We start from the raw sequence: 135,894 nt of genomic DNA, 5'->3' as shown, positions 1-135,894 counted from the left end.
CACATGTGGACATGACCAAGGACTCTGGACACAACCATGATGGTAAGTGCTGACCTGACCTTCTCCCTTGATCCCTAGAATAAAGAAAGCTCATAGAGTGACTTAATCCATTTAGGTTGCTATAACGGAAAACTACAGAGCAGATGGCTTGTAAACGATACACATTTATTTCTTGTAGTTCTAAAGGCTGGAAAGTCTAAGGTCAAGGCACCAGCAGATTCAATGTATGGCAAGGGCTTGCTTCCTTGTTCATAGGTGGCCTGCTTCTCACAATGTCCTTAACTGGCAAAAGGGCACTAGGGCACGCTGTGGGGGTCTCTTTTATAAAAAAGGGCACTAATCCCATTCATGAGAGTGCTACCCTAAGGACCTAATCATTTCCCAAGGCCCCTACCTTCTAATACCATCACATTGGGGTATTAGAATAAAAATGTGGGTAGACCCTTTCCAAAAGCAGCCAGAGGTGACTTCTGAAAATGGCTCGCTATTCACTTGACCCAGAAAACCCCACAAAATCATGCAAATCAGGAGGTTCAAATCATCGTGCTCACTTTAAGAACACTCGTGGAATTGCCCAGGCCATTCAAGAGTATGCATATTTGAAAAGCCACCAAGTATCTGAAGGATGTCACTTTACAGAAGCAGTGTGTGCCATTCCATCGGTACAATGGTGGAGTTGGTAGGTGTGCCCAGGCCAAACAGTGGGGCTGAACACAGGGTTTGTGGCCCAAAAAGAGTGCTTAGTTTTTGCTGCACGTGCTTAAAGTTTAGATGTCGACTCTGGTCTGCGAGCACAGCCAAGTGAACAAAGCCCCTGCAATGTGATGTGGGGGGGGGGGTGCTCAGGGCTCCGGGGCAGCCCGCACAGGAGCTCTCCCCGCCCCTGAGAGGGCCCTGCTGGGAAAGCAGACTGCTTTTGAATCACAAAAGTAAAGGGTGTCGCAGAAGAAAGTGAAGAAATAAAAATTTATGGCCTAGGAGTATATTCAGCTTAAAACAAATACTAATATAAGTTTATTTTATTTATTTTATTTTTTAAATGTGTTTTTATTGATTCTGGGAGGAGAGAGAGAGAGAAACATTGATGTGAGAAAAACATCCATCAGCTGCCTCCTGTATGCCCCTTACTGGGGATCGAGCCCACAACCTGGGCATGTGCCCTGACTTGGGCATCAAACCGGAACCTCTCAGTCCATGGGACAATGCTCAATCCATTGAGCCACCCTGGCTGGGCCTAATTAAAGTTTAAAAAAGAATGTGGGGTGGGACCCAAACATTCAGTCCATTGCATAGGGGTTTTGGTTGGGGAGAGAATAGTAGAGAAAAAGTAAGCCATTATGTGTCAGATAGGATTTTTTTATTATCCTGTATTTCTCCCCCATCAGATTCTGAAGATCTAGACCTACAAGCTACCCAGTGCTTTGTGGAGAGAGAGAATCAGAGCCTGAAAGGTGAGGACATCTGTGTTGTAGGGATGCTGTACACAGCAGGAGCTCGGAGATTATACTGGTGGTCCTTGAAAATTGAAAGCTTGCCCTGGCCGGTTTGGCTCAGCGGTTGGAGCATCGGCCTGCGGTCCAGAGAGACCCGAGTTCGGTTCCCACTAAGGGCACGTACCTCGGTTGCAGTTTGTCCCCGGCCCTGGTTGGTCGTGCAGGTGGCAGCCACTCGATGTGTCCCTTCACATCGATGTTTCTCTCTCTCTCTCCCTCCCGCTCTATCTGAACAAAAAATGGAAAAAATGTCCTCGGGTGAGGATAAAAAAACAAAAAAGAAAATTGAAAGCTGGCATAGGCAGGGCAGGAGACAGGTGGGCCCTGGAGTTCTGTGGAGGAACTGTGCTGAAGCCATCTTTTCCTGTGCAGCAGTCCAGAGCATGCAGGATGAGCCCGCCCAGGCCTTCCTGTGCACTTGCCCCCAAGAGCCTGGCCCTTCCCCTTGCAGCTTCCAGGGGAAGAGAAACTCCCCTTCTCTGTGCCCCTACCTTTGCATCCTGTTTTCTCCCTCTACACATTTCTTTCATATTATTTTATTATTTTGCTGATGTTTTCCATCTTATTAGGGAAAAATCATTTAGACCCACAGAGCAACTTGTCTAGCATAATTTTTACACTTGATCTTAGCCAAAAGGCTGAGAAGTGTTCTCTAGCATGATTTTTAAGAGGATGGCATGAGAGCTTTTATATGAAGGTATGGCCTTACTTTTTGAGACATACATTAAAGGTTACGACTGTCCTCCTTACTCCTAGCTTTTCTTTCTTTTCTTTTTTTTTAAATTTTTTTTCCTTTATTGATTTTGGAGAGACAAGAAGGGAGAGGGAGAGAGAGATAGAAACATCGATGAGAGAGAACATCGTTTGGCTGCCTCCTGCATGCCCCCCACTGGGGACTGGACCCACAACCTGAGCATGTGCCCTGACCAGGAGTCGAACCAGCGACCTCTTGGTGTGTGGGTCGGCGCTCAGTCACTGAGCCACACCAGCCAGGCCTAGCTTTTCTTTAATAACCCATATAGATTTATTGCTCATGAATTTATCTTAATTCTTTTTCAACCTGTTACCTTCTCAGCCAACCTTCCTCCCTCCCTCTCTTTCTCTCTCTCTCTCCCTCCCTCCCTCCCTCTCTGACTCTGTACTTCCAGGTGCCCTGGATGAGCCATGGGAGGTCTTGGCTACACAGCCATTCTGTCTAAGAGAGTCTGAGGCCTCTGAGACCCAGCCCATTGCTGCCCACCTTGAGACCCATGGATCGTGCCCCTTTTCACCTAGGGCAACACCTCGGGACCAACATCCAGAAAGCCCAGTTGACGCAGAGCCATTGGGTATTCAAGGCAGAGGGCTGCAGACTGCGGAGAAAGGCATGGGTACACCAGAGAAGCAGCAGAGAGGGTGACCCCAGAGAGGGAAACTAAAAACTGCCACCGGAATGATTGAGAGAAGATGTGATGGGAGAGGAAGAATTAACCAGGGTGATGAAGGACGGGAAACAAAAGCAGGTGTTAGCTAGAGACAAGAGTCTGATAAAACTGAGAAGTGCAAGTGTGGAAAGGGATGTAGAAGATTTAAAGGTAGAAATTGAGATGTCGAAGGAACTGCAAGAGGTATTAAAGCAGACTCTTGCAAGAGACATATTTGAGAGAGAAACTAGCCCCAGAGAGAGAATGTGAGCCAGCATACCCCAGCTAATATTGGAGGAAGGCGCACAGATGGGGACAGAGAGGGCAGGCCTCCAGTCCAACATGAGCCCGAGGAGGGGCAGGAGACCTTGTGGGACTAGCTTTAGCCCTGATAGCTTCTGGGAGCCAGTCAGGTAGAGGGAGGTGGGTCCCAGGAGGCAGCAGAGGTAAGTGAAGGCAGAGGGGGATGGACCCAAGGTGTTATATAGCCCTCATGATAATCATCCCCAAAGTAACTACCTGCTTGGACCTTAGCCACACTTGTCTTTACTTTCTGTCTAGGCCACTTGAATTGCAAGATGCCACCTGCTGAGAAGGCTTCTAGGGTGAGAGCTGCTTCTCTGCCCCCTGCACTGCCTCTTGCCAGACCTTGCTTTCATCTGCCCTTGCCTACCTTCACCGTTGCCCGTTCACCACTCATTAGTTGGCTTCTGGCCCTTTACCTTGGCAACGGTTGTTTTCCATCTCTCTGTTTCCCGGCTCCTATTCCCTCTACCTGACTCAGAAAGAACATCCCTCTCTTCATGTCCCTTACTTTCCCCAACCATCCATCACCCATATCCTGACAACACTGTACTGGCCTTAGGGGGAGTGGTCTGTAGGAAAGAAGACTACTCCCTCCTGGGAAGTTCCCAGTCTGATGGAAGATGGTCAGAGACAGACAGAAATGCCAGTGAGCATACTCTCGTTATAACAAGGATCAAGAACAGTGTCTAGTCCTCTCTCTCTTCTCTCTGCTTTTTCCTTTTTCACTTGCTTCTGTTTCTCCCCAGGGTGATCCAGAACCTCTAGATGCTTGCCTGCCTCCAGCAGTACCTGAAGGCTCAGTCCCTATCCAAAACCCCCTCATCTCTCAGAGCCAAGAGCATCCTGCTCCCCAGCCCCTCCTTGTTCCCTCTCTAGCTTTAGAGCCACCCATTCCCAGAACCAGGCAAAACAGGAGTCAGGAAGCTCTGGAGAATCCCTTGTCCTCAGAGCTGGACCCTCTTCATCCAAAACCCCGAGTCAGGCCCCGGGGGTGCTCCAGGATGATGCCCTCTCCAGTTTCTTCTATAGCCCTGGAGCCCTACCCTACCACCCCCACAAACCACCCTGTCACCCCTGAGCCCACACCTCGGGCCACTCGGGGCAGGACACATAGGGCCTCGGTCAAGACCCCTGAACCAACTGTCCCCACAGTCCCTGAGCTCCAGCCTCCCACCTGCAAAGACCAGCCTGTCACCCCTGAGCCCACACCTCGGGCCACTCGGGGCAGGACACATCGGGCCTCGGTCAAGACCCCTGAACCAACTGTCCCCACAGTCCCTGAGCTCCAGCCTCCTACCTGCAAAGACCAGCCTGTCACCCCTGAGCCCACATCTCGGGCCACTCGGGGCCGGACACATAGGGCCTCGGTCAAGACCCCTGAACCAACTGTCCCCACAGTCCCTGAGCTCCAGCCTCCCACCTGCAAAGACCAGCCTGTCACCCCTGAGCCCACATCTCGGGCCACTCGGGGCAGGACACATAGGGCCTCGGTCAAGACCCCTGAACCAACTGTCTCCACAGTCCCTGAGCTCCAGCCTCCCACCTCCAAAGACCAGCCTGTCACCGACAAGGCCATAACTCAGAGTGGTCGGAACAGGACACTGAGGTCTACAAGAAGTGCTGTGCCTGTTCGTACCACCCCTGAATTCCAGTCTCCTGTCCCCATAGACCAGTCTGTTTCCCCTGAGCCCATCCCTCAAGCCAAATGTAGCAGGAAGTCAAGGGTCACTAGGAAGCATGGGTCCCTCGCAGCTCCCATTGTCTGTGAACCCTGCTCTGCACCCCTTGAACCTAACTCCTGGTCCTCAAGGAGCCAAAGGCGAGGAGCAGTGAGAGCAGCCGAGTCCCTTAGGACCATTCCCGAGTCTGCCGTTGCCCAGCTTCCTGAGGCCCCCATACATGCTCCTCAGATCCAAGAGGTGGAGGCAGCAGGTAGATATGAGTTCACCCCAGAGTCCCAGCCTAAGACCTTTCAAACCCGCAAGAGGTCTTCAGGTACTGTGGTTTCACCCCCACTTCAAAAACGGCTGCAAAGAGAAGTCCCGCAGGAGACTGTGTTCCTCAAGGAAGAAGAAGACCTCACAGAGAAGCCAGGGAAGGAAGAGGTGAGGAGAGGGCTGGGACCAAAGAGCTGGGAAAGGGTTTGGGGCTCAGACTCCCACCAGGCCCCTTCTCAACCCTAGGAGGTAGCGATGCCAGGACCGCGCGCAAGAAAGAAAGGCCAGGCTGAGGACGAGCCCAAAGGGATGCCAGGCCGCAGCCTCCGTCGGACCAAACCTGCCCATGAGTCCATCACCCCCAAAGTAGGAGGGAGGGGCCTGAGGTTTTGTGGGAGCAGATGGGGGCGATCTGGGACATCTGGGAGAAAGTCACTGGTGCATGGATTGCTGTGACCAACTTAGGTCCATCCCCTCCACAGGTGCTCTTCACAGGAGTGGTGGATGCCCATGGAGAACAGGCTGTGCTGGCTCTGGGGGGAAGTCTGGCCAGCTCGGTGGCAGAGGCATCCCACCTGGTGACTGATCGAATCTGCCGGACAGTCAAATTCCTGTGTGCCCTGGGGCGGGGGATCCCTATCCTCTCCCTGGACTGGCTGTACCAGGTAAGAGGCCAGGAGATGATGACACCAATAGAGAAAGTGACCATAGAAGACTGCTCACATAGCACTCTAGAAAGTGATGGGAGGAGTCTGGCCAGTGTGGCTCACTGGTTGCGCATCAACCCATGCACCAAGAGGTCACTGGTTTAATTCCCGGTCAGGACATATGCTCAGGTTGTGGGCCAAATCCCCAGTTGGAGGCATGCAGGAGGCAGCCAAGCAATGTTCTCTCTCATCAATTTTTTCATCTCTCTCTCACTTCTTCTCTCTCTAAAATCAATAAAGGGAAAAGAAATTGATGGGAGGAGAGGGGGGGATGCAGGAAGACAAGGGTGAATGAGACAGAAAGTTTCATTCAAAAACGCTTTATGAGCTCCCTGTGAGTGCTAGGCAGCACAGCTGGGTGACGGGCGGGCCTGCGCTTTGATACTGACTGCTACCACCCTTAGTCCCGCAAGGCCGGTTACTTCTTGCCCCCGGATGAATATGTGGTGACTGATCCTGAGCAGGAAAAGAACTTTGGTTTCAGCCTCCGCGACTCCCTGAGCCGGGCTCGTGAGCGAAGGCTGCTAGAGGTGAGACTGTCTTCCTTTCCATGCTCCATCCCCTCTCCAGACGCTTCCCAGCAGTGCATGGCCTCTCCGTGCAGGTCTCCACTCTCTCCACCGTTTTCTCTGTCTCAGGGCTATGAGATTCATGTGACTCCTGGAGTCCAGCCACCTCCACCTCAGATGGGAGAGATCATCAGCTGCTGTGGGGGCACTGTCCTACCCAGCATGCCCCGGTCCTACAAGGTATGGGGGAGTGTGTCTGGATCTAGGGAAGTGCAGATGGGAACACAGTATTGAGAGGGTAGGAGACGACCTATGAGACAGAAAGGGACAGGAATGAGGGAGGAACTCTGCTGATACCAGTTAAACTTAGTTTTGTTTTGTTTTAAATATGGTTTTGTTTTTGGAGAAAGAAAGGAAAGGAGGGGGAGAGAGAGAGAGAAACATCAATGTGACAGAGAACCACTGATCTGCTGCCTCCCGCATTCCCCCTACTGGGGATCCAGCTCACAACCCAGGCATGTGCCCTGACCGGGAATCGAACCGGGACCTCTCAGTCCATGGGACGATGCTCAATCCACTGAGCCACACCAGCCAGGCCACAATGCCATTATTGATCCATAACGAAGTTAACAATAATTTCTCAGTCATTTTCTTATATTCCACTAATCCAATTTCTCCATTTATCTGAACATGTCTTTTTATAGTTCAATTCAGAATTCTAACCAGGTCTGTGTCTTGCCACACTGTTTCATCTCTTAATTCTCTTAACTCCAGAGCAGCGATTTTCAACCTTTTTCATCTCATGGCACACACAAACTAAGTGCTAAAACTCTGTGGCACACCAAAAAATGTATATTTTGCCTACCTGACAAAAAAATAGGTATAATTTTGATTGATTTACAGAAAATAATAGTAACTACCTACCCTTTTTGCTCCAAAATGACTTTTTTGTTTAAATAAATGGTCTACCTTTTTTTTTTTATTAATTTTTGTTACAGGTGTAGAGTGGCTTTTTTTTTTTTTTATCCTCACCCAAGAACATTTTTCCATTTTTTGTTCAGATAGAGTGGGAGGGAGAGAGAGAAACATCCACGTAAAAGGGACACATCGAGTGGTTGCCACCCACACGACCCAACCAGGGCCGGCGACAAACTGCAACCTAGGTACGTGCCCTTAGCGGAAACCGAACCCTGGTCTCTCTGGACCACAGGCCAACGCTCTATCGCTGAGCCAAACTGGCCAGGGCTAGAGTGACTTCTTAAAAAATCAGGTGCCTATACTTGTATACAAGATTTCTGGTATCAAGAATTAACCAATCAGACACAAACTTATTGTGTGACATGACCAGTAAGATGCAACTCGAGCCCAGCTAATGTGGTTCAGTGGTTGAGTGTCGACCCATGCACCAAGAGGTTACTGGTTCAATTCCCAATCAGGGCATATGCCCAGGTTGTGGGCCCGATCCCCAGCTCTGGTCAGGGTCATTTGAGAAGCAATCAATCGATGTGTCTTTCTCACATCAGTGTTTCTCTTCTTCCCTCCCTTCCACTCCAGCTAAACACCTATGGGAAAATATCCTCAGGTGAGGATTAACAACAAAAAAAAGACAGGGCATTCACCCTGGGTGACTATTGTTGTGTTGGCTGTTGTTTTTTTTCTTGGTGCTTTTTAAATTTTTTTTCTTTATCGATTTTAGAGAGAGGGGAAGGGAGAGAGAGAGAGAGAGAGAGGGAAACATTGATGAGAGCCCTGGCCAGTTTGGCTCAGTGGTTAAGAGCATCAGCCCATGGACCAGAGAGACACGGGTTCAGTTCCTGCTAAGGGCATGTAGCTTGGATGCAGTTTGTCCTTGGCCCCAGTTGGGGTTGTGTGGGTGGCAACCAGTCGATGTGTCTCTCTCACATTGATGTTTCTCTCTCTCTTCCGCCCTCCCTCCTTCCCCTTCTATCTGAAGATAAATGCAAAAATGTGCTCGGGTAAGGATTAAAAAAAGAAAAAGAAACATTGATGAGAGAGAACATCAGTTGGCCGACTCCTGCATGCCCCCCACTGGGGATTTGGGCCATAATGTGGGCATGCATGTGCCTTGACTGGGAATCAAACCAGCGACCTCTTGGTGCATGGGTCGATGCTTAACCACTGAACCACACTGGCCGGGCCTATTGTCATTTTTTTTTATTTGACAATCTAAGGGGAAGGAGCTCAGTGCCCCTGACTCAACTGTCAGATATTGCATGGTTTGAAAATTCTTGTGGCACCCCAATTGAAAATCACTCCAGAGCATCCCCTAACCCACCCAGCCTTTTGTGTGCCATTGACTTCCTGCAGAAACTAGGTCAGTTGTCCTTTAGAATGGTCCTCAGTCTGGATTTTTCTGTTTGCTCCTTGGTTGTGTCACTTACCTTATTCTTCTGTTGTCTATATTTCCTGTAAATTATAATTCATTTTAAAAGCTTGAATAAATTCAGGTTCAACTTTTCTGGTAAGAGCACTTCACAGACAATGCAGGTGCTTCCTGGGGCTCACAGCCAGAGCTACTGTGAGCGATGCCTGGACTGGCCAGTGGGTCCTGCCCTATCTCTAGGGTTCTTTCCCTGACTTCCTGTCTTTGCTGTCTGTCTTCCCCAGCCTCAGAGAGTTGTGATCACGTGCTCCCAGGACATCCCTCGATGCACCACACCATTTCGAATCGGGCTGCCCGTCCTCTCTCCTGAGTTCCTGCTGACCGGAGTGCTGAAGCAGGAAGCCAAGCCAGAGAACTTTGTTCTCTCCACTTTGGAAATGTCGTCCACCTGAAAACCCCACCCCGTGCCCTTTTCCCTCCCAGACCAATAAATAGTTAGAAAGTGTTTGGGAGAAAGAACTTAGGGCTTTAGAAAAGATTTGGATATACTGATCTGATTTGTCTTGAAACATTGGTGGAGCTGAAAAGGTTTCTGGGAAAACAAAGATAGGGAGATTGGGGGCCACAGATTTTCTTAATTGGCCATTTAAAGTTGGTTAATCTCATGCTCAGATACCTTAAGTGGCTCTCATCTTTAGGCAGACTGATGTTCCTACTGCTCCATGTCTGCCTCCCATTTGGAAGCCATCTCTTTTTCTTTCTTACTGGGATTCTTATTCTCCCAAACATAGTAAAACAATTTTAATGTCAGAAACTTGAAGGATGCTTGGAGTGAGTAAATTTGAGGTTGGGGTTATGGAATACTATAAAAACATTTTCCTCTCTCCTGCCCCATCTTGTCAGAAGTATCCTTTAGCTTGGACTTGGGGCAAGTTCCTGCACTTTTTCAGGCCTTGTTTTCCAGTATTTATAAAATTAGAGCTTAGGCGTAACCTCCATGACAAATGAATATTCACTCTGTGCCTTATGGTGTGGTGCAGTTTTCTGTTTTGGTTTTTTATCCTCACCCAAGGATACGTTTTTCTGTTGATTTTAGAGAGAGAGGAAGGGGGTCAGGGGGGAAAGAAACATCCATGTGAGAAACATTGATCCGGTTGCCCCCCATATGCACCCCAAGCAGGGATCAAACCTGCACTTTTTGTTGTACAGGATGACACTCCAGCCAGCTGAGCCACCTGGCCAGGGCAGTGAAGTTTTGGGGTTTTTTATATGACATTTCTTAAATTTAAGTTTTAAAGTTTGGTTGATTCCAAGGATATGGAGAAATTGGAACCCTTAATCATTGCTGGTAGGAAGGTAGATGGTTCAGCCACTGCGAAAAAATTTGATGGTTCTCACCAGTTTGGTTCAGCAGTTAGCACGTTGGCCCTTGGACTGAAGGGTCACAGGTTTGATTCCCAGTCAAGGGCACATACCTGGATTGCAGGTTCAATCCCCGGCCCCAGTTGGGGTCATGCAGGAGGCAACCAATCGATGTGTCTCTCTCACATGGATGTTTCTCTCCCTCCCTTTCACTCTATCTAAAAATCAATGGAAAAATGTCCTCAGGTGAGGATTAACAAACAAAAAAAGTTAAACAGATGTTTACAAATACTTGTACACAAATGTTCACATAGACACTTTTCACAAGAGCCAAAAGATAGAAACATAAATGTTTTAAATTGTGGCATACCAATACAATGGATTATTATTTGGCCATGAAAAGGGATGAAATACTGATTTATGCTACAGTGCTTGAACCTTAAGAGCATTATGCTAAGTGAAAGAAGTCAGACACAAGATCACATTGTCTGACTCCACTTAAAAATATGCAGAACAGGTAAATCCATAGAGATAACAGCAGGTTAGTATTGGCAGGGGCTGGGGGAGGGAAGGTGGAGAGAAATGCTGATGGGATGGTTTCATTCAGGGTCATGAGCATGCTTTGGAACTAGACAGAGGTGGGGGTTGCACACATTACAAATGTACTAAACGCCGCTGGACTGTTCTCAGTACAGTGGTTGGTTTTCTGTTATGTGAATTTCACTTCAATTAAAAAAAATTGTTGACTAGTCTTGTACATTTTTTTGCAGGTAAGTTATACATAAGTTTGGGAAACTGCTGTAGTAGAAATAGCATGAGCTTTGCCAAACACTGCTGTCTTTTAAATATACCTAACCTCGCCCTGGCTGGTTTGGCTCAGCGGTTAGAGCATCAGCCTGCGGTCCCGAGAGACCCGGGTTCGGTTCCTGCTAAGGGCATGTACCTTGGTTGCAGTTTGTCCCCAGCCCTGGTTGGTCGTGTGGGTGGCAGCCACTCGATGTGTCCCTTTCACATTGATGTTTCTCTCTCTCTCTCTCTCTCTCTCTCTCTCTCCCTCCCTCCCTCCCTCCCTCCCACTCTACCTGAACAAAAAATGTCCTCGGGTGAGGATTAAAAAAATAATAATAAAAAAATAAATAAATACTGTATACCTAACCTTGCCCTGGCCAGTTAGCTCAGTGGTTAGAGTGTCGGTCCACTGACCAGAGAGACCAGGGTTTGGTTCCCACTAAGGGCACGTACCTCAGTTGCAATTTGTCCCCTGCCCTGGTTGGGGTTGTGTGGGTGGCAGCCACTTGATGTGTCTCTGTCACCTCGATGTTCGTCGTCCCCCCCCATCTGAAGATAAATGCAAAAATGACCTCGGGTGAAGATAAAAATAATAAATATACCTAATCTCTTTTTTCTTTATTGTTTAGAAAGAGAGGAAGGGAGAGGGAGAGAGAGATAGAAACATAGATGAGAGAGAACATCGATTGGCCGCCTCCTGCATGCCCCTCACTGGGGATTTGGCCCACCAGGAGTCAAACCTGCAACCTCTTGGTGCATGAGTCGATGCTCAACCAATGAACCGCACTGGTCGGGTATACCTAATCTCTCTTGTTTTTGTTACAGATGTTTCTTCTTTTTTCCCCCATTGATGCCCTCCTCCCAGTCCCCCCTGCCCCCACTCTCTTAATATAGTTTAGTAAGCACAGCCATTGTGGGTGTGGTACATGGTAGGACCCAAACAAATGTTAGTCCCATTGCATAACTCAAAGCCTCATACTGTGTGAAACTGCCCATGTTCCTGAGGTTCTGGAAGCCCTTAGTGTTGTAAGGTGTCAGCAAGATAACCAGAGACGCACAGCTGAATTGTAAAGGGGCACTCCATTCACCGGCGGGTTGGGGGATCTCCCCAAATCCTCAGCCTGAGCCTTCTTTGTTACCGCTTTTTTTTTTTTTTTTTTTTTATCCTCATCCGAGGACATTTTTCCATTTTTTACTCAGATAGAGCGGGAAGGAGAGAGAGGAAGAGAGAGAAACATCGATGTGAAAGGGACACATCGAGTGGCCGCCACCCACACGACCCAACCAGGGCGGGGGGGGGGGGGGGGGGGGGGGGACTGCAGCCAAGGTACGTGCCCTTAGGGGGAACCAAACCCGGGTCTCTGTGGACCGCAGGCCGACACTCTAACCGCTGAGCCAAACCGGCCAGGGCTGTTACCCGCTTTTAAAGGCACAAACTACAGAAAAAAAACTACATTCTCTTGGCACCACTTTTGGCACCGTTAAGGGGGCTGATACAGAGAAGGGGAGAGGAGCTTGTTAGGTCAGGGCAGCTATTAATCTCTCTTCCTCATGGTTCCTGAGCCTCCCAAGGCCATCCTTAACCCCTTATCTTTATAGTCTTCTTTGGGTTTCTCAAGGCCTTGTGTTTACAGCAAGGGCCTGCCAGGGTGCGCGTGCAGGAACCGAGGGTCGGAATGGAGTTATTGCAACAGTACCTGCTGTCTCTCTAGCCCCATTTAGCATCCCCACTTCATGATTTATCATTTAAGTGCCTCAATTTAAACCTCTAGAGAATAGGGTTTTTTTCTTAAACTTCTAGTGAATCCCACAGCTTGTAGCACATCAGTCAGGGTTCTGACAGGAAATGGCACAGGTTGGGATAATTTGGGGAGAGTTTAACAAAGTGATAGATAATTACAAAGAAGTAGGCAGAGGTTAGAGAACTCAGAATACTGCAGTACCCCAGTACCCACAAATCTGTGATCACCACTTCTAAGCCCAAAGGATGAGAGGAGGGAGCAGTTGTATAGAGTTCCCTCCATAAAAGCTGGTTTGCATTGATGTAGTCCATTCAGGACAAATTCCAGAAGCAGAAAGGGTAGACGGTGAATCTGGAAGGAAAACAAGATGTCTAGTACAGTACACAGTGGAACCTCAGTTCTCTAACTTAATTGTTTCTGGAAGGCTGTTCGAGAAGTGATTTGTTCAAAAAATGAATCCTTTACTCAATTAGAAATCATGTAAATTGCCCAGGCTCAGCGGTTGGAGCGCTGGCCCTTGGACCAAAGTTTTGGATTTGATTCTGGTCAAGGGCACGAACTTCAGTTGCAGTTCAGTCCCTGGACCTGGTCAGGGTTGTACTGGAGGCAACCAACAGATGTGTCTCTCTCACATCCATGTCTTTCTCTCCCCCTCTCCCCCTCTCCCTCTCTCTCCCTCCCTCTCTCTCCCTCTCCCTCTCTCTCCCTCTCTCCCTCTCCATCTCCATCTCTCTCCCTCCCTCTCGCCGTCTCCCTCTCTCCCCCTCTCCCTCTCTCTCTCTCCTCCGGACCGCAAGCCGATGCTCTAACCGCTGAGCCAAACCGGCCAGGGCCCTCTCTCTCTCTGTCTCTCTCCCTCTCTCTCCCTCTCCATCTCTCTCCCTCCCTCTCGCCCTCTCCCTCTCTGTCTCTCTCTCTCCCTCTCTCTCTCTCCCCCCTCTCTCTCTCCCTCTCCCTCTCTCTCTCTGTCTCTCTCCCTCTCTCTCCCTCTCCATCTCTCTCCCTCCCTCTCTCCCTCTCTCTCTCTGTCTCTCTCTCTCCCTCTCTCTCTCTCCGCTCTCCCCCCTCCCTCTCTCTGTCTCTCTCTCCCTCTCCATCTCTCTCCCTCCCTCTCTCCCTCCCTCTCGCCCTCTGCCTCTCTGTCTCTCTCCCCCCTCTCTCCCTCTCCCTCTCTCTCTCTGTCTCTCTCTCTCCCTCTCTCCCTCTCCCTCTCTCTCTCTCTGTCTCTCTCTCTCTCTCTCCCTCTCCATCTCTCTCCCTCCCTCTCGCCCTCTCCCTCTCTGTCTCTCTCTCTCCCTCTCTCTCTCTCTCCCTCTCCCTCTCTCTCTATCTGTCTCTGTCTCTCCCTCCCTCTCTCTCTTACCCTCCCTGCCTCCCTCCCACTCTATCTGAAGATAAATGGAAAAATATCCTCGGGTGAGGATTAAAAATAATAATAATAATAATGTAAATTGAATTAATCTGTTCCAGACCCCCAAATGATTCCATTTTAACCTAATGTACTGTTTAATCTATAAATAAAACACTTTAAAAACAAAAAGGAAATGAAATGTACAGTAAAAAATGGAAATTTACACACACACCAGAATTTACCATTAATGTTGAGAGCTACTGATGACTGAATTTGGGGAGGAGGGACTGAGGGATGTCATTGTTTGCAAGGAGAGTCCCCTTCCATAAAAATGTCAGGTAGGACCGGGCTTGGGGGACGCGCCCAGGTTGCGCACCGCAGGGTTCTGACCAGCTACCTGGAGTACTGCGCCCGCAGGCCGGGCTCCGTCGCACAGCCCGTCCACCCGCGGGGCCCTGCTGCGCTCCGTGGCCGCCCGTTCCGGTCCCGCAGCGTTACCAGCTCCTCCGGTCCCGCTACCGCGGATATCGGGGAACCGCGTCGAGCGGGTGGCGCGACGGCGCAGGAGGTACTTCCAGACCGCGGAGCCCCCACCTGGGGACTCACGGTGGCGCTGGTGACTTTCACGGGGATCCTGCTGGAGGGACCGCCGGCAGGCCACACGTGGGAACTGAAGGAATGAGATGACACGTTGACCGCGACTGCCAGAGCTTGGTGACCTTGCTGTGCGATTGGCTCATGGCCGCACCGCTTCTGGCTGGAGGTGGACGAGGCTGGGGTGGCTTTTGTGATACCTTAACACCAGCAGTGGGATCTTGGAGCAGAATGCTGGTTCCGGTTCTTCTGTCATGCTTGATGGCAACAATCTTAACCTATTTGTGGACAAAATTATTGTGAGTTGCAAACTTTTTAACCCATTTCTACCTGCCTGACTTCAACCAACCAAGTGAATTTGAGATGTGAAAGAACAGGATAGAGTAAAGCACCTTCTGAGACATGTTTCCCTGCATCCCTCTAAGGAGTCCTGTGGTGGTGATTCAGCCAGTGTGTTAACTCCGGACAAATACTCAAAGGGGTTAAGACAAAGGCCACTGAGTGGCTCTTCTATGCCTGGGGACAAATAGGAATCTAAAGGCTAATTGCTCCAAAGAATTGTCAAAGACACTGCATTTCATTAGATGGCAAACCTGGTGCTATTTGCTACATTTAGATAAATATGAATATGAGTCTCTCATCTATCTACAATTCCATGTGTTATTGATAATTTATCAAGGCAATGGGTCAGGGGGAAAATGGTAAAATGATATCAAAAGTGCTCCAAGTATCAGTCTAATAAAGAATGTAATATTAACACCTTTTACAAAGAATGCTTTCTAAAGCCTTTGAAATCTAATTCCTGGAGCTGCTCAGGTTTCTAGAGTTCATATTAAGAATTTATATTTCTGACTTCAATAAATTGTTAAATGTCTTCAAAGTTTTAATAAATTTATGCATCTTTTTTTTTAATAAATGTCAGCTGTTCTTCTGGGGTTCTTTCTCTTTCGTCTCTTTGCTCCATTAGAACTTGCTTCAGGCTCACTGGGCCTCTGTCTTACTAAAACCTGTCCAGTGATTGTTTTTGCCTGCGTTTTAACACTTGCCTAAAGTGAAACATTGCATTGTCATTGAACAAGTTTATCGCACGGCTTGCTACTTCTCTGTCAGGGTGATATTTCTCAATAAAATTTTGCATTTCTCCCCATTTCCCAAGCATTCCCTTGATTAGTGAAGTAGGAACATCCTCCCTTCCCTCCTCCGAAGAGAGCTCCTCAGCTGCCATCTGCCGCTGCTCCCTCTGAAGGTCTTGGAGTTCCCCGGTGGTCAGCTCAGTGCTGTGGTCCTCCACCAAGTCTTCCACATCCTCACCATCCACCTCCAAGCCCATGGCCTTGCCCAGAGTCACAATATCCTCCACAACAGACATGGGCTCATACTCAAAGTCTTGGGAATCTCTTTCGGCAGCACACTCAGGCCACAGTTTCTTCCAGGCTGATTGCATGGTCCTGGAAGACACTTCCCCCCATGCTTTGTCTATGAGCCTCAAGCAAGTGAGGATATTAAAATGTTCCTTCCAGAACTCCCTGAGGGTTAAATTAGTCTCAGAGGTCACCTCAAAACACCTCTGAAACAAGTTCCTTAAAATTAGAAATGACCTGCTGACCCATGGGCTGGAGGAAAGGAGTTGTGTCAGGTACAAGAACCTAACAGTGATGAAGCTGTACTCCTCCGCCAACTCGGCCTCCCAGCCTGGAGGGTGGGCAGGAGCCTTGTCCATTACAAGAAGTGCCCTGAGTGGCAACTGTTTTTCCCAGAGGTATTTCTTCACACTTGGGGCAAACACTTCATGAATCCACTCAATAAAAAATTGCCTTTGCTATTTTTTACCCAAGCTTTGCTATGAGCCCTCCACATCACATTCAACTTGTTTGTCATGACATTATTTTTCTTGAAAACTCGAGGGTTTCAGAATGGTTAGCCAGTGATAGCATTTCAGAGGCAATGATATGCAAAAAAGGAAGAGAGCCCTTACAAAAATCTGAACCCTGGTAGATCATGGACTCTCCTTTCTTCGGAACTGTGAGAAATAAATGTACCGTTTAAGTCACCCAAATATGGTATTTTGTTATAGCAGCCCTGAGCAGACTGAAACAGATGACCTGCAGGATAATAAAAAATATACTTAATAGGAAATAAGAAATAAACTGCAAAATATCACCTTCCCAGTAAACATAGAATGAAAATTAAATGAGATAATACTCTAAGAAAGCTAGAAATAGAGAACTCACTTTCATAAAGAAGATCTATCAAAAACAAAAACCCTTACAGCTAACATGATACTTAATGGTGGACACTGGATGCTTTACCCATAAGATCAGGATGTATCTCTCTGCACTGCTATTCAACATTATACTAAAGTCCTAGGTGGTAAATTAGGAAAATAAAAAAGAAAAGAATATAAATTGGAAAGAAGAAATCAAACTTTTTTTTATAGATTACATGATTTTCTTCTTTAAAAAAAAAATTTATATATATATATAAATTCCCGACCAGGGCGCATATATATATATATATATATATTGTGTGTGTGTGTGTGTGTGGTATATGCCCCTAGTGGGAACCGAACCTGAGACTCTCTGGTCCGCAGGCCGATGCTCAACCACTGAGCCAAACTGGCCAGGGCAATTACATGATTTTCTATATAGAAGATTTTAAAAATTGACAAAAAAGTCTCCTGGAGCCAAGAAGTGATTATAGCAGTCACATAATATAAGGCTAGTATACAAATATAATTGCCCTCCTAACAACCAGCAAGGAGGAATTAGAATTTGAAATTAAAAACATAGCCCTAGCCCGGCTGGTGTGGCTCAATGGTTGAGCATCAACCCATGCACCAAGAGGTCGCCGGTTTAATTCCCAACCAGGGCTCATGCCCAGGTTGTGGGCCAAATCCTCAGTGGGGGTCACGCAGGAGGAGGCCAATCGATGTTCTCTCTCATCGATGTCTCTATCTCTCTCTCTCCCCCTTCCTCTCTCTCTAAATCTCAATAAAGAAAAAAGACCACAGCCCGGCCTGTTTGGCTCAGCAGTTAGAGCATCTGCCCATGGACCAATGTGTCACGGGTTCGATTCCGGTCAAGGGCATGTACCTCGGTTGCAGTTCATCCTGACCCAGGCCCTGGTTGGGTCATGCGAGAGGCAACCGGTCGATGTGTCTCTTTCAGGTCGATGTTTCTCTCTCTACCCCTCTCTCTCCCTCCCCCCTTCCCTCCCTCCCTCCCTCACTCCCACTCTACCTGAAGATAAATGGAAAAATATCCTCGAGTGAGGATTAAAAAACAAACAAAAACACAATACTATTTACAGAGGCATTAAAAAGTGAAATACTGCCCTGGCTGGTTTGGCTCAGCAGTTAGAATGTCGGCCCACAAACCAAAGAATCTCTGGTTCAATTCCATCCAAGGGCACATACCTCGGTTGCAGTTCATCCCTGGGCCTGGTTGGGGTCATGCAGGTAGCAGCCAATGGATGTGTCTCTCTCACATTGATGTTTCTCTCTCTCTTCCTCCTTCTCTCCCTCCCACTCTATCTAAGGATAAATGTAAAAATATCCTCAGGTGAGGATTTAAAAAAAAAAAATACTTGGCTATAAATCTAACAAAATATGTCCTAGGTTCTTATGTGGAAAACTACAAAACCCTAATAAAACAATCAAGGAATGCCTAAACAAGCGGAGAGCCATGTTCACTAGTTGGAAGAGTCAACATGTTAAGATGTCAATTCTTGCCCTGGCCGGTTTGGCTCAGCGGTTAGAGCGTCGGCCTGCGGTCCTGAGAGACCCGGGTTCGGTTCCTGCTAAGGGCATGTCCTCGGTTGCAGTTTGTCCCCGGCCCTGGTCGGTTGTGCGGGTGGCAGCCACTCGATGTGTCCCTTTCACATCGATGTTTCTCTCTCTCTCTCTCCCTCCCACTCTACCTGAACAAAAAATGGAAAAATGTCCTCGGGTGAGGATAAAAAAAAAAGATGTCAATTCTTATCAACTGGACCTATAGATTCAACACAACTACATAAAAATTCCAACAGTATTTTGTTGATATCAACAAATTTTTCTTTTATCCTCACCTGAGGACATTTTTGCATTTATCTTCAGCTAGAGTGGGAGAGAGAGGGAGGAAGAGAGAGAAACATCTACGTGAGAGAGACACATCGAGTGGTTGCCACCCACACGACCCCAACCAGGGCCAGGACAAACTGCAACCGAGGTACGTGCCCTTAGCAGGAACTGAACCCAGGACACTCTGGTCCGCGAGCCTTTGCTCTAATCGCTGAGCCAAACTGGCCAGGGCTCAACAAACTGATTCTAAAGTTTGAATGGGAAGGTAAAAGACCCACAAAAGTCAATACGATACTGAAAGGGAACAAAATGTTGTAGGGCTGACACTATCTGAAGTTACAATAACCAAGACTGTTGAACTCATGATAAGATAAACATATGGTGCTTATACTAAACATAGAGAAATGAAACAGAATAGAGAGCCCAGAAATAGACCCACACAAATAGGATCAACTAATCTTTGACTCTGGAGAAATTGCAGCTCAATGAAAAACCGATAAACTTCTTAACAAAGATGCTGGCAATTTGGCCATCCACATGAAAATAGTGTGTGCAGACATAGACCTTATACCTTTATGAAAATTAACTCAAACATTACGTTAATTAATTATAGATTTAAATGTAAAAAACAGAAGCTTAAAACTTCTTGACAAAAACACAGGAGAACAGAACTTACATCCATGTATGCATGACCAATGGACATAGACAACAAAGCTGGGGAGGGGGGGAGGGGGAGGAGGGTGTCAATGGGGGAAAAGGAGAAACATCTGTAACAAAAACAAATTAATAAAAAAATAAATTAAAGAAACACAGGAGAATTTGGCAATGAGTCTTATCATGAGAAAACATCAGACTATTTCCAATAGAGGGGCATTTTCCAAAATACCTAATTAGTGGTATTCAAACTGTTAAGATCAACAAAAAACAAGGAAAATTTTAGATACGGTCACAGCCAAGAAGAACCTAAGGAAACATGGTGAGTAAATGGAACGTGCTAACCTAGAACAGAAAAATACATTCGTTAAAATTAAGGAAATTTTATTATTGAGTTGTATGATTTCCTTATATATTTTGAATATCAACCTCTTGATATAACCAATAAATGGTTATATCATTTGTGAATATATTCTTCCATTCAGTAGACTGTCTTTTCATTATATTGTTTCCTTCACTGTGCAGAAGGTTTTCAGTTTGATGTCAAATAGTTTACTACCTGTTTTCTTTTTTTAATATGTTTTTATTGATTAGGAAAAAATTTTTTCTTTATTGATTTTAGAGAGAGAGGAAAGGAGAGGGAGAGATAGAAACATTGACGAGAGAGAACATTGATTGGCTGCCTCCTGCATGCCCCCACTGGGGGTTTGGCCCACAACCCGGGCATGTGCCCTGACCGGGAATCAAACCAGGACCTCCTGGTCCATGGGACAACGCTCAACCCACTGAGCCACACCAGCCAGGCACTACCTGTTTTATTTTTGTATATGGTATAAGAAAATATTTGACAAAAAAATGGGCAGAGGACCTGAAGAGACATTTTTCTAAAGAAGACCTCCAGATGGCCAACAGATATATAAAAAGATGTTCAGCCCTGGCCAGTGTGGCTCAGTTAGTTGGAGCATCATCCCGTAGACCAAAAGGTGACGGATTCGATTCCTGGTCAGGGCACATGCACAGGTTGCAGGTTTGATCTCCGGTCAGGGTGCATATGGGAGGTAACTGATCAATGTTTCTCTCTCACATTGATGTTTTTCTCTCTCTTTCTCTTTCTCCCTTCTTTCCTCTTTCTCTAAAATCACCTTTTTTTTTCTCCCCACTCCACTCCCTTCTAAAATCAACTTTTAAAAAGATGTTCCATGTCACTAATCAGGGAAATGCAAATCAAAATCACAAGATGCCATCTCACACTAGTCAAATGGCTACTATCAACACGTCAACAGGAGCAGAGAAAAGGGAACTCTTATGCACTGTTGGTGGGACTGCAAATCAGTACAGCCATGTGACCAGTGTGGCTCAGTGGACTGAGCATCATCCCATGGACTGAGAAGTCCTGGTTCAATTCCCGGTCAGGGCACATACCTGAGTTGCAGGCTCGATCCCCAATAGCTGGTGTACAGGAGGCAGCCGATAGATGTTTCTTTCTTTCCTTTCTCTCTCTAAAAAAAAAAATATATATATATATATATATATACACACATATATATATATAGTTATTTATACACACACACACACACACATATATACATATATATATATATATTTTTAACTAAAAATTGATCTACCAGCCCTGGCCGGTTTGGCTCAGTGGTTAAGAGCATCAACCTGTGGTCCAGAGAGACCCAGGTTCGGTTCCCGCTAGGGCCCATACCTCAGTTGCAGTTTGTCTCCGGCCCTGGTTGGTCTTGCAGGTGGCAACCACTCGATGTGTCCCTTTCACATAGATGTTTCTCTCTCTCTCTTCCTGTCTCTCCCTACCACTCTATATGAACAAAAAATGGAAAAAATGTCCTCGGGTGAGGATTAAAAAAAATTTTTTTGATCTACCATATGGCCCAGCAATTCTACTTCTGGGTATTTATCCAAAGAAAACAACACTAGCCCTGGCCTGTTTTGCTCAGCGGTTAGAGCATCAGCCCGCAGACCAGAGAGTCCTGGGTTCGGTTCCCACTAAGGGCACGTACCTCGGTTGCAGTCTATCCCCGGCCCCAGTTGGGGTCGTGTGGGTGGCAACCAGTTGATGTGTCTCTCTCACAGCAATGTTTCTCTCTCTCTCTCTTCCTCCCTCCGGCTCTGTCTGAAGATAAATGCAAAAATGTCCTCGGGTGAGGATAAAAAAACAATATTAATTTGAAAAAAATACTGTATATGCACCCCTATGTTCACTGCATATATAGAAAAATGAATAAAGAAGATGCGGTTCATATATACAATTAAATATTACAATAAAAAGAATAAAATCTTGCAATTTTTGACAACATAAATGGACCTAGAGGGTGTTATGCTAAGTGAAATAAGTCAGGCAGAGAAAGACAAATACTGAATGGTTTTCATATGTGGAATCTAAAAAATACCAGCCCTAGCCAGTATGGTTCAGTTGGATGGGTGTCATCCCATGTACCAAAAGGTTGTGGGTTCAAGTCCCAGCCAGGGCACATGCCCCATCTGGTTTGGCTCAGCAGTTAGAGTGTAGGCCCTCGAACAGAAGGGTCTTGGGTTTGATACCCATCAAGGTCGATCCCTGGCTCTGGTCTAGGAGGCAACCAATTGATATGTTTCTCTCACATCGATGTTTCTCTCTCTCTTTTTCTCTCCCTCCCTCCCTCCCTCCATCCATCCCACTCTTTCTAAAAATCAATGGAAAAATATCCTTGGGTGAGGATTAACAATAAATAAATAAAATAAAGTCTGAAGTAATCAGATTCTTGGACTAGGAGCTCACATCCATCAGCTCCTTCACCTTTAGCACATGTCTCATCCCCAGTAGCTTTTGCAGATCTGCTGTCCTCACTGTGAAGCTGAGTGTTCCCAGTTCAGACTTGGGCTTCTTTGGCATTTGACTTTTTTAGCAGGGATATCATGGAGCAGATAAATAGACTGGCAACCTTTCTGTGTCTTTTCCAATGCTATCTGGAATCAGTTTATTGACCACTTTTTCCAAGTCATTTGCACTCTCAGATCATGATTTCCATCATCTTCCAGATTTGGCGGACCTGTTGATGAGTATAAGAGGTCTTCTGAATCTGATTTTTTTTTTTACTAAAACCAACACAGAACAGATGAAGCAAATAACCATCAGTAGTCTTGAAATCCACATGAGCTTCAGTCATGTTTTGCCTTTTATTTATTTATTTATTTTTTAATCCTCACCCTAGGATATTTTTCCATTTATCTTTGGATAGAGTGGGAGGGAAGGAGGAGAGAGAAAGAGAGAGAGAGAGAGAGAGAGAGAGAGAGAGAGAGAGAGAGAGACCTAGATGTGAGAGAGAAAACAGACTGGTTGCCTCCAGCGTGACCCCGACCAGGGCTGGAGACCAAACTGCAACTGAGGTACGTGCCCTTAACTGGAATCGAACCCACAACTCTTCTGTGGGCCGATGCTCTAACCACTGAGCAAAACTGGCCAGGGTGAGGTCTGCCATTTTTTTTTACCATGGAGCACATTTTGTCACAAGTAGGATCCATGTCATGGAAATTAGGCAGCTTTTGCCCTGAACATCCTCAGTAATTTGGATTTTCTAACTGTAATTTCATCATTCTGCAGATCAGCTGGGGTCGCTTGAAAAACACAACCCTTGAGACCATCAGAAGCAGTTTTGGTTCCCTGGGTTCTCGTGACGAGTGTTTTTCCAATATTTCTCATATTGATGAGGCCGGTGCTTTCACATCACACCAGTCTTTCTTAAAGAATGGATCACTTTATTCCCGGCCCCCTTTCGGCCACCTTTCCTGAGGTGCTTGTTCTTGCACCCTATGGTGCTGCCCAGAGCCAAAAGGCTGTGAGTAGGTTCTTAACTACACAATCTTTAAATCTTATGGAGAAAACCTTACTTACACATTGCCTTTAGATATGCATGTTAGTTTACATTACAAACAGGTCTCTAAGGGAAAATGTTAACACAAAACACTTTAGTGGTTTCTGACTAGTAAGTGGAGTTCAACTAATTAGGTTGCAGAGTAAAGGTGTAGTTCGTTAGAAGCTCGGATAAAATTAACCTACTGCAACGTTTACAACTGTAATAAACAAAGCTTTCTACCACAAATATTTTCATTCTCATGGTTACAAATCCACAGCCTTTGGCATTATTAGAACAAATCTTGTAGTGTTACAGAGTTCTTTGCCCTTTTTTTTTTTTTTTTTTTTTTTATCCTCACCCGAGGACATTTTTCCATTTTTTGTTCAGGTAGAGTAGGAGGGAGAGAGAGGAACAGAGAGAGAGAGAGAAACATCGACGTGAAAGGAACACATCGAGTGGCTGCCACCCGCCCAACCGACCAGGGCCGGGGACAAACTGCAACCGAGGTATGTGCCCTTAGCGGGAACCGAACCCGGGTCTCTCAGGACCGCAGGCCGATGCTCTAACCGCTGAACCAAACCGGCCAGGGCTCTTTGCCCTTCTTAGCAAGTGGAGAAGCAATAACTCAACCTTTTAATAAGTTACAGAAAAAGCATTACGTTATTTTATGGTAAAATAGTCCCTCTTTTTTCAATCTAACAAGATGGTAGTAGGTGAATCACAGCTTTGGGGTCTCAGCCATTGTCTCACCCTTCATTACTGTGTTAACTGAGGCTTTATTTAAAGCCTCTGACTCTGGATACGTTTTCCAGCCAAGACGCTAAAGAGAGAGGGTTCCTACTGCTGTTTCTGCAAGAACCCTGCAAGAGGGGAACTGTATTTTAGACGGGAAATAGCCGAGGTAGGATTCAACCCACGTGAATGACTGCGGAGCCGCTGCCCTTTCACCTCTTACTTGGGATCGTAACATTCCCTCTGTGACGCGGCGACACAGATTCTGGAGGGGGCCCGGCTGGGCCTTGCGGCTGCTGGCCAGCGGCGCCGAGCGAACCGAAAGCCCGGCGTCGGCGAGCCTGAGCCCCGCCCCCTGGGCAGGAGACGGGCCGGGAGGCGGGGCGGGGGCGGGGTCTGCGGCCGCGGGAACCCTGAGCCCGCCCCCTTCCCCACCCCTCGGTTTCTCGCCATGGCCCCTGCACTGCTCCTGGTCCCTGCCGCCCTCTCCTCTTTCATCCTGGCCTTTGGCACCGGAGTGGAGTTCGTGCGCTTCACCTCGCTTCGGCCTCTTCTTGGAGGGATGCCGGAGTCAGGTGGCCCAGGTGCGCGGGAGGGATCGAGGATGAGCTCTGGGGTAGGGAGGTGGAGCCGGAGGAGAGGGAGCGGGGCGGGGCTTGGGGGCGAACGGCCGGGGAAGTCCGGGAGAGGAAACTGGAACCGAGACAGGCCCAGAGGAGCTGCAGGAGAGACCTGAGCGCTGCTTTAGGAAAGCAGGGATTAGCGGTTTGCAGAGGCGGGACAGCGAGGACTGAGGCCAAGGGGAAGGGCGATAAGCAGAGTATGCTGAGAAAAGTGCTTTGTAGACAGGACGATGGAGAGGAGAGTGTTAAAAAAGGGAACAGTTGGACAACTGAAATAAGAGGGGCAAGGGTGGCTTCTCCTGCCCTGCCTTTGTGACTGCCCAGCAGGATCCATCTGAAGGAGGCCTGGGAAAGAGGAGAAGCGGAATGGGGAAGTGAGGTGAGCAAAACCTAGAGAGGAAGCACTAAGGCTCTTGAACGCATTAAGGGACATGGCCTGGCACCCCAAGAGAAGATGAGGGTCAGGGATATTTCCTTCCATCTTCCTGTTCTTTTCTTTCTCCAACTCCCCCTAGATGGCCACCAGGGCTGGCTGGCTGCCTTTCAGGACCGCAGCATTCTTATTCCCCTGGCTTGGGATCTGGCGCTCCTGCTGCTATTTGTGGGGCAGCACAGCCTCATGGCAACAGAGACAGTGAAGGTGTGGATGTCCCAGTACTTTGGGGTTCTTCAGAGGTCACTGTATGTGGCGTGCACTGCCCTGGCCTTGCAGGTAGGTATGAGGCCCTGGAAGCTGAGTCCCTAAGGGAAGCTGGGAAGGATGCCTAGACTGCAGGGGCAAGGACAAAAGTGTGGGTTTGGGAGAACTGAGGATGTTCAGGACTGTAATCTCAGCTTCCATTCCTCCATAGCACATGCCCTAATTTTTTTTTAAGTTTACTGATTTTTTTTCTTTATTGATTTTTAGAGAGAGAGGAAGGGAAAGGGAGAGAGATAGAAACATCGATGAGAGAGGACATTGATTGGCTGCCTCCTGCACACCCCCACTGGGGATTGGGCCCACAACCCAGGCATGTGCCCTGACTGGGAATTGAATCGAACCGGCAATCATTTGGTACATGGGATGATGCCCAACCTATTAAGCCACACTGGCCAGGGTCATAGCCTACTTTTTATCAAGACGGATGCACTGCTTCTCATTCCCCAAGCATGCCCACCATGTGCATTCTCACCTCTGCACTTTGTTCATGCCCTGCTTGAGATTCTCTTAACTCTTCTTCAGCCCTACCCTTTCTTCAAAACCAAGAGAAGCCTTCCCAGTTAGTACTTGTCTGTCTTCTCGGTGGGTGGTGGACATAGGCTACTCTGCACTTCTCTGGTCACCCTCATCCATCCTGTGAGTTCTCTAGGGAGACACGGGTCATTCTTACATCCTTGGGACCCCACCCAGCTCCCTCCACATGCTGAATATTTGTTGGTGATACTCATGGTAAAGGTGAGGAGAGCTGCAAGCTGGTCTGGGGTGGGGCAGCCTCTGGGTCTAGGTCTCCCAGCCCCCCATCCTTCCCCAGCTGGTGATGCGTTACTGGGAGCCAGTTCCCAGAGGCCCTGTGTTGTGGGCAGCTCGGGCAGAACCATGGTCCACCTGGGTGCCCCTCCTGTGCTTTGTGCTCCACGTCATTTCCTGGCTTCTCATCTTCAGCATCCTTCTCGTCTTTGACTACGCCGAGCTCATGGGCCTCAAACAGGTGAGGATCCCAGATCCCTACCTTTGATCCTTTCTAGAACACCTCTTACCTTTCCAAGGATTTCCCCCCTCCTCCTTCCATGCTCTTCTACCTTCCTCTTGCTTTTGGCTTCCTTACCTGCCTTTCTTGTATGATAGTTTCCCCTTAGCCCTTCCTCAAAGGCCAAAACCATGGGCCCCCTCAGCCTGTGCAAGGTTCATGGCCCAGAGATGAGGGTCAGGGGCCCAAGACTTAAAAGGGTGGTTCCTGGGCCTGAGTTATAGAAGAGGGGTACCGGAAGGGAAGGAAAAGGTGGCTAAGTTGTGAAAAGGGCTTGACTCCATCTCTAAGCTGTTCTCTTTCTCCTAGGTGTACTACCACGTGCTAGGGCTGGGTGAGCCTCTGGCCCTGAAATCTCCCCGGGCTCTGAGACTCTTCTCCCACCTGCGCCATCCAGTGTGTGTAGAGCTGCTGACGGTGCTGTGGGTGGTGCCCACCCTGGGCACTGACCGACTCCTCCTTGCTCTCCTCCTTACCCTCTACCTGGGCCTGGCTCATGGACTTGACCAGCAAGACCTTCGCTACCTCCGGGCCCAGCTGCAAAGAAAACTCCACCTGCTCTCCCAGCCCCAGGAGGGTGAGGCTGAGTGAGGAGTTAACCCTGGTTTTAAGCCCTGTATTTTCTGTCCCCCTCAGAATTCAAATCCCCTGACATCCAGGCCCTGGCTGGTTCAGAACAGAGGCCCATGTCCCATGCACTCCACTCCCTGGTCCATCTCCATACCCTAAATTCTGAGTTTCAGGACTCCAAAGTCCACTTCTCACCAGCCAGGAAGAGGAGGAGGAGAACTTATAGTTCTCAGAGTTTAGGGCTTGACACCCCCTCCCCAACCTCTTCAAAAGGAGAAGGGTCCCTCCTGACCACTCCCCTGGCACAGTTAACTTGCCTCTGCACCTCAAGGATCCCCTTTTCCACTTCTCGCTTGCGCTCCTAGGAGCTGTATCAGGGTCTGCAAGTTTGACAGTAGTGGCTGCCCCTCCGAGCTCCAGGTCTTGCAGCCAGCTCCGCCGCCCCACTGGCCTCTTCACCTCCTTAGGCCCCGCCCTGGGTTCCGTCCTTGAACTTAGTTTCGAGGATTCTCCCGCTCTTAATTCGGCTGACTAAGGGCTCTCTGTCCTCCCGAGAAACACGCGCCGCAGGAAAATAAATTTCATCCTGGTTTTTCTACATATTGTGCGCAGTTTGTCAGTGTGCCTTAGGCTGCGGGGCAGAGTTCGGGGAGGAAGGCGAGCCCGAGCCTGAGCGCGCCAAACTCGAGTCTGGACAGCCACCGCCCCCTCTGGCGACCGCTGGGCGGCGGCCACTCCCGGGGAACCCACGCCCACCTTTCCGGCGCAGCCCAGTCCCCCTTCCTCCACATCTCCCTACGTCCTCGATGCAGACCATGGGACCCACGGGAGACAGGAGCTAAAAGAATGGGCAGCAGCTCCAGAAGGGAAGCGAGCTTCCAAAGCTGCTGGCTTCCGAGCGACTCTCCTGCCTCCCTCGTCTTCACAGATCCCACTGCCTGGCGGTGGCCGGGGACCCAGCAGCGACTAAGACTGGCTCGGGAGGCCAACGCGTGGGGAGGAGAGGCAGGAGATGGGAAGGGCGGGCCCAGCACCGAGCAGCTGCTGCTTCCTCCCCAAGTCCCTCGAGGGGCCTGAGTCACGGGCCACCGCCCTGGATCGGCGGGCTGGGGGTGGCGGGTGTCTGGACACCTGGGTTTCCAAGGCTACCAGGCAGGAGCGGGTGAGGGACCCAGAGCAAAGGGTCAGGGTGGCGGCAGGAGAAGGAAGCCAGGAGCTCAGTTCCACGCGGGGTCTGCGGGAGCGAGGCCCCGCCCCTCCTCGGGCTCCGCCCCGCGCCCCCTTCCCTCTCCCCATTGTCCTCAGACAAAGCGGTCGCCGCCCCCTGTCCGGCCCGAGGTCTCTGTCTTCGTCCCTCCTCCAGGGCCCCCTCTTTCACAACTCCTCCCCCTCCTCCCCTCCCTTCTGTCTCCGGATCTCCCTCGATCCCTCTCTCCTCCTCTTCCTCTCGCCTCCTCTCCGGACGCCTGGCTCCTCCGCACCCCCTCCCCTGGGATCCCCGCAGCGTGTGAGTTGATTGAGGGCTTCAGCCTGGGCGAGGGCCTTCGCCTCGCTCGGGCCCCTGGCTCGGACCGTGGGCTGCCCCCTCTTTGTGCCCAGATTGTCTGTCAGTGCGGCCCGCGCGGGCGGGGATGGCTGGCACTGTCGGTGTTCCGTGAGAGCCGAGAGCCGGCCCAGGCGCGCGGGCTCCGGAGAGAAGAGGCTCGGAGCCGACCCTCCGCGCTCCTGGGCCCGGGCACAGCCGGTGGGGGAGGCAGGTGGCGGTGACGCACTGCGGTGGGGGTGGACGCCAGGGTTCTGGGAACCCGCTGGCAGCTCCAGCGCCGGGTTCTGAAAGTCCCGGGGGAAGGGTTTTTCCCCTGGCCCGCCCTGGGGCGGAGGTGGGGCGGGAGGCGGGGCCCGAGCGCAGCTGGAAGGGGAGCCTGGACCCCGGGGCCCGCGCCGACACGCGCCCGGCTGTATCCACGGAACTCCTTTCCCCTGCTCCCCTGGACTTCTCCCCTCTCCGGCTCTCCTCACTTCCCTGACGCCCGCTCCAGTCCCGTTGCCCCCTCCGGCGGGATTTCCTCATCTCGGTCCCCACTCTCACTGCCTCAGGGGCAGCGGTGAGGCCAACTCACCCCAACCCCGTCTCCCTGACCCACAGCCTCTTTCCTCTCTTCTGCCTCATACCAGCTTCTCTTCTCGCCCGCCTCTGTTCCCACGCCCTTGGTACCCTCTCTGACATGCACTAACCCCGAACTGCCAAATCGGAATCTTCACTCTTCCTTTGCTTCATCCCCCTCCCCCGTCTACTTGGCCCATAGACTTTTCTTCCCTTTCTTGGTTTCCCCTTACTCTGCCCTGCCTCATCTCCCTCTTTCCCTCTGTCCCCTCCCTCTCAGCTCCTCTGCCCTTCTCTGGGTCCCACCTTTCCCCTCCTCTTTCTCTCCACTCATTCCCAAGCTCTGTCCCCTGGGCCTCACAGCAGCAACTCCTTCCTGTTCTCTGCTCCCAGTGCTCCCTACCCTCTTCTCAAGGCGACTATGGCCACCATCCCCGACTGGAAGCTACAGCTGTTGGCCCGGCGCCGGCAGGAGGAGGCAGCCATTCGGGGCCGAGAGAAGGCAGAGAGGGAGCGACTGTCCCAGATGCCAGCTTGGAAGCGGGGGCTCCTGGAGCGCCGCAGGGCCAAGCTTGGTCTGTGTCCTGGGGAGCCTAGCCCTGTGTCTGGGACTACAGAGGCTGGACCTCCTGACCCAGACAAGTCTGCCGTCCTTCTGGAGGCCATCGGCCCAGTGCACCAGAACCGATTCATTCGGCAGGAGCGCCAGCAGCAGCAGCAGCAGCAGCAGCAGCAGCAGCAGCAGCGCCGCAGTGACGAGCTACTTGCTGATAGGAGGTCTGGGCCTTTGGAGGCCCGGGAGTGGAGACCCAGCCCTGGAGAGATGCGGGATCCAAGCCCCAAGGGAAGAGAGTCAAGGGAAGAGCGGCTCAGTCCCAAGGAAGCCAGAGAAAGGAGGTTGGGGGTAGGGGGAGCCCGAGAGTCAAGCCTCAGACCTTTGGAGGCTTGGGACCGGAGGCAGAGCCCAGTAGAGGCTGGAGATAGGATCTCTAGGCCGTCAGAAGTGCAGAAATGGAGGCTGAGTCCCGGACTGGCAGAGCCTCAAGAACAAAGCCTCAGGAGAAAAGAGGTGGTAGAAAGTAGACTGAGCCCAGCGGAGTCTGACAGCCAGCAGTTCGGCCTGACAGAGGCCCATAAATGGACGCCCGACTCCACAGAGTCTCAGGAACAAAGTTTGATACAACTGGAGGCATCGGAATGCAGGCTGAGTTCAGGAGGAGAAAGAAAAGACTGCTCAGAGGAATGTGGGAGAAGAGAAGACAGGCCAGCTCCAAGGATGGCCCCAGAAGAGACCACAGGGCTGTTGGAGACCCTGCCGCGCCAGGCTCCAGACAGCAGCTCTGAAGGAGTGCAGGCAGCAGGGCCAAGCCCCAGCCCCGCGGATGGTGAAGGGGACCCGAGACTGACAGAAGGGTGGAAATGGACCCTGCACTCTGGGAAGGTTCGAGAATGGACACCCAGGGACACAGAGACTCAAACTCAGAAGCCAGCCCCTTCAGAGTCTGCTGAGAAGCATCTGGGGCCTCTTGATACAGAGGCTGGAGAAGGGGAGGCTGAAAAGGAGGATGTGGAGGCTCAGGGCAGGCCTCTGAGCACCCTGCAGAACCGCGGCTCTGTGCCCTGCCCCCTCCCACCAGAGGGCGCTGGGACTGGAGGCTCTAGACCTCAGGAAGAGGAAGCTGTAGAACTCCGGCCTCCACCCCAAGCCCCTCTGTCTCCCCCACCCCCAGCCCCACCTACCCCCCAGTCCTCTGGGGATCCCCTCATGAGCCGGCTGTTCTATGGGGTGAAGGCTGGGCCAGGGGTGGGGGCCCCCCGCCGCAGTGGACACACCTTCACAGTCAACCCCAGGCGGTCTGCGCCCCCTGCAGCCCCTGCCACTCCAGCCACCCGCGATGCTGCTGTTCCCGGGGCTGGGAAGAAGCGGTACCCGACTGCTGAAGAGATCTCGGTTCTGGGGGGCTACCTCCGCCTGAGCCGCAGCTGCCTTGTCAAAGGGTCCCCTGAAAGGCACCACAAACAGGTAGGGAGCAGCCAAGCCAGACTGCTTAGAAGCCCACTCGACTGTTCCTTCTAGGCCCCGAACCCCACTTCTTTGTGCCCCAGTACCCTGGTCTTCCTCTGTTGAGTCCTGCTGCCACTTTCCTCCTCTGCAGACACGCTCCTCCTTCTTGTAGCCTTTTCCATTCACTTCCAAGCCTCCAGGGTCCTGCCCACAAGCCAGTGCTGGCCCTGGGCGGGTCTCTCAGCGTGTGCCCGGCTGCTCACCCTCCACTCCCTTGGGCTCTGAGCCCCCTCCCCACTTTTTTCCTTACTTTTCTCTGAGTCTGTGACCCAACCCAGCCCATCTGGTGGGAGACAGGCCACCAGCCTCGACCCTATAATAGCAGGGTCACCAAGTTGACAGCCCTTACAGCTTTCCAAGGGGAGAATGTGGGGCAGGAACCTGGGGGGTATGGAAGAAGTGGTTTTGGAGTTCTAGGGAGAAATGGAAGGAAGAAGTGAGTGGAGGAAGGTCTCAGAGTTCCAAGGCGGAGGGTACAGAGCTGAGTAGGGCCGTCCTAGGATGGAGGAGGGGTGGGGAATGAAACAGGGCTGGCCAAAGAGCAAGTCTGCCCATGGGAGAGATGCACACAGAGGCCATTTAAAGTAGATGACCTCGGGGTTGCACACCCCCCGCTGGGCCACTGCTTCAGACAGTGCTCCCTTCTCTCTTGGGACAAGAAAAGCCTTTTCCTCTTCCAAAATGCCCCTCCTTGCCCTCCCCGCCTTCCTCCTGGCCTGCCCTCCCTTCTCAGGACTGGCTCAGCACTTGGTTTTCCCCTCTCTTCCTGCCACCCTGGCCTCTCCCTCCCCTTGGGGTAGAAAAAGAGAAGTGAATTTGGAAGCACTACTGAGAGCAGGGAGCCTAGTGGGAGGTGAGGGCGGGGTGGGGGCTGAGGCCAGCAGAGGCTTAGAGGTTAAAGTGGACTCTAGCCTTGACCTAGTCCCTTCCCTTCACACCAGCCTGAAAATCTCTCAGGGAAGAGAGGTCCCCACACCTCACACGTCCCCAGAGAATGGGAAGCCCTTCCTCGTCTCCAGTCCTCACCCCACAGTGACGTCCTCAGATCTGGTTTCTCTGTCCTCTGCCAGTGGGAAGCCACAGGGATCAAAGACCTAGGTTAAGCTTGGGGGTCATTTGATCCCTCCATTCATCATCACAAGAAGCTTAAGCTCACATCCCCGCGTGGTGTCTGAGTCCGTCCTGAGCCCTGTGCCCATGCAAGGAGGTGGGTCAGGAACTGCCAGGGTGAAGTGTCCAGAAGAGTCACTTCCTACTGGGTTAATTGGCTGGTGCTTTTGGGGTGGAAAGAGCAGAGGGAGGTATGAAGATGGGGACCCAAAGCCCAGGGCCATCCAGGTGCAGGGCAGGACCTGCAGTGGTGACCATACCTAGGACAGGGAGCTGGGGAGCCGGAAGCAGATCACCCAAACAGGAAGCCTGGGGTGGGGGCCGGAAGGCTGGGGAGGCTGAGTGGGGAGCACTGAGCCCTGGCCTGCCAGAACTACTCAGGATGTGGTGAGAGGAGGAGGAAGCAGAGCTTAGGGTGGGGGTGGAACGAAGCAGCGGAGCTCTGTAGACCCACACACCTCCCCCTTAGCCCTCAGCCAGGCTCATGAGGTGCTGCCCAACCCCTAGCTCAGGGATAGGAGGACTCCCACCCCCCCACCCCTTCCTTCCCTAAATAACTCATTTGCAGGCTAATTCCATCAGCCTTATTCAGAGAAATCCCAGGCCTGCCACTGGAGCCCAGAGGATGGGCTGTGGCTAGTGCCCTTCCCCAGAGGCCCCTCAGCTGAGACATTGGCCTCTCCCCTCTCCAGCCCCCTTGTGACCTTATATAGCTGATGAGAGAAGCCAATGAGTCACCCCCTCCATACCCCCCTCCACATGCCGGCTGTACATTCCTGGGAAGCCCAGTCAGAAGTTGGGGGGAGAGTCAAACATGGACTGAAAGCAAATAAAATGAGTCCTTTTTCAGAGTGGCTAATGAACTACGAAGCTTGTTATCCCGAAAGGGGATATAAAAAGAAAAGAGACAGAAGTGTGGGTAACCCTATCAGTAACTGAACCAAAGGTAGCCCCTTTGAGGAGTTGGGACTCTGTCAGCCATTTCACAGACACACTGGGGTCAGCTTTATATGGGCTAGCCCCCTCCCCACTGCTCCCCCAGCCTTGGTCCACTGTTGGGACCTCATCTGGGGTCTGGATGAACCGTTCCTTACCCAGTAAAGCATCTCCCATACTAACTTGTGTCGACAGCAGACACAAGTTAGTAAGTTCTCTGATAGGTTAGGAGGTGGTTATGGAGAAAAACAACAGGGATAAGTGGAAGCTAGAGGGCCAGGAGGTGAGAGGTGAAAATGACAACCTGATAATGGGGTGATTTGGAGAGAGCATTCCAGGCAGAGGGGGAACTGCCTGTGCAAAGGCCCTGTGGTGGGAGTGCTCCCAGGGGCCTGTGGGCTGGAGTGGAGTGCCCAAGAGGTGAGGGAGTGGCACAGGGCAGCATCCTCTAGATTTCGGTTAGTCTCTGGCATTTCCCCCAGTGAGATGGGGAACCAATGCAGTTTGGAGCCAGGGACTGACACAGTAGGAACCCATGTGGTAGCAACTTCCTGTCCAGCCACCCTCCAGGCTTCTCTTCTCACATCCCAGTGTGTTCAGAGACTCGAGGATGCAGGGAACGAGGCCCAAGTTTCTCAAAACAGATGCCAGGGAAGGCGGAATAGATCATCTGGACCTCCTCGAGTAGTTCACATGGAATCCTCCTGTTTGTCTGTGTAATGGCTTTGGCTTAATCCCACCCTGCCACTTCCCCCGAGCTTCTTTGGAGGGCAAAGGGGAAGGGTAGAACCGCAGTGAGAACAGCTGGGATTGTGTATGAAGGAGTTTCTGTCCCCTCCAGACCCCCTGTCCTGTATTTCGCCGCCGTCTCTGCATGTCCCTTCTGGTGCACTCTCCACCCCCACCCTATGTTTGCATGGACTTTCCTCTTCGCCCTTGTCACCTTTCAGGGACTCAAGTGCTTATCTTTTCCCCTATGTGTTGGGCAAGAGTCTCTCTTTCCTCTGGGCCCTCCTGTTGGTCTGCCCTTGCTTTTGCCTGACACTCTGTCCCCAGCCAGCTCAAATCTTACCGCCTCTGGGGGGACTTCCTGATTGCCTTAGGGCACCCAAAGACTCGGTTCTGATCACAGGACTTATTTCAATGTTTTTAAAATATGCCTTTATTGATTTTTTAGAGAGAGAGATAGAAACATCGGTGTGAAAGAGATACATTGATCAAGCTGCCTCCTGCAGGCCCCCACTGGGGATCAAGCACACAACCTGGGCATGTACCCTGACCGGGTATCCAACCGGACCTCTCAGTCCATGGGATGATGATGCTCAACCCACTGAGCCACATGGCTGAGCTTATTTCCATGTTTTTAAAGTCTGCTCACCCTTCTGCCTCCCACACTCTAAAGGGTTAGGATCCGTGGTCCTGTATCGCTCACCTCTGCTCCCAGGCTCCTGCCAAAGCTCAGGCCAAAGTCTCATGTTTTTGAAACGATGTGACTGAAGACGGAAAAATCTGGGATTGATTGGAGGGCGGATGGGGAGGGTAAAGTCAGCCGGGTGCCCAAATCCGGCCGCGCGCCACCTTGCACCTGGGAGCTGGGGGCTCACCTGCCTCCTCGCCGCGTTCTCGCCCTCCCTTCCGCAGCTCAAGATCTCCTTCAGTGAGACAGCCCTAGAGACCACGTACCAATACCCCTCCGAGAGCTCGGTGCTGGAAGAGCTGGGCCCGGAGCCTGAGGCCCCCAGCGCGCCCAGCGCTTCTGCGGCCCTGCCGGACGACGACGACGACGAGGAGGAGGAGCTGCAGCCGGGGCTCCAGGGCGGGCTGCGCACCAAGGCGCTGATAGTGGGTGAGCGGAGGCGCCGCTGGCGCGAAGGCGCCGCCTGGTGTTCAGAGCTGGCACTGCGGTCCCGAAGGAAAGGGGAGGACAATGTTGGCGCTAGAAGGCCTTGTCAGGTCCTTTGGTTCAACCCGCTCCTTTAACAGATGGGGAAACTGAGGTCCTGGCAAGCGAAGTGCACATCAGGTCTCCAGATTTTATTTATGTGTTTGTTTGTTTGTTTGTTTGTTTGTTTATTTATTTTTGTTTCCTGTTAATCCTCTCCAGAGGACATCTCACTTAGCATAATACCTTGTAGATCTGTCTACATTGTCGCAAATGGCAAGATTTTTTTTCCCCATTTTTTGTTCAGATAGAGTGGGAGGGAGAGAAGAAGAGAGTGAGAGAGAGAGAGAGAGAGAGAGAGAGAAACATCAACGTGAAAGGGACACATCGAGTGGCTGCCACCCGCACGACCAACCAGGGCCGGGGACAAACTGCAACCGAGGTACGCGCCCCTAGCGGGAACCCAACCTAAGTCTCTCTGGACCGCAGGCCGACGCTCTAACCGCTGAACAAAACCGGCCAGGGCTTCTTCTATTTTTTTTTAAATCCTCACCTGAGGACATGCTTAGCAAGAGGAAGGAGAGAGAGAGAGAGAGAAAGAGAGAGAGAGAGAGAGAGAGAGAGAGAGAGAGAGAGAGAGAGAAACATTGATGTGAGAGAGAAAATCGATTGGTTGCCTTCTGTACGTGCCCTGACTGGGGATTGAACCCACAACCCAGGTATGTGCCCTGATAGGGACTCAAACCAGCAACCTTTTGGTGCACAGGATGACGCTCAACCAAATGAGTCACTCCAGCCAGGCAAGATCTCATCCATTCATCTATCGACAGACACCTAGGTTGTTTCCATATCTTGGCTATTGTATATACTGCTGCAATGAACAGAGGGGTACATTTATCTTTTCAAATTAGCGTTTTTGTTTGCTTTGAATAAATACCTAGAAGTGGGATTGCTGGGTCATATGGTAGTTCTATTTTTAGTTTTTTGAGACATCTCCATATTGTTTTCCACAGTGGTTGCACCTGATTGTAGTCCCACCAACAGTGCACAAGGGTTCTCTTTTCTCCACATCCTTGCCAGCACTTATCTATTGACTTTTTTTTTTTTTTTAATCCTCACCCAAGGATATTTTGCCATTGATTTTCAGTTAGAGTGGGAGGGAGGAAAGGAGAAAGGGGGGGAGAGGGAGAAAGAGAAACATAAATGTGAGAGAGACACATCAATTGGGATTAGTTGCCTCCTGCACAACCTCGATTGGGGCCAGGGATCAAACTTGCAACCCAGGTACGTGCCCTTGAGGGAATCAAACCCATGACCTTTCGGTCCAAGGGCTGATGCTCCAACCTCTGAGCCAAACTGGCCAGGACAGGTCTCCAGATTTTAAAGCCAGGGCTCTTCCTGAGCACTCCAGTGTGGTTTAAAACACGGGGTTTGGCTCAGTCAGAATTCTGTCTCCTCTATGATTGTGACATCAGGGAAATAACTTGACTGTTGGTCTCAATTTATTATTAAAATGATAACTACCTCCTGGAGTTGTTCAGAGAGTTAGGTAAATTTCTTAAAAATGTTTTTATTGATTTTTAGAGAGAGCTAGAAACATCAATGACAGAGAAATATTGATCGGCTGCCTCCTGCACATTCCCTACTGGGGGTCAATCCTGAAACCTGAGCATGTGCCCTGACTGGGAATTGAACCAGTGACCTCTTGGTGCATGGGAGGATGCTTAATCCACTGAGCCATACCGGCTGGGTGGGTTAAATAATTTTTATGAAGTATCTAGAATCATGGCTGGACATAAAATTACTTAACCTCACCTGAGGTTATTGTGAGATTAAATGAGTTATAAGAATGCCTGGCACAGAATATGAGCTAAATGAGCATGGCTGCTGCTGTTACTAGTAGTAGCAAGCACTGAGGATATGGAAGATATCAGATGACTCACTTGTACCCCTGGCGGGACATGGGTGGGGAAAGCAGGAGGCAGAGCCCCACGCATTCTCCATCATTGTTGCCTTCTCTCCTACAGACGAGTCCTGCCGGAGGTGACCCTCTTCCAACACAGGAATATACCTTCCTCCTTCCCAGAACTGAAGGTCCTGGATCCCAGAAGATTCAGAGCAGACAACCCTGAAAATGAGCCTGGCAGGGAAGGGCAATCAACATCTTCCAACTTGCTTTCCTGGTCCTGTTTCTGGGGACAGAGCCCAAATTCCACCCTCACCCAAAGACCCCAGTGTGAGTGCCTCAGGTGTGCTCATGCACCCTAGATGACCCAAGTCCTGAGGGGGAGCACAGAGCTCACAGGATGGGGTGAGTGCAGGTGGAGAACCCCCTCCATCTCTGTGGACAGAGCATACTCTCCCTACAGCCTTCCTTGACTCACCCTTCCACCCTTGCAGATTTAAGCACTCACGTCCCGGGGAGGCCGGCCCCGGTCCTTTCATAGCACCTCTTCTCCTGCTCCTTAGGGCACTGCCCCTTTGTTTACAGCCCCAGCCTCCTTTTTGACCACAGCCTGGTTTACAAATAGCCAAAGTCCCACGTTTACAAGCCATGCCTGTTTCCCACGTCCATGTGAAATCCTCTCCCCTGTCCCCCAAGTTGCCTCACTGGTGGTGACCTGGGGGTGTGGCTTCCTCTACTTTTGCTCAGTATTTCTCAATCTCAGTTTTCTCCAAGAGGGAAGGCTGGGAATCTTAACTCTGTACCCCATCTGGTTATTTAATCCTGTGCCTCCTCATGGCTCACAAAGGAATTGAGCTGCAAGGGTGTGGGGTTACTAATGAAGCCCCTCAATTCTCCTCCCTATTTCTCCTTCCTCGTCAATTGCCTGTTTAAAAAAAAGACAAAAACAATTTTCATAATAAAGTGGAGCTCTTTCCAACTCTGCTGTTACTTCTTAGTCTTTAGAGAAAAAAGTGTATATGGGGATGCTCTGGGTTCTTCCTTCCAAGCCTCTGCCATCTTCCTATTGGCCAGGAAGAGGAAGTGGCCATGGCCTTGGGGAGAAGAATGACGGGGATGAACCAGGAACTCAGCACTGACCTTTAGAAAGGGCTTTAGGGGGTCGGGGGAGGGGCTACACCCATTTCTCAAAGGTCTGGAGGAAGGGCAGTTGAAGTATCCACTAGACATGGCCAGTGCCATGAGGGCAGACTATGCTGGTTGAGTTCAACCCCACGCCTGGCACCTAGCAACTAAAAAAGTTACTTCTGGAATGAACGATTCAACAAATAAATCAGTAGATGAAAACAGCTAAGAAACTGGAAGCAGAGGATATTCTGAACTGAAGGGTCCCAGTATTCAGAGTCCTACTGTAATACAAGCAGCCAGGGAGTGTGTGACACTGACTAATCCAGGGTTGTTTACTCCAAGACTCAGGACCACTAAATAATAAATCTGAAAAATACAGTGTATGTACAGAAGTGCAGTGTCCTGAAAAGGGGGTCTCCTCTCACAGACAACAGGTGTTCTTTAGGTATAAGATCCATCACTGCCCTGGCTGGGTAGCTCATTTGGTTGGAGCATCATCCCATACACCAAAAGATTGTAGATTTGATTCCTGGTCAGGGCACATACCCAGGTTTCAGGTTCAATCCCTGGTTGGAGTGGGTATGGGAAGCAACCTATTGATGTTGCTCTCTCTCTCTCTCTAAAATCAATGAAGACGTGTCCTTCGGTAAGAATTTAAAAAAAAAAAAAATCCATTGCTATTTCATGGCTTTGTTGCCCAAGTATAATTAATGAGATTTTCCCATTTCAGAGTTTCTATCTTCTGCAAATGTGGAAGATTATATTTATATATATATAAATATATATATATATTGATTTTTTAGAGAGAGAGGAAGGAAGAGATAGGAACATTGATGGGAGAGAGAAACATCGATCAGCTGCCTCCTGCATGCCCCCTACTGGGAATTGGGCCGGAAATCCAGGCATGCACCCTGACCTGGAATCAAACTGGGACCTCTCAGTCCATGGGACAGTGCTCAATCCACTGAGCCACAGCAGCTGGGTTTCAGTAGTCCTATTTATTTATTATAGGACCTATTATTTATGGTTCTATCACTAGAGGATGCTTCTCTCAGCCTAGTCAGAGGAGGTAACCCTTTACTGAAAACAAAACGTGCCCGGCCAGTGTGGCTCACTGGTTGAGCGTTGACCCTGCACCAAGAGGTCGCTGGTTTGATTCCTGGTCAGGGCACAAGCCCAGGTTGTGGGCCTGATCCACAGTGGGGGGCATGCAGGAGGCAGCCAATCAATGTTCTGTCTCATCAATGTTTCTGTCTCTCTCTCCCTCTCCCTTCCTGTATCTCTAAAATCAATAAAGAATTTAATGTAGAAATGTTCAACATAATTTTTTCCATTTGTACAGGGGTAATGCACTGCATTAAATATGTAAGGTCTTAATCTACATGGGTATGATTACAGAAACTAATAAAGCATTCTCTAAATAAAAACATAAAAAATATATATATATAGACCTGGCCAGTTTGGTTCAGCGGTTGGAGCATTGGCCTGTGGACCAGAGAGTCCCGGGTTCAGTTCCTGTTGGGGGCACATACCAAAAAAAAAAAAAATAATAATAAATAAATATAAATAAAATCGATAAAGAAAAAGAATATTAAAAAACAAAAACAGCCCTGGCTGGGTTTGGCTCAGCAGTTAGAGTGTCAGACCTCGGACTGAAGACCTGTGGGTTCAATTCTGGTCAAGGGCACGTGCCGTGGTTGCCATTTGGACCTCCGGTTGTGTGGGAGGCAACCAATCGATGTCTCTCTTTCTCTTTCTTTGTACCCCTCCCTCCTACTCTATCTGAAAACAAATGGAAAAATATCCTTGGGTGAGCATAAAAAATAAACTAGTCCGGCTGGTGTGGCTCAGTGGTTGAGCGGCGACCCATGGTCGCTGGTTTGATTCCCAGTTAGAGCACTTGCCCAGGTTGTGGGCCCGATTCTGAGTGGGGGGCATGCAGGAGGCGGCCAATCAATGATCTCTCTCATCAATGTTTCTCTCTCTCTCCCTCTCACTTCCTTTCTCTCTAAAATCAATAAAGGGAAAAACTTATTTAAAAATTTTTTTTACTTCCGGTCAAGATGGCGGGTACGTAAATGCTGTATCATGTCCTCCCACAACCACATCAAAGTTACAACTAAACTACAGAACAACCGTCATTCAAAACCGCCTGACATCAAGCTGAATGGAAGTCCTACAACTACGGAATTAAAGCAGCAGCCACATCCAGACTGGTAGGAGGGCGGAGGGGACGGGCTGGTCCCACACCCACGTGTGGCGGATAAACATCAGGAGGACACCTCAGCTGGGAAGGTCCTTCCTGAGGACTGAGGGGTCCCCGTCCCACACCAGGTGCCCCGCTCAGGGTTCCAGTGCCAGGAAGAGAATCCCCATCACTTCTGGCTGGAAAAACCAGCGGGAACTGAGGCTCAGGGAGGCTGAGGCGGCTGGAGCCCCAGGCAGCTCCTCTTAAAGGGCCCGCGCACGGACTTATCGGACTCTCTCCCTCTAAGCTTGGAGGGGAGGCAGCTCGAGGGGCACCAGAGACATACAGGGAAGAACTGAGCTGTTTGGCACTGGAGTGAGGGCTGGAGAGGTGTCTTTCTCCAGGACAAACGTGCTGTCAGAGGCCTTTGTTCCTTTGGTGAGCCCTTCCCGGGGGCAGCAGACAGCCGCCATATCTGGGACTCCAGCAACCTCGCTCACACTGGTAGCCCCACCCTGGTGATTCCCTGAGGCCCCGCCCCACCCAACTTTCAAGCCCACCCATGCTGTTGCCAGTTGCTTTACCATAGGATTGGCCTGTCTTGGACCCTACTTCAGGTTTTCCTAAATTCTTTCAAACAAGCAGCATCTGGTCTCAGCTAGACCCATACCTCTCATTAAGTAATACACAGAAACAAACACAGGGAGGCAGCCTTAATGAGGAGACAAAGAAACAGGTCCCAAATGAAAGAACAGAACAAAATTTCAGAAAAAGAATGAAGCGAAATGGAGATAAGCAACCTAACAGATGCTGAGTTCAAGACACTGCTTATAAGGATGCTCAACAAACTTAGTGAGAACCTCAGTGAACTTAGTGAGGGCCTCAAGAGCATAAAAAAAGACCAGTCAGAAATGAAGGAAGCATTAACTGAAATAAAGAATAATGTACACAGATTCAATAATAGAGTAGGTAAAGCCAAAAAGCAAACCATCGATTTGGAATCTAAGGAAGCAAAAAACACCCAATCAGAACAGCAAAAAGAAAAAGAATCCAAAAAAATGAGGATAGTATAAGGAGCCTCTGGGACAATTTCAAGCGTGCCAACATTCGCATCTTGGGGGTGCCAGAAGGAGAAGAGAGAGAACAAGAATTCAAAAACCTATTTGAAACAATAATGGCAGAATTTAGGGAAGGAAACAGATATACAAGTCTAGGAAGCACAGAGAATCCCATACAAGATGAACCCCAAGAGGTCCACACCAAGACACAGCATCATCAAAATGCAAAAAGTTCAAGATAAAGAGAGAATCTTTTTTTTATCCTCACCCGAGGACATTTTTCCATTTTTTGTTTAGACAGAGTAGGAGAGAGAGAGAGAGAAACATCTACATGAAAGGGACACATCAAGTAGCTGCCACCCACACAACCCAACCAGGGCCGGGGACAAACTGCAACCAAGGTATGTGCCCTTAGCGGAACCGAACCCGGGACTCCCTGGACCGCAGGACGACACTCTGTTGAGCCAAATCAGCCAGGACTGTAACCACAGCTTTTTAATCCACTCATCTACTGATGGACACTTGGGCCGTTTCCAGATCTTAGCTATTGTAAATAGTGCTGCTATGAACATGGGGGTACATATATTCTTTCTGATTGGTGTTTCAGGTTTTGTAGGGTAGTTTGGAGATTTTTTTTTTTTTTTATCCTCACCCGAGGACATTTTTCATTTTTTGTTCAGATAGAGTGGGAGGGAGAGAGAGAGAGAGAAACATTGATGTGAAGGGACACATCGAGTGGCTGCTACCCGAACGACCAACCAGGGCTGGGGACAAACTGCAACCGAGGTACGTGCCCTTATCGGGAACCGAACCCGCGTCTCTCTGTACCGCAGGCCGACGCTCCAACCGCTGAGCCAAACCGGCCAGGGCTGGAGATCTTTTAAAGCTACTCCCTGAGATAGCATGAAGAAAAGCAAAGCACCTTTGTTTTTTTCCCCCAGATCCCCACTTTCTTCCTGCCTACAAGTCCTCACTTATGCCTAGCCTGTATTCACTCCTGCTGCAGGTAGGGGTCCCAGCAATGGTCACTCTTAATCAGTATGGGCTAGTTTGAAATGGAATCCCAACATACATCTTGCATTTTTTCGGCTCTATTGTTCTGTTTATTATGTATTTTATCTTCCCCCTTCGGTAAGGGGTTTTTGTCTGATTTGTTCTTTGCTATATCCCCAGCGACTAAAATTGTGTCTAGTACACCTCAGGCGCCAGCATTTGTTGAATTAATGGATGAGTGAAGCATCCATAAATGACCACCAGGGGGCGGCAGAGAGAGAATCCGTAGGTCGGAGAAGAAAATGTTTTACCGGAACTACGGGTTCCGCAAGGTTTGAACTTGCTCGGCCACCGTAGCTCTCTGGTGAAAAAAGTGCGTGCAGCCGGAAGAGGTCCTTGGTCCAGGACAACCATTTGGGCTGTTCGAAACCGAACCATAAGGTCCTCAGGCGGCTCCTTTGCGGAGCTGAGGCTCCGGTCCGGGCTCCGGGCCCCGACCTGCCCGGTCGACAGCGCGGCTGCCCGAGACCTTTCCGGGAGGCGCACCGGGAGCGTGGTCGCCATGGCGACGCCGGCGGGTCTCGAGCGCTGGGTGCAGGACGAGCTGCACTCGGTGCTGGGGCTCAGCGAGCGGCACGTGGCTCAGTTCCTGATCGGTACCGCGCAGCGCTGCGGCTCGGCCGAGGAGTTCGTGCAGCGCCTGCGAGACACCGAGACCCTGGACCTCAGCGGGCCGGCCCGGGACTTCGCCCTGAGACTCTGGAACCAGGTGTCTGGGGCCGGGCCGGCGGGGGAGGGCGGAGCAGGGGAGGGGCAGTGGGTAGTGGTGCAGGGGTGGCGGGCTAACGGGAGTTAAGGAATAAGCTCAGTTCGTAAGCACCGACCCTCGGTCCGCGTCGCCCGAGTGCCGCGCTGGGTGCTGCACGCCCAGCGCAGTGAAGACCCGGGAGGGCCAAGTGTGTTAGGTTAAGTGTTAGCAGCGGTGCCTCGATCTTGAATGTGCATACATTTATCCAGGGCCCGTGTTAAGGTGCAAATTCCGATTGGGTAGGTAGAATGAGGTCTTAGCTTCTACATTTCTAACAAGTTTTTTTTTTTTTTTTTAATTTCCCCCTTTTCATTTATTTTAGAGAGAGAGGAAGTAGAGGATGAGAGAGAACATCGATTGGCTGCCTCCAGCATGTCCCCCAAAGGGTATGGGGCCCACAGCCTGGGCATGTGTCCTGACCGGAATGGAACCCGCGACCTCTTGGTGCATGGGTCGACGCTCAGCCACTGAGCCACACCTGCGGGACCCTACCAAGTTTTGTAGGTGTGCTGATGGTCTAAACACCACACTTTGAATAGTGAGGCTATGGAAGAGAAGTGTGGGAAGTGCTGTGGGAGCGTGGAGGGTGGGGGTAGTGATCAGGAAAAGCAGGTCCAAAGATATCCTAAATTGTCAGGTAGAGAAGAGGGGAAGGAGTAGTAAAAGATGAGCTTCTGCCAGCCCTGGCCCAGTAGCTCAGTTGGTTAGAGCCTCATCCCCATAGGCCAAGGTTTCATATTCCATCTCTGGCCAGAGTGCATACAAGAACCCACTAGTGAATGTGGAACAACAAACAAATCGATGTTTCTCTCTCTCTCTAGCTCCCTTCCTCCCTTTCTCTCCTTTCCTCTCTCTCTCTCTAAAACCAATCAATAAAAAATAAAGTAAAAGGCAAGCTCCTGGACAACAGGACTGTATTTCTTCTTTTTTTTTAATCCTCACCCGAGGACATTTTTTTTGTTTTTTGTTCAGATAGAGTGGGAGGGACAGAGAGGAAGAGAGAGAAACAGCGACATGAGAGGGACACATCTAGTGGCTGCCACCCGCACGACCCACCAGGGCCGGGGACAAACTGCAACTGAGGTACATGCCCTTAGCAGGAACCGAACCCGGGTCTCTATGGACCATAGGCCGACACTCCAACTGCTGAGCCAAAGTGGCCAGGGCTGTATTTCTTGTCTTTGTATTCCTGCCACCTAATAAAGCACTTTATAGAGTAGGTGCTCAGAAAGTATATAGTAAGAGTGCAAGTGTTCACTATGTTCAGAGAATGGCAAGTAGCCTGAGGTGGCTGTCCCATGTGCTTGGTGAGAGGTGACATTAGAGTATAAGTGATATGAGGTAGGAATGTGACGTTATCTGTTCACCAGTGTGTCCCTGGAGTCTGGTACAGTGCTAGGCCTGTGACAGGCCACTGCAAAACAGTCCTTGTTGCCCTGGCCGGTGTGGCTTGATGGTTAGAGCATTGGCCCATGCACCAAAGGGTCCCAGGTTCAATTCCCAGTCAAGGGCAGGTACCTCGGTTGCAGTTTGATCCCCAGCCCAGGTCGGGGTACATGCAGGAGGCAACCAGTCGATGTGTCTCTTTCACATCGACCCCTCCCCCTCCCGTCCACTCTCTCTAAAATTCAGTGGAAAAAAATATCATTGGGTGAGGATTAACAAAAAGCCCATGTAACGTGTTGGTCCTTGTGTAGGACTGACTTAGTCATTGGGATGAACGGAGGCTGAGCAATTGAGAATTGAGTTTGAGAATGTGAACTCCACGAAGGGGTGGGTTTCTGTCTCTCATTTATTCCTGTGTCCCAAGTACCTAGCACGTGCCTGGGATAGGCTTCAGCATGTTTGTTAAACGAGTGGCTGAGAGAAAGGTTAGCAGCTGAGAGGCCCATTCAGGTTGAAGGATGGCTAGTTTAACATCAAGCCATTCCTTAAGTTAGGAACAGGGCAAAGTACGTGGGTGGAGATTAGCAGTTGCTCACATCCTCTTACCTCCCCTATTGACAGGTACCACGGAAGGCAGTGGTAGAAAAGCCAGCTCGGGCAGCTGAGCGAGAGGCCCGAGCCCTGCTGGAGAAGAACCGATCTTATAAGTTGCTGGAAGACAGTGAGGAGAGTAGCGAGGAGACTGTGGGTAGGCCTGGGAGCAGTCTTCAGAAGAAGCGTAAAAAACGGAAACACCTCAGGAAGAAACGCCAGGAGGAGGAGGAGGAAGAAGAAGAGGAAGAGGTTTCTGAGAGAGGGAAGAGGAAGACAGGGTGAGTCAGAGGTAGGGTGAGAGAGGATGGGGCAGAGGATTGGTAGTAAGATGAGCCTTCTGGATGCCCTTATTTAATCCTCTGGACTGGGCTGGGCTACAGGGGGAGCAAACAGCAGACAGAAAAGCCAGAGTCAGAGGATGAATGGGAGCGGACAGAGCGAGAGCGCCTTCAGGACCTGGAGGAACGTGATGCCTTTGCTGAGCGGGTTCGGCAGCGGGATAAGGATCGGACGCGCAATGTCCTGGAGCGATCAGACAAGAAGGTACGTAGGCACAGCATCTTCTATAATCCCCAGGAAGATTCCTGGGTCAAAATCTGAGGGTGGTGTGATGGTAGAGATGGTGATCTCTGGGAACACAAGGGGATGTCTCTAGTGGAATGTTCACCTCTGTGGTAAGAGGACCCCTCTGGGTGCTCTGGCTGAGGCCACCCTCTGCTTGAACCTGTAGTGGTAGAGATTTCCTCTCAGAAGGGACATTGCTTTGTGCTGTGGAACATCTGAATGATCCTTGTGGCTCTGGAGGGGTTGTGGCTGTGGCTATGTGAACTTTTGGCCCCACGCTTCTTCACTCTTGTTTTTTCTCCTAGGCTTATGAAGAGGCTCAGAAGCGCCTCAAGATGGCTGAGGAAGACCGGAAAGCCATGGTGAGTCCCAGTGCCCAGGAAGCCAAGATCACAAAGCCAAAGGAAAGACTTTCTGATGGTGTGGTTGGGGGTAGGAAGAAGAGAGACAGAGGAAGTGCAGGGGAATTGCTGATGGAATATCAGGTCTCTGGAGGAAGGAGCCTGGTTGAGAGGAGTCCTCTGAGGATGGACTTAAGTTGTAGAGGGAAGGAAGCTATCCAGAAACCCTCCTTGACTCTTTTGGATCAAATCATGCTATGTATTAGTGAGAGAAATATGAGACTTAACAAGATGTACTCAAAAGGCAGTTGGGCCCTGGACAGTTTTGCTCAGTGGTTAGTGCCTTGGCCTGCGGTTCAGAGAGACCCAGGTTCGGTTTCTGCAGTTTTGTCCCCAGCTCTGGTTGGGTTGTGCAGGAGGCAGCCACTCGATGTGTCCCTTTCACATTGATGTTTCTTTCTCTCTCTCTTCCTCTCTCTCTCCCTTCCACTCTGTCTGAACAAAAAATGAAAAAATGTCGTCAGGTGAGGATTTAAAAAAAAAAGGCAGTTGGAAGGTAGGAGCAGGGCAGCTATCCCACGGCGTAGGTATATGCTGACCATTTAGCTCAGCACACCATATCCAGATACCTTCCTGCCATCGAATCCCTCCATCCCCCATGGGGCCTTATGATCTCCCTCTGGTTTCCTGGGTTGGTCTAATTACTGCACAGACAGAGCGGTTGTCATCGATAAACTGGACTTGTTCTGATGTGAGTCTAGGTAGAGTAGGCAATTTTTCAAAAGCTTGGTCTTCCCAAGTAAGGTCACACTTAGATTGTCCAAAAGAGCCCTGGCCGATTTGGCTCAGCGGTTAGAGAGTCGGCCTGTGGTCCAGAGAGACCCGGGTTCGGTTCCCACTAACAGCATGTACCTCGGTTGCAGTTTGTCCCCGGCCCTGGTTGGTTGTGCGGGTGGCAGCCACTCGATGTGTCCCTTTCACGTCAATGTTTCTCTCTCTCTCTTCCTCTCTCTCCCTCCCACTCTACCTGAACAAAAAAATGTCCTCGGGTGAGGATAAAAAAATAAATAAAAAGATTTTCCAAAATAATTTGAGAATCTTGGTGTCCTAAGAATGGTGTCCCAGTGGCCTTCAGGTCTCTTCTGACCAATCCACCTCATGTCACATCCCTTCATCTTTTTCACCCAACACCCTTCCCATCTGGCAACCAACAAAAAGTTCTCTGTATCTATGAGTCTGTTTCTGTACTGCTTGCACATTTTGTTTGTAGATTCATTTGTTGATAGATATGTATTTATTGCCATTTTATTCATATTTTTTTTATCTTATTCAATAAGACCCATCAACATTTAATATAATATTGATTTGGTGGAGATGAACTCCTTTAGCTTTGTTTTGTCTGGGAAACTTTATATGGCCATTGCTTGTAAATGACAGCTTTGCAGGATAGAGTAATCTTGGTTGTAGGTCCCTTCTTTTTATCACTTGAAATATTTCTTGCCACTCCCTTCTGGCCTGCAAAGTTTCTTTTGAGAAATTGGCTGACCGTCTTATGGGAGCTCCTTTATAGGTAACTAACTGCTTTTCTCTTGGTGTTTTTAAGATTCTCTCTTTGTCTTTAACCTTTGGCATTTTGATGATGATGTGTCTTGGTGTGGATCTCTTTGGGTTCATCTTGTTTGGGACTCTTTGTGCTACTTGGACTTGTATGTCTGTTTCTTTCACCAAGTTAGGGAAGTTTTCTGTCATTATTTTTTCAAATAGGTTTGCAATTTCTTGCCCTTTCTCTTCTCCTTCTGGAATTCCAATGATGCAAATGTTGGTATGCTTCAAATTGTCCCACAGGCTCCTTATATTATCCTAATTTTTTTAGATTCTTTTTTCTTTTTGCTATTCTGAGTGGGTGGTTTTATCTTTAATGGTGACAAAATATTTATTTATTTATTTAATAATTTGTTTTGTGCCAGATGTTTTTCCTTTTCCCCGGCAGACACCTCCACCCTATCCCACCACCCACCAAGAATTGTTGTCTATGTCCATTGGTTGTGCATATATGCATATGAGTTCTTTGGTTTATCTCATCCCTCCACCCCACCTCTCTTCTCTGAGATTTGTCAGTCTGAACCATACTCCTTTCTTCATCTCTGGGTCTATTTTGTTCATTAGCTTTTTTTGTTCATTATATTCCACAAATAAGTGAGATCATGTGATATTTGTCTTTCTTTGATTGGCTTATTTTGCTTAGCATAATATTCTCGAGTTCCCTCCCTGTTTTCTCAAAGGATACAAGATCTTTCTTTCTTACAGCTGCATAGTATTCCATTGTGTATATGTACCTTTGCTTTTTTATTTATTTATTTATTTATTTATTTATTTATTTATTTATTTTGTTGCAGATGTTTCTACTTTTTTACCCCATTGGCATCCCCCTCTCCACCCCACCCCACCCCTGCTTCATCCCCGGCTTTGTTGTCCATGTCTATTGGTCATGCATACATGCATATAAGTTCTGTGGTTTATCTCTTCCCACCCCCTCCCACCTCCTCTTATGAGGGATGTCAGTCTGTGCCCTACTTCCATGTTTCTGGGTCTACCGTATTCCACAGACTATTGTGTTCATTATGTATATAAGTGAGATCATGTGGTATTTGTCTTTTTCTGCTTGGCTTATTTCACTTAGGATAACACTTTCCATTTCCTTCATGTCGTCTCAAAGGATAAGAGATCTTTCTTTCTTACAGCTGCATAGTACTCCATTGTGTATATGTACCACTGCTTTTTTATCCATTCGTCTACTGATGGACACTTGGGCTGTTTCCAGATCTTAGCTATTGTAAATAGTGCTACTATGAACATGGGGGTACATATATCCTTTCTGATTGGTGTTTCAGGCTTCTTAGGGTATATTCCTAGAAGTGGGATCACTGGGTGAAATGGAAGTTCAATTTCTAATTTTTTGAGGTAACACCATATTGTTTTCCATAGTGGCTGCACCAGTCTGCATTCCCACCAGCAGTGTATTAGAGTCCCTTTTTCTCCGCACCCTAGCCAACACTTGTTTGATGATTTGTTGATGGCGGCCATTCTGACGGGTGGGAGGCGATACCTCATTGTTGATTTAATTTGCATCTCTCTGATGATTAGTGATGTTGAGCATTTCTTCATATGTCTCTTGGCCATTTGTATGTCCTATTTGGAGAGGTGTCTATTCAGCTCCTCTGCCCATTTTTTAATTGGGTTCTTTGTCTTCCTTTTGTTGAGTTGTATGAGCACTTCATTTATATTGGAAATTAACCCCTTATCTGATATATCATTGGCAATGATGTTCTCCCATACAGTGGGTTGCCTTTCCATTTTGATTATTGTTTCTTTCGCTGTGCAGAAGCTTTTGAATTTGATGTAGTCCCATGTGTTCATTTTCTCCTTTGTGTCTGTTGCCTGTATCAGTGAAAATTCTGCTCCGTATGATGTCTGAAATTTTGTTGCCTACATTTTCTTCTAGAATTTTTATGGATTCACTGGTCACATTTAAGTCTTTTATCAATTTTGAGTTTATTTTTGTGTATGGTCTAAGCTGATGGTCTAGTTTTATTTATATGTCATTTTTTTATCTCTTCTTGATGATTTTTAATTTCCAATTGGCTTATTTTCAGCGTCTCTATGTCCTTACTCATGCTGTTCAGCTTCCTCAAGATCATGGCTCTGAATTCTAGCTCTGTTAACATGCCTAATTGCTCCACATTGATCTCATCTTCGGTGGAGGTGTCTTGCTCTTTCATTTGGCTTCTGTTTCTGTGTTTCACCATTTTGGCTATCACAGTGGGCTTTGGAGCCTGTCAAGTTTTCCCTGTGGGTGTTGGTGTTCTGCTGTTTGTGGCTCCCTCTTCTGGGTTTCGATGAGCGAGGGAGGACCCACGTTAAACACCACTGTCAAGTCTTACTTTGGTTAAAGTTGCCAGCCCAGGAAAGGTACTGTTATCCTCTAGCTTTTTGCCTGGAGGCTAGCAATCGAGGTTACTTGATGAGTTTTGGGTTGTCAGTTGATTGAAAAACTCCCTCAGGTGCTCAGCATAAGGGGATTTCATGAGGGTGGGGCAGATGCTGGTTGTTAATGAGCTTCAATTAACACTTCAATGGCCCACAGGGTGGGGTTGGATCTCCGAGGGAGGGGCCACTGCCTCTCCCCGAGCCCTGGGAAGGAGCAATATGGCCACCGTCCTGCGTGGCAGCAACTCAGCACAAGCTCCGAGTGCTCTCCAAATCCCGAATGTCCCGACACAGTTGCAGTCCAGTCCGCCCTCCCTCTGCCGGAGCCCAAGGTGAGTGGCTGTGGCTTTTTTAGCCTCTGTCCCGGCTGCGCTGTGGAGCCGCCTGGGAGTGTGACCCGAGGGCGCTGCTCCCAGCTAAGGCCGATGCGTCGTCTCGCGCCTTCGCCATCCTACCAGGATCAAGTCAGTGTCCCTCATTATATGGTCCTCGCAAGCTGCTTTTCTGTTGGTTTTTCTCGTCGATTTGTCTGTGTTATAGTTGTAATTCCAGTTTGGTTCTGGGAGACGGTCTGTGTAGCTTCCATTCGCTCCGCCGCCATTTTGGAATCTGTACCCTTGCTTTTTTTACCCACTCATCTATTGATGGACACTTGGGCTGTTTCCAGATCTTAGGGATTGTAAATAGTGTTGCTATGAACATAGGGGTACATATATTCTTTCTAATTGGTGTTTCAGGCGTCCTTTTTTTTAATTAATTTATTTTTGTTACAGATGTTTCTCCATTTTCCCCCACTGATTCCCCCCTCTCCTTCCCTCCCCGCCCTGTTCCCAGCTTTGTTGTCCATGTCCATTGTTCATGCATACATGCATATAAGTTCTGTGGTTTATCTCTCCCCCACCACCCCCTCTTCTCGGGATTGTCATTCTGTACCCCACTTCCATGTCTCTGGGACTACCCCATTCCTCAGACTGTTATGTTCATTATATTCCACAAATAAGTGAGATCATATGATTCTTGTCTTTCTCTGTTTGACTTGTTTCACTTAGGATAATACTTTCCAGGTCTCTCCATGTCGTCTCAAAGGATAAGAAATCTTTCTTTCTTACAGCTGCATAGTACTCCATTGTGTATATGTACCACAGCTTTTTTATCCATTCATCTACTGATGGACATTTGGGCTGTTTCCAGATCTTAGCAATTGTAAATAGTGCTGCTATGAACATGGAGGTACATATATTCTTTCTGATTGGTGTTTCAGGCTTCTTACAGTATATTCCTGGAAGTGGGATCACTGGGTCAAATGGCAGTTCAATTTTTAATTTTTTGAGGTAATACCATATTGTTTTCCATAGTGGCTGCACCAGTCTGCATTCCTACCAGCAGTGTACTAAAGTCCTCTTTTCTCCACACCTTCGCCAGCATTTGTTAATTGATGATTTGTTGATGGCTTCCATTCTGACAGGTGTGAGGTGATACTTCATAGTCATTTTCATTTGCATCTCTCTGATGATTAGTGACATTGAGCATTTTTTCATATGTTTCTTGGCCATTTGTATGTCCTGTTTGGAGAGGTGTCTGTTTAGGTTCTCTACCTATTTTTTAATTGGGTTCTTTGTCTTCATTGTTGAGTTTGTATGAGCACTCTATATTTTGGAAATTAACCCCTTATTTGATATATTGTTGGCAATTATGTTCTCCTATATAGTGGGTTCCCTTTCCATTCTGATGGTTGTTTCTTTTGTTGTGCAGAGCTTATTAGTTTGATGTAGCCCCATGTGTTCATTATTTCCTTTGTTTATCTTGCCTTAGGTGTTGTATCAGTGAAAATTTTGCTGCGTGTGATGTCTGATATTTTGTTGCCTACATTTTCTTCTAGGATTTTTATGGATTCACATGTCACATTTAAGTCTTTTGTCCATTTTCAATTTATTCTTGTGTTTGGCGTAAGTTGGTGGTCTAGTTTCATTTGTTTGCATGTAGCTGTCCAATTTTCCCAACACAATTTGTTAAAGAGACTGTCTACTCCATTGTATGCCCCTGCCACCTTTGTCAAATATTAGTTAAGCATAATGTCTTGGGTCAATTTACGGGTTCTCTGTTCTGTTCCATTGATCTATATACCTGTTCTTTTTTTAAAATTAATTTTTGGTACAGATGTTTATCCTTTTTCTGCCCCATTGACACCCTCCTTCTCATCTCCCCCCACCCCGTCCCCAGCTTTATTGACTATGTCCATCGGTTATGCATACATACATATAACTTCTTGGTTTATCCCTTCCCTCTCCCCGCCCCCTTCTGAGGATTGTCAGTCTGTACCCTATTTCTATGATTCTGGGTCCATTTTGTTCATCAATTTGTTTAGTTCATTATATTCCAGAAATAAGTGGGATCATGTGATACTTGTCTTTCTCTGCTTGGCTTGTTTCGCTTAGGACAGTGGTTCTCAACCTTCCTAATGTCGTGACCCTTTGATACAGTTCCTCATGTTGTGGTGACCCCCAATCATAAAATTATTTTCATTGCTACTTCATAACTGTAATTTTGCTACTGTTACGTCTTAGGCGACCCCTGTGAAAGGGTCTTTCGACCCCCATAGGGGTCACGACCCACAGGTTGAGAACCCCTGGCTTAGGATAATACTTTCCAGGTCCCTCCAGGTCATCTCAAAGGATAGATCTTTCTTTCTTACAGCGTCATAGTACTCCATTGTGTATGTGTGCCACAGCTTTTTTTCTTCTTTATTGATTTTAGAGAGAGAGAAAGTGAGAGGGAGAGACAGAAACATCAGTGAGAGAGAACATTGATTGGCTGCCTCCTGCATGACCTCCACTGGAGATCAGGCCCACAACCTGGGCATGTGTCCTGTCTGGGAATAGAACCAATGACCTCCTGGGGCATGGGTCAATGCTCAGCCAGTGAGCCACACCAGCTGGACACCACAACTTTTTTATCCAGTCGTCTACTGATGGACACTTGGGTGTTTCCAGATATTAGCTATTGTAAATAGTGCTGCTATGAACATAGGGGTCCATATATTCTTTCTGATTGGTGTTTCATATATGCCTGTTCTTGTGCCAGGACCAGGCTGTTTTGATTACAGTGGCTTTGCAGTATAACCTGATATCCAGTATTGTGATCCCTCCTACTTTGTTCACCTTTTTCAAGATTGCTGTGATTTTTCAGGGTCATTTTTGGTTCCATATGAACTTTTGAAGTATTTGTTTTAGTTCTGTGAAATATGTTGTTGGTATTTTAATGGGTATTGCATTGAATCTATAGATTGCTTTGGGTATTATGGACATTTTAGTGATGTGAATTATTCCAATTCATGAATAAGGTATATGCTTCCACTTTTATATATCTTCCTCTATTTCTTTTTTCAATGTCCTGTAGTTTTCTGCAAATAGGTCCTTTACTTCTTTGGTTAGGTTTATTCCTAGGTATCTTAATTTTTTTGCCGCAATGATAAATGGAATTGCTTTTTTAGTTTCTTGTTCTATGAGTTCATTATTGGTATATAAGAATGCCATCGAGCCCTGGCCAGTTTGTCTCAGTGGTTGGAGCATCAGCCTGCAGACCAGAAAGTCTCGGTTTTGGTTCTCGCTAGGGGCACGTATGCAAAAAAAAAGAATGCTGTTGATTTCTTGGTGTTAATTTTGTATCCTGTTACCTTGCCAAATTTGTTTATTAAATCTAGTAGATTTTTGATGGAGTCTTTAGGATTTTCTATGTACAGTATCATGTCATCAGCAAATAATGATAGTTTTACTTCTTTCCAATTAGGATTTCTTTATTTTTCATGTTTGTTTCTTATTATTTTTTTGTTATTGATTTTAGAGAGAAAGGAATGGAGAGGGAGAAAGAGAGATAGAAACAGTGATGAGAGAGATCACTGATTGGCCGCCTTCTGCATGCCCCCCACTGGGGATTGGGCCCACAACCTGGGCATGTGCCCTGATCAGGAATCGAATTGGTGACCTTTTGTTGCATGGGTCGACGCTTAACCAGTGAGCTACACCAGCCGGGCCCTTTTATTTTCTCATGATGTCTAATTGCTGTGGCTAAGACTTCCAGTATTATGTTTAATAAGAGTGGCGAAAGTGGGCACTGTCTTTTTCCTGCTCTTAAAGGAAGTGCTTTTAGTTTTTGCCCTTTGAGTATGATGTTAGCTATATGATTTTTTTTTTTTTTTTTTTAATCCTCACTGGAGGACATTTTTCCATTCTTTGTTCAGATAGAGCGGGAGGGAGGGACTGGGGGAGAGAGAGAGAGAGAGAGAGAGAGAGAGAGAAACATCGACATGAAAGGTACACATTGAGGAGTCGCCACCCGCACGACCCAACCAGGGCTGGGGACAAATTGCAACCGAGGTACATGCCCTTAGCGGGAACCGAACCCGGGTCTCTCCGGACCACAGGCAACGCTCTAACCGCTGAGCCAAACCGGCCAGGGCAGTTATATGATTTTTATATGTGGTCTTTATTATGTCAAAATATGATCCCTCTATTCCCACAATGCTGAGCGTTTTTATCAGAAATGGGTGCTATATTTTGTCGAATGCTTTTTCAGCGTCTATTGATACGATCATATGGTTTTTATCTTTCATTTTTTTTATGTGGTGTATCACATTTGATTTTCGAATATTGTACTATCCTTGCATCTCTGGGATGAATCCCACTTGGTTATGGTGAATAATTTGTTTTAAATGTATTGGTAGATTTGATTTGCTAATACTTTGTTAAGGATTTTGGCATCTATGTTCATCAAGGGTGTTGGCCTATAGTGTTCCTTCTTTGTAGTGTCTTTATCTGGTTTTGAAATTAAAATTATGCTGGCCTTATAAAATGAGTTTGGAAGTCTTTTTTGTTCTTGACTTTTGGAATAGTTTGAGGAGAATGGGTGTTAGTTCTTTGAATGTTCGGTTAAGCTGCCCGGGCCCAGGCTTTTGTGTGCTGGGAGAATCTTCAATTTCCTTAGTTGTTACTGGTCTGTTCAAGTTTTCTATCTCTTTTTAGTTCAGTTTTGGAGACTATGTGTTTCTAGAAATTTGTCCATTTCATCTAGATTGTCCAATTTGTTGGCGTATAATTGTTAATGGTATTTGTTAATGATCCTTTGTATTTCTGTGGTTTCAGTTGTTACCTCTCCTCTTTCATTTCTGATTTTGTTTATTTGGGTCCTCTCTCTGTGTTTGCTTTTTTTTTTTTATCCTCACCCAATGACATTTTTGCCTTTATTTTCACATAGAGTGGGAGGGACAGAGAGAAGGAGAAACATCGATATGAGAGAGAAACATCGATGTGAGAGAGACACATTGACTGGCTGCCACCCACATAACCCCAACCGGAGCCAGGGACAAACTACAACCGAGGTACGTACCCTTTGCAGGAACTGAACCCGGTCTCTCTGGTCTGCGGGCCAATGCTCTAACCGCTGAGCAAAACCAGCCAGAGCTCTCTTTATTTCTTGTTGAGTCTAGCTAAGGTTCCATCAATCTTGTTTACCTTTTCAAAGAACCAGCTCTTTTATTTCATTGATCTTTTGAATTGTTTTTTTAGTCTCTGTCATTTATTTCTGCTCTGATCTTTACCATTTATTTCCTTCTACTTTCTAGTTTTTTAAGTTGTGAGGTTAGATAGTCAATTAGACATTTTTCTTGTTTCCTGAGGTAGGCCTGTAGTGCTATGAACTTCCCTCTCAGGACTGCTTTCACTGCATCCCGTAGATTTTGTGTTGTGTGTTCCTTTTCATTGGTTTCCAGGAAGTTTTGAATTTCTTTCTTGATCTGCTTGGTAACCCATTTATTGTTTAATAACATGCTATTTAGCCTCCATGTGTTTAAATGTTTTTTTGCGTGTTTTTGTTGTAATTGATTTCTAGTTTCAAGCATTGTGATCTGAAAAGATGCTTGATATGATTTCAGTCTTTTTGAACGTGTAGAGATTTAGTGTCCTAACATGTGGTGTCTTTGAGAATGTCCCATGTGCATTTGAGAAGAATGTGAATTCTGCAGTTTTGGGGAGTAATTCTCTGTTGATATCTATTAAATCCATTTGATCTAGTGAATCATTTAGAGTCTCTGTATCCTTGCTAATGTTTTGTCTAGAGGATCTATCCAGTGATGTCAGCAGGGTGTTGAAGTCCCCTGCTATGATTGTATTGCTGTTGATTTCTCCTTTGAAGTCCTCCATAAGATTTTTAATGTATTTAGATGCTCCTATGTTGGGTGCATATATGTTTACCAAGGTTATATCTTCCTGTTGGATAGATCCTTTCAATATTATGTAGTGGCTTTCTTTGTCTCTAGTTATTGCCTTTATTTTATCAAATATGAGTATTGCTACCCCAGCTCTTTTTTCCTTTCTGTTTGCTTGAAAGATTTTTTTTCCATCCCTTCACTTTCAACCAATGTGAGTCTTTTGTTGTGAGGTGGGTCTCTTGTAAACAACATATCTGTGAGTCATGCTTTCTTATCCAATTAGCTAATCTTTGTTTTTTGATCAGAGCATTCAGTCTATTTATATTAAAGTTATTTTTGACATGTACTTATTTATTGCCATTTTTGTTTATTGTGGGTATATTTTTCTTCCTATTTCTTTTACTAATTACAGCAGTCCTTTTAATATTTCTTGCAGTGCTGGTTTGGTGCTAATATATTCCTTTAGCTTTTTTTTTTTTTGTCTGGGAAACTCTTTATTTGACCTTCTATTTTGAATGACAGCCTTGCTGGATAGAGTAGTCTTGGATTCAGATCCTTGTTTTTCATGACCTTGATTACTTCATGCCATTCCCTTCTGGCCTGTAGTGTTTCTTGTGAGAAGTCAGCTGAGAGCCTTATGGGGGTTTCTTTGTAGGTAACCTGTTGCTTATCTCTTGCTGCTTTTAGGATTCTCTCTTTGTCTTTAATTTTTGGCATTTTAATTATTATGTGTCTTGGTCTGGACTTGTTTGGGTTCTTCTTACTTGGGACTCTCTGTGCTTCTTGTCCCTGTATACCTTCTATCTTTACCAAGTTAGGGAATTTTTCTGTCACTCTTTCTTCAAATATATTCTCTAACCCTTGCACATTTTCTACTTCTTCTGGAACTGCTATGATGCAGATGTTGTTATGTTCATATTGTCCTACAGTTCTCTTAGGTTGTCTTCCTGTCTTTTAATTGTTTTTTCTTTTTGATTCTCTGATTGGGTGATGTTTTTTCTACTCTGTCTTCTAATTTACTGATTCAATCCTCAGCCTCTTCTACTTTGCTGATTATTATTTCCAGTGTGTGTGTGTTTTTTTAATCCTCACCCAAGGACATTTTTGTATTTATCCTCAGACGGAGTAAGAGGGTGAGAGGGGGGGAAGAGAGAGAAACATCGACATGAGAGAGACACATTGACGTGAGAAAGACACATCGAGTGGTTGCCACCCACACGACCCCAACCAGGGCCAGGGACAAACTGCAACTGAGGTATGCACCCTTAGCCGAAACCGAACCCGGGACTCTCTGGTCCGCAGGCTGATGTTCCCACCGCTAAGCCAATCTGGCCTGGGCCCAATGTGTTCTTTATTTCTACTGTGTCATTCTTCATTTCCAATTGGTTGTTTTTCAGTGCTTCTATATCTTTACTTATGCTGTTGAGCTTCCTCATGATTATTACTCTGAACTGTCCCTCTGATATCTTGCTCAATCCCTTTTGTTTATTTCATCTTTTGTCAAATTATCCTGTTCTTTCATTTGGGATTTGTTCCTTTGTTTCATCATTTTGGCTATCTCAGTGGGTTTTGGAGCCTGACATTTTCCCTGTGGATGTTGGTGTTCCACTGGTTGTGACTCCCTCTCCTGGGTTTGGATGAGCGTGGGAGGTCCCACATTAAACACCACTGTCAAGTCTTACTTTCCTTGTTAGATTTGCAAGCCCAGGAAAGGTTCAGTTACCCTCTAGTTTTTTCCTGGAGGCTATTAGTCTCAGTTACTTGGGTTGAAGCGCTCAGCTGAATGAAAAAAAAAAACCCTCAGGTGTTCATGGTAAGAAGATTTCCTGAGGGTGGGGTAGATGCTTGTTGGATGTGAAGGAGCCTCAATTTGCATTTTTCTGGCCTGGTGGGTGGTGTTAAATTCCTGAGGGAGGGGCTCTTGCTCCCCCCTGGGGCTCTGGGAAGGGACTCTTGGTGTAAGATGGCCATTGTCCTTTGAGAGAGTGATACAGCACAAAACTCCCATTGCCCTCCCAGCTCTCCAAGCTTCGTTGTCTTTCCACACAGTTCCAGTCCCGTCTGCCCTCCAACTGCTGGGGCCCAAGGTGAATGGTTTCAGCTAATGCAGGGCTCTGTCTTGGCCTCTGCACTGTGGAGCTGCTGTTGATGGGCTCCCAGCCGCCCTGTTGCTCCTTCGCAGACCTGCCAGGCTGGATTTCATGTCCCCTTTCTGACCACGGTTATATGTATCCTCTCCAGCTGCTTTTCTGTTGTTTTTTTCTGAAGATTTGTCTTTATTTTTGTTGTAATTCCGGTTTGGTCCTGGGAGATGGTCTGTGTAGCTTCCATTCACTCCATCACCATTTTGGAATCCCCTGATTGGGTGTTTTCTGCTTCCTTATATTCCAAATTGATGATTTGCTTCTTGGCTTCATCTACTCTACTATTGATTCCCTGTAAATTATTATTTTTTTTTTATCCTCATCTGAGTACATTTTTTGATATTTTGTTCAGATAGAGTGGGAGGGGAGAGAGAGAGAGAAACATCGATGTGAAAGGGACACATCGAGTGGCTGCCACCCCCACAACCCAAACAGGGCCGGGGACAAACTGCAACCCAGGTACATGCCCTTAGCGGGAACCGAACCCGGTTCTCTCTGGACCGCAGGCCAACGCTCTAACTGCTGAGCCAAAGTGGCCAGAGCAAGTTTTTTAATTTTTAAAAATATTTTTCTTTATTGATTTTAGAGAGAGAGGAAATGAGAGGCAGAGAGAGATAGAAACAGCAATGAGTGAGAACATTGATTGGCTGTCTCCTGCATGACCCCCACTGGTGGTTTGGCCCACAGCCTGGGCATGTGCCCTGACTGGGAATGGAACTGGTGACCTCCTGGTGCATGGGTCAACGCTCAACCACTGAGCCATACTGGCTGGGCTAAAAAAATTTTTTTTTAATTGAACTTTTTTTCACATTAGACTGGTAATGTACCGAAGTTGTAACAAGGTTTGTGGGAGGGACATCTCACACAAGTACATGAACACCCAGTCATCCATCACACTTCTTAACTATGAATGGATATTTTGTTGTTAATTTTATGTATTGATTTTATAGAGAGAGGAATGGAGTGAGAGACAGACAAACATCAATTTGTTGTTCCACTTATTTATGCATGCATTGGTTGCTTCTTGTGTGTGCCCTGACCAGAGATTGAACTCGCAACCTTGGAGTCTCAGGACGATGCTCTAATCACCGGCGCTTCCCGGTCAGGGCTGGAATATCTGTAATAACTGCTCTTTCCAAATCGGTCCAGTGAAGGTCATGCATTTGGTGGTTAGGTTTCTTTTTTTATATATGTATATATTTTTTAGAGAGAGAGAGGAAGGGAGAAAGAAAGAACAAGAGAGAGGAAGGGAGTAAGAAAGAGAGAGAGAAGCGTCGATTTGCTGTTACACTTATTTATGCATTCTTTTTTTTTGTGGTACATGCCCCTAGTAGGAACCGAACCCAGGACTCTCTGGTCCACAGGCCGATGCTCAACCGCTGAGCTAAACTGGCCAGGGCATATTTATGCATTCTTCTTTGTGCCCTGCCCAGGGATCAAACTCGCATCCTTGGTATCAGATGATGCCAACTGAGCTACCCAGCCAGGGCTGGTTGTTAGGTTTGTAAGTTTGTTTCATTTACTCTCTTTCTGTCTCATCTTGTTCCATCTCCTACATTTTGAGTGCATCTGATCCGTATCTTGTGGAGTTAAGCTCTTCTGTGCCCTGTGCTTTCTTTTTTTTTTTCTTCCAAATTTTATTAATTTATTTTTGTTACAGATGTTTCTCCTTTTTCCCCCAGACACCCTCCTCCCCATCCCCCCTCCCACCATTGTTGTCTATGTCCATTGGTTATGCATACATGCATATAAGTTCTTTGGTTCATCTTACCCCTTTCTCTGAGGTTTGTCAGTCTGAACAATACTCCTTTCTACAGCTCTGGGTCTGTTTTGTTCATCACCTTATTTTGCTCATTATATTCCACAAATAAGTGAGATCATGTGGTATTTGTCTTTTTCTGATTGGCTTATTTCGCTTAGCATAATACTCTCGAGGTCTCTCCATGATGTCTCAAAAGATAAGAGATCTTTCTTTCTTACAGCTGCATAGTGTTCCGTTGTGTAAATGTACCACAGGTTTTTTTTTTTTTTATGTGCCCCTAGCAGGAACCGAACCCGGCACTCTCTGGTCCACAGGCCGACGCTTCAACTGCTGAGCCAGACTGGCTAGGGCTATACCACAGCCTTTTATCCACTGATGGGCACTTGGGCTGTTTTCCAGATTTTAGGGATTGTAAATAGTGCTTTGGGGTACATATATTCTTTCGATTGGTGTTTCAGGCTTCTCATGGTGTATTCCTAGAAGTGGGATTACTGGGTCAAATGCAAGTTCAATTTTTAAGTTTTTGAGGTAACACCATACTGTTTTCCACAGTGGCTGCACCAGTCTGCATTCCCACCAGCAGTGTATTAGCGTCTCCTTTTCTCACACACTCGCCAGCACTTGTTTGATGATCCTGTGCTTTCTTTAAAGTGCAAGTTTTGGGGGTAAAGCTTGTCCAGACCCCGAGCGAGCAGATGTGGTGGTAGCACCTCGGGTGGTGATGTGCACCCCCTGGGGTCCTGTCCCGGGGCCCGGGGCCAGTCTTGGACCTCTCACTGCAGACCGCTCTCTGCAGCAGCCCTTTGTCTAATGCCCAGCAGCTCTGCTGGCCCCTTCCAGAATCAGTCGTTTCACTGGGGACGGCAAAATGGTGATACTTGGGTCTTTTTTATATAAAGAAGAGCTTTTCCTCAATAACTAGAAATGAGCTACAATTCCTTGTTAGCAAGTAAGGTAAATGTTTATTTCCTTTTAATTACTACTTTTCAGTGTAAGGAGTTAGGTGTAATAGTCACCTCACTGGCGACAAGTTTTTCCCCCCATTCTCTGTGTGCATGTATGTGTGTCACACGACTCGTGAATTTTTATCTTTCAGTATTTTGTAACTGCATGTCATTATTCTTTTTGTTGCACAATTTCCATTATATTTTTGCCCGTGTTTTATAAAGACGTCCCTCTGCTTCACCATCAGGCGGAAGGAGTCTTCGATCGCGGTACTCAGATTAGGTCGTGAGCATAAACTCTGTTTCAAGTCTTCACAGAACAAGGAAGGAAGCCCAAGCCGTCGCATGGAAGCGGAGCCCCAGGGGCGGTTTCGGGGGTTTTCTCATTGCAGTAGGAAAGCTTGTCTCACAAGGAAGCGTCTGGTGATAGCTGGGAAAGGCCTTAAGGATGTGGCCAGTCTTCTGTCATCTACAGTGTGTCCTGAAAAGCGTGTGTCAAAAGAAACGTGTAGAAGCCAAATGGCACATGGTAGGAGGGGAGGGTGTTCCCAGATTGCCCAACGCCCCTCCTCCCACCTTGCCTCACAGCCACTCTGATGCTGCCCTTCCAGCGTCTTGTGTACATTGCTTTTCCCCTTCCCTAACTTTAGTCATGCGGTTTGCGACAGGGAGCATCTGCCTAGAGTGAAGGTCACCTACTGCTGGCACTTTTCAGTGGTTTCCATTTGTCTCAGTTGCTTTCTTTTTGAGACCTTGGCTTCTAAATGCTGGTATCGGCCTTTGTTTTCTTCTTTTCACTAACTCGGATATAATATTAAGAGCAAAATATGAAATATTCAAATAATTGCCTAATGCGTTGGTCTTGACAAAGGCGGCCTTCCAGTGGGAGGCCCCTCCGGCTCCAGGTGTGCTGGCGGGGGAGTCTCGTCTCCGGGGTAGGGAGACACCTCACTCCTAGGGGTAGGGTCGGGAGGAGAGGAGCTTGCCATGCCAGCAAGAGGATCTGACCGCCCGGTGCTGACCCAGGTCCCCGAGCTGCGGAAGAAATCCCGCCGAGAGTACCTGGCCAAGCGGGAGCGGGAGAAGCTGGAGGACCTGGAGGCGGAGCTGGCGGACGAGGAATTCCTTTTTGGGGACGTGGAGCTGAGCCAGCACGAGCGGCGGGAGCTCAAATACAAGCGGCGTGTGCGGGATCTGGCCCGGGAGTACCGGGCGGCCGGGGAGCAAGAGAAGCTGGAGGCCACCAATCGCTACCACATGCCAGAGGAGACCCGAGGACAGGTGGGGCGAAGGGGTGCGCCTCAGCCCTGGCCCCAGGCTGGGGGGCGGGGTTGGCGTCGGGGAGGAGGGGCCTGGGCGGGAGGGCAGCCCCGCTCACCCCTTCCTCTGCAGCCCGCGCGAGCTGTGGACCTGGTGGAGGAGGAATCGGGTGCCCCCGGGGAGGAGCAGCGGCGCTGGGAGGAGGCCCGGCTGGGGGCTGCCTCCCTGAAGTTCGGGGCCCGAGATGCTGCCTCCCAGGAGCCCAAGTATCAGCTGGTCCTGGAGGAAGAGGAGACCATCGAGTTTGTCCGGGCCACTCAGCTGCAGGGTGATGAGGTGAGAGGCCGGGACCTGGTGGGGAGCACAGGGAACTGGCCCCGAAACTCATGCGCCCCTTTCCCCTGCCCAGGAGCCGGCAGCCCCACCCCCTTCCACCCAGGCCCAGCAGAAGGAGTCCATCCAGGCCGTCCGCCGCAGCCTCCCCGTGTTCCCCTTCCGGGAGGAGCTCCTGGCTGCCATCGCTGACCATCAGGTCCTCATCATCGAGGGCGAGACAGGCTCCGGGAAGACCACCCAGATCCCGCAGTATCTCTTTGAGGAGGTGCGGCATCCACAGCGCAGGTGTTTGGTCCTGCCCATGCACTAGCACTGCCCTGTCAGAGCCCTGGACCTGATATTTTCAGTAGTTGCCCACCTCTCCATTTTACTTAATTTATTTTGTATATGTTTTTATTGATTTTTTGTTTTAGAGAGAGAGAGAAATATCAGTGTAAGAGAAATATCCATCAGCTGCCTCCTGCACGCCCCCTACTGGGGATCGAGCCCGCAGCCTCGGCATGTGCCCTGATTGAACCACGGTCTCTCAGTCCACCGAAGGACACTCAGTCCATTAGGCTGGGCTCACCTCTCCATTTCAGTAATTTCCTCTCTTCCACTAAATGGTGAGGTTCTTGAGAATATGGACTGTATCTTTTTCACATTTCTGTTCTCACTTCCTGCCACAGTACCCCTGATGGTAGGCGTTCTGTGTGCTTATATTGGAAGGGAGTGTATGGGTGGGTGGGTGTGAATGTGGGCCTTTTGCTTCAGTTCTGCTTGACCTCTGCTCCTCTGCTTCGTCCCAAAATGCAAAGTGGAAGGACTTGTGCTATTATTTTGCCTCACTTTGTTCCCACGGCTTCTGAGTCAGCCCCGCCTATGCTGTCCTTTTGCAGCTCAAACTAGCTGAGCCCAGAACTTGGTTCCCCAAAGGGCTGGGACTGCTAGGGCTGGTTGAAGACCCATTTGAGGGCCCTGGGTCGGCCATCCTATCTGTTTGCCCTCCTTGTCTGGATTTCAGCTTCTGTCTGTTCCCTCCTATCCCCCTGCCCTACCCTGTGTTTACAACTCTTTTCTCTGAACTGTCCTGGGCCTCAGGGCTATAGTTAGCAAAGGGAAGACCTCTTCTTTTTTTTTTTTTTTTCCTCACCCGAGGATATTTTTCCATTTATTGTACAGATAGAGTGGGAGGGAGAGAGAGGAAGGGGGAGAGAGAGAGAAACATCGACGCGAAGGGACACATCGAGTGGCTGCCACCCACACGACCAACCAGGGCCGGGGACAAACTGCAACCGAAGTACGTGCCCTTAGCGGGAATTGAACCCGGGTCTCTACGGACCGCAGGCCGACGCTCTAACCGCTGAGCCAAACCGGCCAGGGCTCTTCTTTTTTTTTTAAATTGATTTGAGAGAAACATGGATCCACTCATTCATACATTCATTGGTTGACTCTAGTATGTGCCCTGACCAGGGATTGAACCTACAACCTTGCTGTATCAGAACAATGCTCTAACCAACTGCACTGTTCTTTCTCTGTCATTCAGGGGTATACAAAGAAGGGTATGAAGATTGCCTGCACTCAGCCCAGGAGAGTGGCAGCCATGAGTGTGGCCGCCCGAGTGGCCCGGGAGATGGGTGTGAAGCTTGGGAATGAGGTGAGATCCAGAGGGACTAAAGGATAAGGGGAGCCTGAAGGGTCTTGGACTCAACCCACACTGCCCTTCGGACCCCACACCACAGGTCCAGGTGCTAGCCCCTGCTCCCCTGGCCCTACACTCCCTTCTGGGAGCACCAGCCCACGTTCCATCATAACGGCTCCCTCGACAGGTTGGCTACAGCATCCGCTTTGAGGACTGCACGTCAGAGCGAACTGTCCTCCGCTACATGACAGACGGGATGCTTCTCCGGGAGTTCCTCTCTGAGCCTGACCTTGCCAGTTACAGGTATACACAGGGCCCCTCCCCCAGAGAGCCACCCACCTTCTTTTCTCCTGGTCTGCTGCCCTCCTCCCCCTCAGTGCCTTCCTGTGTGTCCTTAGTTCTGGCCTTTCTCTCCTTTCTTCTCACCTAGTCCATTTGGCCATTGTCTCCAGATTAATCTACCAGTTCTTGAATCTATGATTCCGGCAGTCCCAGAGCTGACCTCTAGGTGCCATAGAGACGGGGCTGGAGGTTAAAGATACTGCAGAGAAAGTCTCTCCCTCCCTCTCCAGTTGTTTCCAGAGTTTAGAAAACAACCAGGATGGTAGGGTGGAGTGGTGCGTACTTGAAAAGCCATGCGAAGACCACTTGAAGACACCGAAGGGCGGTGCCCTGATTCCCCGTAGATATGTGAAAGCTGTTATGTGGGAACAGTTCAGGCTTGTTTTATGGGACCCGAGAGCACATCTAGGAGCCATAAGGGATGTTACAGGGAGACAAGTTTCAGCTCAGCACCAAGAAGCCATAGTGTGGTGGAGATGGCAGGGTTGTCTGCGTGTGAGCGCCACATTGATCTGAAGGGTGGATGGTACGCGTGTGCTTAACAAGGGGAGACGGTGCATGCGTGGGGTTAGGCCAGCTGAATTTCTGGTCCTGCAAGGTCAGAGTGTAGCCATAGGACAGATCTGATTTGACCCTTCACACTCCTTCAAAGCTCTCTGAGAGCCCATTGAAAAGCTAGCCAGTGTAAGAGGGTTTGGGGTGTGGGGCTTTCCTACCAACTCCAGCCCGAAACTGCCAGGGCTTCGCATCATGGCCAGGGTTAGATACAAAGGCTTGAGGTGGGAGTGAGCTTGGCTGCCACCAGAAATGCAAAGACTAGAGCAAGGAAAAAGAAGGTGCACACATGCAGCTAATTTAGGAGGAGACCAAGAAGCCTGCAGAGTCCTCTAAGGTTGGGCTAGAAAGGCTCACCAGTCCCCACAGAAGCCTGGGAGCTTCTGGGCTGTTCACATCATGGTGGCACAGGTCCGTCTACCCCCAGCCAGCCAGGGCGCTAGTCTTGTTGAAAGAGGCCTTGCCCTCACTTTTCCCCTTTATTTATTTAATCAGTCCTCACCCGAGGACATTTTTGCATTTCAGATAGAGCAGGAGGGAGAGAGGGAGGAAGAAAGAGAGAGAAAAACATTGATGCGAGAGAGACACATCAACTGGCTGCCACCCACACAACCTCAACCAGGGCTGGGGACAATCTGCAATCGAGGTACGTGCCCTTAGCGGGAACCAAACCCAGGTCTCCCTGGACCGCAGACCGACGCTCTAACCGCTGAGCCAAACCGGCCAGGGCTCTAGCAGACTTTTTACTCTGGTCCAGAAACTTGTCTTGGCCTCCATTTGTAGCCTCCACCTTGACAGCTGCTCGCCCAAGCTGAGAGGCTGCAGACCGTGGTGCCTGGTCTTCTCCAGCTTTCTTTTGGTCTTACGTAACTGGGAAATTGGCTTCTCCTGGAGCCCCTTCCTCCCACATTTTCCCTTGGACTCTGTCTCCATCTGCGCCTTCATCCAGGGGCCCTAGTGCTCACCCATGCATTGCTTCGCTCTCCTGACTCATGGCTTTCTGTTCCTTCCCAGTGTGGTGATGGTGGATGAGGCTCATGAACGGACCTTACACACAGATATTCTCTTTGGGTTGATCAAAGATGTTGCTCGCTTCCGACCTGAGCTCAAGGTCCTGGTGGCTTCAGCCACACTGGACACTGCCCGGTTTTCCACCTTCTTTGATGACGCCCCAGTGTTCCGAATACCTGGACGCAGGTTTCCAGTTGACATCTTTTATACCAAGGTGACCCTTCAGGGAGATGGGTTTAAGTGAGGCATGAAGCTGGGGGAGATTGTCCCAAGGGGGGCAGGGTGGAATGGAGAGTCCAGAGGGGACCTGGCTACAGCGTATGAGTGGGGGAGAGGAAGAGGTGTGCCTGATCCAGTGCCTTCTGTGCCCTCCTCCGCCCAGGCCCCCGAGGCCGACTACCTGGAAGCTTGTGTAGTATCTGTGCTGCAGATCCATGTGACCCAGCCCCCTGGGGACGTGCTGGTGTTCCTGACAGGACAGGTGAGTGAGGTGGGGAGGAGTGATGTTGTGCGTGTCCCAGGGCAAGATGGGGCTGGCTGGTCAGCTTTCTGTGACTCTGGACCCCTGCTGCCCCCTCTCCCCCCGAAATCCAGGAGGAGATTGAGGCTGCCTGCGAGATGCTCCAGGATCGCTGCCGCCGTCTGGGCTCCAAAATCAGGGAGCTGCTGGTGCTGCCCATTTATGCCAATCTGCCTTCCGACATGCAGGCTCGGATATTCCAGCCCACACCCCCAGGGGCACGGAAGGTAAGTGGTGGAAAGCTACATTCTTCACCCCAATGGTTGTACAAGCAGCAGTGAGAAAGAAGGGTTGTGCCTGCCCTGTGCCAGCTGCACCCTGGGCACTGCCACGGTCCAGGCTGAGTGTGGAGCAGCCTGTCCCTCCCCTCTGGAGAGAGAGGATGGAGGTGGCATGCACCGAGAGGTAGTGAATGTATGAGAAGAAGGGAGCCCTTGGTGTGCTGGGACGTGGGATTTGATCTGTTGTACCTTTAAGAAAAATGGCAAGGACCCTGGCCGGTTTGGCTCAGCGGTTAGAGCATCGGCCTGCGGTCTGGAGAGACCCGGGTTTGGTTTCCGCTAAGGGCATGTACCTCGGTTGCAGTTTGTCCCCGGCCCTGGTTGGTCATGCGGGTGGCAGCCACTCAATGTGTCTCTCTCACATCGATGTTTCTCTTTCTCTCTCTTCCTCCCTCTCTCCTTTCCGCTCTATCTGAAGATAAATGCAAAAATGTCCTCCAGTGAGGATAAAAAAAGAAGGCCTAAAGTGTGCTTGAGGTCAGAGTGCAAGCTCCAGGGAAGGTGCCTGGGGTGACGCAGTGGTAGGGACTGGCTGAAACCAGCTTGGACTAGATTAGGAAGGGCCTTGGTCACTGGTGGAAGAGTTTGGATGTTAGATGACTGAATGGCAATCGACGGATTTTGAGCAAAGATATAACTTTCATCAACAAATATTGTAGGGGTTCCTGCCAGGTGCTGTTCTGGGGATGGGGATACAGTGATGAGGGAGACTAAGTTCTTGGCCTCACAGAGCTCCCTGTCCAGTGCAGAGGACAGTGGGCATTCAGCACATGATGTTAGTTTATGATGGACACTCTGAAGAGAGACAGTGCAGCCCAGGAGGACAGAGACTGACTGGTGGGGCTGGAAATGGCAGCAGGGAATTTTCTCGGGAGTGTAGGGAAGGCCTCTCCTTCTCCAACAAAGGGAACGTGAAGCAGAGACCTGAACTGGGTGAAGAGGGAGCCAGGTTGTCATCCCAGAGAGGAGTGTGCCCAGCAGAGGGGCCAACTCAGCTCTTGCAGAGGACCGGAGTGCAGACTGAGGAGTGCTGGCCAGGGAGCATGGTGCTGTGGGAGGAGGTCAGAGAGCTAGAGGACTCGGCGCCTGAGGGGGCCAGGGCATAGTGCTCAAGTAGGATGGAGGCCAGCAGAGGGCGGGGTGGTCGCAGGTGCACATTTTATATATATATATATTTTGTGGTATGTGCCCCTAGCGGGAACCGAACCCAGGGCTCTCTGGTCCGCAGGCCAATGCTCAACCACTGAGCCAAACTGGCCAGGGCTGCAGGTGCACATTTTAGAAGGTCTGTTCAGGATGCCACGTGACCCGGGCAGGCGTGGGAGCTGAAGCCTCATTAGGGGGCTTTTGCAGGCAGTAATGTGCGAAGGTGAATAAGAAACTGCTGGCGGGGAGGTGGGCAGGGACGGGGCAGCCCTATCTCCCATCTCTGAAAAACCTGTCAACCCTCGTTTCCATTTCCTTTCCTAGTTGTGCCCCTGCTGAGCCCAGCTTCTCGCCCTTCTTCCGGTCCCCCTTCTCTGACTGGACACGAATCCCCTCAGCTCCTGCCCCTTCTCTGCCCCTGCTGCCTACTCCATACTTTCCAGGATTCCTTTTTCTACATAACTGGGAGGTTGGGGTCTCTGAGTGACCCCATATCTGCTCACTCAGGTTGTTGTGGCCACGAACATTGCTGAGACTTCACTCACCATCGAGGGCATCATTTATGTGCTGGATCCAGGGTTCTGTAAGCAGAAGAGCTACAACCCCCGCACAGGCATGGAGTCGCTCACGGTCACGCCCTGCAGCAAGGTCAGCCTGGGTGCCAGTGGGTCTCCATGGCCCACTGGAAGGTCCTACTCAGAAGCCTGTGGAGGCCTCTAAGAGGATGGAATCCCCCTCCTAGATTTCTTGCATAAACACCGCCCTTTCTCTTCCCTTCACCCAGTTGTCAGCCAGCCTGTCTTTCCCTTCTTTCTAGGCCTCAGCCAATCAGCGAGCTGGTCGGGCTGGCCGGGTTGCTGCAGGGAAGTGCTTCCGCCTGTATACCGCCTGGGCCTATCAGCACGAGCTGGAGGAAACCACAGTGCCAGAGATCCAGAGGACCAGCCTGGGCAATGTGGTGTTGCTGCTCAAGAGCTTAGGTGACTAGGGACCCTGTCCTGAAAGAGCAGGGAGTCACTGGTCCTTATAAAGGAGCTGTTCTACCCTCCCCTCTCCCTACAGGGATCCACGACCTCATGCACTTTGATTTCCTGGACCCACCACCTTATGAGACCCTGCTGCTGGCTTTGGAGCAGCTGTATGCTCTGGGAGCCCTCAACCACCTTGGGGAGCTCACCACGGTATGGTGGGAGGGCAGTGGCATGGGGTCGAGGTGACCCCTTGAGTGGTGGAGGAACACCTGAGGGAGGGCTGGCTTCACCCTCTCTTTCCTCTCTTCAGTCTGGTCGGAAGATGGCAGAGCTTCCAGTGGACCCCATGCTATCTAAGATGGTCCTGGCCTCTGAGAAGTGAGTCCCCACTCCCGCCAGCCCCAGCCCACAGACCGCCCGGGCCTCCTCCTTGGGAGCCATCTTTGTTATTTTGCTCTTTTTTTCTCTACCATATTCTTTAACAAATAAGGAGTTATTAGAGAACCCTATCTGCTCCCTTTGAGGCCCACAAGGGCCAGTAAGACACTGTGCTGTTCTTGATCATGGGATGAAATGGGTAAGATTGACAAACATGGAAACTGGGGGCATGAGTGGAAGTGTGACTTCCCAGCTGTGAGGGTGCTGAGTGCGGGCTGGTGTGGGGACTTACCCATTCCTGAGGTTTCAGATGGGAACGCTTTTATTTTTAATCTTCACCCGAGGATATTTTTTCATTGATTTTTCAGATAGTGTGGGAGGGAGAGAGAGAGAGAGAGATTGATTGGTTGCCTCCTTCTCAACCCCAAGCAGGGCTGTCACCGAACCACAACCAAGGTACGTGTTCTTGACTGGAATCATACCCGCAACTCTTTGGTCTGCAGGCCGACGCTCTGACCGCTGACCCAGACTAGCCAGGGCCAGACTGGAACATTTCGATGTGGCTGTGGAGGGACGCGTTTAAATGCCGTGGTTGGTCTGGCCGGTGTGGCTCGGTGGCTGAGCATCGACCTGTGCACCAAGAGGTCGCTGGTTCCATTCCTGGTCAGGGCACATGCTCAGGTGTGGGCCACATCCCCAGTGGGGGGGCCTGCAGGAGGCGGCCAGTTGGTGTTCTCTCTCATGATATTTCTCTCTCTCTCTCCCTCTCCTTTCCTCTCTCAAATCAAGAAAGGAAAAAAAGGTTTAAAAAAATGCCCTGGTTGAGGTCAGAGGTCATCACATGAACATGCAGCGGTCTGTTCCCCACACACACAGCGCCCACCTTGCTGCTGCAGACCCCTCAGAGGCCCAGCCCTTTCCCCTGTGGACACCCTCCTCTGACTGGCGCGCAGCCCCGCCGTCCTGGCCCTGCCGTGCCCAGCAGCCCGCGCGAGGGCACGCCCACCACAGCAGGCCCTTCCCCGCCCAGGGTCAGTTCTGTGTCGCGCTTCGGAATCTCATGTCGTTTCCTTTCCTGCCCCAGGTACAGCTGTTCAGAGGAGATCCTGACAGTGGCTGCCATGCTGTCAGTCAACAACTCCATCTTCTACCGACCCAAGGACAAGGTCGTCCATGCTGACAATGCCCGTGTCAACTTCTTCCTTCCTGGTGGGGACCACTTGGTTCTGCTAAACGTTTATACACAGGTCACTGGGCTTGGGTGAATGGGAATGAGGGAGACATGGGGACTCTGGTCCTATCGGATACTTACCCCTTTTTCACCCTCCTCACAGTGGGCTGAGAGCGGCTACTCTTCCCAGTGGTGCTACGAGAACTTTGTCCAGTTCAGATCAATGCGCCGAGCCCGGGATGTGCGGGAGCAGCTGGAGGGGCTCCTGGAGCGAGTGGAAGTTGGCCTCAGCTCCTGCCAGGGGGACTATATTCGTGTGCGCAAGGTCAGCATCTCTGTAGTCTGCTGCTGTCCACCAGGTCTCCCCAGGAGCAAGCTGCCCTCCGCGGCCTGTGGCGCCTTCCAGGCTGTGACTGTGCCCTCTCCCCCTGTGGATGGCTGCTCTCCTGTGCTTTACTCCCAGACCACTGAGGGCTTCTTCTCACTGGGTTCTTCATGCATCCTTACCTTTCTAGTTCTCCAGAAGCTGGAATTAAAAGGGGTAGTGAGTGCTGAGGGTCCCTGGGTGTCTGGCTTTCCCATTGACATCCTTCCCTGCCTGCCCCCTAGGCCATCACTGCTGGGTACTTTTACCACACGGCCCGGCTGACTCGCAGCGGCTACCGCACAGTGAAGCAGCAGCAGACAGTGTTCATTCACCCCAACTCCTCCCTCTTTGAGGAACAGCCTCGTTGGCTGCTCTACCATGAACTTGTCTTGACCACCAAGGAGTTCATGAGACAGGTGAGGGGACCTGCCCAGGCAGGTGAAGAGGGTATTGACAAGTGGTATTCTGGCAAGCTAAAATCCCAGGTTTGGGTTGCTGGGACTGGCAGAGAAACAAGAAAACATTAGTTTAAGGTAGGATAAGATAGAAAGACATCTTGTCTAACAGCTAACTCAACTTCTCTGAAGACCTGATCATTGTACAGTGGATTTTTGAATGGCCATTGTCCTTGTGTTTCGGGTGCTGGGTAAGACGGTGAACAAAGCGAACGTGGCCTCTGCCCCAAGTGTACTTCTCATTCATGATGTTCAGGTTTTGTAGGGATATCCTACTTGGGAACCTGGTGATATGTAGAGGTGTGACAGCCTTTGGGGTACATAGTATTAGAGCCCTGCACCCTTCCCCCTCACGCTGAAGTTAGAGTTTGGGAAAAAGGAGAACTTGAGCAAACACACATTAGAATCTAGGTTGGAAAGACAGGAACTCGACTGTGTTTTTCTCCCCTTCTAGGTATTGGAGATTGAGAGCAGTTGGCTTTTGGAGGTGGCACCCCACTATTATAAAGCCAAGGAGCTAGAAGACCCCCATGCCAAGAAAATGCCCAAAAAAATAGGCAAGACACGTGAAGAGCTAGGGTAAAGAAAAGGGTCATAAACAGAACCTGAAACCAGCTCCTTCTCCTGCTACACATTACTGAATATTAATAAAAGTGGTTTTGTAATAAAGCTTGTAGGAACTTTTAGACTCCAGAGAAAGTGAAATGGACATTCAATCTCATGTTTTCACTTAGATTTTATTATTTACAAGTTAAATTACACAGCAGCTTTACACAGCAAGAAATGGGAAGGGAGGAAGGAGAGGGGAAGAAGCTGGCTATCCCCACCTCCTCTTGTGCGTAGCAAAGTCTTCAGTGCCGCCCCTGCCCCAGCTCCTGGTTAGGCCTTGGCACACAGGTGCCAGCTGGGTTCTGGCTCTGACAGCCCCAGAGTCACCAGGGCTCCCACAAGCAGCTTCTTCACAGGTGTTGGGGGTAAGTGTGAAGGCATCAGCTGCAAGAGAGAGGGTTAATGCCAGGGTTAGGGGATGTGCTGTCCCTTCCCCCCACCCAATCCAGCCCTGGGACTCACTTTGTCTAGGTGATGGCGACAAATGAGGCCACTGGAATTCAGGTAGAAGGTGGAATAGGCATCGTAGGTCCTGGTGAAGGAAGAAAGGCTTACTGAGGGGGAAGGTGATTAATCTCAAAGTTTAATTCAAGCATTTGTTTAAACTCAGTTCCTTGACTTTGCTACATATTAGATCACCTGGGGACTTTGAAAAATCCTGATGCCCAGGCTGTGCCCTGTTCCAATTAAATCAGAATGTCTGGCACCAAGATGATCCCACTGTACAGCCAAGTCTGTGGAGCCCTGGTTTGGGGCGAGCCTAACATCTCCTGGGATCTTACTTTGTCAGAAATTGACCAAGTACTTTACCTAAGATTGTGAGGCTCAACATGAGGCAGGAATTTTCATTTGTTCAGTAAGTACTTGAATACCTACTTATGTATGTGCTAGGTGATATACATGAATAAACTGAGTTCAGAGGTTTCCTAATGTACTCAGAGTCCCCATTTTTGTTACATTAAAGGAGACTAGCCCAGCTAGTGTGGCTCAGTGGTTGAGCATCAACCCATGCACCAAGAGGTTGCAGGTTTGATTCCTGGTCAGGGCACATGCCCAGGTTGTGGGCCCAATCCCCAGTGAGGGGCATGCAGGAGGCAGCCAGTCGATGTTCTCTCCCACCAATGTTTCTATCTCTCTCCCTCTCCCTCCGACTCTCTCTAAAATCAATAAGGGGAAAAAAAAAAGACTAAAACAAGATCCTGCCTTGCAGTCAAGTCAGGTAGGTAACAGGTTATCTGGGAGACTAGACCACCAATCCTAAACGGGTACAATTAAGGTGGGTCCTTCCTCACTTCTCTTACCGGTAAAGCTCTTCCTTGTCACGCTTGTAGAAACGCAGAAAGAGCATGTGGATGGGCAGCCCCACGAGCCGCCAGCGGGCTTGCAGGGTCCAGTTCTCGGGGTGGCGGGTCAACTGGAGAACCTCCAACTGAAGTTGTGCAAAGTAGTTCCAGGCCAGGAAACGGCACAGGGTTAGTGACAGAACATACCAAGTCCGGCCCCTTTGAGGAAGGGATGGGAAAGAAATGTCATGATGGCAGAATCAGAAAACCACACCGGCCTGTGTCTGAGGAATGGCAACAGTTGTAGTAAGTGAAAAGGGTCAAGTACATAGCACTAGGTCCTTTTCCTCCCACCGCCCTGTCCGTGCCTGGATTCTCACTTGGTACGTATGTTCAGGATCTCATTGATGAATTCCACATCCGACGAGTAGAGAGTGTAGTCATGGGAGTGAAGGAAGAGGTTGGGAAGCTGGGTGGAAGAAGAAGGCATCAACCCAGTGATGATCCTATTTCTCAGTTTCCTAATTGTAGGTGTCTCCTTATTTCCCTCTGTGCCATGTGTAACTTTCCTTAATTCAAACTGAGGATCATCTTTTCCTTGGGAAATGTTTGTAACATAGTTCTATGCTCACCTTGTGGTTTCAAGAAAAGAATCCAGTTGACTAACCCTCTACTTCCAAGTATCTGCATTCCTTCCCACTGTGAATGAAGGTCACTTTCGATTTTAATTACCTCTTGTCTCAGTCTCTCATACATGACAGCCAGGTGCTCCTCCATACTCGGATCTCCTGATGGAGTGGCAGGCGAAGGGCGGGCAGTCACAGGCGCTTGGAAAGATATCAAAGCCCCAGAATAGGGGCAGGAAGGTCCCTCAAACAGGCTCCTAAGCCCATCCAGGCAGCCACTGTGCATCTCAGGTCCTGGCCCCTCCTCCCCCTTTCCTGGAGGGAGAACCACCCATGGTGAGCTGAGGGCCTGGACCTGAGGGAGAGGTAGTGGGGGAGCTCGGGGAAGCAGCTGGGTGGCAGGGTGTGGGGGTTGGGGAGACCAGAAAGGAGGAGAAGATGGAGAAGTGGAAGTTGTGGGAGGGGGCCATAAGGGTGGAAATGGCAGAGCCCATGGAGAAAGCTGGTCCTAAGGAGGAAGAAAAGGGAAAAAAGTGAGAATCCAGCTGCCTTATGGCCCTTCATCCAAGTTGCTCATTAACACGCTTCCAAGCCCACCCGCTCCTCTTGACGAGATGGAGATGGAATTACTAGAGGAAAATCCATCCAGCAGGAAAGTTTCCTATAACAAGCACCTCCCCAAAATACTAGCAAATACCTTTACATTTAAGATTCCAATACTCTGGGGCAGTTCCACCTCTCAGAGCAAGGATCACACACGTTTGAGTGAACAAACGAAGGGGTGAGATTCTGCTGCACCGGACGAAATGACGTGGCTTGGGGCACAACTGCCCAGTTCGTGTGTGAGGCAGATGGACAGGGAACAAACCCAACTGGTGCGGGGGACACGCGTACCAAGTCCTTCGCCACCCTTGGGCGCTCGCCTTCCCTACCAACGTCCTCACAGGGCGCCGAGGTCGGCTGAGCTGCCAGGGGGCTGCACGGGGCAATACGTGCGGACAGCCCTGCGACCTACACGGCGCACAAGCGGCCGCACCGACACCACAGCCAGGCGGCTACTCCCGGCTGGGCTTCACCCCCGCTTCACCGACGCTGAGGCTGCAATGAGGGGTCACCCACGGTCAGGCCTGACCCGAGTCCCTCCGCTTCCCAGGAACCGCAGTGGTCACCCCGGGAAGGCGCGCGGGCCGCGCGGTGCCTCTGCCCCGGCCGGTCCGAGGCGCCGGCTCCGCCGGGGGCGTGGCCACCTTGCCGCCCACGCGGGGGCCCGGGCCGGGTCCGCTGCTATCCCAGGGCAAGTGGCGCGGGCGGCCCCGGGCAACTCCCGGGCAGCGCCGCGAACCTCCCCGCCCCCTGCCCTTCAAATCACCTCCAGGCACAGATAACCGCGGAGACGCGGCCGAAGTGCGAGGCGCCCGCTTGCCCCCCAGGCCCGGGAGAGACGACCTCCTGCGCACACCGGGGCTGCCGCCGCACCGCCCCCTCGGCCCCGCGCCCCCGGCCCCGCACCAACCGCCCGACACAGCCGGGATGGGGCGGGGGCCGCCGCTGCGCCTGCGCCGAACGGGGCGCGCGCTCCGCCCCTCGCGCCCGCTCCGAGGGTCTCTCCCCGCCCCCTCACCTCTCTGAGGCTTCCTCTCCCCTCACCTGGGGTCGCGCCTGGTAGGCGCGGAGGCAGGGGCCGAGACGCCGGGCCGCCTCCCTGCTGGGCTGATACATGATCTTCCGGGAGCGGAGAGCGCGCCTCCCGAGTGCGGCCTCCGGCCTCCTCACGGGGTGAGCGCGCCCCGAGCCGGCTTCTTGAAGGGGAAAGGAAGGGGGGGGGTCAGGGCCTGAGGGGAGGGAAACGGAGATGATGCGCGCTTGCGCACTGCGGCGGGTTCCAGGGAAGCGGCGAGGCGCCCGTTCTGCTAAGTGCGCCTGCGCCGGCGGCCGGGAGCCTGCCCTAGAGGGCTTGCGCAGTAAGCGCGGCGCGAGCTGCACTCCCTTACCTGGGGCGCTTGCGCCAAGAGCTGGAGCGTGGGGCTGGGTGCAATGAGTGGGCTGAGATTGAAGTAGCGACACTCAAGTTTCTCAGTAGTTCTCATAATAAAAATACTTTATTGTTCTGGTTAAAATAAGATACAAACGATTTGGCACTGCTAAGAAAGCCTGTTGAATGAATGAACAAATGAATGAATACATCTATTGCGAGGGTGGGCTTTGGCCGCCTCCTGTGAGAGAGAAGTGATACTGACTTGGAAGGTGTAAAGGGGTTGCAGTCACCAAGGCCTGGTGCTGCGACGTTCCTGCAAGTTTCGAATGAACCTGGCGTTGAGCATGTCCCCAGCCATTGTCCAGTACTGGGCTGGTGGGGCCTGGGCCTGTGGAGGAACTGTGTGCATGGGTTCCTCCCCACACCCATCCTGTGACAAGATCTGCTCCTCACTGGCAGACCTGGTAGGTAGGAGGGAGATGGAGAGTGCGTTATAGAGGCACTGAAGTGGAATTAAAATCAGACTCTTAGGGTCTGTCTGTCTCTCATGTAGAGGAAGACACGTGATGGAGTATAAGGCTGGAACCATTGGTACTCTGTCCAAAGGGAAGTAACAGAGTTGACCTTATGGGGAAACAGGCTTATACGATGTTAGGAAGAAGGAGTCTGGTGGTGGTGGTGATGGTGGGGAGCTAGTGTTCAGTTGGGAGGATAAAGTTTCAAAGGAAGGAGCTGAGAGTGATGTTAGGAAAGGAGACAGGTGCTGGGAGGCTAGCAGAGGAGGGGATCAGGCCTCACCTACTCTCTGTTTCCTGTTCCCCCTGCTTCCATTCTTGGCTGCCTGTGGAAATACCAGGCATGTGCATGGGAAGGCTGGGGCAGGTAGTGAACATGGCCTACTTGATTTGAGGCTAAGGAGGGATGAGACTTACCTGTGTTGGGGGATGAGGAATTCAGCCCCCCATGGCGGCTGTAGCAGCAGCTTTGGGCTACCAGCCCTGGGGGAGTCCCTCTGTAGAAGAAATGGAAGATGATGGGGAAGAGGCTACAGGATGGAAGATGAGTGGATATGGAGGAATCAGAGGAAAGGAATAAAATGAATGGCACAGGAGCACAGAGAGGGGTCATTATACTTCCTAGGGGTTTTCATCTAAGCTGGGCCCCAGGAAAGGGGAGGGAGCTCATGCTATACCCCAGAGATTTTCTGGAGCAATCCTGATTTGTTCCTTTACTATTTCTAGTTGGAGTAATGTGTTAAAAGGCTAAATGTGATGCAAACCATCTCACAAAAACTGACTTACACATAGACAAAATCAATTTATTGGACCAGGTGCCCTGATGTTTGGTTTGGTAAACATGGTTACCTTAATTATAGGGAGTGGCAAAGCCGATTTAGGAGGAGAAGGGAGGGAGCCTTTGAAGAGAGGTGTCAGACTGTGTTGGATACTCAGTGGAGGTAAGGGACTGTCTTGGGAGAGGTCCAAGGGTTTGGTGGGGGAGAAGACAGGAAATCAGAATGGAAATAAGAATCCAGGGAACAATCGGGATTATTATAGGCATACAGTTAGTGAACCCCAGGGATGTTGGTAAATCTTGCCATCTCAGCAAGAGCTGGCATGGGGTGAAGGGCAAAGGTCACTAGGGAGAGCCAGAGGTTTCTGGAGGGAATAGGGAAGTACACATAGAAGCCTACACAGAGGGATCCCGCAACTACATGAGAGGAGACAGAATCGCAGGAGAAAACCCAGCAGTGAAGATGGGAAAGGGTGGACACCAGGTCCTGTAAGGGAGCTCTGAGACTCCTTGCTCAGCAGTGAGGAAGGCAAGAGGGACAGAGGTCCCTAGATCCCAGGAAAATAAGAGGTGACACACAAACGAGGCTGAGACCTTAAGTTGGTTTTTTGGATTGTTTTGTTTTCATTGAAAATGTCCATTTAAAAAACACAAAGGAATTCACACTTTATTCAGACAACACTGAGAGGGAGAAGAAAAAGGAGGAATGAGTAGGGAGAAAGGGAGATCCTGCTCCCTAGGATCTGGGGAACACAATGCGGGCACCTTATCTGTCACACATTCAGAGGGAAGGGAGGGGGAAGGGTGTTTTATACCCTAGGTATGGAGCAGGGAAAAAGGTTCTTGCTGTGGAGGAAGGAAGAAAGGAAGGCCAGAGATGAGTTCCCCATCATCAAGACAATCTCACAAGACAGGAGTATATTGGCATTTGGCTACTGGGGAGGGACGGATCTGGGAGCTAACAGGTCCTTGAGACTCAGGCTTATGTTCTGAATCATGGCGAAGAGTGATCCCAGGGTGCTTGCTGTGATCTACTGCCCAGGAACAAAGTCCCTCACAGAATCTGGGTCTGGGAGAAGTAGTGGTGTTTTTAGAAGTGTGGCGAGTCTTTAGAGTCCCAAAGTAGACATGGGCTCAGGGGTTCCCTGACACACAAAACCTGCTGTAATGAAGATCTGAGCAATGTTGAGCGGATCTCTTTAAGAAGCTGTAAGTCCCTGTCCTACCTAACTGGACTGCTCTGAAGCAGTCATTGGCTGTCATCAGCAGGCCTAAAGGTAAGTAATAGCACAAAGCAGTATTAGGGCCACCGGTAGACACTACAGAGTGATATATGGGATTTATCCCATGGACAAGATTCCTTAAAAGGTATCCCTGGCAGTGGAGGCCTTTGGACCTTCCGTGGTGTTCTAGAGTCTGACAGCAAGCCAGAGTGTGCTTCTCTGGAGAATGAGTGTGAGCCGCATGACCAGTGAGCCTGGCAGCAATCCAGGCTGTCTGGGAGTGTTCAGAGACCAAGCTACCAGAGGGGGTGCTTTCTATGGCAAGAAAAGCTACAAAGTATTAGGCCACCTGGGACCTTGACAACCCAGTTGTCCAAGAAAGGGGAAGAGGGAATCCTATGGGCTCTGTCAGGTTCCACCGGCTCCTGGAGGACGCACTGGAGCGGTCTGGGTTCTTGGGGAAGGAAGGGGTTAGCTGTCTGTCAGTATCGGCTCTCATCAGAGCGGGGAAGGGAGCTGTGGAAGGATGTTATGGACAGGAGGTAGGGAGAGGGAAAAGAGGGGAAGAGAGAAAAACAGAGAAGTCAGAGGTGAAGAGAAAGCTGGGAGAGAAACACAGGAGATGCCTGTTCTCTGCTTGCCGGATGGCCTGCCACACCAGGCACCGACCTGGGGCCCGTGCCTCCCCAGCTGTGTCAGAGACACTGCTCCTTCCCAGCAAGTGTTACACCATCGTGTCCCCAGATTGACAGGCTCAGTTCCCCCCACCCATGGATCTGGGTTCTTCCTACCCCTCCTCCCAACTCTTACTGTAAAACTGGGGTCCCTAAACTCCATAAAGTCCTGTTCTGCTCCCTCACTGTCATTTATTTCCAGACCATTCCCACAAACATTTGTCCATACATTCTCCAGTCCACCCGTCCCACTGCTTCATGTCTCTGACTCAAATTGCCCTTTGCCACTTCTAACACTCTGACAGCCTTGAGGCCCCTAACCCTCCAGCTCCTGTTACCTGGTGCGCCGACGCTGGGCCGGACTACCTGCAGGGTCCGTAGCCAGCAGAAGGCGAGCAGTAGGGTGTGGGGGGCAGAGGCGCAGGGAACGCAACAGCTCCTGCTCTGGCACAAAGGGGCGGAGGGGACCCCGTTCTGGTGAGTTTCCCAGGCTGCTGGAGCGGGGAGGTGGGTGTACTGGAGGTGTAGCTCGGCGAGGGGCCCTATTTAGGGGCCAAGGAGGCTCAACAGCTACCTTCAGAACTGGGGAGAGGGAGAGAAAATAAAGAATAAGACAGACAAAAAGTAGGGAGAGAGAAGAGAGTCATGGCAGTAGAGATCAGGGTGAAAAAAGAAGTCAGAGCCTTTAGAGAGAATGAGTCCTTCCCGAGTTAGGGCACCCGAAGCCAAACACCCGACCCCAGTCTTACATTCTCGGTCACTTGAGGAGTATGGCTTAATGTCTCCCTCCGCTCTCTTGGGTGGTAGCTTCCTTGCTGGAGCTGGTGTTAGAGGAGACACAGGCAAGGGAGGCATTAGGAGACATATTGTGTACCTCTCCTACCGACCGTGACCCCCACAACCCCAAACCTCTGCTCCCTGACACCACAGTTCGCCTGGGGAAGGAGAAGAGTTCCGCTCCATCGCAGAAGCAGCTCTGTGGCAGTACCATCACACCACAAGGGAATTCAGAGGGCAGTACTGGAGCACTTCTAAGGAGAGCCAGAAGGAGCAGGCTGAATGCAGTTAGGGGAAGATCCAGGGTGAGGCTTGGGCCTGGGAGGTGCAGGGGAAGGGCAGCCAAGAGGTGTGAGCTCTTACTGTCAGTGGGTGCTGTCAGGCCCCCCTGGGATTCTGGGGCAGTGGAATGGTCCCAGCCAGGCCAATGAGAACCCCAGGTCCCTCTAGATGAGATGGACAAAGTCCTTGGTTAATCAGGAATTGCTTTAGAGAAGTCAGGAGAGGTTGGATTGGGGCAGAACCTCTCCCAGTGCAAAGATGGTAAGACTGTAGTTTTATTAGGAAAGAAAAAAAAGGATGAAAACAGATTATCTGGAAAGGAGTTATCAGAGTAAATGGGAGGCTAATGTATTGTCTGAGGCTCTGCCTCCTATCACCTCACTTCTTTTCTTGCTCCCTCCCTTTCCCTCTCAAAAGGTTCTCTATCGTGTGGCAAATGAGAGGCTTCTTGGCAAATCCATGTCAGCTTTATCCACGGGCCCCACTGCAGACCTGAGTCTTCAGGCCCTACTGGCTCTCACTCCCTCACAGACCTGTATACCTGCAGGAGCCGGGTGCGGGAAGCCTGGGAACGGAAGCGAGGCATGGGCATGAATTGCCCCTCAGAGCCTAACACTGGCTGATGCTGATAACTGGTACCAGTCTGTTCTTGGAGTGATGGTTACTCCCTTTCCTGGCCATGGAGGAGCTAAGAGCTAGTCACAGAGCCAGTTCAGGAGGGGCCCTTCTGTGCAGGTGTGCGTGGCACGGCCCTTTGGGAGGCAGTGAAGGAGCGGGGCTCAGACTGGCAGGGGCATGTGAATGGGATGGGGAACCCGGGCAGCAGCTCAGAGCCTCCTAGGTCTGGTTTCCTCTCCAGATCAATTTCATGATTTGGTTAGAAATGTTATAAACTCTGAGCATTATCTTCTAAAACTAATATTTAAACTTGGGGCGATTCATGTCAATATTCTTTGACTGGAAATGGAAGGCACTTGCCTGCCCCTCACTGCCGGACAGTTTTGCAGCCCTCTGCAAAACTCACGAGGGCTTTGCAGAGGAGCACAACTCGCCTACTTTTGTGGACCTGAAGCAACAAGAGGCTCCATCAACATTAACTGTCAAACAGGTTCCCAATAGATTGCTTAGTTAAAAGTCTTGAAATGCACTGAGCGCCCATGATGGTAAAGGCATGTGGGTAATGACTACTGGAGACTTGGGTTGCTTTAGAATTTTTCCACATTGCCCACAGATCCCACTGTGCTCTCTTGTCTCCAGAGAAACTAGCCATCAGGGCACTACAGTTGTGCCTGTTCAGTGCAGTTTTACCAGCAGGCGTAGGATCGACCACAGCAGCACGGGATTGTCGAGATGCCCTCAGAGAGGGATCAGGGGCCCCTGTGAGGAAGGAAGTGGTGGTGCCCCTCAGTGAGGGGACCAGTGGGACCAAGAATCCACCTCTTTCCTTTCCCTCACCCCGGGTACTTGACCAACACACAAAGTGAGAACACTTACGATGCTGATGGGCAAAGAAGCCTTCAAAGATCACAAAGTTGTTCACCTATAAGACAAAACAATCAAAATATGGTTGTCCATTGAGCCACTCAGAACGTGTGAACCTGTGCTAGGAACTGCAGTGGGAGGAACGGAACCCAGCCCTGCTGTTCTCAACAGTCTCGGTCACACTCAGACCCTGTGCTAGGAACTGCAGTGGGAGGAACGGAACCCAGCCCTGCTGTTCTCAACAGTCTCGGTCACACTCAGACCCTGTGCTAGGAACTGCAATGAGAGGAACGGAACCCAGCCCTGCTGTTCTCAACAGTCTCGGTCACACTCAGACCCTGTGCTAGGAACTGCAATGAGAGGAACGGAACCCAGCCCTGCTGTTCTCAACAGTCTCGGTCACACTCAGACCCTGTGCTAGGAACTGCAGTGGGAGGAACGGAACCCAGCCCTGCTGTTCTCAACAGTCTCGGTCACACTCAGACCCTGTGCTAGGAACTGCAATGAGAGGAACGGAACCCAGCCCTGCTGTTCTCAACAGTCTCGGTCACACTCAGACCCTGTGCTAGGAACTGCAGTGGGAGGAACGGAACCCAGCCCTGCTGTTCTCAACAGTCTTGGTCACACTCAGACCCTGTGCTAGGAACTGCAATGAGAGGAACGGAACCCAGCCCTACTGTTCTCAACAGTCTCGGTCACACTCAGACCCTGTGCTAGGAACTGCAATGAGAGGAACGGAACCCAGCCCTGCTGTTCTCAACAGTCTCGGTCACACTCAGACCCTGTGCTAGGAACTGCAGTGGGAGGAACGGAACCCAGCCCTGCTGTTCTCAACAGTCTCGGTCACACTCAGACCCTGTGCTAGGAACTGCAGTGGGAGGAACGGAACCCAGCCCTGCTGTTCTCAACAGTCTCGGTCACACTCAGACCCTGTGCTAGGAACTGCAGTGGGAGGAACGGAACCCAGCCCTGCTGTTCTCAACAGTCTCGGTCACACTCAGACCCTGTGCTAGGAACTGCAGTGGGAGGAACGGAACCCAGCCCTGCTGTTCTCAACAGTCTCGGTCACACTCAGACCCTGTGCTAGGAACTGCAGTGGGAGGAACGGAACCCAGCCCTGCTGTTCTCAACAGTCTCGGTCACACTCAGACCCTGTGCTAGGAACTGCAGTGGGAGGAACGGAACCCAGCCCTGCTGTTCTCAACAGTCTCGGTCACACTCAGACCCTGTGCTAGGAACTGCAATGAGAGGAACGGAACCCAGCCCTGCTGTTCTCAACAGTCTCGGTCACACTCAGACCCTGTGCTAGGAACTGCAGTGGGAGGAACGGAACCCAGCCCTGCTGTTCTCAACAGTCTCGGTCACACTCAGACCCTGTGCTAGGAACTGCAGTGGGAGGAACGGAACCCAGCCCTGCTGTTCTCAACAGTCTCGGTCACACTCAGACCCTGTGCTAGGAACTGCAGTGGGAGGAACGGAACCCAGCCCTGCTGTTCTCAACAGTCTCGGTCACACTCAGACCCTGTGCTAGGAACTGCAATGAGAGGAACGGAACCCAGCCCTGCTGTTCTCAACAGTCTCGGTCACACTCAGACCCTGTGCTAGGAACTGCAGTGGGAGGAACGGAACCCAGCCCTGCTGTTCTCAACAGTCTCGGTCACACTCAGACCCTGTGCTAGGAACTGCAGTGGGAGGAACGGAACCCAGCCCTGCTGTTCTCAACAGTCTCAGTCACACTTAGACCTGACAAGCTGAACCCAAAGTGGGTATGGAATGGCAAAGAGCCTCAAATAGTGAAGACCGTCTGGAAAAAGAATGGAGTTGGAAGACTCACACTTCTCCATTTCAATACTACAAAGCCACGGTCATCAAAATGGTGTGGTAGAGGCCTAAGGATAGACACAGAGACCAATGGAATGAACAGAGTCCAAAAGTACACTCATATGTCTATGGTCTTTGATTTTCTTTTTCTTTTTCTGTTAATCCTCACCCGTAGTTTTTCCATTGATTTTTAGAGAGAGTGGAGGGATGGAGAGAGAGAAACATCAGTGTGAGAGAGACGCATTGATTGTTTGCCTCCTTCACACGCCCTTACCTGAACCAGGGATCGAACCTGCAGCCCAGGTATGTGCCTTTTACCAGGAATCAAACCTGCAACCCTCAGTGCACAGGCTGAAGCTCTAACTACTGAGCAAACTGGCCAGGGTCAATTGATATTCAACAAGGGTGCCAAGACCATTCAATGAGAAAAGAATAGTCTCTTCAACAAATGGTGCTGGGACAACTGAAAATGCATACGTAAGATAATGACCTAAGAGCTAAAACTAGGAAAACTACAGAAGGAAACATTGAGGGAAATTATGACTTTGGATTAGACAGTAATTTCTTAAATATTATACCAAAAGCACAAACAACAAAATAAAAAAATAGACTTCATCACAATGGACTTCATCAAAAGTAAAATCCTTTATGCATCAAAAGACACTATCAAGAAAATGAAGAGACAACCCACAAACAAAATAGGACAAAATATTTGCAAATCATACATCTGATAAGGTTGTTGTATCTAGAATATATAAAGAATTCTTACAAATCAATAAAAAAGAACAATTTAAAAACAAGCATGGGGCCTTGCCGGTGTGGCTCAGTGGTTGAGCATTGACCCACACCAAGAGGTCACAGGTTTGACTCCCGGTCAGGGCACATGCCCAGGTTGTGGGCCAAATTCCCAGTGGGGAGCATGCAGGAGGCAGCCAATTAATGTTTCTTTCTATCTCTCCCTCTCCCTTCCTCTCTCTTTAAAAAAATCAAAAAAGGAAAAAAAATGGGCATGGGACTTGAATAGACATTTCTCTAAAAAAGGTACTTAAATGCACCCGACCGGTGTAGCTTAGTGGTTGAGCGTCGACCCATGTACCAAGATTCCTGGTCGGGGCACATGCCCAGGTTGTGGGCCAAATCCCCAGTGGGGGGCATGCAGGAAGCAGCCAGTGGATGTTTTCTCTCATTCATCGATGTTTCTATCTCTCCCTCTCCATCTCTTTCTAAAATCAATAAAGAAAAAAATTAAAAGAAAATTTTTTTTTTTTTATCCTCACCCGAGGATATTTTTCCATTTTTTGTACAGATAGAGTGCGAGGGAGAGAGAGAGAGAAACATCGATGTGAAGGGACACATCGAGAGGCTGCCACCCGCACGACCAACCAGGGCCGGGGACAAACTGCAACCGAAGTTCGTGCCCTTAGCGGGAACCGAACCCGGGTCTCTCCGGACCACAGGCCGACGCTCTAACCGCTGAGCCAAACTGGCCAGGGCAAGAAAAAAAATTTTTTAAAAAAGGAAGAGCCCTGGCCAGTTTGGCTCAGCGGTTAGAGCGTTGGCCTGTGGTCCAGAGAGACCCAGGTTCAGTTCCCACTGAGGACACGTGCCTCGGTTACAGTTTGTCCTCGGCCCTGGTTGGTCATACGGGTGGCAACCACTCGATGTGTCCCTTTCACATCGATGTTTCTCTCTCTCTTCCTCCCACTCTATCTGAACAAAAAATGGAACAATGTTCTCGGGTGAGGATTAAAAAAAAAAGGAAAGATACTTAAATGGCCAGTAAACACTTGAAAAGATGCTCAATATCATTAGTCATTAGGGAGATACAAATCAAACCCACAAAGAGATACTCTTCACCCACTAGGATGATGATTTTTTAAAAAAAGTAAAATAAATGTTGGTGAGGAACTGAAACACTCATCCATTGCTGGTAGAGATGTAAAATGTTGTAGTCACTGGAAAAAGAGCTTGTCAGTTCTTCAAAATGTTAAACAGCTCTGGCTGATTTGGCTCAGCAGTTATAGTGTCGGCTTGTGGATCGAAGGCTCAACAGTTCAATTTCGGTCAAGGGCACATACTTGGGTTGCAGTTGCAGGTTCAATCCCAAGCCCCAGGCAGGGTTGTTTGGGAGGAAACCAATCAATGTGTCTCTTTCACATCGATGTTTCTTTCTCTCTCTCTCTCTTTCCCTCCCTTTCTCCTTCTCCTTCCCTCCCTTCTGCTCTCTAAGAAGCAATGGGAAAATACCCTTGGGTGAGGATTAACAACAACAAAAGTTAAAGAATTACTGTGTGATCAGCAATTCCACGCTCAGGTATATACCCAAGAGAATTAAAAGTACAAGTGCAGCCCTGGCCGGTTTGGCTCAGTGGTCAGAGCGTCGGCCTGCAGACCAGAGTCCCAGGTTCGGTTTCCGCTAAGGACACGTACCTCTGTTGCAGTTTGTCCCCGGTTGGGGTCATGGGGGTGGCAACCAGTCGATGTGTCTCTCTCACATCAATGATTCTCTCTCTCTCTCTTCCCCCCGTCGCCCTCCCACTCTATCTGAGGATAAATGTAAAAATGTCCTCAGGTGAGGATAAAAAAAATACAAGTGCAAACAAAGTCTTATACACAATATTCACAGTGGACAAAAAGCCCTGGCCAGTTTGGCTCAGCGGTTGAGCATCGGCCTGCGGACCAGAGAGTCCTGGGTTCGGTTCCCGCTAGGGGCATGTACCACCAAAAACAAACAATAAAAAAAAACAACAACATAGTGGACAAAAAGTAGAAATAACCGCCCTGGCTGGTTTGGAGTCCTGGTCAAGGGCATGTACCTGGGTTGCAATTTTGATCCCCAGCCCCGGTTGGGGTCGTGCGGGAGACAACCAATTGATTCTCACATTGATGTCTCTCTCTCCCTTCCTTCCACTATCTCTAAAAAACAAACAAACAAGAGGATGTGAGGGCGATCTGGCTGGCTAGGTGGGTGCTCCCCGCTCCCTTAATTAAAAAAAAAAAAAAGGGGTTGGGGATGGAGTGAGGAGTGCTTACTGATGACCAGATTTCTTTTTGGGAAATGGAAATGTCCTGGAATTAGACAGTGGTGGTAACTGCACAACAGTGTGAATGTACCAAAAAACCACTGAATTGTTTATTTTAAATAGTTAAAATAGAGAATTCTATCTCAGAAACAAAAAGCCCAGACCTTTTTAGGTTCTCCCAGGACCCAATCTGATGAAGACGGTACACAAAATGTCAAGGAATGCATCCAAACAAAACCCACTGAGAAAACTCAGATTTAAGTAGGGTTCAAATGGGTGGGGTTGTCAAGGGAAGATATGCTGGAGGACAGGATACCACTTTGATATCTAATAACTGATCATTTTAGAGTAATTTTATTATCACATTCAATTTGGCCTTCACAACAATCCTATTTTAAAAACAGTAAGAAAGCCTTGGAGACATGGATTGCCGAAAGCCAAATAGCTGCAAGTGGCGGAACTGGGCCTCAAGCCCCAGGCTCTTGATTCTAGCTGCAGCACTTCAGCTAAGAATACAGTGTGGTCTTGAAGAGTGGGCTATGGGTTCAAATTTGAGCTCTACCACTTAGTTGTGTCAACCTGATCAACTCACTCATCTGCATAAACCCAAAATGGAGTCAACAGTAGCACCTACCTCCATACAAGAATCAACTGCATGTAGATACACACAGAGCTCATGAAACATTAGCCGTTATTAATACTCTATCCTTCTCTGGTGTTACATGTTTCCTTCCACTGCTCTCTGCTGCCTCTTAATGGTGAAATATATGAGGGAGGACACTCTTACACAGACCCTGTCTTTCTCCTGCTTTGATCCTGCTGTAATGTCTACCAACCCACCCTCCACTCCCCTCAAACATGCCCAGTACTCCAGCCACACCAAACTGCTTGCAGTGTCCTGACAGGAAGTTCAGTGCCTCTCTGATTTTGTTCATGCTGGTTCTTCCATATGAGAAGTACTTTACCCTACCCACTTCTGTCTCCCAAAACACTCACCCTTTAAGATTAAGCATATATCAAACTGTTCTTTACCCAGTCTCAACCCCAATGTAGCACTCACCACCGTGTCCTTATGCCTCTTCTCTAAGCACACTAATCAAACCATGCTACAGTGTGTTAATGTCAATGCTCCTATCCATGGAGCCCAACCCCAGCCCCTCACCCACTCAACACATTGCTTCAGCAATTCTCCCCACCCGCTCGGGCATCAGATTTCCTCCAGGGAGTCATTCTTAGGCTGTTAGTCCTTCCAGGTGAAAAGAATCAGCCTGTTCCTGATCCATCTCCCTTTCTAGATCTTGCTCTATTTCTGTTTCCCTTAAAGCAGCATTTAAAAGAGTGGCCTAGGCCTCGTCCCGACACACTAAGGTTTCAGGTTCTGTCCCTGGTCAGGGCACATACAAGAATAACCAATGAATAAAAAAATAAGTGGAACAACAAGTCTATGTTTCTCTCTCTTTCTCTCTAAAATCAATAAATCCACCTCACACCTGTCAGAATAGCCGCCATCAACAAATCGTCACACAACAAGTGTTGGCGAGGGTGTGGAGAAAAGGGGACTCTAGTACACTGCTGGTGGGAATGCAGACTGGTGCAGCCACTATGGAAAACAATATGGTGTTACCTCAAAAAATTAAAAATGGAACTGCCATTTGACCCAGTGATCCCACTTCTAGGAATATATCCTAAGAATCCTGAAATGTCAATCAGAACGAATATATTCACCCCTATGTTCATAGCAGCACTATTTACAATAGCTAAGATCTGGAAACAGCCCAAGTGCCCATCAGTACATGAGTGGATAACAAAGCTGTGGTAAGTCCAGCCAATGTGGCTCAGTGGTTGAGGGTCAACCCATGCATCAAGAGGTTGCCAGTTCAATTCCCAGTCAGGGCACATGCCCAAGTTGTGGGCCTGATCCACAGTGGGGGGCATGTAGAAGGTGGCCAGTTGATGTTCTTTCTCATTGATGTTTCTCTCTCTCACTCTCCCTTTCTCTTTAAGATCAATAAAGAAAAAAAATAAGCTCGGCTGGTGCAGCTCAGTGGTTGAGCGTCAACCCATGGACCAAGAGGTTGTCGTTCGATTCCTGGTCAGGTCACATGCCCATGTTTTGAGCTCGATCCCCAGTGGAGGGCATGTAGGAGGCGGCCAGTCAATGTTCTCTCTCATAGATGTTTCTCTCTCTCTGTCTCTCTCTCTCTCTCTCAAATCAATAAAGAAAATATATTAAAAAAAAAAAAAAGCTGTGGTACATTTACACAATGGAATACTATGCAGCTATAAAAAAAAAAGACTCTCTTACCCTTTGAGACAGCATGAAGGGAACTGGAGAGTATTACGCTAAAGAAAATAAGCCAGTCAGAGAAGGAAAAGTATCACATGATCTCACTTATATGTGGAATCTAATGAACAAAATCAAATGATGACTAAAATAGATTCACAGACATGGAAGGGAACAGACTAATGAATCTCGGAAGGGGGTAGGGGATGGGAAGAGATAAACCAAATAAATTATATGCGTACGTATGTAACTAATGGACACAGACAACAGTGTGGTGAAGGCCTAGGGGGGACAGGAGCGGGCTGTAGGGGGTCAATAGGGAAATAAGAGGGGACATCTGTAACACTTTCAACAATAAGGATAAATTTAAAATAAATAAAAATATGAAATGTAACTTATTTCTCTAGTGTATACTGTGAAGTGCTTCCCTGCATTTCCTAATATAAAACAATTAAGCTGTTTTTTATCACTTTTATGATTTTCTGCCAACTTTATTTCTAAGCTCAACGGTTAGAGCGTCGGCCTGTGGACCAAAGGGTGGTGGGTTTGACTCCCGGTCAAGGGCTCATACGTAGGGTTGCAGGTTCGATCCCCATCCCTGGTCAGGGTCATGCAGGAGGCAACCAATTTATGTGTCTTCTCACATCAGTGTTTCTCTCTCTCTCTCCCTTCCTCCCTTCCACTCTATCTAAAAATCAATGGAAAAATATCCTTGGGTAAGGATTAACAAAAAATAAAGCCTGGCCAGTGTGGCTCAGTGGATTGAGCATTGTCCCATGGACTGAAGGTCTTGATTCGATTCCCAGTCAGGGAACATGCCCTGGTTTCAGGCTCGATCCCCAGTAGGGGGAGTGCAGGAGGCAGTTGATTGATGTTCCTCTCTAATATTGACGTTCCTCTCTCTCTAAAAAAATCAATAAAGACATACTCAATTTATATGTATATAAATATATATATATCTCCCTCTCCTTGAGTGAGAATTAAAAAAAAGAGTGCCCAAGGGCTCAAGTCTTTGGACCCCTCCTCCCTCACTCTCTGGTGATGTCATCCTGTTTCACTGCTTTCTTTTCTTTTCATTAATCCCCATCTGAGGATATTTGTCCTCTGATTTAAAAGAAAAATTTTTTTCTTTATTGATTTTAAAGAGAGGAAAGGAGAGGGAGAGAGAAATACAAACATCGATGAGAGAGAACATCAATTGGCCATCTTCTGCACGCCCCCCACTGGGGATCAGGCCCACAACCTGGGCATGTGCCCTGACCAGGAATCAAACCAGCGACCTCTTGGTGCATGGGTCGACGCTCAACCACTGAGCCACACGGGCCAGGCTTGTCCACTGATTTTTAGATACAATGGAAAGGAGGGAGGGAGGGAAAGAAACACTGATGTGAGAGAGACACATCAATTTGTTTCCTCCCACACATTGGGGATCAAACCTGCAACTGTAACCCAGGTATGAGCCCTTGACCAGAAATTGAACCTGTGACCATTTGGTCTGCAGGCTGACACTCTTAACTGCTGAGCTAAACTGGCCAGGGCATGTCTCACCACTTTTAATACCCTATGTATGCTGAAAACTCTCCATCCCAAACCTTCTATGAACTCCGCAGAAATACTCAACTGTCTGCTCAGCTTGCACTTATGGATATCTCTATCATATTCAAAATAGAGTTCTATTTCCCCCAAATCTGCTCCACTTTCCATCTCAGTTAATGTAACTCCATCTTTCCAACTTCTCAGGCCAACTTGGGAATCATCCTTAACTCCCTCCCTCTCTCTCCACTGAGAATCTATCAGGAAATCTTACTTGCTGTAACTTCACAATATTTAAAATTTGACCGCTCTTTACCATCTCTACTGCTACCATCTTGGTCTGAGCCACCATCAGTTTTCACCAGAGACTGCTGCTTACTAACTGGTCTGCTTGCTTCTCCCCTCCTGGTTATTTTTATTCGATTCATTTTATTTTTTTAAGGGAGAGAGAGAGAGAGAGAGAGAGGGAGAGAGAGAGAGAAACATCAATTGATTGCCTCCCATAGGCGCCCCGACCAGGTATTGAATCTGCAACCCGAGACCTTTTGGTGTACAGGACAGCTCTCCAACCAACTGAGCCACATTGGCCAGGGCCCTTCTACTTATTTTTAACAGCCAAAGTGACCTGGTTAAAAGTCAGATCATATCATCCTTCTGCTCAAACCCCTACAATGCCTCCCTTTTTTTCATATAAAGTAAAAGCCAAAGTCTTTGAAATAGTCCAAAATAGCCCTGGCCAGTTTGGCTCAGCGGTTGCCGCAATGGCCCGCAGATCAAGAAGCCGTGGGTTTGATTCTGGTCAAGGGCATGTGCCTCGGGTGTGGTTCGTCCCTGGCCCTGGTTGGGGTCGTGCAGGAGGCAACCAGTCGATGTGTCTCTCTCACATCAATGTTTCTCTCTCTCTCTCTCTCCCCACCCGCCTCCCTCTCTATCTGAGGATAGATAGAAAAATATCCTAGGGGGAGGATTTAAAAAAAAAAAAGAAATAGTCCAAAATGTCCTTCCTGTCATTACAGCTCTGATCTCATCAATCACTCCCCCATCCATGCCATTCACAGTGCTCTACTCACACCAGCCAGGTCACTGTTCCAGGCACACTTCTACCTCAGGGTCTTTGCACTAGCTGTTCCCTCAGCCTGGGATGGCCTCACTCCAGATACCACTTGGGTTGTTCTCACCTCCTTTAACCTCTTTGAAAGACACTTCCTCAGTGAGGCCTTCTCTGCCTATGCCATTATAATTTTTTTGGTCTTTATTGACTTTAAACAGAGAGGAAGGAGAGGGAGGAGAGACAGAAACATCGATGAGAGAACGTCGACTGGCTGCCTCCTGCATGCCCCGCACTGGGGATTGGGCCACAACCTGGGCATGTGCCCTGACTGGGAATGAAACCAGCGACCTCTTGGTGCAGGGGTCGAAGATCAACCCCTCAGCCACACCGGCGAGGCCCTGCCTATGTCATTTACACTTGCAATCCCACACACTCTCATCCCCATCATGGCACTCACTCCCAAGCTCTCCTACTGGTGCTCATTTTTCCAGAGCACTTTTTTTTTTTTATCCTCACCTGAGGACATTTTTGCACTGATCTTCAGATACAGCAGGAGGGAGAGAGGGGGTAGGAAAGAGAGAAACATCAATGCGAGAGAGACACATTGAGTGGTTGCCACCCACATGACCGGGGCCAGGGACAAACTGCAACTGAGGTACATGCCCCTAGTGGGAACCAAACCTGGGACTCTCCAGTCCACAGGCTGATGCTCTAACCACTGAACCAAGCCGGCCAGGGCAGAGCACTTATTTTTTTGCTGTTAATCCTTACCTGAGGATATTTTTCCCATTGATTTTTAGATAGAATGGAAGGGAGGGATGGAGAGATAGAGAGGAAGAGAGAGAGAGAGAGAGAGAGAGAGAGAGAGAGAGAGACACTTTAATGAGAGAGAAACATCAGTTGGTTGCCTCCCGCATGACCCCAACCGGGGCTGGGGATTGAACTGAACCTTCAGTATAAGGGCCAACATTCTAAACACTGAGCCAAAGCGGCCAGGGCCAGAGCATTTATAATCAACCATAGGATATACTTGCTTATTATGAATAATAATAATAATAATAATAATGTCTCCTCAACTAAAATATAAGCTTCACAAGTGCGAAAACTGTTATCTGTTTTGTTTGGTAAAGTATTCCTAGTACCAGGTTCTCAATAAATATTGAATGAATGGATAGCATTAATAACATTACATTGCATTTACTTGTAAACCAACCACTTTCCTCATTTTAGATAAAAACTTTCTGATATTTTTCAAATATCAGGAATGTATATATTTTTCTGGGCCCTTAATAAATGTTGATTGAGCCCTGACCAGTTTGGCTCAGCAGTTAGAATGTCGGCCCTCAGACCAAAGTGTCTTGGCTTCAAGTCTTGGTCAAGGGCACATGCCTGGGATACAAGTTCATCCCTAACCCTGGTTGGGGTCATGTGGGAGGTAAATAATCAATGTGTCTCTCTCATTTAATGTTTCTCTCTCTCCTTCTCTCCTTTCCACTCTACCTAAAAATCAATGGAAAAATATCGAGTGAAAATTAACAAAAAAATAAAAATAAAAATAAATAACAAGTTGATCGAATAAGTAATGGCCTGTGTAAAAACAAGGAGGTGAAAATGAGCTGGCTGTGTTTAGGTATACAAAACAGCCATGTGAAGAATCAAAACAGATGAGAGTAAAATAGCTGCAAAATGAGATATATTTACATCTCAAAAACAACATTTAGTTGTATAAAATGAATCCTATATAATGGGGAATGAGTGCTTGGAAGGTGCCAATTCCTTGCCCCCAATAATAAATAAATTCAATGTGAATGCTCAGTGGGGATCTACCCTCTGAAACCTCTAACCTGTGGGACTGTGGTCTCCAGGTTGTAGTGTTTATTTAGGAACTTCAGCAGCTTCTGTGAGGGTCGGTCAATGGCCAGTTGGTGTGGTTCAACTCGCTCCTTCTGTAAAGAACAGGAGACTCAGGGTAGAAGAAGGTGTGGGGAAGACATGCCAACAGAACTCTGAGGCCTGGGAGGGAACAGGAAGACATGGGGCATTGGGGAGAGGGAGGCAGAGGCTCTGGTAGGGCTCATGGCAAAGGGCCTTTAATTTCCCTTTGGACAGACTGCTGAGAGAGAAGTGATACCTGCAACATATACTGGAAGAGTTCTCGCCCATGGCCATGGCGTTGAAGTGATTCATGGATGTAAAAGTCCAGGATACAAAGTGGTTCCACCTCATTGTGAGCCTCACGATCATCCTAATAGGCAAAGAACAACAAATATCTTTTAGGACCAAAACACTGTTGCCACCTCCCAAACTTCAGCACTTTTATTTTCAGGAATCAAGGAGTACAAACACTCCACTTCTAATAGTACTCACCAGTACAAACAGTTTCTTGTATCCAACTTTGAGGAAACCAATAATAGCTCCTTTTCCAGCCCTATAAGATGGGGAGAATAATGAACAAGCTAGTAGAAGCTATTTGAGAGAGGAGTAAAAAGGGAAAGGGGCTGCAGAGGAGGGATACAGGATGGAAAAGCATTTGGCACTCACGGTCGAGCAGAGGTGTCTTTGAGCACATACATGACATGGCGGTTACTCTGCATCCGTGATGCACTGGTGATGGGTGCAGGGAGATGCTGGGCCTGCCAGGGGGACGAAGACAGACTCTGCAAGTCCCTTCCAAAGGGTCCAGGCCCCCTTCTCTACTGTCCCCAGAGAGGTGTCCCCAGTACCTTGGCAGAAGCCTTGCCCAGTTCATCTACAATGGTCATAATTTGCTGCTGTACATCAACGCTACAGAAAGAGAGGACAGTCAGACCCTCACTGTTCTGAGCAGTCACTCACTCCCAGGAACCTGGACCACAGCTCCAACCCAGGCTCAGCACTTCAGACTCTGGCTTTACCTGGTTGTCTTCCAATCTGATCTTTCTACCCCATCCTCTGGAACCCAAACTTTCCCCACACTTCCTTCAGTGCCACACTCCCTCCTCCCTTGAGGATTGTGGGGAAGCAGGAAGGGTGGGTCAACCACCATCCTTTGGCTGGGACCACATATTTGGCCAAGGGGTGGAATGTCATAGATCCAAGCACTGAGCAATCCCACTAAGTGTAGGGTGAAAGGTCACCAACAGGTAGAGACAGGACACCAAAAGGAGGGTCACTCCTCAGTGAGAAGGGGGCGTGGTGCCTGGACCAGGTTTCTAGAGAAACCCGGAGAGAAGGGCCTCGGGGCAGGTTTGAGAGGTCACCGGGCTGGCATCGCGGCGCTGGGTCGGCGGGACGGGGGCCGCAGGTGCTGGTCCAGCACTGTGATCCGCTCCGGGAGCAGCGCGTCCACATCGAAGGGGAACTCCATGGCCCATTGTGCATGGCCGGCCCCGCCCACGCAACGTCACTTCCGCCCTGCCCTCAATGCCCCGCCCCTTGGCGTCTGTCTTCTTGTGCGTGTGCCCAGCACATACCCCGCCCGTCACTCCTCCTGGCTGCAGCCTGCAACCCCTTAGCACCAGGCCCCTCCGGCTGCGGGTGCTTGGCGGTGCCTCTTCCTTCCGCCTGGGGTCCTCTCCAACCCGTTAGCCCCAGGGAGAGGCTGGCGGGGCGACCCCAACCACGGCCTCACAGAGCCAGCCGATCAAGGCAGAATGGCACCACTGCCCACTCCCGGTGGCTTCCGTCCCGAGTCACTGGTTGGGCTGGCTCCGGCCTGCCCACTCCTCTCCCCTCAGCAGCACCCATCCCCCCAGACTGACTCCAGAGACAGGGTACACAGCTTTATTGCGGAAATGCTGAGCTGGCAGAGGTCTGCAACGGCTACACAAGATCGAGTACATCCACTTACACGCACGGGGTAGGATTTCCCACAATCATCTGTCCTGCCCTCCCTCAGACTCAGATGTTTATCCCTTTCAACAAGTCATGTCCTTTCACTGACACTGGCCCTGCCATTGGCCACATAACACACACTCTTCAGGGTGAATCCCACTATGTAATTCATAGGTATTATCCTCCAGTTCCTCGGCACCCTTCCCAGTCTCCAGCTTCTACAGAGGGCTCTGGGAGCCTGCCTGCTCTATGGAGGCTCCGGCTGTGAGCGGCGCCTCCCGCACTGACTCAGGCGGGGGCCCACTCTCTTCTCGGAGATGGCCTTGGTACAGCCTCCGAAGGCGGGAGAGCTCTCTCTCTGGTGGCGGTTTCCAGCTGTACCATGGGTACCAGGGGTCACCTGAAACCAGAGTGGGAGCTGGTGGAGTAGCACTCACAGCTCCATGAGAGTTACTGAAGTCAAGGTCCCGAGGTTCAACCTGGGGAATGTGGTAACTAAGGAGACCTAGGGGATTAAAAAAAAGAGAGTGAGGGAAGGGAGCAAGGTGGAGTAGTTCAGAATAAGTGAGACAGGAAGGAAAATAACCTATGAAGGGAGGAAGGGAACAGGTGCAGCCACTGAGCACATTTATGCATGCTGTGTATTGCACAAAGGCCGCCGGCCAAGGGGGCAAGTGTGGGCTGACATACTACAAGCTGTGCAGCCCTACACCAGGGCTATGAAGCTGCATCTGCCCTAATGGAGGGGTACCTTTTTCTAATTTGTAGGAAGGTATTATGGAACCCAAGGCCACAAATTTATACAAAGATCCTCCTATGATCTAGCTATGGCATTGGGACAAATAGTTTTAAGAGGGAAGAAAAAGGAAAGAGGAGGAACAAGGGGACAATGACAAGGTAACAGACTCAGGAGAGGGAATAAGAGACAGTAGAGTGATGACAGATTCACAGAAGAACATGATACATACTAACTTCTCAGATAGGTGGGAGCACTTATATTCATCCTCTAGCCCTAAGTCATCTTCTTGATGTCTAACAAACTTCTCTGGGCCCCTTCTCAGAACACTCACCGTGATCCCTGGCTTTCTGGATGGCCTGGGTCAACTTCTTGTGCTGCTTCATACAGACTCCTACGGGAACAACAAAAAAAAGGTAACTGTGCTCATTCTATCAGGCACAGTAAGTAAAGAATACACACCACTTCTACATGGTGAGAGAGGGCTGAATTTGGAAGATCTGGCTCCCCCTTCTCCTGACCCCTCCATGGGCCTATTTCCCCATGTGCCCCATCTCTGAGAGCTGGGATAAAAACTTAGAGAACGGTCTAGCCACTATAGAGGTAATTTAGCCCGGCTGGTGTGTCTCAGTGGATTGAACATCATCCCATGCACCAAGAAGTCACTGGTTCAATTCCCAGTCAGGACACATGCCCAGGTTGCGAGCTCGATCCCCAGGATGGGGTGTGCAGGAGGCAGCTGATGTCACTCTCTCACATTTATACTCCTACCTCTCTGTCCCTCTCACTTCCTCTCTCTCTAAAATCAATAAAGGAAAAAAAAAAAATTTAAAAAGAGAGAAAGAGTCCTGGCCGGTATGGCTTAGCGGTTAAGAGCGTTGGCCCACGGTCCAGAGAGACCCGGGTTCTGTTTCCGCTAAGGGCCCGTACCTCGGTTGCAGTTTGTCCCCGGTCCTGGTTGGAGTTGTGTGGGTGGCAGCCAGTTGATGTCTTTCTCTCTCATATCAATGTTTCTCTCTCTTCCTCCCTCTCTCCCTCTCGCTCTATCTGAAGATGAATGCAAAAATGTCCTCAGGTGAGGATAAAAAGAAAGAGAAAGAGAAGCTATTTAATGGTAAAGGCTCCAAAACAGGAAATAGAACACAATTCAAAGGGCAAGTGCGCTTAACTGAGTAGGATAATCCAGAGAAAAATTCAATAAAGGAAGAAAGGATTTCATATCTGGGGCAGGCAATCTGAGTAGCAAAATGGTCTCTTGAGATTTTTACAGCTTGACAGAAGTTTAAAACTACTTTTTAAAACCCCTTGACAAATGAAATTCCACTAATCATGCTGCCACCCCCAAAATGGTAAATTCAGATTACTCTTTGTAAATTTATCTTTCTTTAGCAGACACTGGCAAAATGTTTCTATATAGGGCCATATATATTAAGCGTTGTGGATCCTGGTGTCTTTGTCTCAGCTACTCAACTTTGCCATCGTAGCCACTATGAAAACAAATGGACACAGGAGTGAGCCAGATTTAGCCTGTGACTATAGTTAGAAAATAGATATAACCTTGAATTGTTAAGCTTACAATTCTAAATTTGGGAAATCTAACTGAATTGTCAACAGCATAAAAGAATTTACCGGATGATCAATTTATGAGAAAGCCTTTTGTGAAAGGGAAGAGCCCTGCTCTGGCCTGTGTAGCTCAGCTGGTTGGGTAGCATCATCCCAAGCACCAAAAGGTTGCTGGTTCGATTCCCCATCAGGGCATGTGCCCAGGTTACAGGCTCCATTCCCAGTAGGGGACGTGCAGGAGGCAGCCAATCTCACGTTGATGTTTGTCTCTCTATCCCCCTCCCTTCCTCTCTATTTATTAAATTTTTTTGTTAATCCTCACCTGAAAACATTTTTTCCCATTTATTATAGAATGAAAGGAAGGGGAGGGGGGAGAAAGACAGAGAGATATGGGAGAAGAGACAGAAAGAAACACTGATGTAAGAGAGACACATCGATTGGCTGCCTCCCACACATGCCCCAATCCGGCCAGGAATCGAATCCGCAACCCAGGTATGCACCCTTGATCTGGAATGGAACCTGAAACCCTTTGCTACAGAGGCTGACGCTCTATCCACTGAGCAACACCAAAGAGCTCCCTTTCTCCCTCTCCACAAATCAATTAAAAATATATTTTAGTCCTGGCCAGTTTTGCTCAGCAGTTAGAGCATCGGCCTGCGGTCCAAAGAGACCCGGGTTCGGTTCCCACTAGGGGCGTGTACCTCGGTTGCAGTTTGTCCCCGGCCCTGGTTGGTCATGCGGGTGGCAGCCACTCGATGTGTCCCTTTCACATCGATGTTTCTCTCTCTCTCTCCCTCCCACTCTTCCTGAACAAAAAATGGAAAATGTCCTCGGGTGAGGATAAAAAAGAAAATAAATAAAAACATATTTTGAAGAAAGCAAAGAACCTTAAAGGAAATAATCACCACCATTCATCTTTCAAGAACTACATTTAGGTTTGCTTACAATGGCACTTGTCTGTATCTTTTGTCCACCTGTAACTATTTTAGCATGTAAGTATCCCCATTAAGCTAAGATTTCCAAAAACTTCAATCACACTTTTTTTAAAAATCTTCACCTGGGGATATTTTCCCATTTATCTTGAAATAGAGCGGGAGGGAGAGAGAGGGAGAATGAGAAACATCGATATGAGAGACACACATTGATTGGCTGCCTCCCACATGACCCCAACCAGGGCCTGGGACCAAAAAGAACTGAGGTATGTGCCCTTGACTAGAATCAAACCTGAAACTCTTTTTTTTTTTAATCCTCACTCAAGGACATTTTTCCATTTTTTGTTCAGATAGAGTGGGAGGGAGAGAGAGAGGGAGAAACATCGACGTGAAAGGGACACATCGAGTGGTTGCCACCTGCACAACCCAACCAGGGCCAGGGACAAACTGCAACCGAGGTACGCGCCCTTAGTGGGAACTGAACCTGGGTCTCTCTGGACCACAGGCCGACGCTCTAACCACTGAGCAAACCGGCCAGGGCAAACCTGAAACTCTTTGGTCTGCAGGCTGACGGTCTAAATGCTGAGCCAAACTGACCAGGACTCAATCACACTTTTTATGCCATGGTAAGAGCCACCAAATAAATGTCTGTTGCTTGACTGAGTAAATGAGAAGTGCTCCCAGGAAAAGCTCTTCTGGTGGAGTCAGGGATGACAGCCTAACCTGTGTATGGAGCGTGAAAGATGATACCCGTGTGGGCGCAGACAAACTGTTCCAAGAGCTTCACGTTCTGTGGGGAAAGTGGTGGAGAAAGGAGTGGGGGGAGAGCAGGAAAATCTTTAGAGACTTGAAGTGCACAATCCCTACACACTCACACAGATTACCTTAACCCCCACCTCTCCAGATGCTGCCCTCTTTCATGTCCTAGTTTCAGCCTCATCACTGTACTGAACACATTCGTGAAAACTCCATCAAACATTTCCCCCTTCCTGGTCCTCCAACCATTTCACATGCACATCCTACACGTTGTCACTGAGATTCACACAGAATTCTGTTCTCCCGGGGTTAAGTTCTAAAATCAGCACTCAGGCAAAAAATTCTCGAGTCAGCCGGCAATCCTTGACATCACCCAGAAAATATATGCTGTAATAGGCATGTATGGTGATTAAGGCATATAATAGCATGCTGTACATAGTGTATGTATTTACTCAGATCAATTTTAAAGTTACTGCCCTGGCCAGTTTTGCTCAGCGGTTAGAGCGTCGGCCTGCGGTCCAGAGAGACCTGGGTTCGGTTCCCACTAAGGGCGCGTACCTTGGTTGTGGTTTGTCCCTGGCCCTGATTGGGTTGTGCGGGTGGCAACTACTTGATGTGTCCCTTTCATGTCGATGTTACTCTCTCTCTCTCTCCCTCCCACTCTATCTGAACAAAATATCAAAAAATGTCGAGTGAGGATAAAAAGAAAAAAAAAAAATTGAAGCTACTTATGTAGAATGACTCTCAGCTAGCAAGTTAATCACAGGAAGTGAGACCCAAGGAAAAAGCAGGTACACTTGTGGAGTCGGAATAGCAGGCAGAATCACCCACACTATTACATTTGTATTCTTTCGCCCTCCCTTTTTATGAGATTATAAACTGGATAACATTGATCATACCTTTTTATTAACCAATTGCACACAGTTGAAGTTGAGAAGTTACCTATTCTAGAAGGGTGTTAGAAGGGCCTGAGAACAGTCAGATCCTCACCCACTGACTGATACACGAATGCCTTTCATCTTCCCTAATGACTAACAATTCAGCCTCTGATCTACTACTTCACTGCAAGCTCAGAAGAGCATTTCCCATTTACAGTTTTATAGGGTTTTTGAATTCTATAAAGAGCAAGTGCTGTCCTCGAAATGAAGGTTTTTCAAAAAAGTCTCTAGTCCAGCGGGTGTGCAGTGGTTGAGCATCGACCCATGTACCAAGAGGTTGCTGGCTGGATTCCCGGTCAGGGCACACGCCCAGTGGGAGGCATGCAGGAGGCGGCCAATTGATGATCTCTCTCATCAATGTTTCTACTGCTCTCTCCGTCTCACTTCCTCTCTCTCTAAAATCAATAAAGGAAAAAAAAAAAAAAAGAAGTCTCTATACCTTGCTTCATGTAGTTGCCCTACAGCTGCAAGTCTCAGCATGCCACCAAACATCATTATGACCAGGAAATAAAAATCTCAGAAAAAAACTAGCCCAATCTACTTACTAATAATTGTGATGATTATAAACCAATGTTTGGGCATTGCTCCCCCATTAGAAACGGGCATTTTTCTTTCCTGCCAATTTAGCCTGTCAATTTCATAAGGAAGGGATGAAGTCTTTTACTATAATCTGTAGCAGAGCGCAAAAGATTAGAGAGATGTATTTACAGTGCCAGGAAGCCAGTGCAAAATAGAGTGTAGGAGTACTGGGATCTGAAGAGTGGGGCCTCTATGACAATCTCTTTAGCAATGCATAAAGGCTCCAAATCCTCATCCTGGAGAAAAGATTCTCCTTACCCTAAAGTCGACGTGCAGCTTGTGATCCCGGCAGATAGGGCAGGGATTCCCAGCAACTTTATTTTTACGCTGTGGAGAGAAGAAATTGGCAGGTGACAATGTTCCAAGCCCTGTCAGAAGTGCTGCTGCCACTGTCACTATGGTCTCCATCCCCACTTCACAACCCACCCATGTGCCACTCTCAGAAACTCACAATACACATCTTTCGAGTCTGCTGTGGCGGTATTCCACCTTTGTGGTTCCGACGGTAGTCAGCCCAGACGGGGCGAGAACCATAGCGGGTCTGGTATTCTGAAATAAAAGACCACAAAAGTTAGGGTGGAGGAAGTATCTCTGTCCATTTATTTCAGATCTCACATCACCCTCCCTTCCTCAGAGGTACCTTCTGAGTCCAGATATTTCCAGGGTTCATTCTCATAAGGGGAAATGAGCACTGGGGATGAAGAATCCTCCTCAAGGGGGGCTTCAGTGCAATAAGTTAGGAGGGGAACCTATAAAAGAAGGGTGAAAATAAAAAAATGAATTTAAAGGAACCCACATGTTTTGCTGCTGACACCTCAGGGAAAAGAGGAGTAAGTGCATACCCACTGTGTTAATAGACTATAGCAAGAATATATATGAAAGGTATCATATTTGTTGCGGTTAAATTGACATCATCAACAACCACTCTTCCTATATCCACCTGGGGTGGGGGGTTCTGAAAAAAACTAATGTTAGAGGTTAACTAGTACAGGTGACTGAGAGGCAATCTTATTTGAGAGAACTTAAAAAATTGGCACACATAAGATGTTTATGCTTTTGGGGGATGAACCGAGTCTAGTGGAGGGAAAAGGGTGAAGAAAGGAAGAGAGAGGATGTCTAGCTCTTTGACTGGAGCCTGATGGGAGCAAGGCGGCTGGGGATGGAGAGGTTGCAGAGAAGGGGCCTAGGTAGTCAGCCCTTTTACTAGTCATCATTGTCTAGCTCTTTGAAAGTAAGATGTGTGGCAGGGAAGGGAAGGTGAGTCTCCAACTCAATCCAATCCAGCATCACTGAGTTGCCCAGCTTTATAAAAAGCTGAAGGTCAACATGCCATAGGGAAGAACAAACCTGAGTCCTAACGCTAGTTTTAAAGCTACCAGGCCTGTCATTAACTCTGTAGTGACCCCGTCACCACTCTTCAGTCCCACTTTAGGGAGTGGCAGTTGAGTAAGACTTCCTATCTCACTCTGCCCCACCAAAAAACAAAAACAAAAACGTGCCCTGCCCTACCAAGAACCTTCAGGATGGTGAGTACATGAGGCTGGAGGGAAACCTCAATCAAAAGGACTGAGTTAAACTTTCAGGTAGGCTCTGATAATAAATTGATTTAGTGAGATTGAGGGCTTTGGTCACCAGCGAGAGAATGTATCCTGGTTTTACCCGCAGACAGCAGGGCTGGTAAAAGTTAGTGCCCCTGAAACCAGGGACACTCCAGGGCATCTCAGATTTAGACACTATCTGCATAAAGAGTTGGTTGTGCATGAGGTGTGTGTGTTGGGGCGGGCATTCCTCACCTATTTAGCCAAGATGACACCTTGAAAAGAGGATGAAATCTAACCCTGGCTCTTTGCCCTCAGCTGGGGATTAAAACATGCACGGAGCCGTGGTGGCTCGGTTGGCTGGGGCATCCTCTATAAACCAAAGGGCTGCTGGTTGGATTCCTGGTAGGGCACACCAGCCTGCGGGTTCCACCCTCGGCCAGGGGCATGTGCGGGAGACAACCGGTTGGTATTTCTCATTCTCTCTCCCTTCTTCTAAAAAAACCAATAAACATATCTTCGGGTGAGGATTTTAAAAATGCACAGAAATTTAAGGAGGGTGAGGGGAAGGGGGAAGAGTGGTGGGAGCGAAGTTGGGTGGAAAGCAGAGGCATAAGCACCAGGAAGAGTGTCCTCCCGGTTCCCACAGTGGAGCGACAGCCTGGAGAAGGTGCGCCTACGCCGTGGTTGTGCAAAATGTGCTCCCAGGAGTTACCTGAACTCCGTAGGCACCCCTGAAGGAGGGAAGACTGGGAAGGCGCCTCAGCAGCGTACTCAACACGGACGCCGCCATCTTCACGTAGGCTCGCACCGGCGCGGCCGGGAAAGCGACTGCGCACGCTCTCCGAAACTGCCTAGGGCAGAGCCAAGGACAAGCCCGCAGTGCGGCGGGGCAGCCACGCACTTGCGTCAGGACGGAAGCGAGAAAGGGGCGGGCCACGGAGAGAAGCCAATTTCAACTGCGTCACAGTGGAATTCGGCCTCAAAATTGAGTTTTTGATGAACCAGTCGCCACGACTCTTAGATCTCATACTTCGAATTTGCCTTTTAAGCAATTTTAAAGGCGATTTTGATCGAGGTTGCCACAGTACGCATGCGCCGACCCCGTTCCGCCAACCCAGAGTGAGAAATGTTTTCGAGGCCGGAAGTCGTGAAGGCAGAGGAAAGGGTGGTGCTAGGTTCTCTGGTCACGCGCACGCGCTTCCAACCTCCTCAGGAAGGAGGCGGAAAAGGGTGCCGAGGGTGGCGGGGAGAGGGGCGTGGGCTGAGCGAAGGCGAAGGAAGGATAGCCAATCAGCTAGCGACTTGTCTTTCGGGTTAGCCAATGTATTCACACCTCGCGCACAACATCTCGCGACAAGGGAAACGCACTAGCACGTTTGGACGCGTTGGGTGGCGTCCGGGTATAAAAGACTCCGCCCGAGCGCATAGCCGCCATTCTCGGGTTCGTTTAGAGGTAAGTTCCGGTAATTTGTCGGTTAGAGGTTAAAAATTTTACTGAGCGTTGGGCTGGGAAACGGACTTGGCATGGGTTTATTTGAGAGCCATAGCTTCCGTAAATTGCCGGATTGGACATGGAGGTGTTTGGGACAACAAAGTGATAATTTGGGGTGTGTTTTAAGAGCAGCCCGCACTGATTACATCTTTCTCCCTTGTGTTCCTTTTATCCCAGGTTTGAATTTTCTCGGAGAAAGACAGGCCGGCCACGAGGAAATAAGAAGCCGCATCAACATCTGAACCCTTGAAAGGATCCTGAGCGGGGGGAAAGGGAAAACAGCAGCCACCAGCCCAACCACTTGTGTCTTCTGCCCCTTCCCGCCTATCTTGCCCACCCCACCAGCCCACGCTGCTTGGGACTTGAAATCTGTGGCCGAAGGACCGTCACCACATAACTTCAAAAATAATCAACCACCCTCCCTTCCCAAACCCCCCCAGAATCACTTATCCAGCGTTTACTTTTTTGAATCCACTCAGAACTTTTTCTACGACCCCCCCTCCCTAAATGGAGTTGGGTGGGGGGGGGAATGAATACTGAGTTGGCCTTTGTTTTTTTTTTTAAGAGATTTTTTCATCCAATGAGGCCCCCCAAATAAGAGTTTTGGGTCCTGGTTGGTGGTTTTATTTTTTTCTCCAAAATTTTAATCCCCTCCCCCCCTGAGCCCGAGGTGCTGACGTCGCAAAAAAATTGGATAGTAAGTGTCGAATTTTCAAAAACGAGCCTTGCAACAAGAAATCGACGTTTCCCTTTGTGAAACCAAAAATAATGAGAGGAAGAAATGAGACCATAGAACAAAATAGCTGGAGAAAGGACCAAGCCGGTCACTTAATCTCCATTAAAAGGGGCCTTTGGGTCTAAACAGTCTTATTCTCTCCCCTACCACTTACCTCTTCCCTGTCCTGCTGCAGGCAAGGAGAGCGTGGAGGGAGGGCCAGCAAGTGAGGATTTTGATGGTTAACCCTTCGTAATCCAGCCAGTTTCTAGACTGCCAAAGCGATAAGTTTGCTTTTTATAAGGAGGAATGGTTACCTTCCTCCCTTGAGCAGCAGTCTTCAAAAGGGTTAATGAGCTCACATACAAAAGATGGTGGATCTTGTGGCTCAGAAGTCCCACTTCTTTGTGTGTGAGACGAGCAGGGCGCCTTTCAATTTGCCAGACTAATAAGCAATCTGTACATAAAGATTGCAGGGTAAGGAGATGGGCACAGAGCTGGCTATGATTTGAGATTGTTAAATCCTCTCAATTTTAATGTAATATGCTTGGGGTATATTTGTCTGGTTAAAGGAGGTGGCAATCTAGGAATAAAGATTGCAAGACACTTAATTCAGGACAAAATATCTTAGTGCCAGTACATACAAGATAATAGTTGGGAAAGTAAATGTTTGTAATTGTTGCAGATTGCATAAGTTATTTAAAAGCAAAAGGTTAGCATTTTAATTTGATACTTTTTGATGGGAATAGAGGGTGGAAAGGTTGGGAAATGTGGAATTCAGGAGTATAATTTTAAAAGCCATTTAGTGCAATTGAATGCTAGCTTTCTAAAAGATTTGTGTCGTTAAAAGGATTCTTTTTTTTCTTCCCTGCTTCAATATGGCGACTTGTCCTTTTGTCTTCCAAGCAGTGTTGCAGGTTGTGTCTCCCATTTTTGTCCTACCTCAAGCCTATTTGTTGAGAGGGGTCCAAGTCCTCCCCCTTTCCCTTTGTTGGGGGGGGGGGGGCGGTGGTCGATGGTAGGTTGAACCTCAATTGCAAATTCAATCCCCCGCAGAAAATTGTTATTTTTTATATTTTAATTGCTTTATTTTCACAACGCTCTTAACTCAAAAAATAGGTCAAAGACTTCTGGATGGAGGGCTGTTTTTTCTTTTTTTTTAACCAAAAAAAAAACCGTGTTTTTCTAACGTAACTATCTACCGGCAGGGCTGGAATCGCTTTTTAAAATTTTCTTTACAAAATGGCGTCCCTGCCTCTTTGTTGTTTTTCTTCCCCTTTTGCAATCCAGAGCCTAGGGCCGCCCTAGAAACTTGGTCAAGGGGGAGGAGCATCATTGAAAGGTGATGTAATCCACTTTCTTCCTCTCCACCCTCTTGAAACTCCGCCCCTGAGCATATGCTTTCTGGACTCCCTGTGCACGCAGCCAGGAAAAGACATTTTATTTTCTTTAGAATATTATCTTTTATAGCCTTTATCTTAAAAGGAAAACAGCTTACAGAAATTAGGTCTTAAAGCAGTTCATCCCTTTGGGCAGCTCTAGTTTTTAACAATGAGAGCCTGATGCTTTTATTTTCACCTTTCACTCATCACAACTGCTTGGAAGTTTTCCCCATTTCAGTTGCCAGGGGTAGAAAACCAGTTAAAACAGCTAAAAGACTGGGAGCCTTTTCAGGGGAGTGTGTGTGAGCTTGTGTGTGTGTATATATGTGTGTTGGGCATACTGGAGAAAGACACAAGGGCTTGTGAAAGTAACTTCAGACAAATGGGGCCTAATGACACTGAAATATGCCATTTCTGCTCAGGAACCAGTCCTTGGTCCTGCATTTGGTCGCTTTGTATAATGAGAGTCGGGGAGAGTGGGTACTTGAGGAGTTTCTTCTCAATCACCTTATTCCCACCTCGGTTTGGGGTAAACTGCTCAGTGCTGTATCACGTTCTCCGGTTGCTCAGCTCCTGTACTTTGGTACTGGGATGAGAAGTGAATCTTAGGAAAGGAGGCAGCAGTTGTAAACAAGGCAGGGGGAGTCAAGCCACGGTTTCTGGTAAGCAAACATTTCACAGCCTTCATTTCTTTTTTCCCAAGAGCCACCTTTTTTGAATTTTTTTCTTACCATGTAAAAGAAATTCCTTAAAAACAATGGGAAAGTAATGTCTTCATCTTTGAACTCGTGCAGTGCTGTAGCAGTTGGTGCATGTTGGGAAGCCATGCCCTACCTGAGGGCAGGATTGGTGTCCTGTCCCTTTCTACTTTTTCAAAGTCAAATCTTTATCAGACTCTCCATATACTTTACTTTTTTCAATTCCTGCATTGAATCATGGAGGTTCTAGGCAGAATTGGAAAGCCGTTTTGTACAACTTCTTGGTGACTTGGGTGAGACTTCAGGGCTAATTTTCTACTGGGTGTGAATTCTCAAATTATTAAACTGGATTGGATGGGAGGGACATGTCTTCCACATGTCTATTGACCACAAGTTTTTTTATCTTTTAAGCAGTTTGCCATGTGCCTCTGCAGCATACCTTCCTTGGGAGCTGGACATTCTGCCCAGTGGGTTTCCTGATCTCTAGTGAGCAGGGGATTAATAAAATCTTCATTAACATGAGAGATGGGAAACAAAGTCTTCTAGGGAAACCAGATCCTTCCAGAGAACCTGATCCTTGCAGTTTATGGCCAGAGTTCTGTTCTGGGATCCTTACCTGTTAGGATGGGGTGGGTGTGGTGATTGTACAAATAAGCTTTTGGGGAGCTCATGTACCAGGTTTACAAAATGACTGAGAGGATTGGGGCTTACTACTTAGAAGAAAGGTACAACCTTGCGAATCACCTGAGACATACTTCAGTCCACTGTTGAGTCATGCTAGGAAATGCCTCAAACACTGAAGAAAGGAAGGGGAATGTAAGGGGTTAGGCACAAAGCAATTTCATTTCCAGAAATGCTGAAGCCTCTAAGTTAAGGTAAACTTAGACGAGTACTGTGATTGTTTTAAAAAGGACTCTGACTTGCATAGAAGTTTATCCCAAACTAATCCAGTTCTGTTCATTGGTGATGGGTATGGAATAACTTTAGCCAAGCTAAATATTTTTCACTCTATTTTATTAACCCTCGAGTATAATTCATTTTGGAGGCAGCAGTTGATGTCATTTCTGGACTTTTTAATTGTATCTCTAGTAAGAACAGTATCAAACTTCCCAGTGCCTGTGTCAGTGGTGGAGGTCTCTGCCTGCGACATCCAGGAGGAAAGCAACAGCGAAGGACGAGGTGGAGACAGGCCGGGGCTTGCTTCGCAGCCCACCCCGCTTCTGTATGTCCTTCAGGGAAATTAAAATGTATCATGTGCTGGATTATTTTTGGTTCCAGAAAGCTTCCTCAGGCTTCCATTGCAGGCTCCAAGTTCTGACTGGGTAATGTTATGGGGCTTGGTCACTGCTCTTCCTCTGGTCGGCTCATTTGCCTTTTCTGCTCTAGGCCTGTGCCAGGAATTTAGGCTCTTTATTCATTCCCACTTGAGTGCCTTGGAACTTCTTTCCAAATGTACTGACTTCAAAAGACACTTGGGGTTCTTAATTTTAGATGGGTGAAAGCTAGTTTTCCACTAGGAAAGCCATCATGAGAAAAACTCACCTTTTAATCACAAGATTGGTGCTTGTGAGACAAAATTTAGTCTTGTTCATTGTATTTCCAAAATATAATGGGGGGAATGAATATCTAACATTTCTTCTGCTTTGTCTCTTAGTTTCTCTTGACTAGTTATTCTTGCTTGATACGAATGCGAATGAAAAAGTCCCTGGGTCCTGTTCCCAGCAGAAGGCACGAAACAGAGGTTAGCTTTGTACTAATTGATCTCTCTCGATTCCCACCCTCTCTTTTTTTTTTTTTTAAATCCTCACCCAAGGACATTTTTGCATTTATCTTCAGATAGAGTGGGAGGGAGAGAGGGATGAAGAGAGAAAGAGAGAAACATCAAAGTGAGAGAGCCACATGGTTGCCACTCACACGACCCCACCAGGGCTGGGGACAAACTGCAACTGAGGTACGTGCCTTTAGCGGGAACCGAACCCCAGACTCTGGTCTGCGGGCCGACGCTCTAACCGGTGAGCCAAACTGGCCAGGGCTCGATTCCCACCCTCTTAAGGAATATTTGAGCTCAGGTGATAGTTTTTTGAGTTTCTGAAGGAAGTAGGGGTAGCGAGCCTCTTGACTTGGCGGATAGCTGGATATGTAAGAGGGAGTTCTCCAAGGGAATGTATGTTCACCTCTGGGTTTGAGTTGGTGGGGTTGGCTGAGTTTAGGGAGGGCTGGTTTGAAGTGATGTTAGTTTAACTGAAGGCTTTTTTGTCAAATTGTGTTTATCTTGGTTGCTGATATGTGTTATTTGGATTTGTTCATTGTTTTTCCAGTCTCCAATAGATGGGAAATCTGTTTTATATCTCCCTTCACTGTATCTATATATCTCTTAATAGTGTTTATATATTATATAGTATCTTATTACATGGGGGGAATTCCTTCATCCCTGTGTCTGTCTCGGTAATAATCACCACAGTTCAGTGGATTTGGTCCGGTGCTCCTAATCTTCTCTGGTATTCTACTTGAATGTTTTTTCCTCTGCCTTGACTTCAGGTTCTACCTGTCCTTGTGGAGTTTCCAGGGGGGTAGGCACCACACAGTTAACCCAGATTTGCTCTCCTCTCAGCATTTCTCACCTCAACTGCTCTCCCAGTATTCAGCCCACAGTTTATGACCTCCAGAACCAGCCTCCTCTGCTCCCTGCTTCTGCCTTTTCTTGCCTAGGTTGCTAGGACCTATGTATTTAGAAACTTACTGACCTTTCTTGGGGGAAGACTTAAAGGTTGAAATTATTGTGGTTGTTTGCTTATTTATTTGTTTGTTTTTGCCTAAAGACTAATTTACATTATAAGAAAACTTCTCTTTTCTGCACAAGATACAGTCATCTTTGTAAAACCTTGATTTTCCCACACTTCTGTTGGGATCGTGTCTGTTAACTGCACTAGTAGTACACGAGGGGGTTCCTCTTTGCCCGCTTCCTACCCAGTGTGTTCTCTTGATTTCCTAAATGCAGGTATCATTGAAGTGGCTTTCTTTTTTGGTTCTCAGAGGTGTTTTGAGACGTTGTGGATAAAAATACCAATCAGAACCATATTGATTCTTAGAGACTCATGAACTTGGTTTCTGGCCTAGAGATTGCTTCACACTTCTGTCTCATGTCAGCAATTTAACTTTTAACTAACTCTTTTTCTAACCTGGTCTAAATTAACTACTTAAAATGTAATGGCATTTATCCAGCTTCCACCTTTTTTCCATTCTTTTTGGCTCCATGGTTTCTAATTTCAGGCCTTAGGGATCTAGAATAGTCATATGATTTGGTGGGCGGTGGGTAGCAATAAGGGGTCAGGTTTGCATCTTTGCTTTTGAGACCACAAACCAGTCTTGCTCTTAACTTTGAAACAAAAACTTGTGCTTGTTTGGTTAATAAGTGACATTCTATTTAAGGTTTAGGAGAACTTGCTTGATTTCCTTTGCATCCATATGTCTCCATTTCTGGGAGCTGTCCACACCTTCCCAGGGGAAAAGTTCTGTTTTATCACCTATTACTATAGCTAATTGTCAGCTGGTGCAAGCAGTAATATCCTGCCACCTGTGATTAGGACTCTTCGAGGGCTAAGATAAAAAGGAATTGACTACTCTTAGGAGACATTTAGCTCAACATCCAAGATTGGCCCACTTCCTATCAAGTCACAGGTTTGTTTTTTTACAAACCAGCAATAGAGGAGAGATAGGACTTTACAATAAGCAAATATACCTTGGAGAATTGAACACTTTATTACAGGAATGTGAATCTCGGCTCTAATACTATCTAATGAAGTCCAGCTGTCCTGGGAGGGGACAGAAAGGTGTGCTGCTCCCGTCCTGCAGCTGGACTGTTCCCAGTCAGTCGTGTAGTAGCCATGCCTGACCCGCCAGGACTATTTTCTCAGTGCTGACAATGGTCTAATGATTTTTCTTGAAAATGGTGAGTGTAGTTGAACATAAGTTGAACAATTAGTTACTGTATTTTGCCAAATGTAGAAGTGTAATTTATTAGAGGGCATACTGGCACTGTTCTTGCCCCCATTCATTCTGTGGGTTTGTTTTGTCCTCATCTTAGAAACCTCGATCATGGGTTCAGGTCCCATAGACCCCAAAGAGCTGCTCAAGGGCCTGGATAGCTTCCTTAACCGAGATGGGGAAGTCAAGAGTGTGGATGGGATTTCCAAGATCTTCAGGTGAGTCTGTCCTTTTATGGTTCACCGAGAGCGGAGGCTATTGTATGTCATAACTAATGCAGGCAGGACTGGCTGTTCCTGGAGAGGAGGGCGGTCAGTGGGATGAGATTGAAATGCAGTCATTTAGAATAAGTGATAGGAAAAGGTGATCTCTTGGTTCCTGGCTATAATGGAATTAGATATTTGGATATCCACAGTCTCAAGGGAGTCACCTTTTGGAAGGAAGTGGGGAGCCAGGTGACAGAATTCTTGGTTCTGTTTTGGGTCACATTTCACATCCCCAAACTGTCATTTTCCTTCCGGATCCTCGGGTTTCTCAGGGGAAGCAAATGGCTAAGCCAGTCCTGAGCAGACTGTTGAGGGCTGGGCTCTTCACTTGCAAGCAGAATCGGATGTTTCCTGTGTGTTAGGGAAGCTATGATGCTCACCTCCTGGCTCAGAGATTTGGTGTCTCCCCAGTTCTTGTCCATCCTCCTAGAGGCTCATGTGACTTTCCTACTATGTAGCCAAGTCCCAAGTTATCAGGGGTATAGGTCAGAGGTTCTGTTGCTGGAAGAACTGACTGCCCCCTTCCTAACCTGATCCTTTCCCACAGTCTGATGAAGGAAGCACGGAAGATGGTGAGTCGATGCACCTACTTGAACATTCTCCTGCAGACCCGGTCACCAGAAGTATTGGTCAAGTAAGTGGGGCTCTGGGCAGCTGGGGTGAGAAGATGTAGTTAGAAGGCGGGGGAGATGAGTCATGGGCTTTCTGGGTTGTGGATGGGGATCTAGGAGTGTGGGTTGTGGTCCTTCCAAAATCCAGAAAGGGCATCAGATTCTCCTCCTATCTGCCTACAGGTTTATTGACGTTGGTGGCTACAAGCTTCTTAACAATTGGTTGACATATTCAAAGACAACCAACAACATTCCTCTGTTGCAGCAAATTCTGTTGACCCTGCAGCACCTACCACTCACCGTGGACCATCTCAAGCAGGTACCTTTGGTCTTTACCACCCCAGTGCATCTTCTTTGGTTTAGCTCTACAGATGAAAAACTTGTGCTAACTGAGGTAGCTGTGATCTTGGGCCTGCCTGTGAGGTAGAATGGTAGGAAAAATAGGAATTTGGAATCAGAAAACTTGGTTCAAATTTATCTCCTTTAATAAAGGCGTGTGGTTGGGGCACTCCATATACCTGAGCCTCAGTTTTTTCCATCTATAGAATGGGAATAATTGTACCTACCTAACTGGATTGTTCTAAGGATTAAATAAGTCTATGCCCGCAAAGGTTTTGTAAAAGGTACAGTATCAGTGTCAGTCACTATTAAAGGACTAACTATAAGAGATTGTGAGTGAGTTTGGGGGTTAGTTCTGAGTAGTCCTACTGTCCTGGCATTTACTTTTCTGCTGCTCCCCGTCTTTCATAGAACAACACAGCCAAACTGGTGAAGCAGCTGAGCAAATCGAGTGAGGATGAAGGTAGGGGCCAGTGGTCCTGTCTGGGGCTCCTCATTGCTTCCACGTAGCTCCCTTTGTGTCTGTTCCCATCCGTGCACTTCCTTGCTCTTCTACCTCACCTTGCTATTCTCTTTCTTTTAAAAATTTAGTTCCTTTAACCTGTCCCTTCTCTCCTGGTCTCAGTTTCAAATGGGATTTGTTCATTTATCTACTATTGAGAGTAAAATAAGGTACCATGTTTTAACTAGAGGCTTTTTTCTTTTCTTTTTTTTTCATCCTTTCCCAAGGACATTTTTCCATTTTTTATTCAGATAGAGTGGGAGGGAGAGAGAGAGAGAGAGAGAGAGAGAGAGAGAGAAACATTGACACGAAAGAGACACATCAAGTGGTTGCCACCCGCACAACCAATCAGGGCTGGGGACAAACTGCAACCGAGGTACGTGCCCTTAGCGGGAACCGAACCCAGGTCTCTAGACTGCAAACCAACGCTCTAACCACTGAGCCAAACCAGCCAGGGCTTAAGAACTCTTGGTGTAAAAGTCATACACTTAAAATTTTGGGGGGGAAAAAGTGTCATCGTAGAATGTCTTATCATCGACTTCTCTTTTTCTATATAAATATAGCGTATTCTGGGATCTTCAGTGTCTATTTTCCTAACAGGAGATGTAATAGTTCTATCATTTAACACCTTTCTGTAGAGCAGGGGCAGAATCCCAGCTCCTGGAGTATATCATAGCTTTCAAAGCAACAGGTTCTCTTTTCTAAGACAAAAGGTTTTGGAGCTCCTGGCCATGGCCATACAGTTCTGGCTTGAAGATAGAGCCTGGCTCCAGAAAATCATAACCTTTTCTTCAGAGAAAAAAAAGAGTTTGTACCCAAGGGCTCAATACCCGAAGACTTGACACCCACAACATAAGTTAGGAGCACAGGACCCTGGTGTCCCGCAAGTGAGTCATATTCTGGCAGAGTTTGGTCATGGTACTCTTGGTCTAAAGGGAGTGTGTACTAGGCCCTTTTGGAAAGAGGATTTTTTTCCATTGAGGCAACATCTAGGCCTGGATCAGCCTTTCTGAAGTTTCTTTTGTTATATGAGAAAATACTGGTAACCTTTTCTAAGTTAAAGGATTTATTATGCTAAGCAAAGTAAGTCAGAGAGAAACAAATATCACATTATCTCATTTGTATGTGGAATCTAATAACAAAATAAACTGACGAAATAGGTCCAGAGGCGTGGATGCCTGGAACAGATTGCAGATCTCACAGGGGAGAGCGTTGAGGGGGCACTGGAAGAGATTAACAAGATAACTTATATGCATATATGCATAGCCCATGGATATAGACAGTAGTGTGGGGAAGGCCATGGATGGTGCAGGGGCTGGGTGGAGGGGGCGGACACCTGTAATGCTGTCAACAATTAAAAAAAAGATAAAGGGCCCTGGCCGGTTTGGCTCAGCGGTTGGAGCGTTGGCCTGCGGTCCGGAGAGACCCAGGTTCGGTTCCTGCTAAGGCACGCGTACCTCGGTTGCAGTTTGTCGCCGGCCCTGGTTGGTCGTGTGGGTGGCAGCCACTCGATGTGTCCCTTTCACATCGATGTTTCTCTCTCTCTCTTCCTCTCTCTCCCTCCCACTCTATCTGAACAACAACAACAAAAAGATAAAGGATTTAACTCCCAGTATTGTTTAGGTGAAAAACATTCCCTAACTTTCAATTCTTTTTTTTAGAAAATATGTTTTTATTGACTTTAGTGAGTAAGAACGGGGGAGGGGGGAGAGAAACACCAATTGGCTGCCTCCTGTATGCCCCCTACTGGGGATTGAGCCTGCAACCCGAGCATGTGCCCTACCTGGGAATTGAACTGGTGACCTTTTGATGCATGAGATGATGCTCAACCATCGGAGCCACACTGGCCAGGGCCCCTAACTTTCGTGACATCTCAGGGTATCTTTAATAATAACTTGTAGTTTAATATATATCCCAGAAGAGCCCATTCAGTCACTGCCCATCTTTTGCCCCTTCCCTGGCAGGTACATTGTCCCTGTTTCCAGCTGGCTCAGCTGTGCTGCCTTCTTTGAATATAGATTTTTAAAAAAATTTTTTCCTTTATTGTTCATAGAGAGAAAGGAAGGGAAAGGGAGAAAGAGACAGAAACATCGATGAGAGAGAACATCGATTGTCCCCACTGGGTATTGGGCCCACAGCCTGGACATGTGCCCTGACTGGGAATCGAACAGGCGACCTCCTGATGCATGGGTCGATGCTCAACTACTGAGCCTCACCAGCTGGACTTGAATATAGATTTAATTATTATTCTTACTTGTCCTTTGGATACTGAAATTTGTTCTTTCCTTATCGACTATAGTGAAGTCACTGGACCATAGTGTCAATTGCTCCAAAAGGTTTTAGGGTGTTCCTGCATTGGTGATGCATTGGGATTCACCTTGCCTTAGATACAGAATTGCCAGTTGCGTTACCATTTTGAAAAGTTAGGTTTCAATGTTCCATGACAATCTCATTATTAAATGAGTCTGTAAGTGGAAATGTTGGCAAGAAGAGAGATGCTGTAGGTAATTTGCCTACAAAAGAGAGGGCTACAAAGGTATTTTTTCCATTATTTACAAACAAATTCTGTTCTTCAAAATGCTCTGACTTTTTTTTTTTCTTTGGATAAACCACAACGCTAAAGTGGTCTGTTTTTAAGCTTTTTTCACCCTTGCTATACTTAATTGATTTTTAAAAAACCATTATCACTAGCAGCGTTCTAGAAAAAAGGTTGCCAAGAAAGTCTTTTGTAAGATGGATCTAAATGAGCTTCCTTGAAACTTTGCATTGAGTTTGCCTTTAGGACAACACAGAACAATGCTGCATATTTTAGAATCTCGTATCCCTTCAGATACTTGAACTCTGCCTACCTTTCTCCTGATTTTAATTTAACAGAAGGAGAAGAGCCATAGATATTGGGCTCATTCTGCCACTTTCTAGTTTTGTGACTAATCTCTGTGCTTCTTTGTCTGTGGAGGGAGAGTAAACATCTTCAGGTTGTTGCTCTGGCTGGTGTGGCTCAGTTGATTGGGCATTGATCCATGCACTGAGAGGTTCCTGGTTTTTTTCCCGGCCAGGGCACATGCCCAGGTTGTGGGCTCAATCCCCAGGAGGGGCGTACAGGAGGCAGCTGATCAAACATCTGTGTTTCTCTGTTCTCCCTTCTCTCTCTAAAAAAGTCAATAAACTATTCTTTTTAAAAATATAGACATTTTTAGGTTGTTGTAACAATTACAGGATATATACAGGGGTAGACAAAAGTAGGTTTACAAATAATACAATAATTAAAGAATAATACAAGAACAAGCTTCCACCTACTCACGACTGCACGCCTACTGTCGCACACCCTGTGTGTATGTGCACTGGTGGAGTTTTAGAGCATGCTCAGTAATAGATGCTCACAGGTCTCTTTCCCGTTACTAGAAGAGTAATATTTCAAGTTACTGAGGTATTTTCTCTTTCCGTCACCTGCAGAGCTCCGGAAATTGGCCTCAGTCCTCGTTAGTGACTGGATGGCTGTCATCCGTTCCCAGAGTAGCACCCAGCCAGCTGGTAAGCTCCTGCGTCCTGACCCCTGTATTTGTGTTTCCCCTGGGGCGTGGCCTTCGGTGTGCTCAGCCTGCCTCACCTCTGCCTGGCAGTCTTTCTTTTTATCTAAATATAGTATTTTTTTACAACAGAGAAAGATAAGAAAAAACGGAAAGAAGAGGGAAAGGGTCGAACTACCCCTCCTGAGCGACCTTTAACTGAGGTGAAGGCTGAGCCCCGGGCCGAGGAGGCCCCAGAAAAGAAGAAGGAGAAGCCCAAGTCTCTTCGAACCACAGCGCCCAGTCATGCCAAGTTCCGCTCCACAGGTGAGGCTGTTGTCTGGCCCCAAGAGGGTCTGTGAGCATGTGCACACCCAGGGCCTATGGCGGAATCACTGGCTTATGATATGCAAAAAGACAAAGACTAGTGGATGAAGCTCGAGGGGTTATACAAGGCTAGATGAACCGAGAGGAAAAGTCAAGAAGGTGGCCCTGGCCAGTGTGGCTCAGTTGGGCACTGTCCCATCTACCGAAAGGTTGCTGGTTCGATTCCCAGTCAGGGTACATGCCCGGGTTGCAGGCTTGATCCCAAGTAGGGGGCATGCAGGAGGTAGCCAATTGATGTTTCTCTCTCTTCCTCGCTCTAAAATCAGTATAACAACAAAAAAGTCAAGAAGGTGGGGTGTGAGTTTAACCCCACACTGTGTCTCTTCCCCAGGATTGGAGCTGGAGACCCCGTCTTTGGTGCCTGTGAAGAAGAACGCCAGCGCAGTGCTGGTTTCTGACAAATACAACCTGAAGCCCATCCCGCTCAAGCGTCAGAGGTCTGGCCGAGTGCTGGGCTTCGGAGTGGGCTGAGGGCACAGAAGGAAGGGCCAAATGGCAGTGTTTTTGACAGTTCCTCTTCCAACAGCTCAGCAGCTGCCCCAGGAGACCCTGCACCCCATGCAGAGAAGAAGTACAAGCCACTCAACACCACACCCAATGCTACCAAGGAGATCAAAGTGAAGATCATCCCGCCACAGCGTGAGTCCAAAGTGGGCAGCGGGCTGATTGGAAACAAAATTCCATGGGATGGATGTGTGTGAGGGGGTTCCTTCTCTGTAATATTTTTCTCCTTTTTCCTTTGATTTCTTGGTTTTTATTTATTCTTATTTTTTTAATCGTCACCCGAAGATATATTTTTATGTTTATCTTCAGACAGGGTGGGAGAGAGAGGGAAACACGAATGTGAGAGAGACACCTCAAGTGGTTGCCACCCACATGGCCCCAATAGGGGCCAGGGATGAACTGCAGTTGAGGTACGTGCCCTTGGCTGGAATCGAACCTGGGACCCTTGGTTCGCGGGCTGACACTCTTAACACTGAGCCAAACCGGCCATGGCTGATTTCTTGGTGTCTTAATTTCTGCACCTCTGAAATCTTGCTTCATAGGATGACTTAGGAGTGACTTCAGAGATGAGGTGGGAGGTGTGCTCTTCGGTGACTGGTTAGGGGCTCTTCCATCTGGGGGGTCACCTGTCATGTCTTCAGCGCTGGCTTATCAGTCACCTGAGCTCTAATTCACACCCCAAACCACAGCTTGCCTACCTTTACTAGAAAGAGAGTTGTACCAGGAATTTATGGTGCATGTGCTTCCTGGTCACCATGAGTTTAGTGTGTCCCAAATTGTGGCAATGTCTCCACTGACCTATTTTTCTGCCCAGACTTTTATCTATAGGACTAGGATTGTAAAGGAGGTGTGATGGTTCCATTTACGCTTTTTCTTCTTGTAGCTATGGAGGGCCTAGGCTTCCTGGACGCGCTCAATTCAGCCCCTGTTCCAGGCATCAAAATTAAGAAGAAGAAAAAAGTGCTGTCGCCTACAGCTGCCAAGGTATGGGCCCTGGGTAGTAGGTGTCAGTGACGGTGTGTAAAGGTGAAGTCAAAGGAAGGGCCCAACGCCCTGGCCTGTGTGGCTCAGTGGTTAAGCGTAGTCCCGTGCACCTAGAGGTCACAGTTTGATTCCTGGTCAGGGCACATGCCCAGGCTTCAGGCTCAATCCCCAGTGGGGGGCGTGCAGGAGGCAGCTGATCGATGTTTCTCTCTTCTCTCTCTTAAAGCAATAAAAACATTTTGCAAAAAAGAAAGGGCCCAGCAGCTCAGAGTTGGGGAAGGCAAGAGGGGTTTGTCTGAAATGTAGACTGGTGACCGTGGGCAGCGTTGGACATAGATCTTCATATGAACTCTTGGATCCTGCCTAGGACCCTGGACTAACTGCCTTGCCTTGACCTTGGCTTTTCTGTCAGCTCACTGACTTCTTTTTCTTTTATAATAGCCAAGCCCATTTGAAGGGAAAACAGGCACAGAACCAAGCACAGCCAAACCTTCTTCCCCAGAGCCAGCACCTCCTGAGGCTATGGACACAGACCGCCCCGGGACCCCGGTTCCCCCTGTGGAAGTCCCAGAGCTCCTGGAGACAGGTAAGCCAGAAACTGGTCCGGGTTTGGGGCTTTTCTAAGAGGAAGGACCTGGGTCTGAAACCTCTCCTGCTTACAGCTGCTTTGGAGCCAGGAGCTCTGGATGCGAAGCCAGTGGAGAGTCCTGGCGACCCCAGCCAGCTGACCCGGAAAGGCCGGAAGAGGAAAACCGTGACGTGGCCTGAGGAGGGCAGGCTGAGGGAGTATTTCTATTTTGAACTGGATGAAACTGAAAGAGGTTAGAAGTCAAAATGTCTGCATAATAGGTACTGAGATTTTTAAAAGGACATGGTTATGCTTACTTTCTCTCTTGCTTTATTCCTCCTTGTCATTAGTAAATGTGAATAAGATCAAGGACTTTGGCGAGGCTGCGAAGCGAGAGATACTGTCAGATCGACATGCATTTGAAACGGCCCGGCGCCTGAGCCATGACAACATGGAAGAGAAGGTGCCATGGGTGTGCCCCCGGCCCCTGGTTCTGCCCTCACCTCTTGTCACCCCTGGAAGCAACAGCCAGGAACGGTACATCCAGGCTGAGCGGGAGAAAGGGATCCTTCAGGAGCTGTTCCTGAACAAGGAAAGGTGAGCAGAGGGGCTCGTGCGGGGGTGGCAGTGCGTGGGCTCCTGAGGGGCATGCGCTGGGGTGATGATGGAGAGGGGGGAGGTCAGGAAGAAATTCCAGGGCCTGAATAAATAATTTGACCGTCACTCTTTTTTGCTCCACCTGTGGCGTCCTGCTAGCCCTCACGAGCCTGACCCCGAGCCCTACGAGCCTGTGCCCCCGAAGCTCATCCCCCTAGACGAGGTGAGTGCACTGACGGGCTGTGAGGGGTGATGGCAGCTCGTGAGGCTCCTTCCCTCTGTAGCTGTCCTCACTGTCTGCTCTGCTTTCAGGAGTGTTCCATGGATGAGACCCCGTATGTTGAGACTCTGGAGCCTGGGGAGGCCGGTGGCTCACCTGACGGGGCAGGTGGCTCCAAGCTGCCCCCCGTTCTGGCCAACCTCATGGGGAGCATGGGTGCTGGGAAGAGCCCCCAGGGTCCTGGAGGAGGCGGGATCAACGTCCAGGAGATCCTCACCTCTATCATGGTACAGCCTCCTTCCTCTTTCCCACTTTGTCTGAACCCCCCTTCTCTTTATCCGAGTCCTCTCGTCTCCCCCTCACCTCTGCTTGGCTCTCCCCTTCTCTGCTGAGCACCGTTCTCTGTTGACCTTGCCTCACAGGGCAGCCCAAATAGTCACCCCTCAGAGGAGCTGCTGAAGCAACCGGACTACTCGGACAAGATCAAGCAGATGCTGGGTAACCATGGGGGCCAGCTCGGCTGGGGAGGAAGCCTGCATGGGGTTGGGGAATCGGGGGGCTGGGGAGGAAGCCAGCGTGGGGTTGGGGAAGCGGGGGGCTGGGGAGGAAGCCAGCGTGGGGTTGGGGAAGCGGGGGGCTGGGGAGGAAGCCAGCGTGGGGTTGGGGAAGCGGGGGGCTGGGGAGGAAGCCAGCGTGGGGTTGGGGAAGCGGGGGGCTGGGGAAGAAGCCTGCGGGGGGCTGGGGAGGAAGCCAGCGTGGTGTTGGGGAAGCGGGGGTCAGACATGGGGTTGGGGCTAGACCCAGAGAGCATTGCTTGGCCAGGTTGGTCTTAAAGGATCAGTTGGGCACACTTAACTGAGAAGGTATGTTACTCTTCTAGAGTCCTCTTTCTGACTTTTTGACTCCTTTTTTCATTAACAGTGCCTCATGGACTCTTAGGCCCTGGTCCAATAGCCAATGGTTTCCCTCAAGGAGGCCCCGGGGGCCCCAAAGGAATGCAGCACTTCCCCCCTGGCCCTGGGGGACCTGTGCCAGGTAGGTGGTGAGTGAGATTTTGGAATGGGCTTCTCTGCTTAACTTGGCCCTGGTAGTAGTGTAGGATTGACCAAGGCGGGGTACAGTCCCTGAGTGTGCCAGGTAGCTGACATTTTCTCTCTTCCTCTCTTCCTAACAGGTCCCCATGGAGGCCCTGGGGGCCCAGGTGGGCCAGTGGGTCCACGTCTCTTGGGTCCTCCACCCCCTCCCCGGGGAGGTGATCCCTTCTGGGATGGCCCTGGTGACCCCATGAGAGGTGGCCCAATGCGGGGGGGTCCAGGACCTGGACCATACCATAGAGGTCGTGGTGGCCGTGGAGGAAATGAGCCTCCTCCTCCTCCTCCATTTCGAGGGGCCAGAGGAGGTCGCTCTGGAGGAGGACCCCCAAATGGACGAGGGGGCCCTGGTGGGGGCATGATTGGAGGCGGTGGACATCGTCCCCACGAAGGCCCTGGTGGTGGCATGGGCAGTGGCAGTAGTCATCGTCCTCATGAAGGTCCTGGAGGGAGCATGGGTGGAAATGGGGGACATCGGCCCCATGAAGGTCCTGGACATGGGGGACCCCATGGCCACCGGCCTCATGATGTCCCTGGTCACCGAGGCCATGACCATCGAGGGCCACCTCCTCATGAGCACCGAGGCCATGATGGCCCTGGCCACGGAGGAGGGGGCCACCGAGGGCACGATGGAGGCCACAGCCATGGAGGAGGTGAGGATGATCCCTGCCCCCTGTGTGGCATTTGTTGCACCACACACGGTTCTGGGGAGTGTCACTGCCCTGGGTATGCTAGGCAGAACATGTGGTCACCTGTTCCCAGCATGCATCGCTGTTGCTATCCTTTGCCCTTCCCCCAGCCCCCAAGGCTCTACCTCTGACAGACAGTTCTCAGGACTCGTGGTCTTGGGGGTGGGTGAGGGTAGCAGTCCCTCCTAGCCATTTCCTAGCTAACTGCTCCACCATCTTTTCCAGACATGTCAAACCGCCCCGTTTGCCGACACTTTATGATGAAGGGCAACTGCCGCTATGAGAACAGCTGTGCCTTCTACCACCCAGGGGTCAATGGGCCCCCCCTGCCCTAAGGCCCTGCCTGCCCTCCCCACACTGTTATGGCTTCTGTGAGGCCCATTTGTCCCGTCCCCAGCTGAGGAGGAGCCGGCCCTCAGTCCCCACCTGCTCATGTTCCGGGGTTTTCTGATCACTGGTGCGCACTGATATCAACTCCCCTGGTCTGGGAGGAGGACTGGACACACTGTGCCCTGACTACTCACGAGGAGACTCGCTGGCTTCACTTTGCGAGGAGGTTGCCCTGGAACCCCAGCCCCTTTCCAGTATCACCTTTAAAGCCAAGACTGGTTGTCCTGGAGAGCCTGGGTCCTCGGGTCCTCCCCGTGCAGAGCTGACTCTGGGATCTGCTGCACTTATGAAACCATCCCAGCCAAGTCCACTGTTCCTCGTGGGGTGGGGAAGACAGTAAAGGGGTATCGGATACCCCACTGCACTGAGAGGGCTCCCCACTCCTCCCCTGACACAGGCTGGACACATTCTGAGTCCTTTCTCAAGTGAAGCTGCAGCCTCCTGAGAGCACTGGTCTGCATCCTGGCTCCAGGCTGTGATGCGAGCTCATGGTGGCGTCCAGTGCCGGTTCAGCTGGTGCTGGGGGTCTGTCTTGCGTATGTAGCTCATGCTGGAAACACTTCAGTGAGACCAGCTTTTCATGAACTGAAGCCTGGTATGCTGGGCCCAACAGTCACACTACATGCACCTTGGAAGTTGGCACACTTCCTGTCCCCACCTGGGACCTTGCTGGACTGAGGCCACCTGAGTCCCTGCCAGGCGCCTGACTGGGTACACTCAACACAACTGGCCCTTGCCTAGCCTTCTTCCCGTCTCAGCATCAGTTGTTTTCTGTGAAAACAGTGGACTGGTTGGGTTTTGTGCAGGATCTTGGGTTAGAGCCACAATGGATTTAAGGATGAGTATTTTTTTCTTTTGGTTTTGTATATTTTGTACATTAATAATAAACAGTGGAAAGAGAGGCAGCTTATTTAACCCCTGGTGTGTTTGGACTCATTAAAAAAAAACAAAACCAAGCCATTATGAGCTGTTTTAGGTACATTAATACAAACCTTTGTAGAATCTGCTTTTCAGTCCTTTGAGTGGAGCTAACAAGTTCTACCTTCAAGTCACAGAGTTGGCATTAAGGGAAAGATTGAAGTGTACTGCTCTGTGAATAGAAAACCCCAGGCCACCAATGTTTCCTTTCTCCCTCTGCCTCTCAAATCAATAGAAAAAAACATTTTTAAAAATACAGATTGGGAGTGGGGGCCAGCAAATGTTCTAATCCAGGTCTGGGATGCATTTTTTATTTTCTTTATTAGTTTTTTAGAGAGAGGAAAGGGGAGGGGGGGGAGAGAAAAACATCGACGAGAAAGAACATTGATATTGATTGGCTGCCTCCTGCGTACCCCCCGCTGGGGATCGGGCCCACAACCTGGGCATGTGCCCTGATGAATTGAATCGGCGACCTCTTGGTGCAGGGCCGATGCTCAGCCACTGAGCCACACCAGCCGGGCTCCCTTTTTCTCTAAATTTTTTTTTCAAAACCCTACCATTTTGGCCCAGTACAATTAGTACTAACTCAACATTTGCTGCTGCTTGGCAAACTCCTTAATTCTTGATTCTCTGGCACCAGAACTGGCCCCAACTAGTATGAGCACCATTTCCCATTCCCATCACCTGAAAACACGAGTCCCGCCTTCCTTAGAGGAAGAAGGGCCTCTTCTTTCCAAGGCAATATGGCTTCTGACCTCTCCTGCCCCTCACTGCTCCCCACCCAGCAGCCAGGGCAATTCTGTACAAATGGAAACCAAATCAATTGGCACTACTGTGTAAGCACCACCAATGGCCTTCCATTGCTCCTAGGACCATATCCCAACTCCCTGTCAAGGTTCAGAAGGTGCCATGTGTCCGGGCCCTGCTCAAGCCACATTCCTTGACTATGTCAAGCTCTTTCCAGTTTTTTTTAACTTTGTGGTAATCCTCACCTGAGGATATTTTCCCACTGATTTTTTTTTTCTTGATTTTAGAGAGATGAAGAAGAGGGAGAGGTAGAAACATTGATGAGAACATCGACTGACCGCCTCCTGCATGCCCCCCACTGGGGATCAGGCCCACAACCTGGGCATGTGCCCTGACCGAGAGAATCAAACCGGTGACCTCTTGGTGCATGGGTCGACTCTCAAACACTGAGCCACACCAGCCGGGCTTCCCATTGATTCTTAGAGTGGAAAGGAGGGAGGGGAAGAGAATAACATCAATGTAAGAAACATCGATTGGCTGCCTCCTGTACATGCCCTGATTGGGGATTGAACCCACAACCCGAGTATATGCCCAGGCGGATTCAAACCCAGAATCTCAGTGTACAAGAAAACACCCCACATTCTGCAGGTTAGGGAGCATGCCCAGGACACTGGAGAAAGAGCCAGGCCCTCACTAGAGGGACAGCCCCATTGGAGGCTGGCAGGCCAGTGTCCTTGTCTGTTTCATCAGGAAGCTGCAGAATCATTCCTGAGGACTTCCGTGCTGCTCATTGTTACATTAGTACAAGATGTGTAGGTACTAAAACTGTTTATGAATAAAAATATAAATATCTAACGGTTAATGATACTGCCTTTCCCAGGCTTTGGGTTACCCACATGCTGTCCCATGTAAATTTGCTATTTTTTCCAAGTTCCATTTCAGTGTTACTGTTTTTTTGGGGGAGAGGTGGCATCCTTTTGAGCATGCTTAGGCATATGAATAATTTCATTACATTATACACTATGTATATTGATGAAATAAAATGTGTGCTCTTGGACAAAGTTACTTTGGAGCATCTGAAGTGCCTGTAGTGAAATTAGAGATCAAAAACTTGAAACTAGTTTTGGTGTCAACCCTGGCCGGTGGGCTCGGCAGTCAGAGCCCCGCCCTCAGTCCAGAGGGTCTCAGGTTCGGTTCCCAGTCAAGGGTACATACCTGGGTTGCAGACTCAATCCCCATGCAGGAGGCAACCAATCAATATGTCTCTCTCATACCGATGTTTCTCTCTTTCCCTCCCTCCCTTCCACTCTATATAAAAATCAACAGGAAATATCGTGTGATGATTAACAAAAATTTTTTTTGGCATTAACTTTATAAGTAACATTCCTATATACTTTATGTATCATCTCATCTGAACATTTTAAATGTAGAGTGTAACGGAAGATGTAACAAAAGTAAAAAAACTGAAGGCACTTTACAGTTACACGTCAAATCCCTTGATAACTTGTGAGATAAGTACCTTTTATCACCATCATTTTATAGATGGGGAATCAGGTACCTTGCCCAAGGTCACGGCATCAGAAGCCAGCATAAGCCTGGCCCCACTGTCCTCTACTTCATGAACTGGGGAAAAGTACATGTAGTGTCTCCCTCGAGTGTCTGGCACGAGACCCTCACCTTTCACCCGGGAACCCCGCTGGAGCTGCGCCCTGCTGCGCCTGCGCACGGTCCGCCGCGAGCCTCGTCAGCACACGTCGTCACGCCAGGCCCAGCCGCACTTCTTCCCTCGGCCAGAGAATAACTCCCCAAATTAGATTTCCAAACTCAATCTGAACAGGCAGCTCTTCACGCCCCCGGAACTGGACAGATGCACTGATCACCCCGTCCTCGGCTCCCACACTGAGGTCCTCCCACCCCTCTCCAGTTCAGATCACTCAACCCCACAGAAGTTATGGGCTCCACCTCTAAGTTTCTACAGTTAAGCTCACCCTTCACTCCCCAACCTAACTAAGAAGGAAATCGCCATTCCAGCCACTCTCATTCACTGTCAAGTTTCCATTCTCTTCCTTCCAAGTCTTACATCTGCTCTTTCCCTAGGCTCTCTGTTCCCTACTATTCAATCAAGGCGCACGCACTCTCGAGCAGTCCTGACCAACCAGCAAGTTCGCTCCGTGTCCTGGGAGCCACAGCTCTGAGCCTGGACAGCCAGGTCCCCGAGCCCTCAGGCCTCCTTCCCGTCCTCCGACCACTCCCCAGGCAGGCCCGGCCCTTCCCCTCCGCGCCCTCCAGCACTCTACATGTCCGGGGGTTCAGCACCTGGTCCCTGACCTCTGGGTGTCCTGAAGGGTGGGGAGGGAGGCTCCTCACACAGGAGCAGTAAGAATGCAAGTTACACCATCTGACTTACTGGGGAAGAGAGGACTCTAAATGCTGCTAGAAAACTGAACAAAGCAAATCAAGATGAAACTGTTCCAGCCCCCACGAATCTGCAGACAGGGCGGCAGCAACCGCTTCCTTTATTCCTGGTCCCTGTCCAGGGCCATTCGAGTTGAGCCGCATTCCTTTCCTGCCCCCATGTCTCCCCCAGCCCAGGCTGCAGGCCCCAGAGCCAGGTAACAGCACAGGCCTCAGACCACTCCCCCAGCAGACCTGCCACAGCCGCTCCTGCCTCCGGGTTGGCGTGACGCCCACCGGGAAAGGGCAGGGTCACTCAGACCCCAGGGGTCACTGGGCTGCAGGGCTGCAGGTGGGGCACAGGCAGGTGTGGAGTGATGAGAGAGACTCAAGACCACTGGCCACATAAGTTTGGCTGGATGGAACCCACTCTAATGAAGCTCAGTTATATGAAGAGAAGCAGACAAATCTTTCAGAGGAAAGGAAGCAATGGGAGGGCCCTGGTCACACCGAGACCGCCTCCGCCTCCGTCAGCTGCAGACCACAGGCAGGCTTCCGAGCGGAGACTGACACCGGGAAACACCCGGCCACGCAGGCGGGTCTGGGAAGGGACGCTCACTCTCGAGGGCGATTGACCACGACTTCACCCAGAGCCTCCAACACCTCCCGCTTATAGTCCTCAAAGTCTCCATCGATCTGGCTGACGCTCTGCTCCTCCACTACCCACAGCTGGCAGCTGGTTTCTGTGATGAGCCGGGCATCGTGACTGACGACAATCACAGCTGTGAAGGAAGGTGTGCGAATGAGGACAGGGAGAAAGGAGGAGAGCCAATCCTAGCATAAAAGAGGGAGCCCCAGCCAGCTCCCAGGGGAAGGAGGAGGAGGTGTTCTGAGCTGACTCACCGCCCTGGTACTCATTGATGGCCTCCCCCAGAGCATCGATCGACTCAATATCCAAGTTATTGGTGGGCTCATCCTGTGGAGGAGGCATTGCATTACTGAGCGGCGGGGCCCCCACCCGCCACGGCCCCCTCCTGCGGCTCACTCACCAAGATGAGGACATCGGGCTCCCGACAGGCCAGCTCTGCAAACACAACTCGGGCTTTCTGCCCACCTGCAGCAGAGAGAAAGGAGGGCTGTCACACCGCTGACCACCTCCCACTTCCACAGGCCAACCTGAATATGTGTGCATGCTGAGGTTCCCCCGCCTTGGCTCCTCTTCCCTCTCATCCAGGTACAGCTGTGGCTAGGAGTGCTGAGGGGAGGAGCACCTGCCCCAGCCCCCAGGGCAGTACCGGAGAGTTTGCAGATCTGGATGGTGTGGGCATGACTCTCAAGGCCGAAGCGGCCCAGGCACTTGCGGGCGTCCTGGTAGGGCAGGTTGAAGGCCTGCTGCAGGTACTCCGTGGGCGTCTGCTCCATGTGCAGCTGCTCTGCGTACTGCTGGTTGAAGAAGCCGACTTTCTGCCCCCGGGAAGAGGAAGGGGGTCAGTGAAAGTCCAGCTTCCTCTAAGGAGCTCTCATTCCCGAATTCCCAAGGCCGACTTACCAGCCGGTGGTTCCTTCTCATTTCCCCCTGAGTCTGCAAGGAAAGAGCGAGGGTGAGATGGGGAAGGAAAAGGTGCTGCAGGTCCACATCTCAGCTCTCCCGAAGGGGAGGCAAACGCCAGAATGGGGCTGGGAGCAGGTCAGTGTGAGCAAGAGAACGCAGATGTCCTCTCTAATGTGACAAAGGCACACCAAGAAGTCAGAGCAGGGAGCAAAAGGAAGTAATAGCTGGAGAATGAAGGAGGGGAGACAAAGGCACAGATTCAGAACCAGCAGGAGGCTGGCCACAGCTAAAGGTCACCCTCCCCCCCAAGAGGACTCATGCACAGTGCGCTCTCCAGGCCCCCCGGGTCCAAGGCTAGGACAGGTCTCTGGAAGACCCAAGGGTAAGGACCCTCGAAACAATCTCATGCAGGGAGGACAGTGGCCACCACCTATCTAAGTGTGCAGGGCAACAGACTGCTGAGGTCCTAAAGGCAATCAATTTAGGCAAAACTAAGTTCACGAAGACGTATAGTAAGAACACTTGCTCTAGTATTGTCCTTCATTGAAAACCACAAATAATCAAGTAAGTTTGGTAGCTCCATGTAATTACTGGCATGGAAAAATGCTTGATGTATATTATCTGGAAAAACTAGATACAGAACAATTCATGTGATAGCCCTTTTTTTTTTAATCCTCACCCAAGGACATTTTTCCATTTTCTGGTCAGACAGAGTGGGAGGGAGAGAGGGGGAGAAACATCGACGTGAAAGGGACACATCGAGTGGCTGCCTCCCGCATGACCCAACCAGGGCCGGAGACAAACTGCAACCGAGGTACATGCCCTTAGCAGGAACCGAACCCGGGTCTCTCCAGACCGCAGGCCGACGCTCTAACCGCTGAGCCAAACCGGCCAGGGCAGGGCCCATTTTTGTTTTTAAAAAAAGAAAGCATATGCATATTTGCAAAAAATAAAAATAAAAAAGAAAGCTACCCACCAAAATTAATACTGGTTATCTCTAGACTTTTCTTTGGCTTATTTAATTTGAATCATTCTGTAAGTAACATGCTTCTTGTATAACCAAAACAACACACATGGGGGTAATGCAGCTTCAACCCCCGTTCTCCTGGCTTTGCTCCCTGGACTGACCTAAACTGCTCTCACAGCACCCGGCAGGGAGGTGAGTGTGCTGAGTTCTGCATTAACTCTGCCCTGCAGGGGCTCGGCTCCAGCCTCCAGTGAGCGTGGTTCCGCCCCGGCCCGCCCGCAGGACTCACCGGCGTCAGCTTGCCTGTCAGCAGCAGGAGCAAGGTGCTTTTCCCCACACCGTTAGGGCCCACGATGCAGACTGCAAGAGCAGACCAGTGGTCAGAGAGGTCTCAGCCGCTCCCCTTGTGTCTCCCGCTCCAACTCCCCGGGCCAACCACCTCCGACTCACTTCTTGAGTCCATGTCGATGCCAAAATCCAGGTTCTTGAAGAGTGGTTTCTGCCCCTCATAGCCAAACGTCACGCCTGAGGGCCAGGAGAGAAAGAGTTTCTTCTCTTTTCAGTGGCCCTGAAGGCTGGCCCCAAGCGCTAGCCCTGGAGAAGGACTGGGGGCCCGCGCGTGCACCTGGGCTCACCGTGCAGGCCCAGCACAGGGGGGCTGAGCGGCGGGGGATTGGGGAACGTGAAGCGCACGGTATACTCCTTGGGGCGCTTCAGGAGCTCAGGGGCCTCCTGTGACTCCTCGTCCAGGTTTTTCCTTCGGCATTTCTGCTGCTTGCGAGTCAGGGCTTCCCTTGTTTGCTTCTCCTGCAGAGGAAAGGGAGAAGCCTCACTCAGTGTCCCTGGAGCGCAGGCTGGGTCCCAGACTGCTCTGCCGGCTCTCCGCAGGGGTCCCCACCCAGGAAGAGCCGCGTGCTCACCGCCTGCTTGGCGGACTTGCCACCTGCTTTCAGCTCCTTCAGCTTCTTCTCTTGCTTCTCGTACTGCTTCAGCAGCTCCTTCTGCTTCTGCTGGTACATCTTCTTGAAGGTCACTGGGCAGAAAAGGAGGCTGGGCATCAGTGGGCGCCCCTCCCCCAGCAGACAGGGACAATCAGGACTGAGGAGGGACGGACGGGCACCAGCGCTAGACTCTGAGAAGACCTAGCTCATCACCACATCCCTACGGTCCCTCCCTCCCAGGCCCCTGCTTGGGGCCCGCCCCCTCCTCACTGTAATTGCCCCTGTAGTAGTGGAGCCTCTGGGCGTCGAGGTGGACGATGTCAGTGCACACGTCATCCAGGAAGCCCTGGTCATGGGAGACGATGAGCAGTGTCTTCCGCCAGCCCTGGAGGTAGCTGGTTTCAGAGGAGAGTACGGGAAGAGCACAGTGATCAGCTCAGGCACGCAGACAGACAGGGAGCAGGCGGGGAGAGGGCCGGCTGGGCGGACAGCGAGGCCGCGGCAGCCCCAGAACTGCTGACGCCAAGCCCACAAGCAAGGTGACTCACTTATTGAGCCAGATGACAGCGTTGAGGTCCAGGTGGTTGGTGGGCTCATCCAACATCAGCAGTGTGGGCTCCATGAACAGCGCCCTAGAGGGTTGGGCAAAGTGTCGGGTCAGAGGGGAAAGGTCCTTGCTCAGAGAACCCAGAGCAGCGCCGGCAGGTGGAGCCCAGACCATGCACACTCCCCTTCCCTCTCTCTCCTCAGAAATCTTCCTGAGGGAGAATGTCCACCTGGTTGGGAGAGAAATGAAGAGGCCTGAAGTCTGACAACAAACAGCAAGGGAGAGAGAAGTCAGCCTGGAACCTCCCTACTGGCCCGGGAAGGATGAAAAGGGCCTGGCAGGCTAAGGCTGAAGGGAGGGCAGCAGGTGAGCAGCCCACCTGGCCAGGGAGACACGCATGCGCCAGCCCCCAGAGAACTTGTGTGTGGGCCGATTCTGCATTTCAGGGTCGAAGCCCAGACCAGCCAGGATCCGCCGGGCTTTGGCCTCTGCGGCCGCCGCGCCAGTAGCCCGCAGTTCCTCATACACCTGGGAGGAGGGAGAAGAGGTCACACATCCAAGGCTGCAGGAACCCCCAAGTGTCAGCCTGTGAACCACTGCAGTGTCCTCTACCTTCTCCAACCTCGCAGCAGCTGTGTCATCGCCCTGCTCCAGCTGCGCCTGAAGCTGTCGCTCCTCTTCCAGCAGCTGTAACCGCTTGGTGTCCGCTCGAAGAACAGCCTGTACTGCGGGCGTTTCATCCGCTACCACCTCTGGGGGCGGGGAGGAGAGTCAGGCCACCCAGGGCCAGGGACCCGATTCCCTCTGCCCTCCAGCTCCATTTCTGGTTCTCCTGACTCTGTTTCAAATGAAATGTGCTGCACCCCTGACTTCCTCCCCCTTTCTTTAGCATCACTTACCCAGTGGCCAGGTTCCCCCCATAACCTTTCCAACCCCCACCACACTGCTTCCCTTCCTGGTGGAGCACCCCAACAGGCACACCTGGAGTCCCCTCCCCACTGGTGCCTCACCCTGCTCACACAGCAACACGTCGATGTTGGGGGGGATGCTCAAGGCACGGTTGGCGATGTGCTTGAGGAGTGTGGTCTTGCCCTTGCTGGGGAATGAGGACTGTTAGGACCAGGCCACCAATGAGAAATCTCTTCTCTTCCTTCCAGCCTCTCCCCCTTGACACCTCCAGCCCCTCCTCTCCTCACCCGTTAGGTCCCACTAGCCCATAGCGGCGGCCGGCCACAATGTACAGGTCTGCGTTGACGAATAACTCCTTGCCATGGGCCGAGATGCTGAACTTCTCTAGCTGCAGCCACCAGCGCAGAAGGGAGGAACGGGCACAGTGAGAACTCTCCCTGCAGGGAAGCCTCGGCAGACCAAGACCTTCAGCATAATCCCCCTCCTCCTACCATGCCAGTCCCCTGCCCTGTCCACTCCTCCCAACAGGCTCTCCCAAATTAAGCCAGTCCAGCCCATCCCACCTACTTCCCTCCAAGGGTGGACCCTCGACCTCTAATTTGTCTATCTTCTGGCTCAAGATGGCAGAACTCAAGGTGCAGCAAATACCTCCAAGCTTTCCTGCAGCGGATTGAGCCACCCACACCCTACTTCTCTGGTTGCTAGGGCCACGCAGGTGAGAGCTGGCGTTTCCCTGGTGAGCTGGAGAAGGCCACCCTCACCTTGATGTCGGACGCGTTCTCTAGCATGGCTTGGCGGGAGGACATCTCTGCTTGGGACACGGAGAAGTCATTCTCTGCAGCACTGGCTGCCTTCAGTGAAGCCACCTGGCGCTCGTACTCCATCTGAGGAGGAGGGACCACTGTCTGCCAGTCCGTCACGACACAGCCCACGTCATCAGACACGACAAGGCTCATAGACCTCCACCCTTTCCTTACTCTGCTTAGCTTGAAATGGCACCCAAAGCTCTCCTCCTTGTCCCCAATTCACATGTCCCCTAATTGAAGCTTAAAAATATCAAACTGTCCTACCTTTGTCCACTAAAAACCCAAGGTCTTACCTGTTTCTTCAGCTTCTTCTTCTCTTTTTTGCTAAGGTGGGCATAGGGATCATCGGCCTTAGACTCCCCTTCTTCATCCTCTTCTCCTTCTTCCTCTGAACCCTGTGAGAACTAGGGGAGAGTAAAAAGTGAGGACCCCCTTCTAGAACTTGGATTTCATGTCACCTGCCTCCAGCCTGTACGGCCAGCTCTTCCTTCAGCACCTGGAGTCCTGAGACGTCGTGGTGAGCTCTCTCACATCCACTCGGTCTCCTCCGCGTCGCGACCTGCGTCTGCTACTACCAGGCAGATGGCAGGAGCATGTGCAGCAACGTGTACACTCCTGCACACAGAACTACCAATGTGACTACCGGGTAGGATAAACGTGACAGGCTCTCGTCCTCCTTTATTGTCACAAAAGCTCACACATTGGCCCTACCACACAGCCACTGCAGAATGCAGCAGAGCCGAGGATGGGGAGCATTGGCTGGAGGGGACGGAGGTGGTCACGGGACTCCTTCAGCCCATGCTGATAGGATGCCTGAGAACCAAGGAGGTGGACAGATGTCCTCAAGGCCACTCAGCCAGCTCGAATGAGGTAAATGCCAAGTGTTCTCCTCTCTGGATGTGGGGCTGCAAACTGTGGCCGGTGGGCCAAATCTGACCCAAGGCTCTGAGTTAAGAATAGTTTTTACATTTTCAAAGAGTTATTAAAAAAAAGAGGAAGAATATGTGTCAGAGATTGTATGTGGCCTACAAAGCCAAAAATATTTACTGTGTCGACTCCTTCACGGAAGTCTACCAACTCCTGCTGTGCGTAGTACCAGCCCCCAGACCTGGCCCCCAACACCAACACACACCTGCTCTGCCTTCTTGGCCTTCTCTTGCTTGGGTGGCTCTCTTTCTTTTGTTATTTTTTCTTCTTCATCTTCTTCGTCTTCATTGTCCAAAGTGGAAAGTTTATTTTGAGGCTAACAGAGAAAGACAGCAGGTCCAATGAAATGCTTAAACTCTTTCTTTGTTAATCCTCACCCGAGGATAGTTTTCCGTTAATGTTTTTTTTAGAGCAAATGGAAGGGAGGGAGGAAGGGAGGGGGGATGGAAGGGAGAGGGAGAGACACAGAGAGAGAAACACTGATGTGAGAGAGACACATCAATTAGTTGCCTCCCGCACAATCCCGACCAGAGCCAGGGATCAAACCTGCAACCCAGGTACATGCCCTTGACGGGAATTGAACCCACAATCCTTTGGTCCCCAGATCAACACTCTAACCACTGAGCCAGGGCAAAATGCTCAAATTCTTGAGACCCAGCACCTCCTCCTGCCAGTTTATTCCCTCACCTTGGCCTTCCCCTTTGACTTTTCTTCCTTTCCCCTTTTGCCCTTAAGTCCTGGTTGTTGTTCCTCAGAAAGAGCCTAGAGAGGACATGGAGACACACACACACACACACACACAATTACTTTGCTACCTGTTGCTTAACAAGCATTTCTAGGGAGACTAGGAGTTAACTACACTGAGTGGCCTCGGGAGAAGAGACCCAGGAAAACCCTAGCCTCCAGCGTGAGACAAGAGAGTAGAACCAGAGCACTGCTGAGTCAGGCGGGTGGCTGCAGGGCAGGGCGGCCCCAGTGCTGCAGGTCTCCCTCCAGGGCAAGGCTGGAGAAGAGGAGGAAATGGACAAGGCTTGGAGAAGGCATTCCGGGGAAGGTAGAAGACAGAAAAAGAACGAAGACTGGAGCGTCGACCCACACACCAAGAGGTCTCCGGCTCGATTCCCGGTCAGGACACATGTCCAGGATGTGGGCCCAATCCCCAGTGGGGGGCATGCAGGAGGCGGCCAATCGATGTTCTCTCTCCTCAATGTTTCTATCTCTCTCTCTCTCCCTCTCCCTTCTTCTCTCTCTAAACATCAATAAAGGGGGGGAAAAAAAAGAATAAATGCTTCAACACAGACAGCTGGAAGTCAAGATGGGGTCAGGGCCGATCCGAAAGGTACACACAGAAGAACCCCAAGTGAAGAGCAAAGACTTGAAGCCTTTGTTTTAGACTTTGAGTTTGGAAGCAACTCACTATACATTTCCAAATAATAAAAAGAGGATTGTAAAAAGCTGACTTCTGATAGTTTAAGCAAGACAGACCTAGAAGAGCTCAGAGCAGGTGCACCCAGGGGCCTAGCACCACAGCCAGGCGGCCAAGGGCTGGCGCGCCCGCAGCGCCCCCTCCTTCACCTTGTCGATCCGGTTCTTCTCTGGCTTGGCAGGCTTAGGAGGGGGCTTTTCTTCCTCCTCGTCCTCACTCTCATCCTGAATTAGGGCTGCAAAAGCATTACCCCCCTGGAGAATGAAAGGGCCAGAGAAGTCAGTGGGATGGTCAAGGTTACACTCCTGGAGTCTCTGTTTACGAGACAGCTCACCTTGGTTTTCTTCCCTCCTTGGGGTGTCAGGGCAGATACTGAAATGACAAAGAAAGAAGATGAGGCAGGAAAGAGAATGATGATTCTGGCTCTTCAATCTAAACCAACTCTTTTTATTTACTTATTTATTTGTTTGTTTGTTTATTTATTTTTTGTTACAGATGTTTCTCCTTTTTTACCCACTGACACTCTCCGCCCCATCCCCCCCACCCCGTCCCCGGCTTTGTTGTCCATGCCCATTGGTTATGCCTACATGCACATAAGTTCTGTGGTTTATCTCTTCCCCCCCCCCCCACTAACTCTTGGTGAAGGAATGAGGCACTTCCCCCTCTGCGGCTCGGGGCTCAGGACCCACTCCCCCAGGCCGCACCGTCTCCTTCCTCATCACTGGCGGGCACTGACAGCTTCTGGAGACGCTCCAGGAGCTCTTTCTCCTCGTCGTCGTCATCCGCATCCTTCTTCCGCCGGCCTTTGCGGGTGTCTCGTTTTCTTTTTTGCTGAGAGCAGAGCGTGAGAGTGAGTCTGAGGCCAGGGTCCCTGCAGCATCTCTGCCTCAGAGAGTCCCCATCAGCTGGCTGCACTGACATGGCTGGAGAGGGCTGGTGGGCCCCACACTTGTACCTGCTGCTGCTGCTGCTGCTGCTGCTCCTTCTCCTTGACCACCTTCTCTTCTTCCCCAGCCCGTTTATCTTCTACTGCCAGCTCTTCAAAGAACTAGCAAGAGTTCAGATATAGGTCAGTGGCTCAGAGACTGAGCAAGCCCCTCTGCCACATGCAGCCCACTGACCCTCCCTTCCACCACATTGCGCTTCCTCATGACAAGATCTCTTCCCAGACCTCCCGCCACCTTCACACGGAAACACTCACAATCAGTTCTTATCCTCAACCCTCCTTTCCTCACCGTCTTTTTGTTCTTCTTGTCCTTCTTCCCTTTCTTCACCACTTTGTCTAGAAGGTTAAGCAGACACTATGAATGCTTATCTGCAAATTGTGAAGCAGCCTGAACTCCCTCAATGGCCTCCACCCCATTTTACTATTTTTCTAGGTCAACTACAATTCCCTCCACATGTGCACTGTCCCACAAGACAGACACAGGTGCCTTGGTCTAGGGAAGCAGGCGGGGGGAGAAAGCAGAATTCCAAGGTGAAGGCACAGGCAGAGCTGTCGGAGATGACTCCTACATAGGTACCCAGCAAAACTAACTGGGCTACTGGTGCCATTCACTAACTCGAAATTAATGGAAGAGAAGGTCTCCTCTCCCCATCCTTGCCACCGAGGTAGAACGAAGACACTGAGTTCAGGCTGGGTATGCTGTCTGTGAAACCTGCAGGCCAGGTAAGTAGATGAACATCTGGGCCATGCGCCAGCTGCCCTGCTTGAACATCGCAGCTCAGAACACACTGTCATACTCAACACAGGCTTTCATCTTAGCTGACCAGGATCCCACTTAGCTGTGTTCCCAGGGAGCAATGAAGGAATAAACAAAAGTTTACTGACTGAACAAATTCTACCTCCTCTCTTCTGTCCATCCGTTTCCCTGAAGGTGGGAAACGGATATTTTAAAAAAAGAAGGATCCACTTAAGTATCTAAGAAGGAAAGATATGATCAGCTCACCTTGACAACATCTAGGAGTGACAAATCCCAGAAACTATTTTATCCCCAAGGACTAAACACAATCATCCTTCTCTTCTTCCTTTAAATCTCTTTTGTAAACATCACTCTGACTCTCCTGACCATAGGGAGAGGAAAAACCTTGCAGAAGTTCAGTTGTGAGAAAGTGCAAACCAATAACAAAGAACAGAACAAGGCTAAGCCTGGCAAGAGCTATGTTGTGGCTTCCATCTCTCTGCCTCTAAAGGTTCCTCCCCTTTGCACATCACTCAGGCTGCTCCTGATTTCAAAGTAAAATAAAACACCTTCCTTAATCTTATAGTCTCCTCCCTCAATCAGTTTTCTATCCTGTCTTCACTGAGTCTGAAAAGCATAGTTCACACTAGCTCCATTTCCTCATCTCCCATCCCTTTTCGAACATACTGCAACCTGCTTTGGGTATCACCTCCTAATGAACACTACTTAAAAAATATATATTTTTAAATCCTCACCCAAGGACGTTTTTGCATTTATCTTCAGATAGAGCAGGAGGGAGAGAGAGAGAGTGAAACATCGATGTGAGAGAGACACATCAAGTGGTTGCCACCCACACAACTCCAACCAGGGCCGGGACAAATTGCAACCAAGGTATGTGCCCCTAGTGGGAACCAAACTCGGGACTCTCTGGTCCGCGGGCCGATGCTCTAACAGCTGAGCCAAACCGGCCAAGGCTGAACACTACTTTTGATAAAGTTGCTACTGTCCCCTCAAGTTGCTCAAACCAAAAATTAAATTTTTAGTCCTTATTTGCTTTACTTCTCTGCAACATTCCATGCTACTTAC

At 49.3% G+C, this 135,894-nt stretch overlaps 9 protein-coding genes and 1 non-coding gene across 21 annotated transcripts in view; 5 read left to right on the top strand and 5 right to left on the bottom strand.

Moving 5' to 3' along the window:
- Window positions 1-10,188, top strand: part of MDC1 (mediator of DNA damage checkpoint 1) — a 19,305-nt gene extending 9,117 nt beyond the window's left edge. The window contains exons 6-15 of the mRNA XM_036248794.1: window positions 1-42; window positions 1,386-1,451; window positions 2,642-2,821; window positions 3,458-3,501; window positions 3,949-5,307; window positions 5,386-5,505; window positions 5,622-5,804; window positions 6,251-6,376; window positions 6,485-6,595; window positions 8,984-10,188. The exon at window positions 1-42 is cut by the window's left edge and continues 69 nt beyond it. Of these exons, the coding sequence (XP_036104687.1) occupies window positions 1-42; window positions 1,386-1,451; window positions 2,642-2,821; window positions 3,458-3,501; window positions 3,949-5,307; window positions 5,386-5,505; window positions 5,622-5,804; window positions 6,251-6,376; window positions 6,485-6,595; window positions 8,984-9,151 (2,399 nt within the window). The 3' untranslated portion in view covers window positions 9,152-10,188. The remainder of the gene's footprint in view (window positions 43-1,385; window positions 1,452-2,641; window positions 2,822-3,457; window positions 3,502-3,948; window positions 5,308-5,385; window positions 5,506-5,621; window positions 5,805-6,250; window positions 6,377-6,484; window positions 6,596-8,983) is intronic.
- Window positions 10,189-24,285: 14,097 nt separating this feature from the next.
- NRM (nurim) lies at window positions 24,286-26,970 on the top strand. Of its 2 annotated transcripts, XM_036248317.1 has the most exons (4): window positions 24,286-24,421; window positions 24,976-25,172; window positions 25,972-26,148; window positions 26,497-26,970. In XM_036248317.1, the coding sequence occupies exons 1-4, from the start codon at window positions 24,289-24,291 to the stop codon at window positions 26,776-26,778; spliced, it is 789 nt and encodes a 262-aa protein (XP_036104210.1). In that variant the 5' UTR covers window positions 24,286-24,288; the 3' UTR covers window positions 26,779-26,970. The 2 variants fall into 2 exon arrangements, with proteins under 2 accessions (XP_036104210.1, XP_036104211.1); XM_036248318.1 differs by lacking the exon at window positions 25,972-26,148 and having other exon boundaries at window positions 24,289-24,421.
- Window positions 26,971-28,212: 1,242 nt separating this feature from the next.
- PPP1R18 (protein phosphatase 1 regulatory subunit 18) lies at window positions 28,213-38,376 on the top strand. The gene is made up of 4 exons (XM_036248316.1): window positions 28,213-28,264; window positions 29,255-30,884; window positions 34,614-34,818; window positions 36,882-38,376. The coding sequence occupies exons 2-4, from the start codon at window positions 29,283-29,285 to the stop codon at window positions 36,899-36,901; spliced, it is 1,827 nt and encodes a 608-aa protein (XP_036104209.1). The 5' UTR covers window positions 28,213-28,264; window positions 29,255-29,282; the 3' UTR covers window positions 36,902-38,376.
- Window positions 38,377-42,530: 4,154 nt separating this feature from the next.
- Window positions 42,531-71,935, top strand: DHX16 (DEAH-box helicase 16). 4 transcript variants are annotated; one of them, XM_036248251.1, is made up of 20 exons: window positions 42,531-42,896; window positions 44,943-45,193; window positions 45,296-45,458; window positions 45,785-45,841; window positions 61,886-62,140; window positions 62,252-62,455; window positions 62,529-62,720; window positions 63,981-64,091; window positions 64,264-64,379; window positions 65,988-66,198; window positions 66,367-66,465; window positions 66,579-66,731; window positions 68,439-68,579; window positions 68,749-68,911; window positions 68,994-69,112; window positions 69,213-69,280; window positions 70,365-70,527; window positions 70,615-70,776; window positions 71,061-71,234; window positions 71,728-71,935. In XM_036248251.1, exons 1-20 carry the CDS (start codon window positions 42,690-42,692, stop codon window positions 71,854-71,856), a joined length of 3,138 nt encoding a protein of 1,045 aa, XP_036104144.1. In that variant the 5' UTR covers window positions 42,531-42,689; the 3' UTR covers window positions 71,857-71,935. The 4 variants fall into 4 exon arrangements, with proteins under 4 accessions (XP_036104144.1, XP_036104145.1, XP_036104146.1 ...); XM_036248253.1 differs by lacking the exon at window positions 42,531-42,896 and having other exon boundaries at window positions 45,076-45,204; window positions 71,728-71,861; XM_036248252.1 differs by lacking the exons at window positions 71,061-71,234; window positions 71,728-71,935 and having other exon boundaries at window positions 42,534-42,896; window positions 70,365-70,489; window positions 70,615-70,730.
- LOC118622148 lies at window positions 58,962-59,069 on the bottom strand. The gene has a single exon (XR_004957963.1). It is a non-coding gene; the product is annotated as a small nucleolar RNA U13 (small nucleolar RNA).
- Window positions 71,893-75,600, bottom strand: CUNH6orf136 (chromosome unknown C6orf136 homolog). The gene is made up of 6 exons (XM_036248255.1): window positions 75,439-75,600; window positions 73,898-74,299; window positions 73,546-73,634; window positions 73,184-73,384; window positions 72,345-72,414; window positions 71,893-72,266 (listed from the first exon to the last, which is right to left on the bottom strand). The coding sequence occupies exons 1-6, from the start codon at window positions 75,508-75,510 to the stop codon at window positions 72,153-72,155; spliced, it is 948 nt and encodes a 315-aa protein (XP_036104148.1). The 5' UTR covers window positions 75,511-75,600; the 3' UTR covers window positions 71,893-72,152.
- Window positions 75,601-76,029: 429 nt separating this feature from the next.
- Window positions 76,030-94,579, bottom strand: ATAT1 (alpha tubulin acetyltransferase 1). 4 transcript variants are annotated; one of them, XM_036247732.1, is made up of 13 exons: window positions 94,449-94,579; window positions 93,933-93,993; window positions 93,751-93,842; window positions 93,577-93,637; window positions 93,341-93,454; window positions 93,054-93,155; window positions 81,510-81,555; window positions 81,324-81,392; window positions 79,706-79,777; window positions 79,295-79,538; window positions 76,699-76,778; window positions 76,565-76,607; window positions 76,030-76,227 (listed from the first exon to the last, which is right to left on the bottom strand). In XM_036247732.1, exons 1-13 carry the CDS (start codon window positions 94,553-94,555, stop codon window positions 76,053-76,055), a joined length of 1,266 nt encoding a protein of 421 aa, XP_036103625.1. In that variant the 5' UTR covers window positions 94,556-94,579; the 3' UTR covers window positions 76,030-76,052. The 4 variants fall into 4 exon arrangements, with proteins under 4 accessions (XP_036103625.1, XP_036103622.1, XP_036103623.1 ...); XM_036247729.1 differs by lacking the exon at window positions 81,324-81,392 and having other exon boundaries at window positions 94,449-94,505; XM_036247730.1 differs by lacking the exons at window positions 76,030-76,227; window positions 76,565-76,607; window positions 76,699-76,778 and adding an exon at window positions 77,769-78,798 and having other exon boundaries at window positions 94,449-94,555.
- A 384-nt stretch (window positions 94,580-94,963) lies between these two features.
- On the bottom strand, window positions 94,964-103,117 carry MRPS18B (mitochondrial ribosomal protein S18B). 2 transcript variants are annotated; one of them, XM_036247735.1, is made up of 7 exons: window positions 102,780-103,117; window positions 101,167-101,275; window positions 100,978-101,075; window positions 100,785-100,853; window positions 98,977-99,043; window positions 96,093-96,152; window positions 94,964-95,422 (listed from the first exon to the last, which is right to left on the bottom strand). In XM_036247735.1, exons 1-7 carry the CDS (start codon window positions 102,855-102,857, stop codon window positions 95,241-95,243), a joined length of 663 nt encoding a protein of 220 aa, XP_036103628.1. In that variant the 5' UTR covers window positions 102,858-103,117; the 3' UTR covers window positions 94,964-95,240. The 2 variants fall into 2 exon arrangements, with proteins under 2 accessions (XP_036103628.1, XP_036103627.1); XM_036247734.1 differs by having other exon boundaries at window positions 94,964-95,527; window positions 102,780-103,112.
- A 368-nt stretch (window positions 103,118-103,485) lies between these two features.
- PPP1R10 (protein phosphatase 1 regulatory subunit 10) lies at window positions 103,486-121,907 on the top strand. 3 transcript variants are annotated; one of them, XM_036247728.1, is made up of 20 exons: window positions 103,486-103,520; window positions 103,737-108,095; window positions 110,439-110,556; window positions 111,152-111,238; window positions 111,399-111,534; window positions 111,966-112,017; window positions 115,510-115,587; window positions 115,716-115,889; window positions 116,281-116,386; window positions 116,476-116,588; window positions 117,337-117,437; window positions 117,879-118,023; window positions 118,100-118,258; window positions 118,356-118,602; window positions 118,762-118,825; window positions 118,915-119,109; window positions 119,245-119,320; window positions 119,744-119,857; window positions 119,997-120,566; window positions 120,828-121,907. In XM_036247728.1, exons 3-20 carry the CDS (start codon window positions 110,450-110,452, stop codon window positions 120,935-120,937), a joined length of 2,634 nt encoding a protein of 877 aa, XP_036103621.1. In that variant the 5' UTR covers window positions 103,486-103,520; window positions 103,737-108,095; window positions 110,439-110,449; the 3' UTR covers window positions 120,938-121,907. The 3 variants fall into 3 exon arrangements, with proteins under 3 accessions (XP_036103621.1, XP_036103620.1, XP_036103619.1); XM_036247727.1 differs by having other exon boundaries at window positions 103,512-104,256; XM_036247726.1 differs by having other exon boundaries at window positions 103,512-108,095.
- Window positions 121,908-124,132: 2,225 nt separating this feature from the next.
- ABCF1 (ATP binding cassette subfamily F member 1) overlaps window positions 124,133-135,894 on the bottom strand; it is a 14,023-nt gene continuing 2,261 nt past the window's right edge. The window contains exons 2-26 of one of the 2 annotated variants that reach the window (XM_036249043.1): window positions 134,362-134,408; window positions 134,082-134,174; window positions 133,831-133,957; window positions 133,461-133,498; window positions 133,276-133,380; window positions 132,388-132,462; window positions 131,906-132,016; window positions 131,067-131,177; window positions 130,729-130,851; window positions 130,255-130,355; window positions 130,069-130,154; window positions 129,671-129,810; window positions 129,438-129,586; window positions 129,060-129,143; window positions 128,782-128,906; window positions 128,491-128,603; window positions 128,206-128,377; window positions 128,021-128,095; window positions 127,860-127,930; window positions 126,601-126,633; window positions 126,347-126,515; window positions 126,101-126,165; window positions 125,955-126,027; window positions 125,671-125,833; window positions 124,133-124,437 (exon numbers count right to left, since the gene is read on the bottom strand). In XM_036249043.1, coding sequence (XP_036104936.1) covers window positions 124,338-124,437; window positions 125,671-125,833; window positions 125,955-126,027; window positions 126,101-126,165; window positions 126,347-126,515; window positions 126,601-126,633; window positions 127,860-127,930; window positions 128,021-128,095; window positions 128,206-128,377; window positions 128,491-128,603; window positions 128,782-128,906; window positions 129,060-129,143; window positions 129,438-129,586; window positions 129,671-129,810; window positions 130,069-130,154; window positions 130,255-130,355; window positions 130,729-130,851; window positions 131,067-131,177; window positions 131,906-132,016; window positions 132,388-132,462; window positions 133,276-133,380; window positions 133,461-133,498; window positions 133,831-133,957; window positions 134,082-134,174; window positions 134,362-134,408 — 2,549 coding nt within the window. In that variant the 3' untranslated portion in view covers window positions 124,133-124,337. The other variant, XM_036249044.1, reaches the window with a different exon arrangement.

This window comes from Molossus molossus, unplaced genomic scaffold (assembly GCF_014108415.1).
Source record: "Molossus molossus isolate mMolMol1 unplaced genomic scaffold, mMolMol1.p scaffold_m16_p_8, whole genome shotgun sequence".
NCBI lineage: Eukaryota > Metazoa > Chordata > Mammalia > Chiroptera > Molossidae > Molossus > Molossus molossus.
The sequence above is the reverse complement of the archived record's forward strand: the minus strand, read 5'-3'. Positions and strand labels throughout refer to the sequence as shown.

Bases quoted from the DNA above. Each gene is read 5' to 3' on its own strand.
- NRM (XM_036248317.1), top strand. From the start codon at position 24,289: ATGGCCCCTGCACTGCTCCTGGTCCCTGCCGCCCTCTCCTCTTTCATC. The intron at 24,422-24,975 runs GTGCGCGGGAGG...AACTCCCCCTAG, and splicing joins GCCGGAGTCAGGTGGCCCAG to ATGGCCACCAGGGCTGGCTG. The intron at 25,173-25,971 runs GTAGGTATGAGG...ATCCTTCCCCAG, and splicing joins GCACTGCCCTGGCCTTGCAG to CTGGTGATGCGTTACTGGGA.
- PPP1R18 (XM_036248316.1), top strand. From the start codon at position 29,283: ATGGCCACCATCCCCGACTGGAAGCTACAGCTGTTGGCCCGGCGCCGG. The intron at 30,885-34,613 runs GTAGGGAGCAGC...TCCCTTCCGCAG, and splicing joins CTGAAAGGCACCACAAACAG to CTCAAGATCTCCTTCAGTGA. The intron at 34,819-36,881 runs GTGAGCGGAGGC...TCTCTCCTACAG, and splicing joins CACCAAGGCGCTGATAGTGG to ACGAGTCCTGCCGGAGGTGA.
- DHX16 (XM_036248251.1), top strand. From the start codon at position 42,690: ATGGCGACGCCGGCGGGTCTCGAGCGCTGGGTGCAGGACGAGCTGCAC. The intron at 45,459-45,784 runs GTACGTAGGCAC...TTTTTCTCCTAG, and splicing joins TGGAGCGATCAGACAAGAAG to GCTTATGAAGAGGCTCAGAA. The intron at 62,141-62,251 runs GTGGGGCGAAGG...CTTCCTCTGCAG, and splicing joins CAGAGGAGACCCGAGGACAG to CCCGCGCGAGCTGTGGACCT.
- CUNH6orf136 (XM_036248255.1), bottom strand. From the start codon at position 75,510: ATGTATCAGCCCAGCAGGGAGGCGGCCCGGCGTCTCGGCCCCTGCCTC. The intron at 72,415-73,183 runs GTAAGAGAAGTG...TTCCTTCACCAG, and splicing joins GACAAGGAAGAGCTTTACCG to GACCTACGATGCCTATTCCA. The intron at 72,267-72,344 runs GTGAGTCCCAGG...TCTCTCTTGCAG, and splicing joins GTCGCCATCACCTAGACAAA to CTGATGCCTTCACACTTACC.
- ATAT1 (XM_036247732.1), bottom strand. From the start codon at position 94,555: ATGGAGTTCCCCTTCGATGTGGACGCGCTGCTCCCGGAGCGGATCACA. The intron at 81,556-93,053 runs GTTAGAGGTTTC...TTTGTCTTATAG, and splicing joins TGGAGACCACAGTCCCACAG to GTGAACAACTTTGTGATCTT. The intron at 79,778-81,323 runs GTAAAACTGCAC...CTCTAACACCAG, and splicing joins GGTCGATCCTACGCCTGCTG to CTCCAGCAAGGAAGCTACCA.
- MRPS18B (XM_036247734.1), bottom strand. From the start codon at position 102,857: ATGGCGGCGTCCGTGTTGAGTACGCTGCTGAGGCGCCTTCCCAGTCTT. The intron at 101,276-102,779 runs GTAACTCCTGGG...CTTCTTTTATAG, and splicing joins GGGGTGCCTACGGAGTTCAG to GTTCCCCTCCTAACTTATTG. The intron at 96,153-98,976 runs GTTAGGCTGTCA...TTGTTCCCGTAG, and splicing joins CTTTCACGCTCCATACACAG to GAGTCTGTATGAAGCAGCAC.
- PPP1R10 (XM_036247728.1), top strand. From the start codon at position 110,450: ATGGGTTCAGGTCCCATAGACCCCAAAGAGCTGCTCAAGGGCCTGGAT. The intron at 115,588-115,715 runs GTAAGCTCCTGC...TTTTTACAACAG, and splicing joins GAGTAGCACCCAGCCAGCTG to AGAAAGATAAGAAAAAACGG. The intron at 119,110-119,244 runs GTACAGCCTCCT...CTTGCCTCACAG, and splicing joins AGATCCTCACCTCTATCATG to GGCAGCCCAAATAGTCACCC.